Raw genomic sequence first — 141736 nt, 5'->3', positions numbered from 1 at the left:
CTTCATAGCTGACACACGTGTATCTCACTGAACTTTCCTCTTCTTCTTGAATATTGTAATCCATGCCTGAATTTTGTCTGCCATCAACTTGGTTTTGCCTTTGTGTTCTATCAATCCTTCCTTGTGACTGTAGGTGATGCAAATGCATTTCAACTCTCTTAATCTGTTTAGAGAGTTTGGTCTGCCCTTGTAGATAGCAGTCGTTCATTTCATATGTCTGTTGTGTATTTGAAATACCTTTCTTTTGCAGTGCATCAGTTTCCAAATGCTTTACACGGTCACGCTTGCTTTTAGTATGGCTATCTAGGTAACCTTGAATCATGGGTTCGAGCCGGAATTTTGACTTTGCAGTTAAATTCCTAGAATGGCTTACTAGTAGGTAAGCTTGAATCATGGATTCCAACGGGGATTTTGACGAGCACTCATAAACGCTGAAGACTTTTACCAAAAGGATTGCTATGAGATACAAGAGATTGAGGGGCAGAGGAAAACTTGGTGATGTTTTGATTTGTCTAATGATGCCGGTTACTGCAAGGTTCCATACGAGATCAGCATTTTCCTGGAAGAGAAACAGCTACAAGAACAACTGCAAAATTGAAAACATATTGTAATGACTTACTGTTCTTACTCTGTCAAATGCAGCATTAATCAAGGCAATGAGCATGTTGAGCAGAACAATAACTGACAGCAAAAGCCACAGTGCAAACAGGATTAACACAAATCCTCTTTCAGGCCAAAGTATATCATAGTCACTACGAAGATCATGATAGTCTATGTTGTTGAACAAAGACCAATACAAGGTCTGCAAAGATGGCCATACCCTGAGAAATTGCAAACATTTACAAGTTACTGCCTACTCTTTCTAAGAGTTTTCTTACCCACTGACAAGCTGGGGGAAAGCAATGCTTTCATTCTTGAACTCCTCTGTATGTACACCGGCATTGTACACACTAGATATGGCAACTCCAAAAGCAACCAATACAACTCCGAGAATGATAATGAATGACAGAACTTCTGCTGCTATTTCTATAAAGGCAATTTGAATTGGTCCAAGTTTATGACTCACTTGTGTATAGGTCAGAACTCGAAGGAAAGAAATTCCTGCTGCTACAGCAAACACATGCTCTGAAACTCGCAACATCAACAGATTGTTTGTAGTCGATCCGATTATTCTGATGGCAAAAAAGCAACCAAAAGAGATTATGATGACCCAGTCTAGGATGTTGGTGATGTTCAAATACATAGCTTTTTCTGTAAGTATTTGATAGATTTCTTCTGCTAGCATTGCTACAATGTATGATAGTATAATCCATTCGATCCATGTAAGACTTGTTTCAGTTGTATTGTGGACAATGCGCAGTATTACAAACCCAAGAAACGTTAGGTAACCTATCATGTTGCTGTAAAATGTCACAATAGGATATTTAGCTGGGTCAACAATCAGCTTTTGCAGCATGTTTTTTCTATGACAGTAGGACTCACCACTTTCATCACGGCAGCAAAGAAAGAATTTCAGCAGATATAGTGGAAGCAAAAGGGACTGGAACAAGAATAAGAGAAGAAGTACTGGAAAATGATACCAAGTACCCCAAGAAAGTTTTCCCGGTTGCCATTCTTTATTGCTATCTTGTGTTTGAGGGTACTTATTGTTGAACTCACATCCATCCGAGTTAACATGACCATAAAACATTGTCAAAACGAGTTTACTGACGCTCTTCCTTGCAAGAAACTACATGATAAAATACAAAGACAGTAAATAGTTTGCTAATGCTAACAGCTAGAGTACATTAGCTTCCTTACTTTGTTCCATTTAATTTTTCTTGCTGTCTCGATGTCTTCTATTGTCATGAACTCATTCAAGACTTTCTTATACTTTGCAAATTCGTCAATCATGATAACAGCTTCCTCCTCCAACTTAATGTGGAGACGTCTCCATTCTACAGCTTGCCTCCAAGTTGAATTTTGTTGTTCTACAGCAGATGTGGACTCTATGTTCTCATTTGCATGTGCTTCTATAACAGTTATTGTTGTAACTTTATTAATCTCACATTATTGTCAATGAAACGTTCCCGTACCTGTCTCGGACATGGCTTGACTTGCATTTGTTCTCTCACCATTGGGTTCTTCAACAGATTCTTGCTTCTGTCTTTCCTTTGTTTTTTTGCTTGCTGATGACTGACATTGTGTTTCTTCGTTAAAACGATGTTGACAGTAGGATCCAAGAACTAGAAGAAATCGAATGGGGTCTTTACTTTGCGAGATTACATCAGCCGATAGAAAGAGACGTTTGAAGTCATCGCCATCTGTTTGCTTACAGCCTAACTTGAGGTCATCTAGAGTTGGGTTGTAGCCACTCTTTAGCAATATCATAACTTTGTTTTGACGAAGCTCTTTCTCAGAGCGGTTGTGTTCTAGTACAAGAGCAAACGGAGTCTCCTTTGACCTGTTTGTGAAGAAAGTGTTTCTGTGGGCTTGTCCTATCTTTTCTGCTAGGGTTCGCACCAAAGTCTCACTGCATCGTTGCTTGCTCATAGCAGCAATGTGAAGAGCAGTGTTACCACACTCATCTAGATGGGTTAACCGTTTGTTGAAATTGTTACCATCATCACACGCAAGTAATACTTCATTTCTGAAACTTGTTGATCGAGCAACTGCGTGCAGCAGATCATCAGGTAGTGGTAGAACGTATGTGTTACGCAGACATTGGATTTTCATAACATCATCAATCTTGGTTGTAACTGCAAGCTTGAGTAAATCATTATAATCACATGCACGTTGGAATTGATCATGATCATCTGTGTGGTCAGTTTTGACGTAAACGTCAAGCAGTGCCTGAGAGGAATGCGGGCAGATACAAAGCAATACAGTTAACATGCTCATAGTGTATGGTATACCTTTGTCATTTCTCCAGTGCCCTCCTCGACAACTGTTTGAAGCATGTAGAAAAGGCATTGCTTTATAGTTTCATCTGTTACAAATAGTCTCCAGTATTTAAATAGATTGTGACCATTACTTCTTCTGCATAATTCTGCCAATGGTGAATTGTGATAGGTTTTCTCAATATCTTCTAAATTGATACCAAAGTCTGCTTCACTAATCAGCCACTTCAGGAGTAACTGTGGTGACAGTTCTGCTTTTGCACTTGTCTGTATCATAAAAAGCAGTTGTGGACAATATTGTGTTTATGTGTGGTTTATACAAATTACCAGAAGTGTAAACGGAGTGAGGCCTTTTTGGTTGGAAATATTTGGACTGACATTGCATCGTTGCAGTAGCAGTTCCATGACTTGCTCACTTGTATCCCAAGGAATCTCTCTATCTCTATAGTTCTTTACCACTTTATGCAGTGCGGTATCCCCTTTCTTGTCTTTTTTGCTGATGTCTACTTGCTTTTCCAGTGCAAACTTTATAAGATCCATCCTTGGAGGCTTGCTATCAGCACCAATATGCAACAAAGTGAATCCAGCCGAATTTGTTTGAGAAATTTCAATGTCCTTAAATGTGTTTACGAGCAGATTGATTTTTTTCATGCTGTCATGTTTTGCTGCGGCAGCATCATGAAGTAAAGGTTGATGTCTACTGCTCACTGTTGGTTTTGCTCCTTTATCTACCAGCAGCTGCAGACAATTGCAATAAATATGACATGATGAAATAAAGCAATTAACACCAACCATGCAAGATGTTACCTTAACGGTTTCGCAGGACCCTCTCTTGATTGCTTCTTCTAGTAATTGCGTGAGGTATGTCTGAGGCACCTCATCGATATCAGTCAGAAGGACCTTCAAGTATTTATGCCCATCCATTGGTCTGCGACAGAGATGAAGCAAGCACACTTGTCTGTTGTCTGCTCTACTTTCAGCTGCTATTTTTTTCAGTATCTCAAGATCAATAATTTCCCAATCAAGCTGTAAAAGCCACAGGGAGTGACTAATAGAGTCATAAAGCTCTAATTTCGTATTGGGTTAATTTATAATTAATTAGAGGATCAAAATAGCAAGACTGGTAAAACATGCATCCATTTCGTAGTCATCAGTGGCTGGAGAGATGGAGGGAGTCTGGTCAGATTTTGGTTATCTCTTTGCCCGGCGCATTCGGTAGCGACAATGATGCGTCTATATATAGTGTACGCGTATATACAATGGGTTGTGCACGCACACTTTTCCAGGATAGGTGGCACTGGGATAGCCTCGCAAGCCAGGCTCTTCCGCGCAGTCGCTGAGCTAACCGCACGTGAATCACACGAGGAGGAGGAGCTTTTACCGGAATTGCTCCAGCGCGAGAAGAGCCTGGTCGCTTTTGAGAACGTCATAGTGACCTGTAAGTACGCTAGTGCGTCTCTAGCTAGTCATTTTTGTTTTTCGGTATCCAAAGTCAGAGCGAACAGACGCCTAATTAATCTACATGTGCACGTGCATGTTTTCCCACATTGATGTTTTGTTTTGGCTCTGGGGTCACCTCATTACAACAACCAAAATTGCGGTTAGACGGATAGCTGTGTAAATACGCTACAGGGCACAGTAGGCGACGTCTAGTTAGAGAAGCGGCACAAACAACAAGACGCCTAGAGAAACTGCACAAAGAACGAGACCTAGATTGCATTCTTGTGAACTGGAAAATCGGTGGTGAGCTGCTCGTTTGGTCTACATTTGTAACCTAGGTTTCCCACCGATACAACAAACAGAACAATGATCACGCTCGTTACTTCATCACGTTGCCAGCCGGCCTAGCGTCGAGGCTCTCCAACTTGTAACATTTGGCTTGTTTCGTCACTCGGAAACAACTACATTTGTAACATGCATTTAGAAACAACGCTTAGCTAATCTAGCTGCATTTGTAACGTTCCCACATCTAATTTTGTTACCCACATCGTGCGTTTTTGCCATACGATTTTGTCATAGCGCGACTAATTACCTTCAAGGTGCCTACTGGCCGAGGGTTTGCACTTCTAGTGCTTCTTCATTTTATTAGGTGTGAGCTCTAGAATTTTGTACAACTTAATTAAAAGACACGCGACTGATTCACTGAACTCGAAGCGGCGCTCAAGCACTTTCGGTCCTAACTAATTCGTGGCTGTACTTGTATGTATAGATCAAGAGGGTTTTCAGTCTAATTGATGCTTGCAAATCACATGGTCTTGTTGGAAATGCACAACTAAACGACCACAGCGCGAAAACAATGCCTCACTAAACCTCTAGACTATAATATAGCGCTAGAGGATTACCGAGCTACATACATCCCGTATGGTTTGAATCTTCCATTTGTACCGACAATGACTTGCTAGCGCTGTCACAGAATTTGCGGTCACGTGAACGACAGTCGATCGCTTTGTATATGAATCATGTATACATTATATATGTATTTGGTTGTCACGTCTATACATGTACCTTAGCGTGTTCGAATGGCATCCGAATCTAAAGTGTTTCAGGTAGCGCGCTTGGTAGCAAATTTAGAATGACGTCCATTCGTATACTATGTAGACTTCGCGACAAGTACAGCGAACGTTTCTTCAGAATATGAAGGGGGATGTGGAAGCGAAGGTCATAACGCAGCTAATGTAGTCAGTTATATACGATGCTGTTACTTACCAGATAGTCAATAGCAGAGCGGTTTGCTGCATCTCGTTTGTAGAAATCGTTTTTCATGTAATCAAGGAGTTTGTGAACGACGTCTGTTGGCATCTGATGAAGGACAGCCAAATGGAAAACAGTTCGTTTTTCATTGTCTGTTTCGAGAAGGGCAGCCTCGATGAGATTACGGGCATGAGTAGAAAGCAAACGTTTCAACTCCGTTTCGAACATTTCTGCGTGGATTACATGTCTAGATATTAGCATCTATACTATATGTAATTCTGAAACAGCTATGCCAACCTTTTCTTGATCTAGCGTCTTTGTGTTCTTCAGGAAATCCAACTGTTGTTTTTAGACTCTTTGTATTGGCTATCCACTGGTAGACAAGCTTGAGCAATGTCCGACCGAGTCTTTGGCTTTCGCTTGTTTGAGTATCCCGTTGTTGTTCGAATGGATGGAGAACTATTTCGCGTTCTTCTGACATTGAAGGCCTACGAATAGACGAGGAGTCTCTTGGTAGAGCCGGCTGCCCACGGAGGACACGATTGGCAAGCTGCGTATTTTCCAGAGATTGTCTGAATTCTTCGTCCATCGTTCCACGACGCTGTGTTTAGCTAGACTGAGACAAGCTGCAGGTATCCTTCATGTTATGCTTGCTCTGGATAGATTGGTATTTGAACTTGAATACGATTGCACTTCAACGGAAGGTAACCCCATACGCCTACACACTGTTGGATTAGTACTGTCTGTTTCCCGTAAGCGTGAACCCGGAAGTGAGTATGGAAGTAGAGGTCACACCAAAGTGCGTGACCATTTCGTCCATTCCGTTTTCAATTTCCGGCAACAATTGAATATTGAATTAGAAATTGAAAATAGCCTAGCAGTTGCTTGCAATTTCAATATTCAATTCTATTGAAAATTGAAAATTGATTAATCGGCGGACTATAATTATTTGCGAATTAAAATGAATATTAAAAACAAACTTAATTTGTGACCAATTTCCTTTTTCAATGCAATGGAATATTGAAATTGCAAGCATGTTAGTTCAATTTTCAATGTTCAATTCAATATTCGATTTAATTTAAAAATTAAATATTAAATTTTGAATTTGCGTGGCCAATTCGTCCATTCCATTTTTAATTTTTAAAGCAAATTGAAAATTGAATGTCAAATTAAAAATTGACTGGCGTTGCTTGCTCTTACAATATTTCATTACATTGAAAATAGAAATTGATTGAAGAACAATTGTCATTTCAATATTTATTTACTTTGCAAATAGATTCAATCTTTCCATCCGTCCAATTTTTGTAAATTATGAATATTAAAATTAGCCTCCAATGCAATTTTCTTTCTCCGTACACTAAATGTAAATAGAAAGTTGCTAATGACACCGCGCAGACGGTCGCCGGTGACTTCAAAACATTCAATTCTATTGAAAGACGAGAGTTGTGTCTAGCTTAGCCACGCCCAGCCACGCCTCTGGCACGCATGCAATGTAATGCAACTAACAAGGACGAGAAAGCCACGCGACCGACCTCTAACAACAAATCGGTAAGCACTTGCACCTGGCTCTCATCAACCGTCACGCCCAAGCATGAGCTGTTCCTTGGGGCGACAAGGGAAGCCTGTTGCATGGAGGCACGCTTACGGCATCTATAGTCAACGAGATCAACGTCTAGCCTGCACTGGGAAGTTGACGCCTATTCGATTTGGAAAGACTCCAAGCAACTATCTACAGTCAACATACAGTAGAGTCGATCATTATAGACCACACCTCTTAAACACAGACGGGTTCACGATAATGGCAGGTCGTAACCTCAAACCAATTAAGTATTGTGTTTCAGACATCCGGTAGTTAACCTAACCCTAGTGTGAAAACGCTAAAATAAGACAGGCCAGTCAGTACATGCATGGGTGATAGGACACTAAATTTTAGCCCAGGCGATATCTAAGTTTCTAATATTTGTCATTCTTATTTTATTTTTGTTTTTAATGTTGATCGACAGACGAGCATATTCGCATCCTGCAACCATTCTAGTGTGCATGGCTTTGACGTCGTTAGTGTTCGCTAAGTACATTCAAGCATTGCTAATTAGAGTTTGATCTCAAAATCCTGAGCACACGTACATGTACACAAGCGAGGAAACGGACATGATTTCGAAAGCACGTGAGTAGGAAGGGCCATATGTTAATGTATTATGGCGAACTACTTCCTCCATTTGACATGCAAATCTCGCCCTCTACTAGAGGCATTGCATTTAGAGCCACAATTGGTCAAGCGTCATCACTGACATATGCACTCGCCTAACCTCAGTTTATTCTTCACTTGAGAAAGTTTGATGTTTGTGCCATGCCAAGCGATTGTCTAACACTAGCTGCCCTATCACAAAGTGTCAAAATTTATTGTTTGGATGTTTAGTGGAATCATCAGATGAGAAAGTATTTTGACTAGTGTAGAAACAGTCTGAACGTAACATCGGTGCATTTTTCATTTGAGAAAGTTTGATGTTTGTGTGGTACCAAACAATCATTTAGCACTATCACAAAGTGTCAAAGTTTATTGTTTTGAAATCATCTGATGAGAAAGCATTTCCACTGTTGTAGAAACTGTCTGAACGTAGCCTCAGTAAATTCTTTACTTGAGAAAGTTTGATGTTTGAGTCATAATCGTACTAAGCAACATGCAATCGTCAGATGAGAAAGAATCTAAAGTTTGCATCCTATCCAAAACATGACATAGCATTACTGGTATAAATAATTCAACTCTCTCACGTATTGCTCAGTTGAGCTCTTGGTTGGTACCAGAGGAAGTTACTTTCTGCTTTGAGATGTCTGAGTCGAGCAGAAAATCAGGAAGTGAATTCAGCAATGCTAGACGTATGCTACAGAATGCAATGATAGAATTAGATCGAGTGGCACAACAGATGAGCTGTAGGCAAACAGAAGATTCTCGATCTCCAGAAACACCTTCTCAACAACCTAGAGCATCGTCATCATCTAGAGAACGACTAGACAGCGACAACGTGGCTTTCACGAGGTCGACAGCTTTGGCAGCAGAACAAAGAAGATTGTTTGGTCGATCTTCTGGTCACAGTCGTCGACATAGTTCTAGACCTAGCGGTCGACACGGCAGTTCCAGTCGTTCATCACAAACAACGACAAGTCATGCCTACGGTCGCTCGACCAAAAGGCAAATGATTACAATCCATGCAATTTGTTTATCGGATCACCAGCAAAGCATTCCTCCATCTCGCGAAACTAAGCTGAAGCTATCATTGGCAGGGCTAGGAGAGCAAGACATTTCCGTTGGCCACGATGACGATGCTCTGGAAGTCCACAATGCAATTGTTCAGACGTTTTCACCCCTGGAAAGAGCAGGATACGAAATGATGCGTCTTACCAGTCGGAGAACTCTCGAAGTCCTGCGTACAGCAAATGGTATCCTAAACGCAAGAAATGTCAAGGCAGCCTTGAACCAGGCGAAATTGTATCTCAGACCAATAAAGCATTCTTTACCCCTAACGGATACATCACAAAGACCAACAGTACGTTAAGTTCTATTTAATTCTGACTGTTTTTAAATTAGTATATAACTTATTACAATATTTGCTTTTGCTAATTTGTTATAGAATCTAGGTGAAGAGCAGGAACCGACTATAACATGCGATACGTGCGGTGCTGACATTGTTCAGGTATCACTTCGAGAGCACTCGAGATGCTGTTCTAGTTCTTCTGAAACAGTAGAAAACGAACCACCTCGATCTCCACGAGTGAGAGTTATATCGTATGTTTGGTGACTACATTTGCAAAGGTATTGTTTTTCTGTTGCAGTTGACACCCACTGCCTCTCGTACGCGTGATGAGTCACCAAGCCCATCATCAGGTATATTAATTTACTACAAATATATTCAGACTTCAAAATGAGCAATACAATTACATATTTAGAAATTTTTGTGATGTCTCAAGCTAGAGAACTACGTCAAGTATTTCCAGATAGGACTGAATCGTTTCTGAAAAGAGCGATTCACGATTTTTCTACCGTTGAGAGCGCTGTAGAAGCTGTGCTGGATGGACTTATTCCACAGGTAAACTCAAACTAAATTTCTAAGATAGAACGTATTGATCTTTCTATGCATACAGAGCCCAACAGCACAAACAGTCTACACCGATGAAGTGGGTGATTTGTCTGATCTCTTGGAAAGCTATTGCCCCGATCTCGGTACTTTGCCAGCAACAAGAATAGCTGTCGCAAGAGACAGCATACTAACTGACACAGTCGCTTTTTTTAAAAGCAAGAAGTTTGACATACGAAGCACATTTAGAGTTCGTTTTGAGAACGAACCAGCTGTTGATGGAGGAGGCCCAAGGCGAGAGTTTTTTACGCTGCTTTTGCGTAGCTTAATTGCTCCGGATACTCCTTTTCGTCTCTTCGAGGGTAAGGCTGGTCATATACTGCCAATTCACAACATCGACGCTCTCATGGGAGGAATGTTCAAGTTTGCTGGCAATATGATTGCAGCGTCTATTGTTCAAGGAGGACCGGGCTTTCCGATGTTCTCGAGTGCGTTTTATGCATATTTACAAACTCAAGACCTAGATGATGTGCATGCTCTTGCAACGCCTGATGACATTCCAGACTCAGCTGTTGCTCACTCTGCTAAGCAGGTAATAATAATTTCTAAATTTAATAATTGTTTATTTTATTTATTAATTGTTTATTGTATTACAAGTTGATATCTAATGTATCGCTTATTAGATTGAAAGACAAGACATTTCAAATGAAGAATTTGAAACTCGTGTAACGGTGTTACAAGATTCTGTTATTGCAGCTGGCTATTCTTACCGACTTACTAAAGAAAATCATGGAGAAGCTGTTCGCAGCCTGCTTGTGCATGAGATAATTTTGAGCAGACGTTCAGAAATCGATCAAGTCATAGCAGGACTCGGACCTGAAATCTGCACGATGGTAAAGGAGCATGGGAAAGTAATGTCGAGCCTATTTACAAACGAAGGTCAAGTGCCACTCGTAGCTTCTGAATTTCTTAAGCTTGTGACGTATGAAAATACGTTACCTCAACATTTGAAGGATTACTTTCAGCGGTACGTCTTAGAAGCAGGTATGTAACATACTTTTTAATCATTGACGCAACTGCATGATTACTTGGCCTTTTTAGTCTAGCTAGCTAGGCTAGCTGTATAAATATGCATCTACTATTTTACCCGGTTTTTGTTGAAACAGATGAGAAACACCTTCGTTTGCTGCTGCAGTTTGTCAGTGGAGTGTCAGCAGTCCCTCCGATGGGATTCCAGATGCCGGATAGCATCACAGTTTCGAGTATCCGGTCACGTTATCCAAACTGCTCGACGTGTGCAATGATATTGGAGCTCCCTATTAACTGAACCTTATATGACGAGCTTTCTGACGCTCTCAGAACAGCCACTGAACTTCAATCAATGAATTTTGGAATTGTATAAATATGACACATAAATTTTGCACTACTTTCTTTGCTAGATTTGACTAGGCTTTTAGTAGATGCATGTTTGGTTCTATGATTATTGTGTTAGAATACAATAAGGAATTGTCTAACAAGACCCTTTTTGAATTTTGCACTAGTTTAAAGTTTCTGTTACCTTTGATGCTTGATAGTTAATCTATGGTTGTGCTAGACTACAGAAATATCTAGATAATAAAGGTTGATTTTAAGAGGTACGTGACTAGCTGACATTGAAATTGATGTACTATAAAATTATATGCTTTTCAACATCGCTCCCTGTGACGATTAGAATGTCATCACAAAGTTATTTGAGACTCGATGCATGTGAACTTACACGGTTTGGCGATGGGCAGCCGGGTCTAGTTAGCGTTCACATGTAAATTTCGCCTGTCATCTGTACGACACTCTAGATTTCGCGCACTTCCAGACCCAAAATTGGGAAAGAGTTAATTCGCAGGCGGATCACAATTTTTAGTTAGCCGCAGACTCAAATACGGTGAGTGAGAAACAGCAGACATCGCATGCTCAGACAACGAAGAGTGTGAACGCTGACTAGGGTGTGAAAATCCGTGAGATTATACGTCTAGGTTCATTCTGGGAATAGGACGACTGTGGTTATTAGCATGTAGGAAGCGTTCCTATATTAGCTAATGTATCCTGTGACACATGTAAGGGGATTTCCCGAGAGGCAATAATTTAGACATACGTATGCGCGATTCTAGGGAAATAGAATAAGCTGCAGCGAGTGTCAAGATACAGCATGTTTTAGCTACTTGTGCGTAGTCTAAAACCGTGGGCGTATAGGTACTCGCTTGGTTTCTAAAGCAAACACACAAGCGTAGAAATCTAATTATCATTATCTCTTATAATTATAATTATTGAAAAGAATAATTGTACTTATAATTAGACTTTTTAAAAATAAATTTTTGTAGAAAAATATATAAACGATGTAGCTGCATGACCTCTTCTAGTAATCTCATATTGCAGTCTCATTTCATCGCCTCGTATCATTTCATCGCCTAGTCTCATTGTCTCATTGCCTCTTCTCATTGCAATATTCAATTAATTTAATGCTAACAATAGTATTTTAAAATTAAAAAAATTAAATTTGAAATGTTACTACAATACTTACGTTTTATTTTTAAATAGCATTTTTATTTTCTATTTGCATTTTTTAAAAATTCATTTTCCTATCTTCATTTCAGAGTTTGCGCTCTCGAATTGTTTTGCTGTTGTTTTGCACTCGTAGCTTCTCAATGCAGATTCGATGTCATTGACTACACCCAAAATTACTAGTTGACCTGAGTGCATCATGAAAAATCCACCATCTATATGCACATAAGAAGTAGACGACGTAAGTATATATGTATACATGTGTGCACGCTGACTATCATTGTACGCAAATCCGTGAAGTTGTGTCAGAGATTATAGGTTTTAATAGGGAAGGAGTCGATCTACTAGGTGTTCTACACGTGTAAGGGGATTTCCTGAGAGGCAATTACACCGAGGTCTCCATCTAGATGTGTTTCGACAATCAATTGTAGTCTAGAAATAGAGTGACTTGCAGCGAGTGTCTAACTCGTACAAGATATATACGACATGTTGTAACTCTCCAACCGGATACCAAAGACGACATACTGCATGTGTTGTCTAGATATAGAAAAGTGGGAGAGTAGGCACTTTGATTGGTTTTGTGGAGCTCAAAAACGCAGCCTTGATGCAATCACACAAGAACACGGGTGAAAAAATCTTCAAAAACTAGATTCTCTGTAGTAGATAAAATATAATTATGTAATGCAGTCTCCCCAGTCCCATACAGCTGTGTAGTAGCGGCATGCGGTAATCTGCGGTGATCTCATATTGATGCCGTCTCATATTGCAGTCTCATAGTGCAGTCTCATATTGCAGTTTCATCGCATGGTCTCATCGCATGGTCTCATCGCCTCATCTCATGATCTCATCGCCTCATCTCATTGTCTCATCGCCTCATCTCATTGTCTCATCGCATCATCTCATTGTTTAATTTTGACACAAATGGCACGCCATACATTGGCTTGTTTGCAAACATGACATCGATTATTCTTGGTCGTGTAATTTAGAGCTTTAAACAGATCCTTCTCGCAGAGACTTTATGGCAATGTTATAATCATTGCTACGTGAAATATGAAATTTCTTTTCAAGTTTGGCATTGGGTGTAGGAGTGACTAAACAGGCATCAACATCTATCATTGGCAAACTACAGCAGAGACAACAACGCCAGCCACATGCACAGCAGTATGAAATGTGCATCTCTGATTTACTAGACAAACAACAAAAATTTTTAGTACGTATAGTACATGTCTTTTAGTTTTTATGTAGACATTATGAATAAGCCGCAGCAACTTTGGCAACTTGGTGTGCACATGTGTACTCAGATCCAATTGTAGTTACTTTATTTGCAATGTGTCTACTGAACTTTGTTATACAGTGAACTTGTTGCAACTGAGCAAGACGTGTAAACCACATCCATAGAGATAAAGCTAAAAGAATTTCACAGCTAACGTGCATTGTTATAGCATATACTACTGAATGCTGTAAAGTGATGATAATAAAAAAACAGTGCAGAAAGTGAATGACATAATAATATTGTTGATATCAGTTCTCGTATCTACTGACCCTGATCTAGGACACATGCATGTTACAATGATAGCTACAGTCATGTAAAACAACCAAAAGCAGTACCTTTTAGTATGTCAGTATCATACAGTAGTGGCAGTGATCTTTGACATTGAAATTGATTCTCTTCTCATTTTACGACTCACATCTGGTATTGACCGGGTTGAGCATTTGGTATATGTGAATGTGTCTCCTTCACAGCAGAGGCCAATTGTTGGAAACAGTCCTCCTTTAGGGCATTTTACTTTTGATTCATGGTGATGCCCATCGTGTGTAAAGTAAACAACCAAAGTACTACCTGTGCTGTGCTTATAGTCAACACCACAACCAAGTTTTGTGCCTTTTTCTCCAGGTTCATTAATAGTTTGGCCAATCCCTGCACCTCGAAACAAACAGCCATCGTCACTGTGGTATCCAACAGAACCAGGAAGCCATCCTGGCATACAATCGAGAGGATAATTGGAAGGTGCCAATCCTACCCCTATTGCACCATCAACCCCAAGATCGGAAATGGTTATCTCAAAATATGAAGCCTCCTCACTTATTTTGCTGCTAAATTGCACAGCACCAACATTGTTGTTTGCATCTGGTTTGTATTGGACTGTTGCAGTGTTATTATTTTGAGAGACCACAACGCGTTCTGATCGGGAAAAGAATGATTTGTCTTTGTTTCTCTGAGCAGTTAAAATCATCTTGACTGCTTCATTGTGACTGTGCATACATACAGTGGGATAGAGGTCGCTTGCTTTGCAACTGTACTGTTCTCTGTTGCCAATCTCTATCCCATTACGAGTAAAAAAGACAGTGGTGGCATCTTCAGCATTTTTGCTTTCATCTATTCCACATCCAATAACATCGTTTGTTGATGAAAAATCAGAGAATGGTTTGTGCTTACCATCCCAATGCAGTTTTCCATCATCACAGTGGTAAGCAATTGATCCCTCTGCCCAACCAGGTTGGCAGTCAAGGCGATAGTGATTTTTGGCTACCCCAATGCCTATTGTACCTCTATCTCCCTTACTCAAGATGTTGACTTCAAAATACTTTTGATCTTGCATGTTAGTTTTTAGCTGCAGGCCACCAACATCATTCCATTCATTATCCATATAAAAAACACAGTCCTCTCTAATCCTCACTCTTTCAAATTTCTCAATATATTTGGTAATGCTGCGATTGGTTACTCCATGTCCTCTGTTTTCTTGTGGTGATGTATCAATTTGGATCATCTCTCCCTCTGTTTGCATCCCTACTGTTGGGAATAATCCTCCTGTTGGCACTCGTATTGCTGCATCAGCGATATGTTCTCCATTGCGAGTGAAAACAATTACAAATTCTTCAGTTCTCTTTTCAGCTTCAGTTGTCTGGTTTGGTAATGCTGAACGTTTCTGACTTTTGATAAAGTCAACTCTACAGCCAATTACGTCTCCCTCTGTAGCTGGCGTGAAATACTTAGTTGTAGTTCCTTGCTCTTCATATAAGCCTCCATCATGACAGTGCCATGCTACAGAATCTTTTAACCATCCTGGCTGACAGTCAAGGCGATGCATATGTCCGGCAAGTCCAACTCCAATGGTACCTGCTACTCCATAATCTTTCACTGTTACTTCAAAGTAAGAAAATTCTCGACTCATTGGTCGACTGACATCCTGGTAGACTCCGATGCTGCCTGAGTGACCACAAAATTGTATTATGTCTTCATGAACATGAACACGATTTGAGCGATAATTTACTGTACTGTTACTGACACTTAAAATTTGAGGTGGCCACTTGGCATCAAAGTTGAGCTTAACTTCTTCACCATAGTTCAGCATGCCAATGGTTGGATACCACCCGCCTAATGGAACTTCCATTTCAAACTTGCCAAGTAGAATGTGGTTGTGTGTAAAGAAGACTATGCTGTATTGGCTGTTGTCTAAACCATCAAGTCCACATCCAATCAGATCGCCGCGAGAGGCAGGAGAGAATGTAGAAATTAGGTGAGATCTGCTTTGTTCACCTCTGAACACGTTTCCATCATCACAATGATAAGCAACCGAACCACTTTTGAGCCCAGGCATTGTATTCAATGGATACGTTGCATCTGCAAGTCCTATGCATACTTGACCTGCCATTCCCATATCAAGCAATTCCACTTCAAAATATCTGAAGTGTTGACTAAGTGGATGACCGAGGTCTTGAAAGACTCCGACACGGCTTGTGAATCTTTGTTGTTGAGATGTGTATGACAATATTTTGTGATGTTCATTGTAGCTGAGGCAATCTTGTGTTTTCCGTTGTTTTGTAGCTAGTTCTTTAGTAGCTGTTCCATTAGATCTGAAATCAGAGATATCCAGGTCATTATGTGGTTTCCATTGGGCTATCAGGTTAACTTGAACTTTTTCTCCCTTGCTGCAAAGTCCGATTGTGGGAAAGAAACCACTCTTGGGGATGCTCTCGACTCTCTGACTGCCGATTTCTTCTCCGTTATGGGTAAAAAATACAATGGGATTACTGTCAAAGTCCAGGGTGGTAGGGTTTACTCTAATGCCACATCCGATGATGTCTCCTTCTTGAACTGGACATGCCATATTTGTCTTTTGTCCTTTCTTATGCAACAAGTGGCCATCTTTACAACAATATGCTACAGAATCATCATTGGAACCAGGCATTGTATCTAAGGAATAGCCAAAGTGGGCAAGTCCAACATGTATGTTTCCCATTTGTCCATAACAAACAATGGTCACTTCAAAATACCTGAATTCTTTTGACATCGGTTTCTCAAGAAATTGACAACCTCCAATGGTATATTTATCTCCTATTTTGGATACAATTCCAGCTTCATAGCTGACACACGTGTATCTCACTGAACTTTCCTCTTCTTCTTGAATATTGTAATCCATGTCAGGCAGACAGTCTTGGCTACCTGAATTTTGACTGCCATCAACTTGGTTTTGCCTTTGTGTTCTATCAATCGTTTCTTGTGACTGTAGGTGATGCAAATGCATTTCAACTCTCTTAATCTGTTTAGAGAGTCTGGTCTGCCCTTGTAGATAGCAGTCGTTCATTTCATATGTCTGTTGTGTATTTGAAATACCTTTCTTTTGCAGTGCATCAGTTTCCAAATGCTTTACACGGTCACACTTTCTTTTACGCTGTCTACGTAGGTAAGCTTGAATCATGGATTCGAACCGGAAGTTTGACTTTGCAGTTAAATTCCTAGGATGGCCAGAGCTTTCATTTTTCTAAGCAAGTAACAATTATGCCTTCTCAATTACAAACAATAGTTTGCTTAGACAAAATGTTAACCTGTAGGCAGCACGAGCACTCACAAACGCTGAAGACTTTTACCAAAAGGATTGCTATGAGATACAAGAGATTGATGGGCAGAGGAAAACTTGGTGATTTTTTGATTTGTCTAATGATGCCGGTTACTGCAAGGTTCCATACGAGATCAGCATTTTCCTGGAAGAGAAACAGCTACAAGAACAACTGCAAAATTGAAAACATATTGTAATGACTTACTGTTCTTACTCTGTCAAATGCAGCATTAATCAAGGCAATGAGCATGTTGAGCAGAACAATAACTGACAGCAGAAGCCACAGTGCAAACAGGATTAACACAAATCCTCTTTCAGGCCAAAGTATATCATAGTCACTACGAAGGTCATGATAGTCTATGTTGTTGAACAAAGACCAATACAAGGTCTGCAAAGATGGCCATACCCTGAGAAATTGCAAACATTTACAAGTTACTGCCGACTCTTTCTAAGAGTTTTCTTACCCACTGACAAGCTGGGGGAAAGCAATGCTTTCATTCTTGAACTCCTCTGTATGTACACCGGCATTGTACACACTAGATATGGCAACTCCAAAAGCAACCAATACAACTCCGAGAATGATAATAAATGACAGGACTTCTGCTGTTATTTCTATAAAGGCAATTTGAATTGGTCCAAGTTTATAGCTGACTTGTGTATAGGTCAGAACTCGAAGGAAAGAAATTCCTGCTGCTACAGCAAACACATGCTCTGAAACTCGCAACATCAACAGATTGTTTGTAGTCGATCCGATTATTCTGATGGCAAAAAAGCAAGCAAAAGAGATTATGATGACCCAGTCTAGGATGTTGGTGATGTTCAAATACATAGCTTTTTCTGTAAGTATTTGATAGATTTCTTCTGCTATCATTGCTACAATGTATGATAGTATAATCCATTCGATCCATGTAAGACTTGTTTCAGTTGTATTGTGGACAATGCGCAGTATTACAAACCCAAGAAACGTTAGGTAACCTATCATGTTGCTGTAAAACGTCACAATAGGATATTTAGCTGGGTCAACAATCAGCTTTTGCAGCATGTTTTTTCTACGACAGTAGGGCTCACCACTTCCATCACAGCAGCAAAGAAAGAAATTCAGCAGACATAGTGGAAGCAAAAGGGACTGGAACAAGAATAAGAAAAGAAGTACTGGAAAATGATACCAAGTACCCCAAGAAAGTTTTCCCGGTTGCCACTCTTTATTGCTATCTTGTTTTTGAGGGTACTTATTGTTGAACTCACATCCATCCGAGTCACATCCATCTGAGTTAACACGACCATAAAACATTGTCAAAATGAGTTTACTGACGCTCTCACTTGCAAGAAACTACATGATAAATACAAACACAGTAAGTATATAGTTTGCTAATGCTAACAGCTAGAGTACATTAGCTTCCTTACTTTGTTCCATTTAAGGTTTCTTGCTGTCTCAATGTCTTCTGTTGTCATCAACTCATTCAAAACTTTCTTGTACTTTGCAAATTCGTCAATCATGATAACAGCTTCCTCCTCCAACTTAATGTGGAGATCTCTCCATTCTACAGCTAGCCTCCAAGTTGAATTTTGTTGTTGTACAGCAGATGTGGACTCTATGTTATCATTTGCATGTGCTTCTATAACAGTTATTGTTGTAACTTTATTAATCTCACATTATTGTCAATGAAACATTGCCGTACCTGTCTCAGACATGGCTTGACTTGCATTTGTTCTCTCACCATTGAGTTCTTCAACAGATTCTTGCTTCTGTATTCTTTGCTTTGTTTCTTTGCTTGCTGATGACTGACATTGTGTTTCTTCCTTAAAACGATGTTGACAGTAGGATCCAAGAGCTAGAAGAAATCGAATGGGGTCTTTACTTTGTGAGATTACATCAGCCGATAGAAAGAGACGTTTGAAGTCATCGCCATCTGTTTGCGTACAGCCTAACTTGAGGTCATTCAGAGTTGGTTTGTAGCCACTCTTTAGCAATATCATAACTTTGTTTTGACGAAGCTCTTTTTCAGAGTGGTTGTGTTTTAGTACAAGAGCAAACGGAGTCTCATGTGACTTGTTTGTGAGGAAATCGTTTCTGTGGGCTTGTATTGTCTTTTTTGGTAGGGTTTCTGTGGCTTGTAGTGTCTTTTCTGCTAGGGTTCGCACCAAAGTCTCACTGCATCGTTGCTTGCTCATAGCAGCAATGTGAAGAGCAGTGTTATCACACTCATCTAGATGGGTTAACAACTGCTTGTTGAAATTGTTACCATCATCACACGCAAGTAATACTTCATTTCTGAAACTTGTTGATCGAGCAACTGCGTGCAGCAGATCATCAGGCAGTGGTAGAGGGTTTGTTTTACGCAGACATTGGATTTTCATAACATCATCAATCTTGGTTGTAACTGCAAGCTTGAGCAAATGATCATACTCACGTGCATGATCATGATCATCTGTGTGGTCAGTTTCGACGTCAATGTCAAGCAGTGCCTGAGAGGAATGCGGGCAGATACAAAGCAATACAGTTAACATGCTCATAGTGTATGGTGTACCTTTGTCATTTCTCCAGTGCCCTCCTCGACAACTGTTCGAAGCATGTAGAAAAGACATTGCTTTATAGTTTGATCTGTTACAAATGGTCTCCAGTATTTAAATAGATTGTGACCATTGCTTCTTCTGCATAATTCTGCCAATGGTGAATTGTGATAGGTTTTCTCAATATCTTCTAAATTGATACCAAAGTCTGCTTCACAAATCAGCCACTTCAGGAGTAACTGTGGTGACAGTTCTACTTTTGCACTTGTCTGTATCATAAAAAGCAGTTGTGGACAATATTGTGTTTATGTGTGGTTTATACAAATTACCAGAAGTGTAAACGGAGTGAGGCCTTGTTTGTTGGAAATATTTGGACTGACATTGCATCGTTGCAGTAGCAGTTCCATGACTTGCTCACTTGTATCCCAAGGAATCTCTCTATCTCTATAGTTCTTTACCACTTTATGCAGTGCGGTATCCCCTTTCTTGTCTTTTTTGCTGATGTCTACTTGCTTTTCCAGTGCAAAGTCTATAAGATCCATCCTTGGAGGCTTGCTATCAGCACCAATATGCAACAAAGTGAATCCAGCCGAATTTGTTTGAGAAATTTCAATGTCATCAAATTTGTCTACGAGCAGATTGATTTTTTTCATGCTGTCATGTTTTGCTGTGGCAGCATCATGAAGTAAAGGTTGATGTCTACTGCTCACTGTCGGTTTTGCTCCTTTATCTACCAGCAGCTGCAGACAATTGCAATTAATATGACATGATGAAATAAAGTAATTAACACCAACCATGCAAGATGTTACCTCAACGGTTTCGCAGGACCCTCTCTTGATTGCTTCTTCTAGTAATTGCGTGAGGTATATCTGAGGCACCTCATCGATATCAGTCAGAAAGACCTCCAAGTAGGTATGCCCATCCATTGGTCTGCGACAGAGATGAAGCAAGCACACTTGTCTGTCGTCTGCTTTACTTTCAGCTGCTATTTTTTTCAGTATCTCACGATCAATAATTTCCCAATCAAGCTGTAAAAGCCACAGGGAGTGACTAATAGAGTGATAAAGCTCTAATTTCGTATTGGGTTAATTTATATTTAATTAGAGGATCAAAATAGCAAGACTGGTAAAACGTGCATCCATTTCGTAGTCATCAATGGCTGGAGAGATGGAGGGAGTCTGGTCGGATTTTGGTTATCTAGTTGCCCGGCGCATTCCGTAGGGTTACACGAATGATGCGTCTATATATAGTGTACGCGTATATACAATGGGTTGTGCACGCAGCATAGGCGGCACTGGGACGGACGGAAGCACAAAAGCGTGCAGGCGCACTTGTCGACCGTATTATTTTTAATAGGTAGGCTGTGAGGTCTAGAATTTTGTACTGCATAAAAGACACACGACTGATTCACTGAACTCAAAGCGACGCTCAAGCACTTTCGGTCTTAATTCGTGGCTGTACTTGTATGTATAGATCAAGAGGGTTTTCAGTCTAATTGATGCTTGCAAATCACATGGTCTAGTTGGAAATGCACAACTAAACGACCACAGCGCGAAAACAATGCCTCACTAAACCTCTAGACTATAATATAGCGCTAGAGGATTACCGAGCTACATACATCCCGTATGGTTTGAATCTTCCATTTGTACCGACAATGACTTGCTAGCGCTGTCACAGAATTTGCGGTCATGTGAACGACAGTCGATCGCTTTGTATATGAATCATGTATACATTATATATGTATTTGGTTGTCACGTCTATACATGTACCTTAGCGTGTTCGAATGGCATCTGAATCTAAAGTGTTTCAAGTAGCGCGCTTGGTAGCAAATTTAGAATGACGTCCATTCGTATACTATGTAGACTTCGCGACAAGTACAGCGAACGTTTCTTCAGAATATGAAGGGGGATGTGGAAGCGAAGGTCATAACGCAGCTACTGTATAGTTAGTTATATACGATGCTGTTACTTACCAGATAGTCAATAGCAGAGCGGTTTGCTGCATCTTGTTTGTAGAAATCGTTTCTCATGTAATCAAGGAGTTTGTGAATGACGTCTGTTGGCATCTGATGAAGTACAGCCAAATGGAAAACAGTTCGTTTTTCATTGTCTGTTTCGAGAAGGGCAGCCTCGATGAGATTATGGGCATGAGTAGAAAGCAAACGTTCCAACTCCGTTTCCAACTTTTCTGCGTAGATTACATGTATAGATAGATATTAGCATCTATATTATCTAATTCTATAGGTAACAGCTATGCCAACCTTTTCTTGATCTAGCGTCTTCGTGTTCTTCAGAATATTCGACTGTTGTTTTTAGACATTTTGTATTGGCTATCCACTGGTAGACAAGTGTGAGCAATGTCCAACCGAATCTTTGGCATTCGCTTGTTTGAGTACCCCATTGTTGTTTGAATAGATGGAGAACTATTTCGCGTTCTTCTGACATTGAAGGCCTATGAATACACGAGGAGTCTCTTGGTAGAGCCGGCTGCCCACGGAGGACACGATTGGCAAGCTGCGTATTTCCCAGAGCTTGTCTGAATTCGTTGTTCATCGTTCCACGACGCTGTGTCTAGCTAGACTGAGACAAGCTGCAGGTATCCTTGAGATTTATCACGGTACAATATGTATATGACTTTGATTACCTGTTAGCTTAAGTTAATTAGAGATCTCAGTCGAACCGTTGAAAGAAACAGCGTCTAGATTATAGCTCAGCTGCTGCTTTGTTTAGAATATTCGTTCCGTAGCTAGAAATTAATCCTGTGTACAGTAGATGCATTCACCGTGTCTGCACGCTAGCTACAGATTGTCCGTCTTGTGTAACTTGACCATAAATTTGCTCTAATAGTGCGTACTATCGAGATGTTATGTTATGCTTGCTCTGGATAGATCGAACTACGTTGCTATTTGAACTTGAATACGATTGCACTTCAACGGAATGTAAAACCCATACAGGCCTGGTACACTGTTGGATTATTAGATAGATAGTTCTAGATTAGATATTGCAGATGAAACGTCTCATCCTGTTACACTGTTCGGCCCCAAAAGTAACCATCGACCTAGGACAGGTACGTACTGTGGAGACGAGACGACTGGAGAGAATATGGACGTCTGGCAAATAATAAGACTACTAACTACTAAAAACATACCACCCCAGTACACATATACAATTCGATGGAATTTGACCTCCACTTTGTTGAGGGTGATACGGCATCTGACCCCCCAAATGTTTGTAGGAATTACCTAATTCGAAGGTGTTACAGCTAATTGTATCTTCTAGAAATATAGATATCGTAATTACTGATAGCTGTCTAATCCCCATGTACCTCGATGGAATTTGAATATGTACGGCTGCATACTGTAGAGGCTGCGACGTCTATCTTGATGCACCTCGGTGGAATTCAAACGCTCCCCGCAAGCCCCACCTCCTGCGCGTCAATGGAATTTGAACTCCGTTCGACTCGGGCATGTGACTGTATTTCCACTCCGATGCTCTGCACGTTTAGTCTCGCGAGTAGCCAGCCTCTTTGAGCTTTCCCTTTGAATAGCCTATAGGCTAAACGGTCCGTTAACAAGGCAGTGCATAGTACCTAGAGACCCGTGCTGCCTCCAGGGGCGGAGTACCTCTGTCATGTGACCATACACACCTACAAACCACTTCCGTAGGGCAGAAGCCACAGCGTCTATCAACTCGTGTGCGATGTCAACTACCTATTTTGCATCTCTGGACTTCGAATCCCGCAAGCGATACCAAACTAAGCTAAGAATAGATGGGGAATTCTATCTGACCCCTATAGCATACCAGAAGATGAGTGGATCGACGACGTTTCGCAGTGGCCTACACTGGAATTTGGTGACATCTACACTTATCTCGTCGACACACCAGGAACGTTTACAAGAGAAACGCTTAAAGCGTACAAATCACTTGAAGCTTACAACTACTACCGTAGTGGGTACGTACGCACAGTATTCTACTGTAAACGAGTCAGCAAACTTAATTGCTCTCATGAAAGCCAAAGTGAACCCAAGCCAAAAAGATCCAAACAAACATCAAGAGAATTGAATTATTGTTTCTAAGAAAACGGGTACAATCAAAGCTGCTCATTGTACATGCATGGCGGGGTAAGAAGAATTATTGATGATCTCCAAATACTAATATTCTACATGCAAGTTAATTAATTAATGCCTTTCTCAGGCTTGGTGAAGTCTGCATGTAGTCATGTTGCTGCCATCATGTCTAAAGTAGAAGCTGCCTGTAGGTTAGGATATAACCAAGTGTCCTGTACATCTCTGCCATGCCAATGGAATCAGACCTACAAGACAAAGGTATTTCTCAATAAGCAAACTCAGAACTACATACATTTCATAGTGCTCTCCAATTTTGTTGTTACCAGATTACTCCTTGCCAGATTGTTGATATCGAATTTGTCAAACCAGTTCGATCAAATCTGAAAGAAAATACAAGTTTTACAGAGCCTCTTCCAAAGAAGAGTTGGAGATTCCCAGAGGAAACAGGTCCTCAACATCAACCCCTATTGCCTCTGGAGAGTATGTTTACCTCTTTACAAACTGCATGGCTCCCAATTCCTGCCTCTTTACGGTATTTCAAACAAGTCAGCCAACTCTTTCTACACGACACAATGTGTCAACCTGCCCTGAATCAACTACAACCAGTAACCAGCAATACCTCTCTATATTAACTGGAACACATGTTGTTGTTGAATACAGTAGAAATCAAAGTAGCCCTTCTGCATGTAACAATCCAAACGACCTTCCCACTGTCAGCCAAGAAACAGCTATGTTCTTGACAACTTCCCCTACCAGTCTCCACACTATTAAACTACCCTGTAGTCCCCTTGCATTTCCTTCTTTGCCATCTACCAAATCTACCATACCTAGTCACGAAACACTTTCTTGTATACAATCACACGCAGAATCAGAAGACCATCTCTCTCCATCACTGACAAATCTCTTTGCAGAAGAATTTCAGCAGTTAGATAAAGATGCCTTGTTAGAAAAGGCTAAAGAGGTGTATATCAATCTTTATCCATCACAAAAGACGAGGTGGTACCTGTCGAGAGAGAAACAAGAATGCAAAGGTAATGTAAAGAATGGTACCATCAGAGAAAAGGACGACTAACCGCCTCGTCTTTCCATGACATTCTTGTGAGAAGATGTACCACCAACCCTGACTCGCTAGTCAGACGCCTCCTAACAAGAAAAGACATCAGTAGACTCTCTGCTGTCCAATGGGGAAACGAGAATGAGGATACTGCTTGATATGAGTACATACAGCAAGTGTCTACAACACATCACCATGCAGTTTGTGTGTAGAGAAGCTGGTCTGTCTATAACCCACTGCACCCTTTCCTAGGAGCTAGTCCTGATGGTGTTACAATGTGTCAGTGTCGTGGGCAAAGCCTCTTGGAAATAGAGTGTCCATACTCACAGAGAGACAAGCACCACAGGAATTAGTAGGAAAAAAGAGGATTTTATCTCAAACACGATGGCTTGAACAAATCCCACAGGTACTACACCCAAGTACAAGGTCAGATAGCAATATGCGACAAACAGTTTTGTGATTTTGTGGTCTGGACTAAAAGGGGCAGATCCATTCAGAGAATATACAAAGATACCCCATTTTTGTAAAAACTCCTTCAAAAGCTTACAGCTTTCTATGTGGAACACCTGCTACCAGAACTCATGACACATCATCTCATTAGTTCACAAGTGGAAAAACAAGACCAACCAAAGCTGTATTGTTGGTGTAACAAAGAAGAGTATGGCTCCATGATTCTATGCGACAGTCCCTCATGCAAATATGAATGGTTCATTTTGCATGTGTTGGCATCAAAGAAAGGCCAGATGGGCCATGGTTCTGTTCTGACTGTAATCAGTAATAAAAAGTGTAAGTGTATAAAGTTATGAGAAACTGATAATTATTGTTTGTCTAATTTCTGTAGTATCTGATACATCAGTCTGAAACTAATGGTGGATGAAGATTTGACAAAGCAGCACATATATTAACAATTTTGTCTGTAGTAGCATAATCTGTTTCCATAGACCTTTTAAGAAGGGATACGGACAACGTTGATTGCAAAATTCTATACACCTTCATCCTCCCAATTGCCCTTTCAACGTGAATTCTGACCCTCGACAAAGACCTTGATGTTTCTACTTCTCTTTGAGAAAGTTGGTATTTTCCCCTAGTGTATGGTGGAATAGCTAGAGAAGCACCACACATTGCCAGTTCATCAGATATATCAAAGCCTCGATCCGCAAGGACCAAATCACCATGTTGCAAGTGTTGAAGAAAACCACCATGTGTTGTCAAGTGTTTATCTGATACGCGGCCTCCCCAGCATTTTGACACAAATGTTACTGCTCCTGTAGGGCTGATGGCTACAAGAAACTTGAACGTATTATGGCCGGCTCTTGTAATGTGAACGTGTCTGAGAACGAGCTAGCATAGAAGTTGGTCTTTCATTGAAAACTGAACAATCAATAATACAGGTAGTGCGACGATATCCTGCTTTAGAACACTGGGGCAGAGTGCGATGAAGAACATCTCTGTTTGGCCACTGAATCAACTGACTGAGTTCTCTGGATGCTACATCCAGCCAAATATGGAAAACTTTGGAGACGTTGGATTTGTGAATGCCAAAGCGGTCTGCCAAATCTGGATGTGGCACTGCCAACCTCAACTTCATAAGAAATAGCAAGAACTGATCATTACTCGACAGGTCACAGCCTGTAGCAGATGTTGATATTAAGGGAGACAAAAGATTTAATAACGTTGTAAAACTGAGTAAGATGGAAGTCCAGTAAAAAATCTAGACTTTTCATCATTGTTCTCCTTGCAGGGCTGCATACCAACATCAATTGTCTTCTCAATAGTGTATTCTCCTTTTTCAAAATCTCAACTACTTCATGGTCACTGCTAGCATTACCCATGTCATCTCCGCCGTGTACTATTCCTTCAATTACTGCAGGTGTTAGGTCTGATAAAGTACATGTTTCTTTATCTACCATTTCAATTACCTCAGTATTGACACCTTGATCACATGCTGTGGTCATGGAGATACTATCAAACTGTGAGAGCTTTTCTTCCTGCAGAGCTGACTAGTCCAAGCTTTCTTCAATCTCGTCTGTCTCTCTTTTTTCTTCATATAGCGTTTGAACCTCGCAACTTTCTTTCTACCCTTTTCTTCGCTGTCACGAGAGAATGTAAATATGCTGGGAGCGCAGTCGGGATCACTTGACGGTTTTCCTGTTCCGTAAAGGCAAACAAAAGTCACTGAAACCTGTACAGGGACTGTGGACTACTTGGTCGCGTGGACTACTTGGTCGCGTGGACTACTTGGTCGCGTGGACTACTTGGTCGCGTGGACTACTTGGTCGCGTGGACTACTTGGTCGCGTGGACTACTTGGTCGCGTGGACTACTTGGTCGCGTGGACTACTTGGTCGCGTGGACTACTTGGTCGCGTGGACTACTTGGTCGCGTGGACTACTTGGTCGCGTGGACTACTTGGTCGCGTGGACTACTTGGTCGCGTGGACTACTGGACTACTTGGTCGCGGCCAATTATCTCGCTCCTATTTCGTTCTCGAAACCGTTTAACTAGGGCTTATTTGGTTTCGGCCACTTGCAGGGACTATTTGGTCGCGTGGACTATTTGATTTCGCATTTATTGCGCCTCGAATCGGCAATCTCCAACTCTTACAGCTGTACGAGACGGACTCGAACCATGATAATTTTCACGCGTCTCCCAGACGTCTCGATGAGCCGAAATCGAGTGCGGCCTGCTTCTTCTTCGTTTGTATTTGGCTTCATATGAATACCGAAGTCATCACGACATTGTCTATCACAATTTCGTGTGTCTGACGTTTCGTTTCGAGGCAAATCTCGGCTCGTCTGGTAGCGGGCGTGTCGAAAGTAGGCGGAGTAAGAATCTCTTGTGGGTTACAAGGTAAACAAACATGATTTGATCACGCAGCGCACGTGTAGAGATCTGCCTAGAAGAATGTTTTAGTGCGTAGAATGCTGCGGCTAGCTGCAGATATATGCATCGATCCCGCATGGCATCGATCGATACTTAGGTACACAGCGACGCATGCGTACTGTCTACGCAAGGAAGACGGAAGACGATCTACGTCTCTGAAATTGGTTGCGCACGACCAAAGATCGGTGATGACTTTCAGAACGGAAGAGAAAATAAGTGAATATGTGTAGTTCGAGAAAAAATTAATTAAATGTATCTGATGTAAAATCACTTATTTGCACTTGGTCTCTCAGATGAGTATTGATGGTTGCTTGTTTGTGTTGTTGTCCACTATCGAACAATACGTTTAGTAGGTTAGTGGAGCCTAGTGAAAATCTTGTTTTCTTGTATACATGCATCTTCTGTCTCTTTCTGCCATTTAGTTTGTCCGTCCGTCTATCTTTTCTTTGAATGGTGACACAGCAAAATGTGCTGCAGTAAAACCAGGATATGCAGGCAAGAAATGAAGACAATAACTATACTAATCAGCATGCAGCTATGTGCATGCATGCAGATATGAGTGTGTATACAGAGATGCAATGCAAGAGTGATCAGTGGAAAAGTGTCTAAGTTAAATTGACTCATCAACAGTGTAAAGTAGAGGACTTCCTAATATGACTGGAACATTAATTATGCTTATTACGTTAATTGATTTAGAAATTCTAGCTTTGTTACCGTCTTGCGACTAAATCATGTAATAGTTTGTATCGAAGAATAAAATACTCTGTCTGCCTATCTGTCTGTCTGTCTGTCTGTCTGTCAATACATATATTTTCAAAACATTGAACTATTATACACCATTTAAGCAAAGGAACTAAATACTACCCAAGCCAATAGGGCTTGGTTCTACCTACAACTATTTATGTTTATGTTGCTGTCTCTTGAAACAATCTTCTTTATTTTTCTGTCAATCACTCTAGCATTTGATCGTTGTAGACACACAGAAAACACAGATCTTCAGTATGTCTTGAAGGTTGATGCATTTGGCTTTCCGTCTTCGTCTCTTGATAGCTGTGACAGTTTCTTCAAATAGTCTTCAGCTTTCTCTCCCCAACAGCCAAAATGTTCGAAGACTATAGGCACAAATGTTGGTCGAAAACCTCCAGGCAGAGCTCCTGGTCATACTTTTTGATCTTCAGATTTTCTCTTCTGGTTGCCGCTGGCTCTCTGAGTTGTAGCTGATAAACCTTCTATTTCATTGCTCCAGGGATGCGCTAGAGCAATATCCAATTCAAGATCCATCCCCGTCGCCGAATCGAATACGACTATGTCTGATCTGTCTTCAGAATTGACATACCTTCCTCTGGGTTCTTTTACGTGATGTAATTGCAGTTGACTCAAACAGTCTGACCATGTTGTTATGGCTGATTACTGGGCCGCCCCCAGTCTTACATGTTATTAGGTGGTATCCATCTGAGTCTCATTCTTTACCACAGTCACACTGACCAGAAGCCAAAGGCATTTGGCAGCCCAGTCTCATCAAGGATGTCAAGCGGAAATCGCACGGAGATAATGCATGCCATGATGATGATGATGGTACTGTCAGGAGCCACGCTCCTGCACCTTTGCCTTGCAAGGACTTCATTCGAGATTGGTCTCTAGTCGAAGATGAATTCTGAATAAAACCATTTGACAGAGATTTCATGTATTCCTCAGTCAGCTTGTGTTGTAGTTGCTTCCTGTCGTTGATAACTTCTACCAGAGTTTTGTTTTGAGGCAAAACATTGCACAAATCTCTGCTGATGGAACTATTTGAATGATGTCAATTCTGAACTTCATCAAGCAATCTCTCAGCATCAGGAATTCATTTTGCTATTGTATGCAGGGCTGAGACCCAACTAGACAGAAATGCAAATTGTGCTGTAGATGTTAATTAATTAAAGCTGTGAGACCAAATCCTCCATGTCGTATTGGTAAAGTTGCTTGAAGCCACTGCCTGTTTGTTAGATTGCCTCTACCCAAGAGATTGGTGAACGTTGATCTTGTCAGTGTGTCATGGATGGCTGCAGCGGACTCCCAAAGTCTAGGTGGAACAGTTCGTGATAGGAAGTTCATCCCAGTAACATATGACAGTGTCTCATCAAGAGCATGCCACACTGGGGGTCTTGCAGCTGCAACAGCTTACCACACAAATTAGATCCGGATTGTACAACATCAGAGCAAGATTCGATGATGTACGATGAGCTTCCTATAGGTGTGCCAGAATTCTACATCCTTGACTTGTGGCTGGTATTCAACATCTGTCTGTCTGTCTGTCTGTCTATCTGTCTGTCTGTCTGTCTTTCGTTTGTTTGTTTTTTGTGTACCGTGCTATTGCTGACCAATATTATTTCTGAACCAATGCTTAATTTTGGCTGTTCCTTGGTCTCTTTGTCTATCTTTGTTGTTTGGTTGTTCTTTGTGTGCCTTGGTAGTTTAGTATTCAAGATTGTTTCTTATTTGTAATAATTAGGTTTTTGCTTTGAATTATATAGATCGGTGATAATATTCCATTGAAAGTTTTGTACCACTTCTCATGTTTCTCACTTTGTGGCGTTATCAGTATCCTGGGAGAAGCGTTCCTGAAAGTATACGCGTCCAACCAAACTTGGCGTTGCAGGGTAATGTAGTTTTTTTTAGAGTGCGAGGGAATAGTCTAACTAACTGAAGTTTCGAGGCTATACGAATATTCTACTTTAGCGAATTTAGTGTAATATACGAACGTTCTAGTCCGCTGTCAAGCGACTTTCCACTTTGCAAGTGTTGTGTTATATCTACAACTGTAGTCGTCCTAGCTAAAAAAATTAGTGCAACAACACACAGATATTTGTTTACCTTGTAACCCACAAGAGATTCTTACTCCGCCTACTTTCGACACGCCCGCTACCAGACGAGCCGAGATTTGCCTCGGAACGAAACGTCAGACACGCGAAATTGTGATCGACAATGTCGTGATGACTTCGGTATTCATATGAAGCCAAATACAAACGAAGAAGAAGCAGGTCGCACTCGATTTCGGCTTATCGAGACGTCTGGGAGACGCGTGAAAATTATCATGGCCATCGTCACGTCGTTCGAGTCCGTCTCATACAACTGTAAGAGTTGGAGAGTGCCGATTCGAGGCGCAATAAATGCGAAACCAAATAGTCCACGCGACCAAATAGTCCCTGCACGTGGCCGAAACCAAATAAGCCCTAGTGATGTAAAAATGCTGTGACAGGGCTCAGGAAGAAATTAGCTCTAATGGAGACTGAGGTGAGTTTGATGGTTCCATAGTTCATATAAAGATTTGCTCTTATGGGGCGTGGCTAATTAGACTAGGACCCCTCTTTCAAAAATTCTGTATCCGCGCCTGTATCTACTCATGCATCCCTGGTCGACTACAAATATAGTTTATGTGCTTGAGTACAGTCTACAGAGCAAAGAAATCGGTAAGTTACACACACACACACACACACACACACACACACACACACACACACACACACACACACACTGACACACACACACACACACACACACACACACACACACACACACACACACACACTCACACTGTCACACACACACACACACACACACACACACACACACACACACACACACACACACACACTGTCACACACACACACACACAGACAGACAGACAGACAGACAGACAGACAGACAGACAGACAGACAGACAGACAGACAGACAGACAGACAGACAGACAGACAGACAGACACACACACACACACACACACACACACACACACACATACACACACACACACACACACACACACACACACACACATACACACACACACACTGTCACACACACACACACACACACACACACACACACACACACACACACACACACACACACACACACTGTCACACACACACACATCTCTAATTAAGTCGATCTAACGACTGATTTGTCCCAAACTAAAGGAAATTAGAATTTGGAATTTAATTAAACATGTACAATGAACGTAATTCCTGTTACAAAGATGAAGAAAATGACAACACTAGTAGTCTACTGATCATGAACAATCAATTTCAACTCTAGAGTGGTATTTGTGTCTTTCTGTACCACAGATCCCAAATCTAGAAGTATTGAAACGGTCTCGAGCTCCACAAACGCTACATTCTTGTGGCGCTGAAACGCAAAGCCTCGCTTTGATGGTTGGGCCAAGTGCATGCGCAATCGCCCTATGCAGTGTCCGTGTTCATCGCCGCGGAGTTGCAAAAGCGATGGTTCGAGACAGGCTAGAGGCCCTGCGTCAAGAGGTAAGTCCGTATGGCCGGCCATCTAGTTCGTCTAGACTCCGACAGACTTGTAATTTCGTCTTTTTAGGGTAGGGTACCGTATGACGGCTTGTCGGAAGTTGCAGTTCCCATAGACGGCCAACCTTTCTTGTCTGATTTGTTTGACCAGGTGGGTGTTCTTTCTGTGTCTAGATCTGAACGTTAGGATGGTCTCCACCCTTTCTAATGGATGTTTTCTCGGATTGGTAATGAGCAGGTGGATTATATCCGGGATAGTATCAATGAAATACAGGTGACGGTAGATGAAATCAAACAAGCGCAGAGTGCTATCATTGGTTCTCCTCAGCCTAATGAAGGTAGTCTGATTTGTGTGTGCAGCGTGCTGTAGGATGGTGTGGGTGTTTGTGTGTTTGTCATTGTGTGTGTGTGTGTGTGTGTGTGTGTGTGTGTGTGTGTGTGCGTGTGCGCGTGCGTGGTGTTTGTTTGTTTGTGTGTGTTTGTCTGTGTTTGTTTGTGTTTGTCTGTGTTTGTTTGTGTTTGTTGTTCCTTCTTTCTGTGAGCCATTCACAAGGGTGTGAATAGTATTTTATTCTTTTGCTTTGAAACCTGCTACTGCATGGTCACAAAAGCTGCTCAAGTACAATCAGGCCTAGTATAGTGTTTGCAATTTGTTATATTTCTTTGTGTTCTGTCAAGAAACCAATTGACGAGTGTGATGATGAAGAGGAAGATGAACATTATGTATTTGGTAGAGCACTGACTTAGACGTGTACATAAACACTCTTCATCTTCATTATGTTCTTTTCCATTGAGTTGAAGTGTGACCTGATGATAGTCATAAGTGGAGATGCTGGTCTGATTTCTTTGAATGAATAGAATATCAGTTGCAGTAATGTCACTGACAACTTGAAATCACGTCTTTTTTCTTATGCAATGCACCAAATATTCTCTTGTTTATTTCAGATAATTTTAGTCATTTACCGGTAAATATTATTAGGCAGTTGCGACAAGTTTGGGAGTCTACATGGCATTAACATTGTCTTTACTAAGAATACGATGCAACTAAAAACATGCATTCTGCATTTGTAAGAAATTTGTAAGGTAATTGTGGTTATTACTAAGAAATCTATGTTTAGTTACATTAATTTAGTTGTACATTGCATAGTCATGCTATTGTGCTGATGCTAATCAGGTCAACTTACATAATGTATACATTGGGTGTAGCTGATAGAGAAAGATTGGAAGCAAAGATGTCTCAAGTGAAGCGAGATGCAAACATGGTTAGAGGAAAGCTGAAGAGTAAGTATATTTATCTGGATATTTCAATATTTATATTACTCTAAACAACTATTAAAGTAAGTGCTCATTTAGCAATTTTATTTATGTGACAAAACAATCAGACATCCAAATGGAATACCATATTCGCCTGTAATAATGCCCTGGTTGTATAGAAAAGAAATGCTTTTTTGGGCGTATACTAGGGCATTTACATTATTTTAGTCCCAGGCGTATACATGGTTGCAATATGCTGTCGTTTGGCCAGTCATCATCTAAACACTTGAAGACAGAAATACCACAAATGCTTGCAATTATTCATTTGCAAGATCAAAGGTAATGGTATCCGTATACCATCAGCATAGACACAGAAACTAAACACTACACACGCAAGTCGGAGTAGTCGGCTTGAAGCCTGTTAAAAGCATCAGGATCGCTAATTGCAACGAAGAAATAGTAAGCACTTTTACGCAACACGGACACCAGCTCATCAAATGCACACAGACGGAGACGAATGTTCTGCAGACCCCATTTTGTTTTGTCTGCACATTTGTATCCTGGGCGTATACCTGGGCATGGGCGTTTTTCGGGCTGAAAGTTCTGACCTGTCGCACATGGGCGTATATACCGGCATGGGCGTTATTTCAGTATGGCCGCTATTACGGGCGAATACGGTAGATTATGTGCAGATTATGGGGGTTCGTTCGATAATTATTAAACCTATCTGTTCTTCAATGGTCAATTTCTAAATTACTAAAGATAATACAGATCTTAACATTGGGACAACTTGGGAGGAGACAACATTCATGTCTTATATGTGTTATATCTTGCCATTAGACAATAGCAGACAATTTTAGTGGTGTTTTGGAATTTGTGGTCATGTGAAATGACAATTGCTTAGTAACAGCATTTCATATTGCTTCATGACAAGTTGATTGTTTCTTTAGAGGGCTCAAAAGCTGTGGAAGCGAGGGTGCAACACAGCTTCAGTTACTAGTTATTGGTTCATTAATGCCTTTTGATTAAATAATGATCTCAGTTTTTATCATAAACTAGCCAAAATGTTTGAGAGAATATATTCTCTCAATCTGGAGCTCGGAGCCTCCCATGCAGCTCCGCCAACAATATTTGACTAATCTGTTGGCAATCAAATGTGTCAGTCGTTTACCTGGTCAGATGTTTTCTTGTTGTTTATTTGATGCTTTCGAAGGGTCTGATGTATCCACAGTTGCAGCAGCCTCTGTGTCGTAATTACATAGGTCTGCTGTGCAGTTGTTACATGCTGACTACGTGCCTAATCACTGATTGCTCCACCTTGCTCTATGTTCACTCGTTGCAGTCTATCTGCTTCAGTAAGATGTTGAAGTCTTCACCACCACGCATCATATGTTGATAGGCATAGTATTTCATTGCAGCTTATTTGTAATGGTTACTTGACTCGTACCCAGTCCTCCTCCTCGTGCCCGCTCCATGTGTTTTAGCACGTGCTTTTTGTTCTACTAGCGAGGAGAATGACTGGTAACATATAATGTCACGTGAAGAACTAGTTTTTCATGTGGTAGGTTTTCAGTGTGTTGATTGGTCAAACTGTAACGCGAGACGAAAAATGTTGTTACAAAGGCACGTGTAGGATCCTATTAGAATGAATTGAGTAGCAATTACCTTGACAATTAGATGGCTATTAGCAATTATTGTCCTCACGCAGGGTGCAAGCTCTTAACTAATGTTGTCTGACAGCTCTGCTGTGGACATCCTGACAATGACGTCTTCTCCAGCCAGAATTGACAGGGATGTCTCTAGCTGCTCAATACAAATTGAATGGTAGCCAATAGACAACAGGAGCATGTACAAGGTGCATTTGCTACCGCTAGATAGTGAAGCTACAATGTTCATGAAGCGAGGTTTTTTCGCTTGTCGCAACGAAAATGATCTACTGTGTAACTCTAATTTCTGAACAGTTCTTAGAAAGAGCGTAAAGCTTTGTGTTTTTTTTTGTGTTAACAAACAATGAATATGTTGCAATTTTAAAGTGAGCATTGCACACCTAGTTATGAGAAAACAAAATTATCCTAGGAGATTGAGCTCACATAACGGAACTTCCTTCAAATTGAGTCTATCAGGGGCAGTCAGTCTCCTTCCTAAACGACGAACAGCAATGTGTCGTTCTACGTTGCACCTCTGAAAGGGTCTCCGACTAAAGCTGGAGGCCAATGCCACCCTGCCTATGTTCTTACCCATGCCGAGTTACACCTGTACCCCAAATGTTAGCCTCGTGCATGATCCGGTTTAGCCGGCTATCAAACTTATACATATCCACAAACACAGCCAATGTTAGTAGTATAGATTGGCAGGGTATTGTTGAATGTTAACTTTAAATTAAAGTTTGGTAAACTGGTGTTTGATTTGTGGCTTTATGTTGAGAAATTGTCAGTTTGGTCACGATCATGTGTGGTATAGTAGTAATGTTTTTCAAAGTGAAAGTGAACAAGGAAGTTTGGAAAAGAGGAAAAATCTTTGTTTCTATGTCAGTATCCTGGCACTTATGTTTTTGCCAACTACAATGTATAGGTATTTAACTGTAGTCAATGACACTGATTAGCACATGATGTGTTGATGTGGTTATCGCAAGTCGATTCTGCTGCTTATTGGTGTCTTCTGATATCTATGCTTGAAGTCAGTAGACAATGTTTGATGGATTAGTAAGAAAATACAGAACTGAGAAGACATGCAAGTGCTGAATCATTTGATAAGCTTATGGTTCAATAGCGGATTGGGGCACTATGTTAGGTTTCAATCAGTTATTCTTTTTTCATTTTCGTATACATCAGTTATTCTTTTCATTTATGATATTGCTATGAGTAGCTATGGAGAAGGCACTTGAAGAAGAGCAAAGAGGACCAGCTCGACATTCAGCAGACTTTAGGATACGAAAGGCTCAGGTTTGTTTTGGTCATCTATAATATGACTGTTCTAATATTGTTGGCTGCTTTGCTACATTGTTTCAGCATTCCACTTTGTCTCGAAAATTCTTAGAAATTATGGAAGAGTATAATCGTATTCAGGTTGAGTACAGAGAAAAGTGTATTGAACGTATTGAAAGACAGTTGATAATCAGTAAGTGTAACGTGCTTGAACTTTGGTGTTACTGTGATGATAAAAGAATGCACTCTCTACCTTCATACTACCTCTCTAGGCTAAAGGACTTTCAAATGCAAATGCTGAGAATCTAGTAAATGATAGATAGTTGTGAAAGTAGTGGTAGAAGTTGATGGTTTACTGACTCTAAGTATATTTGATTGCTGTGATGGAGAGAGAAAAAGGGAGAGAGCAGAGAGAGGTAGTATTGATAGTAGAGGTGATGCTGGTTACAGACAGTGTTTGATGCTGTTAATCATTCCTTTTTAGCCAACCAGAATAAGACTCACGATGAAGTTGAAGCAATGGTAGAAGAGAACAATTTAGGTGTCTTTACACAAGGGGTATGTATCCCATAGAGGTTCATGTATATTTGTTGTAGAAAGTATAAACTCACTGCTATTGCTGCAGGTGGTCTGTAGTAAACCTGAGGCGCACATGCGCCAGGGTTACAGTATTGCATCTGTAGTTTTGATCAGCTCTGATGTAGCATACTAACAGTCTGTTAGTGGACTTTACCAAAAATCATGATTTCTTGTTGTCTTGTAGTGTAGTTGATTTTGGCTTATAAAAGGAGTGTACAAGTGCAAACATAGACGGTAATGTGTTTATATAATATTTTCAGGCTCAGATGTTGTATCTTGGAGGAAGTGAGTCAGATGTTTGAGAAATATAGGTTTTGTGTGATGAATACAGTGATTCTGAAGTACTTGGATCTGCTTCTTTGTTTCACTTCTATGTTTTTAACTTGCAAAGAAGACCATGGAATATGGCATCATACTTGCTTTACTGTCACGTGTCAAGACAGATGTGATAACTATTTTGTAACATTTTATTCTATTTATTTTATTGTTAGATTCTTGTTGAAAATGCTCAAATGAAGCAGGCTTTGGGAGACATTACTGCACGACACAATGACATCATTCGACTGGAGAACAGTATCAGAGTAAGTTAGTGTCAACGTCATTTCCAAACACTGTTTGTTAAATGGTTTGGTTGTAGGAGTTACATGATATGTTTCTGGACATGGCTATGCTAGTGGAAGAACAGGTAAGTGCAACTGCAGACGATGTTTGTTTAGTTTCAATATACCAGTACAACTGAATTGTCACATGTTATGATGTATTCCTGGATACTGTGTTGTGTAATCTTTATTTGAATTGAAATTTGGAGGCTATCATTGAATTTACATGTATGCTGTACTATTGACTTTTTCTTAGTCTTTTGTTGTCTTTGCTATCTGATGATATGTAGAGTACAACTGGTATCATGCAATTGTTTGTATAGATGATGTTCAGGATGCTGCATGTTGAATGTTTGTGTGAATGGCATATACAGTTACTGTTGCAAGCAAAGTGTTTGTGGTCATATTTGAATGAAGCTATTATATCTAGTGTTTTAGTGGATATGAGTTGTCGTTTGTATCTTGTCTACAGAGTAGTATTTATAAGTGCTGTTATGAATTCTACTGATGTCAGTATCCAGTTGTATTGGATTAGAGTTTATAGTACTGTTTTTAGATAAAACTGTGGCTCTTTTTTGCATGTCATGTTTGGCACTGAAAGTCATCAAAATGTTAGATTTGGGGTGTGTGACTGACCAATACTAAGTCTTATCATTTGAAATTAGGCATGTTTTGTACAGTAGCTCCGAATTGTTTTTTGGGCTGCAACTAAGTTGGGAAGGACTGTTTGTATCATTGTGGGCATACATAGTAGTTACTGCTACAGCACAAGTCTGTAAATTCTGTCCCAGCAAGTCATTACACACTACACTGTACAGTGCAACCTCGATTATCCAAACTAATTTATTTCTGCTCGAAAAGCATGTGTCTTTCACGTGTTTCCCTTGACATTCTTCCAACATGGAAATCTGTTAATCTACTTCAAAATTGGAATCATTGAGGACTTTTTTTACATCTAATCATTAAATGTGTAAACATGTTGAGTTGTTGTTGATCTAATATTGCTGTATATTATTAATTAATTAAACATTTGTTTATTATATACTTGTCTGTCAATGTATGACTGAGCCTCAAGGAAGTCACGACACTATCATTTCATTTATTTGGACTTTTGATTATGTGGACAATTTGGCTTCCACCGAAAAAGTCTGCATATAAATCAGGGTTGTACTGTACCTGCAAACACCCCACATTTCAAATCTATTTATTTGCTCTCTATTGTAATTAGCAGTGTCACACATACAATGTATTTATTTGTGTTAGGGAGATATGGTTGATAGGATAGAGTACAATGTCGAGAAGGCAGCTGCATATGTTGAATCGGCGAAGAAGGAAACCAGAAAGGCGTTGACCTATCAGAGAAGTGCCAGACGTGTATGTCATCTTTTCTAATTTACTTGTTATCTTCTAAGTTGCTACTTGGTTTTCTTTTATAGAAAAAAGTTTTTTGTGCCATTTTGGTTGTTGTCATTTTGGTTGTAATTGGCGCTATTATAGCAGGAGCAGTGACCTCATGATGACTTGTAATTTTCTCAATATTGTGCTGTGGTACAAGTAGACACAGGAACGTTTTGATTTGTCTTGCACATCATTAGAACATTTAAAGTGTATAAGAAAGAGAAAGAGAGATAAAGGGGTACAGTACAGTATTTACGAGCGTGCCAGAGCGTCTAGAATTATAGACTTAAGTGCTGCAGCGCGTCGTGCTTACGCATGCGTACATGGGGTTATTCGGGCATTTCTCCCGCTGGAACTGCAGGTTGAACCGGTTTGAGTCTGTATAGCGGTTGGTCATTCATTTGAAATCCAGTTGCATCTTGACCATCCTGCAATATCGCGTTGTTGCATCGGTTTCTTCGTACTCTAGACACAAAGCTAGCTTATTTCGTTCGTTTGTTGTGCTGTTGTTCGCGTGTGAGTTTCACATTATGGCTGGACTTTCGCATGAGCCGCCGATGTTCAAAGTATTAGTGTTTCTAATTTGAAAAACGGCGTGTTCTGATGTCTCTGTCGTATGTTTGTTTCACTAGCTTGTTCTTGTCGGCGACGGAGGGACGGGGAAAACTACGTTCGTCAAACGTCACTTGACAGGAGAATTCGAAAAGAAATACATTGGTATGATACTACAGTTGAAGGCAGGAGACGGTTATCTTAGTTTGCAAAGAGTGATTGAACAAGAGAGGGCCCCTTGGGGGTTACGTTGGCTAATGAGCAGTAAAATTGTTGAGACACTAATCAGAGGTTGTTTGCTAAATTTAGTTGATAAATACGGAAAGATCGACGCTCTGATCGACGTGCACGTAATGATCATGCAAGTGTAGGTTATGGCGCGCGTTCTAGAGCAATATAATTTATTGGGAGTGAAATAAACGGTGAGAGGGCAAGAAATATGATATTGCTCTGGAACAAGGGGGATAACCCACGTAGTTACCGGCACGTGGTCCCTACCCAATGAGTGTTCCAGTAGACTGCCATTTAGCAGTGTGGAAATAATGGTAGGACGCAGGACAATGTTCCACCATATGTGTTGCTTGTCCGACCAAATACTGCACCAGTGTTGGGACATGTTTGGACAAAACATCCATCTTACGCATATATGATAGTGTAAACCTTGTCTCTTAGCATGTGATGGCCTTTCCAAAGGTGTAACAGTTAATTTCATAACTTAGGTACCTCCTAGCATGCTTTATCCAGAGAAAACCTCAGCTGCCTTTCATTCTCTCTTGGAAGCTGGTTATCAAAAATTACATGCAAAATGGCTGCAGTAGGGGAGGCACTTAATTAGACATGTAACACCATACAATACAAGAATGTGGTACCAGGGCTCAGTTTGTCAGAGCCAAAGTAATCCACACTGATGTAGTCAGTCAGCTTTCTTGGTTTAGTGACGTTTTCAACTATTTGGTCAGAGAGCTTGACTGACTGGGACTTGTTAGCTCCTTTGTGAAGTTTGTTGTTTGCATCAAAAGGAGTGCAAGATGGCCTTCAAGTTTGCATAGAGGTATCAATTAGGTCATGCAGTGTGTGAGTTAAGAAGGGCTTAGTGGCAATCGAAGTTGATTTCCTTGCCAGGACACTGGAATGTATGTTAAACGCAACAGCTAAAACGTAAATATTTACCTCAGTTGAGATCGGCTCAAGTGCGCATGTACAACTTGGACTATGCAACCGAGAGCAGACTGCATGAGTCATGGACCCACCCGCCACACTCCCAAAAATCTCTAGCGAGAACCCTGATTATGTTTCCTCTTTCCCTTGCAGCAGTTCTGAATAATTTGCATATCGGTTATGGCAAATTAATGGTTGCATGCATCTCTGTTGCTTTCTGTTGTAGCAACACTTGGCGTCGAGGTTCATCCACTTGCGTTCAACACCAATCGCGGTGAGATCAAGTTTAATGTATGGGACACTGCTGGACAGGAGAAGTTTGGTGGGCTTCGTGATGGCTACTACATAGAAGGCCAATGTGCTATCATCATGTTTGATGTTACATCAAGAGTTACGTACAAGAACGTACCCAATTGGCATCGAGATTTGATTCGTGTGTGCGAAAACATACCCATCGTGTTGTGTGGAAACAAAGTGGATATCAAGGATCGGAAAGTGAAGGCAAAACAGATCACTTTTCACAGAAAAAAGAACCTACAAGTAAGAATGGTTGTAATTGTTTGTTGGTTTGTATGAAAAAGCTCTAGGTATGATTGTATGTGTAGTGACAATTGCATGTAACTATGTATGTATAGAATGGTTACCTGGGAGTCATGGAAAGTTGACTGTTTGTTGACTGTGTAAGGTGGCTAGGGACGCGTCTTGCGTTGGTTTAAGACAACTTGAACCAAACTACGGAAGGTATCCACACTTGGTACTGACTTGTATGTACCATGTAGTAGTGACTTCTTTGATGTGGACGTTTGAGGACATGAGAATTATTTAATAGTTGTACGGTCAATGTTGTGTATGTGCTACTAACCAGGCATGGGTTAGACTTGGAGACTTTGCTTGAAACTAGAATAAGCGGGTGACTAAGGAATTCGGTATTTGATTGAAAGGCTAGATCAGTGTCCTAAAGTACCAATATGATATTAGATATCATCATCACCCACTGTTGTAGATAGGTTTAGTTGACTACGAGGACACGCTTATAATTCAATGCCAACTGAGATCTCCTCACTGCATGCATTTATGACTAAGTCACTTTAGACATTTCAAACAGTGCTGCGAATTAGTTTCAATGCCCTAATTATGCATGCAAGTTGTTAGCCTCGATGCCAGACCACTTCTGCACATATGGTGGCAGGGAGAAGAATCACTTGTTTCTCCCCACCACCACACGTGCAGAAAGCAGTCTGGCATCGAGGCTAGAAAGTTGTTGGTTCTCGCCGCCTTACACCCTGTCCCTCATCGTATTAGTTAGGTTACCACGAGTTTACTGATCATTAAAGGTACACTCCGTCGTTTAGCGTCATGCCCCTGTAGACTTGATTGCATACTATACGTAATCAAGTTGGAAGGTTGGGCTGAACTACAGGCAAAGCTGGATATCAAGAGTGTAGTCACGGTTACAAGTAAGGAAAATGCACGGGGGTGATTTACAATCTCGTTGAAGCAGAGTTCAGGTCGCATGCAAACCAACTCGTCATCTTTCCTCAGGTCGAAGGTACCAAATAGGTTACGTTTACACAACCAGGTTTGAACATGCGATGATCACGTGGTAAGCAATAAGTAGGTCACGTGATAAGTGCAAGCATATAAATGCAGTTCCGTTGGTCCCTTCAGCCTTGCATGCGCATCCACTCCCGTTTCACAACCCACGAGCACATTTTCTCAACGTCTCACGCGTGTCTTCTAGCATTTTGATGGTAGCGAGGCTCCTAGTCTAGCGAGCATTGATGGAATGTTTCTCATGTGATCATCGTATGCGCTCTGTTTTTATGCTATTGCTGCTAATATCTAGCGCTCTCGTATCCAGCGTTGCCTGTAGTTCAGACCAACCTTCCAACTTCATTGTGTATAGTATGCAATCAAGTTTACGCTGGCGTAGCGCTAAACGACGGAGTGTTCCTTTAATGAAACTATGGTCTTTCAAGACCAGCAGTTGATCGGGTCAGCTAGGTTTACAATATGACACGGGCGACGCTAGCGATGACGCTCAGGCAGGCATCATAGTGTAAACACTCGCACGTCGCGTGATGAGTGCCGTCAGCATCGCCGACGCTAGAGTTGATTCAAGTTCAACTCTAGCGTCCAAACCGGAAGTGCTCTAGCATCTACTGGAAGCACATGCCTTTTGTAAACAAATCAGAGATCAAATCCAGGAGTGCAATAACTGGAATTAAACTATGACGAGCAGCCTACCGAAAGTGTATACGTATATGTACGGCTGCTTTTAGCAGATCAAGTCATGGTAGCTTATAGATGGGAGGCACAAGAAAAACGCTTGGAAAAACGTATAGAAAAATTCGGATTAGTGAAATTGTTTGGACTATAAATATAAAACACGTAGCCTCAGAGGTCCACCCCTTGCCTCAGACCACTGGTGCATTTACATGTCTCCATACCATGTTTGTGCTAAAGGACACAACTGCAACGACAACATACTTCTAAATAATGTGACAGTCAGGATATAGAATAATCAGATACATTGTACGTGCATTTGCTGAAAACTAGATAACCCCTTCAATGTGGCAGCAACCCAATCAGACTGCCTATTAGGATCTGGGTACACAAGGCAGGGCACTAAAGGTAATTCGGATTAGCGAGGTTCTACTGTATTGCTTTTTGTCTTGAATTATGTGGTTACAGCGTACCTAATCTATTCATTCATTTCTCTTAGTATTATGACATCAGCGCCAAGAGCAATTACAACTTTGAGAAACCTTTTCTATGGCTAGCAAAGAAGCTGGTTGGAGACCCGAATCTCGAAATCGCTGCCATGCCGGCATTAGCTCCACCGGAAGTTATCATGGACCCAAATATAGCAGCCCAATATCAGCATGACCTGAAAGTGGCACAAGACGCGCCTCTACCAGCAGACGACGACGACGATCTATAATGACTGTGAATGCCAAATTGTGTTTGATCTAGCAAGCTACTTTACTGTTGACTGGTTTTTAGTGAATTTGGTATGGTATGTTAGGTTACGTGGTTTGAGGGGACAGTGTAATGCAGTGAATTCAATTAGTATTGAAGTAATAGTTAGCTCAAGCTCAGTATGAGAGGCTGCGAAAGTAGAAACATTGTTACGGGTGTCACATAACGTTATTTGTCAATACTATTTCTTGGGAAGGTACTTGTCTTCGGCTTGCACCAACTCTTCGTCGTTCTGAAGTCGGAATATTTCTTTGACTGTGGCAATCTGTAAAGGACATCTGGTTACTGACGTCATAAACCTTAATGTTTTCAATGTACACACACACACACGTACACACACACACACACACACACACACACACACACACACACACACACACACACACACCGAAAAAACCCAAGGTAATAGTTTTGGTTGATCGGTATACCAAGGGTGCAAATACAAGGGTACATGTATAATATGTTACGAGTGTGTGACACAATACAACCTACAAGGGCAGTACACAATTTTGGAGCAAATAAATTGTGTACAGTATTCGATGTAATTCAACTCTCCTCCAGGCTCCTTAACAGGCGCACTGCATTTGTGCAGGAAACACTTGTTGTGAGTCAGACTCTGATCCAGCCTAACAACAATCAGTATACTATAGTATAATACTATACAGCTTGATGCAATGGTTATCGGTTATCACAGACCTTGGAGTAATACCACACGGAAACAGTAAACTACAAATTCAAGTCACACCGTCTAGAAGCCAGTCTCATGGCTATCAGTGCAGTCACTATTGAATTGTAGATACCCAACTGCTCCTAGCGCTTTTCGAGCCAAATTCTTTTCGAGATGCCAAAAATTTAGAATTTTTTACGAATCCATTTTTTCAAGGTTTTGAAGTGCAATATTATCATTTTTATTTAATTATTTGTTTATTCTTTCAAACTGATTCAATTCTCTAAACATTTCTAGTTGGCATCTTGAGCTGCACACTTCCGTCTAGTGGCCTTTTTTGACGATATTTCATGTGCATGCACAAAAACCAAAACCCCAGACAAAATTTTTGAGACCAAAATATTTTTTCTGTTATCCTATAATTTTTTGAAGACAACATTTTTCAAAAACATTATTACTTGAAAACATTAGGAGCAGTAGGGCAATGGATCAACATAATCATATCGATTCGTTGTGATATAGTTGGTTATTTTTTTCTGTACCATAGCAGTTCATGTTAATAAAGTCAGAGACGCTCATTCTTGTCAAGCAGTCTCACACACTCTACGCTTGAGTGTCCAGCCAGTCCTTTGACCGGCTGGCTGAACACTCGACCCTACACGCACTCTTACAAAGCCAAACCTTAGAGGACCATCAGAGTGCACATCAATTTACATGGTCAACATACAGCAAATACTAATATCAGCAAAATTTTTCTGAGGCACAATATGTTGCCATAGTCTGAATAATGATCCAAATGATTATAATTTTTTTGATTTCCAACGGTCTCAAAAAGACGCTTTCATTAAAATTGGAAAAATCAGAGAGTTGGACAGTTGACAACACTCAAGAATGTACTTCAACTATTTGTTGAAACGTAATCGCAATGTACTTACCTTCTTCTCTACGTTGACAAGAGACTGATCCTGGTAAATTTGTTTCGTTGTATCCTGTATTGCCTGTAATGCTGCCCGAAGATTGTGATTCGCCCATATAACCAAAGAAATGCCTTTCTCTCGAAACAGATCAGTCGGTGTCGTATAGTATTTCGTTGGCACGATTACTACCGGTGCCCTATTATTCCAAGCATCCATAAACGCTATGATATCACTCGGATCAGACTTCTTGCTGTGCATTAGAATGGCATCGGCACCAGCATCAGCGTAAGCAGTTGCTCGCATCAGAGCTTCCTCCAGTCCCCATCCTGCAATGAAAGCTTCGACTCTGGCAACAATGCAAAAGTCGGGATCAAGCTGATAGTCCTTGCATGCTCTGATCTTCAGAGAGAACTCTTCGACATCGGCTAGTGGTTGAGCACGACCGTCATGAAGCGAGTTAGTCTTGGGAAACAGTTTGTCTTCGAGGCATGCTCCGGCCACTCCTCTCGACTCAAGCTTTCTCACCAACCGACGTGCATTGTTGAAGTTGCCATAGCCCGTGTCAGCATCCAATAGAATGGGAATCGTTGTGGCGTCGCTCATAAATTCAAGGACGTCTAATACCTGAGTCCACGACGCCTCGTTGTTGTCTCTAACTCCCAACTGTGCTGATACGGATAAGCCACTTCCCCAGATCCCACTAAAACCTACACCAAGCTTAGTTTTTCAATGCGCATGCGCGTTAATTAAAGTTGATATGTCTTACCTGATTCTTCAACTATTTTGGCGCTTAGACCATTGTGAGCTTCCATGATAAATTCAAGATCACGAGAGTTGAGCATACGTTTCAACTGAGTCGTTTTCTATTAGTCAGAATTAGTGACGTCATTATCGTCATTAATTAAAAAATTTGGGCGTTCTTTTCATCTGCAGTAGTTACCTTGACGCTGCTCATAGCCGACATAGATCGCATGACGTTAAGACGTGTCCATTTACCTGCCAATTGCAAACAGGACACAAACACTAAAGTATTCATTACCTAATATACCTACAATTCAATCGCGATCATAGCTTAGTTACTCAAGATCACGTCTTATTCACCTGTCGCTCCTAGAGTAGACACGATCGTTCGTATTGTTTGCATTATGCCCTCTCTCTCTAGCCACAACGTAATCACGTGACCGTACGAACCAATGAGCGCATGCCGGGTGTAGGTAGACGGCGCGCGCATGACTCAAGCTGCATGGTGTGAAACTCGAGTTCTTTCAAGCAAACAGAGATCAGAAAGGCGAACGTCTCGGTGAAAGATGGAGCTGGCGTGGACGAAGTTGTGCGACGCTGTCGTCAAAGAGCTCGACGTGTCGACGAGCGACGGCCTAACGGACGAGGAAGTGGAGAAGAGACGAGCACGACACGGATGGAACGGTCAGCAGCGCTAGCGACTTAGTTTAGACCGAGAACGACTAAAATAGCGTTTGTACTTCTTCTCTAGAGTTACCAGCAGACGAAGGTCGGCGCGTCTTGTCTAGTTGATCGCTCGCACTGCGCTAAACGATCCGTTCCTGTGTAGGCAAGCTGCTCTGGCAGCTCATTCTCGACCAATTCGACGATCTGCTGGTCCGGATATTACTCCTAGCGGCGATGATCTCGTTTGTGAGTGCCGTCGGATATCTTCTCGTTTCGTTTTTTGCTTTGGCGTTGCGTTTTGCGGATTTGTTTCGCGATTTTCTCCGTATTTCTACATCTGCTTGCTGTCGTGTGTGCCGACATTTGCACGTGTGTGCGTGTGATGTATGGAGCGGACAGTAGCGTGTTCTCATTATATGCAGGCTCTGGCGTGGTTCGAAGAGGGCGAAGGCCAGACGACGGCGTTTGTCGAGCCATTCGTTATTCTCTTGATTCTCATCGCGAACGCGATCGTAGGAGTTTGGCAGGTGAGAGAGACGACGCAGCCACGTGGACACACGGAACTAACTCGTTGCGACGGTTTGCATGCCTACAGGAGCGAAATGCCGAGAATGCGATCGAGGCGCTGAAAGAGTACGAGCCGGAGATGGCGAAGGCGGTGAGACAGGGAAAGAAAGGCGTGCAGCAGATCAAGGCGAAGGAATTAGTGCCCGGAGACATCGTCGAGGTGGCAGGTGAGAGAAATTGGATGTGCAAGTTGAGTGTCTTCTCTGCTGTCGTTCAGATCCTGTGTGACGATCAGATCCTGCGTGGCGCAGCAAAATCGTCAAAAAATTGAAAAATAAAAATATAGAAAATATAAATAATATAATGTGTCCTGGATTGTCACAGTTTATCAGTAGTGTCTCTACACGTGACGGTACTCTGAAAGGTCAGTTTTGAGAAACTAGAAAAAAGTTTTTTGGAGAGGTCCAGTTCTGGCTGTCCTCCCACTAGTGCCACACACACACACACACACACACACACACACACACACACACACACACACACACACACACACACACACACACACACACACCACCACCACACCACACCACACCACACCACACACAGAAATTAGGAAAGTTATTGGATATGGAGCAGTGGTGATGGTTTGGATGTATCTCTCATTGGCTGTTCTTGGACAGTTCTCACCACACACAGCAGCATGTCCCAAATCAGTAGTCATGTAGAGCTGGCAATTAGCATGGGGCGTATGTTGTCTGATTAGAGCTACAGATTTATTGATTTTGTGGTGGTGGGTTTGCTCTGCTTATAGCCAAGAGGCCTATGATACAGTTTTGTAGATTTTATGTAAGTTTTTATGGGGTTACTGATAATGTTTAGCTAGCACAATGTTGTGAGGCAATATGAGAGGAGGCTCATGGAGTTGTTTCACCATACAAATCCTGTAGTCTTTGTGTTTCGTTGGTGTCTGCAAAGTGTCAGGTTTATTCTGTTGTGGTTGTCACAGTCTGGTGCTCTGGAAAAAACAACAGCTAGAGTTACTCTTATTTCTTCTAGGTATTGTTTGACTAGTAATGTAGTTTAGGGTGCTGTAGCTGTCAGCCAACGTACACATTTAGTCTCCATGCACATTTTGTCACTATGCACATTTTATGATTTAGTCACCATACACATTTAATTTCTATACACAGTTAGTCTTGATTCACATGTAGTCATTATACACATTTTATGATTTAGGCTGTGTCTCCACTTGTTGCTCTTTAAACATGTTTAAAGTTAAACACGTTTAGACTCTAAACATGTTTAGTTGACAGTGTCTCCACTTGTCGATTTATTCTGGGCTATTAAATGAATTATCCGGGACTTTGTTGTACCATGCAAATTGGTTTTTTTGTGCACCAGACAGTCGGAAATCGTCTTCTGGTTGTCTGAAGGACAATCAGAAACACACAAGTCTCTGTCTTCACCGAAATCTCTCTCTCCTGACAGTCAGCATCAGTCTACGCACTCTCTGACATTGCGTAATTCTGTCTTCTTCCAATAGTCTCCAAAGAAAGAGAAAGAACAGTGCGAAGAACTAACAACCATTGTCGTGGAACACATCTTACTATCACATGACCCTTAAACCTAAACCACTTTCGTTAAACTACCTCTGAAACATGTTTAGCAAAAGCTGTTTAGGTTTACAGTTAAACCTGAACGCTAGTGGAGACGTGATTATTCTTAAACATGTTTAGACTTAAACAGGTTGTAAACATGTTTAAGCCCTAGTGGAGACGCACCCTTAGTCACCATACACATTTAGTCTCCATACACAGTTAGTCTTGATTCACATTTGGTTATTATACACATTTTATGATTTAGTCACCATACACATTTAGTCACTATACGCATTTAGTCTTGATTCACATTTAGTCACTACACATTTAGTCTTGATTCACATTTAGTCACTACACATTTAGTCTTGATTCACATTTAGTCACTATACACATTTTATGATTTAGTCACCATACACATTTAGTCGCCATACACATTTAGTCACCATACACATTTAGTCACCATACACATTTAGTCACCATACACATTTAATTACTGTACACATTTTATGATTTAGTCACCATACATTTTTAGTCACTATACACATTTTATGATTTAGTCACCATACACTTTTAATCACTGTACACTTTTAATTACTATACACATTTTATGATTATTCACCATACACATTTAGTCTCCATACACATTTAATCGCTATACACATTTTATGATTTAATCACCACACAGTACAGGTTTAGTCACCATATGCATTTAGTCACCTTACACATTTAGTCACAGTCATCTTTGCTGTATTGCACAGATAATTACAGTTTGTTCCTACTACAGTAGTATGGCTTGTGTTAACATGCATCTGTTTGTAATACTGATGGTTAATTTGCTTAGTCAATACGAGACAACAGTGAAATTTGTGACTTTGATATTGAACAGATAACAAAAATGCACACGACTTTGTAACCAAACCGAGAGTGCTTTTGTGTTATATGTACTGTAGCTGTAGTTGTTTGTCACTTGTCTCTTTTAACTGTTGCTGGGATGTGATGATCTGAAATCCGTGTTTCAGCTGATGTTTGCTGATTAGACTGTACTTTGCTGATCCTAGAGATTAAGCAGTATTGGTTTACTCTCCCGGTTGAAAGTTTTATGGTAATTATTGTGGTGGTTGTGTTGTAGTTGGTGACAAAGTGCCCGCTGACATTCGACTATTGGAGATCAAGTCGACGACGTTAAGAGTTGACCAGTCTATTCTAACAGGTGATTTGGTGTGTCACTTGTGTATTTGTCGTTTTATGAGATGAACTCGTGTAACCGTTGGTCTGCTTGTTGTCTGTTCGTCAACCTCGTGATTAGAATGCATATAGTGTAGTAGACCTGTAAATGTAGATTACAGTTGGCACTACGTAGATTAGTGAAAACATTGATTACTCACTTTCAAAACAGCCTGCATTACAAGGAGAGAGCACATCGTACATTACTGTCTGTCTGTGTCTGTCTGTATGTATGTCTGTCTGTTTGTCTGTCTGTCTGTTTGTATGTCTGTCTGTCTGTTTGTATGTCTGTCTGTCTGTCTGTCCGTCAATCTCATTTATTGAAACACAAATTCTACATTACATTCTAACACTAAATTCAAACAAGCTACCGAGTTCAGCTTTAGCTACTTTGATAGTCTCTATCGTATATGTTCTCATCTACTTCTCCAGGGAAGACACGAGTCAGCTTGTGGGATGACTTTAGCGTTACATCGTTGTAAGATTATTGAGAATTTTTTGTCCAAAAACCTCTAAAGTCAGCTTTATTTTTATTGCCTTCAATGTCTCTTGATCTTCTGGCTAGTTTGTTAGATTGTTGGTAGCTTCTGATTCCCAAGTTCCAAAATGGTCAAATACCAGAGAAGTGAAATTGAGGCTTGATGTATTGCCAGCATGTTTAATGTTTTCCGTATTTGATCATCTTCCTTTCCTGTCCTGCCTTCTTGCTGCAGCAAAACCTTCCTCTAAAGCTGCCTGCTTTAATTAAAGTGTTTTGGCTGAAAGGATGAGCTGTCTGTCTGTTTCTGTCTATTTGTCTGGTTGTTTGTCTGTCTGTTTCTGTCTATTTGTCTGTCTGTCTGTCTGTCTGTCTGTCTGTCTGTCTGTTTATGTCTATTTGTCTGTGTGTCTGTTTATGTCTATTTGTGTCTCTGTTTGTCTGTCTGTCTGTCTGTTTGTCTGTCTGACTTTCTGTCTGTGTGCTTGCCTGTCTCTTTAGCCTTCTATCTATCTAAGTGGCTTGGTTTTGTTATTGCATCGAAAATCAAACCGTGTTATAGTGTGAGAAAAGTTACTGTACATTAACATAACATAGATGAGTGACATGCTCGATTGCCTATGGTGCGATTATTCTGTTGTAGGAGAAAGTGTCAGCGTAATTAAACACACTGATGCAGTTCCCGATGCTCAAGCTGTCAACCAAGACAAGCAGAATATGTTGTTTTCAGTAAGTCGTTTGTCATCAACGGAAAGCGAATCTATACATCATGCACAATTGCAGAGCATAAATAACAACTTTGAATGTGAAGGTATGTGTTTGTGGCATTATGTGTGTCTTATTTTTAGGGCACAAATATAGCATCTGGGAAGGCAGTAGGAGTTGTCACAGGAACAGGCGTTCGGACGGAAATTGGTCAGTCATTATGTGTAGTATCTAACTTGCAATAATTGGAGTCTTATCTATTCGTGATTTTGGGTGGCAGACACTCTGTAGTATAGCGGTATTGTCTCTTGTTTTGTGTTGTGGGTGGTAATGAATACAAACGTTGTTTCAAGGTTCTCATGTTAGCGGTGTGAGTTTCTAAGGGCAGTGAAGTAATGCCTAGCATATGATGGTACAAATAGATTTCATGACTAAGAGTAAGCCTCGTAGTCTGTATCATACATGTAACTGGTGTCGTAGTTGAAGGACGGTCGACTGGGAGTATGTGGATAAATATTTAGGTTTACTGTTGTATGAGGGCACTGCCAAATATTTTGCTACTGTCACTTTTAACAATGCCCCTTCATTTTCTGATGTTGAAACTGGGTACAGCATGTAGTTGGTGAAGCAGTGTTAACAGTGGGAACTACAAGATACAGTATATGGTAAAGAGAAAGACAAAAATGTATTTAGTGGGGCTGTGCCTAATAGTTGCTAGGGACTTATCACAATTTTGATTTCATGGAGTACTTGATCCTAGGTAAGATGTTTTGGAGCTGATTGCTGGCAGACATCAGTGGCTTTGGCTCATGTTACTGACTAGCTCACTGGAGTGTTAGTAACTAAACTTAAGTTACAAGTAGCTAGAAGGAATCCTCGTGCTGTGAGGAACACATTGACTATAATGCTTTAGTATCGTGTTTGTGTACAACTAACACATCTGTGTGTCCAGATTTGATGAAAGGTTAATTTATGCATGCACCAGAGTTCAAGGGTGAAGAGTTATAATCATATTGCTTCAGGTGTTGTTAGGACAAGGAAATGTGTGAAGACAATTTATGATATACACTCATGCCTAAAGCATCATTGGCTGAAAAACTGATATTTTAATATAGAATTGTGTAGTAACACAAGCGTGTTGTCTGTTGTATCCAATGGAGATGATGAACATATTTGCGTGTCATCTGACACTCGTGATTATATAGCATCTACCCTAGTTCTCCTCTGATCCATTTCGTGTGTGGAAGTTCATGCATGTTTATACTGTGATGATCAGTAAGGTGTGTGTTGCTTTTGTAGGGAAGATTAGAGATCAAATGGTCAACACAGACAATGAAAAAACGCCTCTTCAACAAAAACTAGATGAGTTTGGAGAGCAGCTGTCAAAGGTACCGCTTCCATTGTTGTATTAGTATTTGTACTGCTGTTAACGTATCTTCCTCTCTGTTATCTGTTGGTTTGCTTGGCTGCTTGTTTTAGATAGTTCAATGATGTATGTTTAGTTGAGTGTGTATGTATGTGCGTGTGTGTACCCTGACGCAATTGTTTGGGGTCACACAACCTGTCAGGCAGAAAAATTAATATCAATTCAGTTGGTACTTTGCATCAAACCACGGTTATAAATTACACTTGACTGTGTAATGAGCTGAATCTGTTGACAAGAATCAAGCTGATGGAACTTTAAAGAAACAAGATGTATCTTTTAGTGTATTTTGTCACAACTTCTTCGTCTCTATGAGGGCTCATTGCTTATAGACCTACATACTGTAGATCAAGTTGTCACATCTAGATCCAGTAACCTTATGGTAATGAAAGCCTTCTATTTGAAGCCTGGACAAATATACTAACTAGACTGTGGATTCGGTACCTTACAGTACGTTACGGTACCTGTCCCAGTGACGTACACAATGAGTATTACGTATTACCTTTCTGTTCTAATAACTTTGAATACTATCTTATCACAATGACTTTCCATGTCCCAAATCTTTGTACGTGTAGCGGTCCATTCCCCTTCTGCCCTCGATTGTACACACCCCTGTGTGTGTGTGTGTGTGTGTGTGTGTGTGTGTGTGTGTGTGTTTGTTGCTGTTTGTTTGTTAGTTTAGTGTACCTGTTGTGTTTCTTGTAGTGGTGTCTTTCCACGTTTAGTTAGTAAGAGAAACATATTGTGATGACACTTAAATGCACAGTGGCTTTGATGACATCATTCACCGGCGAGCTGATGCTTGTTGTAATGTAGAAACAGTGAATTCCTCGTTTCTGAGCTGTGTCTATGTGAAAATGGCATGTTTGCTATATTGACAATGATGTTGTTAACGTTTTCTGCATTGTGCTGTAGGTTATCATGGTAATATGCATTCTTGTATGGCTAATCAACATCAACCACTTTGCAGATCCCTCTCACGGTGGTTCATGGATAAAAGTAAGTGAATCTGAACAGTGATATACTGTAGTTACGTCTGTGTGTTATACAGTATGCTTGCAGTAGCTTAAGGTTTGGGGTTTGGTAGATGTTACGTAGCAGTGCTTGAATTTCCAGTTGGGATGTTGGACATTTCTACCAAGAATCATGGAATTTTATTTGTAGGGTTCCACTGTAGCTACGGTTGCAGTCCAACCGTCACAGGGCACAATGTCTTTGGCCATGTCCCTTTTACGTTTGTGAAGATTTTGCTTGACTCTCCAATGCTTTCTGAATTACTTTAATTTCAGAAGTCTCATGTAAAGCCTACAGCATTCGTACTTGTCACTGAGCATACAAAACACAACGGTTGCACGGTGTTCAACCATCAAGACACTTTCCCAGCCTTTCCTGTCGTCAAATTGACCGTAAAACGGTTCTAGCTGGAACCCTGATTTGTGGTTACAAGATTAGAATCACTATTGTGTATTAGTGCATTAGAACAACACATGGTAGTGGTGTGAATATTAATGGAGCACTTCACCGATTGACGCACGCGCATTAACTCTTGCCTCTGCCCTCTGTTGCTAATTATTTCTGGCCTTTGTTCAAGTTGGGAAGTTTGGCGCTATCTCAGAGCAAACTTGATAGCTGAGCATTATGATAACGCAACAAACGAAATCGTACGAGATGTTTTCTTCAAATAATGTCCACTAAGTGTAGGTTTCGTTCTACCCCTTCGGGTAGACTTTGATGTTTGCTTAGCACATCACCGACTCACCTTCAATCGACAGCGAAAAGCACACATACGGCGATGGTTCGGCTATAGAATGAAGGCATTTTTTTGTCACGTGATTATGTGTGGTGATGCACGTTCCGTGTGTTTGTCGCATCACGCAAGCCCTTTGTACTGTAGAATGGCCTCCATTATGTAGAAACACGGAGGAAAGTGCAAAAGATCGAGCAATCGCAAGTCTTTCAAGACGATCATGTGGAGTGTACAACGCATGAATGACTGAGTCGCTTATGAACTGTAACTTGTTCTCTTTCACTTTCAGAGTTGCTTGAAGCATCTAGACTCGTCTCTTGTGTGCTCTAGTAGTTGGCCTCGGAAAGCAAGACCAAATCAATGTGCTGCGCAACACAGCAAGCGTTCGGTCCGCAGCCCAAGGCCTTAGTCTACGTTAATTAACGTCTACTGCACGTGCGTCAATCGGTGAAGTGCTCCTTTAACTAGATGTTGCAGCCACACTATCAACTACAGTTTTTCACCTGCTCTGAATCTTTGTTGAAATGGCAATTTATAATTTAATTAAGTTAATAGTCCAATTAAATTATAAATTGTCAGATAAATTGTCAATCCAATAGTCCAGAGAAATTAAGGTATCAATTATGTCAGTTAATATATTTATTGAAACATCTGGCACATTGACTGTGCAGTCAGACCTCGTTATTCCGACTACGTTTGTTCCACGTGTTTCTGTTGGATTATCAGTAACAAATACACAGTGACCCATGTAAATTGGTTTCACTTTTACCTTCGTCAGAAAGTGAGGGTGTCAGAGGGTGTTGGGATATCCTGGTCTGACTCTACTTTCAGTTGCCATACGATGTACATGTACATATAGTGTATGTAGGTGTACACATTTGTGCTCTTGGTGAATGGTGAATAGATACAGATTAATAGTAGTAATAGTAGGATGTTTTAGTGAGCTTCAGTTGTCGATTTGCCATTTTGTAGGGTGCTGTATATTACTTCAAGATTGCTGTAGCTCTTGCTGTTGCTGCTATTCCGGAAGGTTTGCCTGCCGTTATTACTACCTGCCTTGCTCTTGGTATGCACAGTGTGTGTGTGTGTGTGTGTGTGTGTGTGTGTGTGTGTGTGTGTGTGTGTGTGTGTGTGTGTGTGTGTGTGTGTGTGTGTGTGTGTGTGTGTGTGTGTGTGTGTGTGTGTGTGTGTGTGTGTGTGTGTGTGTGTGTGTGTGTGTGTGTGTGTGTGTGTGTGTGTGTGTGTGTGTGTGTGTGTGTGTGTGTGTGTGTGTGTGTGTGTGTGTGTGTGTGTGTGTGTGTGTGTGTGTGTGTGTGTGTGTGTGTGTGTGTGTGTGTGTGTGTGTGTGTGTGTGTGTGTGTGTGTGTGTGTGTGTGTGTGTGTGTGTGTGTGTGTGTGTGTGTGTGTGTGTGTGTGTGTGTGTGTGTGTGTGTGTGTGTGTGTGTGTGTGTGTGTGTGTGTGTGTGTGTGTGTGTGTGTGTGTGTGTGTGTGTGTGTGTGTGTGTGTGTGTGTGTGTGTGTGTGTGTGTGTGTGTGTGTGTGTGTGTGTGTGTGTGTGTGTGTGTGTGTGTGTGTGTGTGTGTGTGTGTGTGTGTGTGTGTGTGTGTGTGTGTGTTTGGTGTGTGTGTTTGGTGTGTGTGTGTGTGTGTGTGTGTGTGTGTGTGTGTTTGGTGTGTGTGTGTGTGTTTGGTGTGTGTGTGTGTGTGTGTGTGTGTGTGTGTGTGTGTGTTTGCGTTTGTGTTATTTTGTTATGAATTTCTGTGTAGGTACACGGCGTATGGCCAAGAAGAATGCCATTGTGAGGAGTTTGCCGTCTGTGGAGACTCTCGGTTGTACAACTGTCATCTGCTCTGACAAAACAGGAACACTGACTACAAACAAAATGTCTGTCAGCAAGGTAGGTGAAACTCTGCATTTTGTAGATTTGTGGCTTGATAGAAATGTGTCCTTGGGTAAAACAAGTCACCAGTTTTAGTTTGCAGCTGCTTTGTTTCGTGGTTGTAAGCAGTTGTGCCTCTTTTTAGTTTTTTAGTGTAAGTGAGGTTGTTGATAACAAGCCCACATTTTTGGAGTTGTGTGCTACTGGATCTACATATGAACCACTGGGTGACATGTCAGTATCAAGTCGATGCATCTTTGTATTGTATGTGGAAGTGACATTGCTTTGTTGTGGTGTGGTAGAATGAAGGATGGCAAAGTCGTCGACTTGTGTCAGTATCGTGACAAACTAACAGAGCTTGCAATGATATGTGCTATGTGTAATGACTCCAGCTTAGATTACAATCAGGTGAGTTAGTTTGTCTTTGCTTGCATGAATTTATTGATATTTGATTATACAACTTATTGAGTATGATACTGACCAGTAGATTATCTATATCATCAAAGATTCTACAGATAACTAATGAGTTTGAATGGAGGAATGTGTGGATGAGCATGGGTAAAGTATAGGGACAAAGGCACTAGCGTAATGTGTGGATGGACGTAAAGTTTCGTGTTGGTGGAAGGCTAGCTACAGGAGACAGGCATCAAGAATTAGATGGCAAAGAGATATTTTTTCACCAACATGATTGTACACTTGCCATAACTGTATGGAACCAGAGAGAAGAATGCCATAGTAAAGAATTGTTTTTCCAGAGGTGTAGGAGGTTTTGTGCGTGTTGCTGACAGCTTCTCATTTCGAGCGTTTTTGGGTAAATGAGTAAGTGCAAGCAGTGTTCTCACCAAGATTTTGTCCCAACATGCAATGCTAATTGAGTTATGACATCATGTAGTAGAGTTGACATCACTTTGGTTGGCATATTTTGTTGGGATTGATGCCCAAATAATGACCCTGTCATACGTCATCTTACTACTATTTACTAAACGAAAATTTTACGCTTATGTTCAGCAGCTCTATTGATGACCTAACTATATAGACTCATGTTTGTAGAAGCTAGGGAGGGATGTGTCAATCAAAGCATGGGTGTCTTCTGTAACAGCATTTCAACTGTGATACAGCGCAGGTGTACACACAGAATAGTGTTGTGTTGGGGTGCTAAGCCCAAGACAGTATCTACTAAGTACTAGTTCTTTTGATAAGGTGCTTTTGTGCTACTGTACAGTAGGCAGCTTAAAATCTCACTCCAGCTCATGCTCGTACTACCAACTTTCTTAGTGTGGGTGTAACCGGCAAAGTACTGGAATTTTTCTTTCCATTGATAATGAACTCTCTCAACCGGCAGAATGCCGGCTTTGACGAGAACTTTGAGTGCAAGTAGTGTAGAAGTGATGTTCATTTATAGATTTTCAGCATGTTATTAGGATGTGTGATTTCGTGTATACTTGGAAGGGGTTTCTTACATTATTACTGCAATGATATTACTTAGACTAGTATACACCCCAATAGCTATAGAACAGTACTGTCACATGTTACATCATTTTCTTACTGTATTGTGTGAGAAGGAAGCTTTTTCATTGTAATGTGTTGTCTGTTTTTTGTCAAGGCTCGTGGATCGTTTGAGAAAGTTGGGGAAGCAACCGAAGCCGCTCTTATTACACTTGTGGAAAAGCTAAATCTCACCGGTGTAGACAAATCAGCATTATCCAAAATGCAGCTATGTAATGCATGTAGTGAGGATGTGGCGAAGGGTGTGACAAAGGTTGTTAGATTATCTGTTACTGTTTGTTACTAGTTTAGCTGCCAGCTTGTCATCCGTATTCTATCACTTCATAGTCTTTGTGGCTGTCAGTAACATATTACTTGTGTACTTCTATATGCTGTTGTTTGTGCTTTATTGTGTTATGTTAGTGGTATGTAAGCTTTAGTGTGTTTGTTTGCTGTGTTTATTTGGTTGCTGTGTTTATTTGGTTGTATTTGATGTGACTTTGTATCTGTGTATAATATATGATTCTTGTTCAGTCTTTTACACTGGAGTTTTCTCGTGATCGAAAGTCAATGAGTGTGTATGTGGAATCAACAGATAGCTCAAGAGCTGGACCTAAGATGTTTGTCAAGGTATGTTTGTTGTTTAAGAACACGATGTACACTATACCATGCTTATTGGTAGTGTAATTATGCATGTGTCACAGAAGTTGTAATGCAATTTGTGTTACTAGAATGAACAGGCATGAATGTAGTCAGTCTGCTTCAGAACACTTTTTTTCTTAATGAATGTATTGTACATGTACATTGAGCGATTAGTTTGCTGCATCGTATCTTACCTTCTCGATGTTATCTTACCTTCTTCGTAACGTTAGCTTTAGCATTTCTGTTTTATTCTGCGTGAAATACTTTTTGAATTGTAACTTTGTCTGTGTGTTAGGGAGCACCGGAAAGCATTCTTGACAGATGTTCGTTTGTTCGAGTCAGTGGCACTCGGAAGGTGCCTATCACGGACCAGTTGAAAGAAAAGATCATGGAGCTTGTAAAACGCTACGGCACTGGTGAGTACAGCATAGCTCTTGAGTTATCCTTGTATCGAAGGGTAAACAGCCATGATACTGTTGTACTTGTGTGTGTGTGTGTGTGTGTGTGTGTGTGTGTGTGTGTGTGTGTGTGTGTGTGTGTGTGTGCGCGCGTGCGTGCGTGCGTGCGTGCATGTGTGCGTGCATGCGTGTGTGTGTGTGTGTGTGTGTGTGCGCGTGCATGCTCACGTGCATTTGTTAAACAGTTTCTAACGGGCAGACACAGTTTGGCTGTACTAATTGTGTGTTAGAATTTGTAAATCGTAATGAGACTTGAGTGCATGAAGAAGAAATATCGTTTTTGACTGGATAACAGGAGATGACATCTGTATGTGTCTGTAGTTAGACATTTGCAGGGTTCTCGCTACAGCGTAGCACTGTGCCACGCCCCAGTAAGAGTACGCCATGCTCCAGTAGGAGTGCGTCACGCGTAAAAACGGTAGCTAGGAGTTGAGAGTCTTACAGCTAAGGAATATTTGAGAATTCCATACTACTGAAAACACAGTCCTAAAAGTGAAAAACCACAATCCAGGCTCTTGCAAATAGACATGGGATGATGGCCTTGCTCCAGATGTACGCACAAGTGTTGATTGCAGTCCCAGATGCGCTGCCTCTGATTCTAGTCCCGGATGCCCGTCCAGTGACCCAGAAAGCGCACTCTTGTCCGGGAAGTGTACACCTAGAAATAGCCTCGAACTTCCAGACCAGAGAGCACACGAAGCACAGGCACTTGAACGTACGTTACGCACAATAGCTACGTCGCAAAGTCTACCTCACTTGAGATCGGCTCCAGTGCGTATGTCCCTGCGTCGTGGACCCGCCCATCCCGCCACTCTCCCGAAATTGCGAGAACCCTGCATTTGAAATACTCATAAGGTGTAAACTGTAAACACATGTTAGATATGCAGATCTATAAGTTCTTGGTTGTCTATGGATGTGCAGTGGTTGTGTAGAAGTTTAGGAGATGTGCTGACGCTTGTAGCATTTATTTGTGTGTAGGTTCTGAAACTCTTCGTTGCTTGGCTCTGGCTACTGTGGACGAACCTGTCAGTAAGTCTGACATGGACCTCACAAAATCAGATAAATTTATGGAGTATGAGGTACAGATTTTAGTGTCCCGTTGTGCCTTGTTGATTAATTGATATACAATTGGATACAGTGTGGGATGACATTTGTCGGCCTTGTTGGCATGCTGGATCCACCACGTGAAGAGGTAAAGGATGCGATAGTGAGATGCAAGAGAGCAGGAATTAGAGTAATCGTTATCACTGGAGATAACAAGGTGAGAGATATCCGTGTAGTTGCTAACGTGACTATACAGAAAGGAGTTGGATTGAGCTCTGCATATTATAAGTCAATTTAGTTGAGTGTGTAAGCTACATTGGTGACTACAAAGTCATATGAAGTACAACATTTGGGAGTTAATTTTGTTAACAGGATACTTAGTAGCATTGTAATCTGCTATTTCCGTAGGTTTAAGCAACTGTACTTGAGCTTTCTGGAAGGTTACAATGTAGATGTTAATGCTTGTTATGTAATTGTTTATTTATTGCTTACGTGTACTCAGATAGACATTGTAAACAGGCAGTCTTTTTTTTGAGTGGTGATCTCGAGATAATACAAACAGAATCAGTTAAAATGTGCATACTGTTTTGATGATGTCGGTGTAACGATTTGCTGTCTGTCAACGTCGCGTGTTTATGTGCACGTATTGCATATACTGTATTGAGACTAACCGTGGAATGTCTTTAATTCTGTTGTTTTATTTTTGTTTTGTTGTTGAAGGCTACAGCTGAAGCAATCTGTCGGAGGATTGGCATATTTCAAGAGAGTGAAGATGTCACTGGACTGTCGTATTCTGGCAAAGAATTTGATGCTTTGAGTAAAGACGAACAACGAGAGGCGTGTAAAAGTGCAAGGTACAGTACTGTACAGTACCTGAACACAACATATTTGCTGAGTTTTTGTACCTTGCATATTTGAAATATGGGGTCGAATGTGCATGTTGTAAACTGTCAATGTGAGTCGTTTTACAAGTATTATTTACATTTTGCCTGTTGGATTGATGCAGACTGTCACTCTTAGAATTTTTATTAATGGGTGTGGATGGCAGATCTGTTGTTTCATCTCTGATTGCATAGCAGTGCAAGATATTTTCGATTTCCAACTGCTGAAACTACTAGAATTCGCGTTCGATTTAGTTCTGGAACTATTTGAACCGATTCTAACTGCTAGAACTGACGGCGCACTCTTTGGTCTGGAAGTTTGAGGCTAGGACTGACACGCCTCATTTCTGCAAAAGTTCCGGAAGAGTGATGGCGCAGTGCACTATTTGCAGACAACAATAGTGGTAGTTTCGTGTGCTGTATCGCTCCGTTTCAGTAAGATTGGTATCGATTGCAAGGTTAACAAGAGGAGCTGTTACCTGAAGTCACTCTAGCAGTCGTTGGATCTGTAGCTGATGAAACTGTAGTAGGCGTTGACATTTTCGGCTAGCAGTTCCGGTTTGCAAAGCAGATTTTTCGTTCTGTCAGTTTCGACAGGCCCTCATTTTCAGTTCTAGAACTGCAAATCGAACGCTCCCGATGTCTTGATTCCTTTGGTCATTGTAAATGTGGGCTTGTTAACAAGTTTGCAAATTGTGGTGATTAGTTTAATTAAAGTATATGACAATACATCAGTGGAACAGTTGAATAGGAGTAGCAGATTTGACAGTTCCCAATATAATGTGTATAGGGGAGCATGACTTGTGGTTGTTGTCATCTCAGTGGTTATCAAATTGAAGGATATTAATTACTAGATGCTTAGTGTTTGAACTGAGAAAGTATTTTGTGTACAAAGGTACAGTAGGTTTTGCCAGCCTTGATGATGAGTTTAATTGGAAATTAAGGAGGCAATTAGAATGAACAGATAGCATGTATGTGGTGTGTTGTCATGTAAGGTCATCTACATTGTGTTTTTGTGGCAGGCTATTTTCTCGAGTGGACCCAGCACACAAGAGTAGAATTGTGGAGTACTTACAAGAGCAAGGGCACATCTCGGCTATGGTTAGTGCATGTTGTGGTAGTGGGAGTCAGTGGTGTTCACTAAGCTGCAGACATTTATATGTATATTCAAAGTCATTTAACATTACCGTACTGCTCCTAATGTTTTTCGAGACTAATGTAAAGAGGAATATTTCGTGAGGCAAAATTTTGCGTTTTTGCGGTTGAAAACAAGTCACGTGATTCTATCACGTGTTGGTCACACGTTATGTTCCTGAAGTGGTTGAGACGAGCGGGGATGAGGAGAAACGATCGTGTTTACCTCAACCCAATGGCTTTCCAAGATTACGGCAGTGAAGGCTGGAAATGACTGTGTGCATCAAGGTCCCCTCCGCAGGGAACGGCATGCTCTAGCCGAGAAATGTCGAAAAATATCATGTATACAGCCCCTCCCAGCGTCATGAATTGGCACGGTACGCAGCAGAGAATGGAGCTGCTAGGCATTTCAGCAGTGTAGTGGGTCGTCCCGTCAATGAGTACAGTCAGGTCAATGAATGGAGAAACAGTACATCCAGAAGATTTAGCAATGTACAAGTGAAGAGCCGCTTCCATTTTTGCCGCAGAAGAAGTGTGGACGTCTACTGATGACGCGTACATACCGAGGGATTACACCCATTTTTTATTGACAGAAATTTTTGTGTGGGCTTAATTTTTACAGAAATTTGCTCAATTGCAAAAATAGCAAGAATTTTACCCACACAAAAATTTTCTCTTATACAGTAATTCTTTTCGATACTCTAAAAATAATTTAGAATTTTTTGCGAATCCTAATTGTTTAGGTCTTGTTGTGCAATATTTTTTTGATTGATGTGCAACCAATTATTAGATTAGATTATTTGATTTATTTATTCTTTCAAACTGATTCAATTCTCTAAGCATCTCCAGTTGGCATCTTGAGCTGCACACTTATGTCTAGCAGCCATTTTTGACAATGTTTGCACACACTCAAAAACCCCAAAAAGCCCAGAGAAAATTTTTGAGACCAAAATATTATTTTTCTGTTATCCTACTATTTTTCGAAGGCAAAATAAACATTAAGAACAGTGTTGTAATTTTTTCTATTTGACATAACACTTATGAAAATGTTTCAGGTTTTGGAATGTTTCAAGTGTTTCAAGAGATTGAAGATTTTTTGCTCATTAAACCTCTTGAGTGCCTGTTTTTGTAACTTAGCAGATCTCTGCTGAATGTGGCATGCACGTTTCCTGCATGACTGGCACAGACAAGTCTGTCATCAGTTGTTTCGTACTGGGAGAATTGAGAAACTATTATCGTATCTGGAATGTCCAATTCTTAATTGGGACGTCCAATATTACCATGGCAGAGAGATGCACTTCTGAGTGCTTGTGATAATGGTCATGGGTCACATGAGCCATTGAACCTGTAGTGTTTAGTTCGTAGTTTGACCTTGACAATCTGTCAGTTAGTTTGTCACTTTGTTTGTGCTATATATACTAGATTTTCTAGTACATCTGATGTTTGATCATTTGTTTGCTTACGTGTCCTTTCAGACTGGTGACGGAGTGAACGATGCTCCTGCTTTAAAGAAAGCTGAGATTGGTGTAGCAATGGGATCAGGAACTGCTGTAGCCAAGACTGCATCCAGTAAACTTCGTTCTCCCTTTTTTATTATTGTTAATCATTTGTAGCATTTTCGTGACATGATGTGTATACTGATATCCATTCTCAGAGCATGCCTGCTGCAGTGACAGTGCACTGCTGATGAAGCGAAGTTTGTGTGAGGTTCTCTCATACTTCTCGTTCATCTGCAGTCAGTCATTGGGGCTGGTGTGCTAACTGATGTTAATATCATTCTGATCACGTTGTTGAGTGTTTAGTCACTTGTGTGTCTCTTTGAGGTTAACAGTCGTTTGTTTTGTGTAGAGATGGTGTTGGCTGATGACAACTTTTCAACTATCGTTGCTGCTGTAGAAGAGGGCAGAGCTATTTATAATAATACTAAACAGTTTATTCGATATTTAATATCTTCAAACATTGGAGAAGTGGCTTGGTGAGAATGGTCACACACACACACACACACACACACACACACACAAACACACACACACACACACACACACAACACACACACACGACACACACACACACACACACACACACACACGACACACACACACACACACACACACACACACACACACAACACACACACACACACACACGACACACACACACCACACACACACACACACACACGACACACACACACGACACACACACGACACACACACACACACACACACACACACACACACACACACACACACAGAACATTTTTAATAGTAGGTGACTTGTTTTTCTCTCCTAGTATTTTTCTAACAGCTGCTCTTGGCATGCCAGAGTGTCTCATTCCTGTACAGTTACTGTGGGTAAATTTGGTCACAGATGGTCTTCCCGCTACTGCACTTGGTTTCAACCCTCCTGACCTTGACGTCATGGACAAACCTCCACGTAGTGCCAAGACCTCTCTTATCAGTGGATGGCTGCTGTTTAGATATCTTGCCATAGGAAGTGAGATTTGTTTTTTGTGCAGTTTGCGGTCCCGTCTTTGTGTGAATGTTTGTAACTTGCTAATGTGTTGTTCTACTTGCTTATTACTTGTTTGCCTGTCTGTGTTTCTAAGTACGGTTCATCTGTGTTTATCTGTGAGGCTGTAAATATATTCATGACCTTACATATTGGTAAAGGGCCTGTTCACAATTTGTCCTTTTTACAATCATACAAAGTGTACTCTTTTTGCAAAGTTTTTGCTTGCCTCTGGCAAACATATGGAGGAAAATGTTAGTATGTTAGGTGGGTACTTACACGAAGTTGGGACCACTGAAGAGTATTTGCTGTCAGGCATTACAAAGTCACTTGTAGCTCCGAACTACAACCAAATTTGTATAATGTCTTCCAGCATTAGGATTTTTGTGGAAGCTTGAGCAGTTGCACTTACATTTGTGTCCAGAAGTTGTCTGGTGTTTTAAAACTGGTAGCTAGTTTCATAGGTTTAGTCACACAGGCTGCATACGTCGACGTGTGGGACATCTTTGGCATCATTGGCTTGCTGATTTCTCTTTGTGAACAAGAAGATTATTCTATTATTTGATCATCTTTTTTTGCTACTGAGCTAGTCACACAGCTTAAGTTTATCGCTGTTGTTGTTGTTAAACACAAAGACGTTGACAAAGTGGTGTTACAAACAGTGAGGTGATTTGTGTACTTCAGTTGATGCTGACAGAACTGACATTGAGTTTTGTACTCATCAAAGGACATCCCCATATTGATAAAACTCCTTGGATGGATATTGGACCACAAGGCACATTACTGCGAGAGACCCATTGCGTCACTAAAACGTGTACAGCAGCTCAAATTCTCTCCATGCTGGTGTACACTTTACAGAATTACCCATTGCTAATGTAGCTTAACTATTGATAGACACGTTGGCAGTTGGCATGGGGCGGAGCTAAGGTTTGATTTGCTGCAGCACTGTTACTAATTAAATTGCTCTCTGTTGCATATTTGCTGCTTTGGCTTGTCGGCTGCTCTCCACTGCTTCTTAGTTAGTTGCCCTCCTGCCCTCTGCTGTTCTGCGTTACGTGTGGTACCAGGTAGGTGTTGTATTTGATTTATCTTCAATAGAATAGGCGGGATGGGTGCAACTACGGGAACGACGCTGTGCCAAATGGCCAGTTGCCACTCTAGACAGTGCTTGCTGCTCGGGTTGCCTGTTGTTAATTAACCTCGCCAACTGGTCATGCCCATCTCTGCCTAAGTGACCCCAAGTGAGCTTACGGTCTCTTTTGCGGCATGTGCATGTTTGAGTCTAATGTTGTAGTAGTATGGTAAATACGTGTACGCTTGCTATGGTAGGACTGACAGAGTTGAGTAGGCTTGTGAAGAACGGACAAGAATTGTGAACAGCCCTTAATGTCACTTGATACATCTTTTGACTTTTTAGTATACGTTGGTATTGCTACTGTTGGTGCTGCGGCATGGTGGTTTCTGTTTTATGCCGACGGACCTCAAGTCTCATTCTATCAGTTGGTCAGTTATTTTCGTGTTCTGTTGGCATGAAAGTGTTTTGGAAACACTAGCTAGTCTCTTCAGTTAATGAGTCTTGTTGTTTTGTGTCCTTTTCGTTGTCTCCCAGACACATCACTTGCACTGTCATTTGGAGCCAGAGCAATTTCGTGGTGTAGACTGTGGCGCATTCAATGATCCACGACCCATGTGCATGGCACTCAGTGTTCTCGTCACTATCGAAGCACTGAATGCTCTCAACAGGTGCCAGTCTGATCACTTGTATTGTGCCCATGCCCACTATCTAACGTGTGATGCTAAATGCTAATGCTCAAAAACTAAACTCTGATCGCTAAACGTGTGAAATGTATCTCTAATTTCTAGATCTATTAGGAGCACATAAATGTATTGCACAAATGTATTAGGAGCACGTGAGTGCACTTGAAACGTGCGATTGTAGTCTTGAACAAACATGAGTCGTGGACAGCGTTGTGTGTGGAATGATTGTTTGATGTTGACTTAGTTCGTCCGAATCACTGTTTTTTAGATACACCACATGCAGTGTAAAACAGACGCAGCCGCTTTTGGCAACATTGAGTGTAGCATTTTCGACAATGCTTACCCAATGACCATGGCTTTGTCAGTTTTGGTCACGATCGAAATGCTCAACGCTCTAAACAGGTACCCTCGCTTTGCAGTTGGCATCACACTCCAACAGCTGGGCATTGTATGTTGTGGGATTTTGACGTGTTGTCTCTCTTGTTTAGTTTAAGTGAGAATCAGAGTTTGCTGGTGATGCCACCGTGGCGTAACATGTGGTTGTTGTACGCCATTGTTCTCTCGTTCTTTCTGCACTGTGTCATTCTCTACACTCCATTCATGGCTGTAAGTTACGTACAGACTTGGGCAAGTCTGTTGTTTAATGTCCACTTAATTTATTTTATATGTTTGCGTTTACTTGTCTGTGCATGCAGAGTATTGATTTTGATATTATCGATTCTCACCATTGGCTGAATGAATCTTTAATTGATTAGTGACAGTGGCAGATCCAGAGTTTCTGAAAGGGGTAGCCACACACTCTAGGGTGCCGGCAATGTAACATCACAAGACAAAATCTTCACAAAGACTTATTAACTTAATTAGTCATTACTGATAACAGAATTAAAGGAACACAGTCCAGATTATGTACATAGTCGAAGCATACCAAGCCCTTTAGTGCACAAGATAGACGGGAACGGGAGGCTGTGAGTCAAGAAATAGTGTGCCGTGTGTTCTGCTAGGCGGTTTAGTTTACAGAGTTTGAATGTGTGGATATGTGGATTGTACCAGAACACGAGCTGGTGCTAGGTGTAGTCATCATGTAGTTTACGTCTACAATTGTTCCCTAGGCACGGCGGATGCGAAGATTGAACCACAGTCAATGTGGGAGCTTTCTTTGCAGCTGTACATTTTTTGCATAGAAACATTGTAACCGCCCTTGCAGTTCTGCTTCCACTCGTGCACCATTGCGGAGACGATATTTCCACCGTTTCTGTTCTAGCTGAATGCACTCTGAAGTGCACGAACAAACACTGTTGTGAACACTTACTTTCTGAACAGCATTTTCACACGTTTCCACGTGCAGTATCACTGCTTAGGTTTCGGCCCAAACTTGCGATATCTTACGAGTCCTAAAATTCTGTGTGGTAAGGATGTAGAGTTTGTGGTAGGGTATCACATCCTTCCAGCGTAGTCATGCTAAGTTTCTCTGATTTTGAGATTTAGATTTCATGTATACATTTTTTTCAATCTGGTATCCGAGGCACCAGCGGGCAAAACATCTGAACAGTGTTCCTTCAACAAAGCTTTCAAACATAATTGCATTACCAATCGCCGCTAGATGTACATTGTTAGTTTTATACAATGTTTTTTATACCATGACTGCGTTTGCGCATGCTTGAATACCTCGGACGTCTTCTCCGTGCACTATACTTGTTGCGTGTTGTGCCACCCTCTAGATCCGCTACTGAGTGTGGTTATTTGTGCATGCTCATTAGGAGCTCTATCTCATAAACAAGGGAGAGGGGGATAAGGAAGGGAGGAGGGGATAAGGAAGGGAGGAGGGGATAAGGAAGGGAGGAGGGGGATAAGGAAGGGAGGAGGGGGATAAGGAAGGGAGGAGGGGGATAAGGAAGGGAGGAGGGGATAAGGAAGGGAGGAGGGGATAAGGAAGGGAGGAGGGGATAAGGAAGGGAGGAGGGGATAAGGAAGGGAGGAGGGGATAAGAAAGGGAGGAGGGGATAAGAAAGGGAGGAGGGGATAAGAAAGGGAGGAGGGGATAAGAAAGGGAGGAGGGGATAAGAAAGGGAGGAGGGGATAAGAAAGGGAGGAGGGGATAAGAAAGGGAGGAGGGGATAAGAAAGGGAGGAGGGGATAAGAAAGGGAGGAGGGGATAAGAAAGGGAGGAGGGGATAAGAAAGGGAGGAGGGGATAAGAAAGGGAGGAGGGGATAAGAAAGGGAGGAGGGAAGTCCGAGCTTATAAAGGATTTATGAAGTCTGCAAAAAATTGAGGATTGTGTAGTCATTTGTAGTGAGAATTATGCTTAGTTTCGACTCACTGTGTGTGCATCATTCGGTTAATTATTATTTGCTGGAGGGAATTACAGCAAGTAACTAAGCTAGAAGGTTGTAATCATATGTTATAGTAGCTGTTGTTGATATGTTATGAATTGGCTATGCTATAGCCTCGACACTAGGCCTACCTTTGCTTACGGTGGTCCTTCCACACAATGATACAGCAACAGGGCTGTATCACGTGACCTTGTTTCTGGAAGGCCTAGGGTGCATTCGATTTGCCCATTCCAACCATTTTGGAATGAGGCATGTGTGACTCTTGCGCAGTAGTTTCTGTACGTCTGTTGTCATGGCTGACGAGCTATTGTACATGTATGGTGTACAGTTTGGTTGAAACGAACAGGTACAGTATTCCTCATATTCTCACACCTCTAGTAAACCTATAAACCGAGTAAACCAGTCGACAAAGCGGTTTACTCGGAATAGTAAACCAATCATTCCAGAATGGTTGGAACGGGCAAGTCAAATTCACCTCTAGTGTCGAGGCTAGCTATACTGACGTCTCCTGATCAATCATTGTCATGTATTTTGCAGAGTGTATTTCAAGTAGCACCGTTGAACTTGGAGCAGTGGATGGCCGTTTTCAAGTTCTCTATTCCAGTCATACTCCTGGATGAGTTTCTAAAGTTTTGCTCTCGGCAATCATCAAGTCAAGGTATGCACCAGTTGATACACTGTAAATATCGTACAAGCTTGTCTCACGTTGTGTTGTCGTCTGTTGAAGTTAAATCGAAAGAAGATTGATGACATCCATCCTAGTAGGAGTTTAAAACACACGCCATCATCTTCAATGACTATTGATGTATTCGATAGATGTAGGCAGTGATGATAGTCTCAGGTTATGGGTGTGGGAGGTAGCTCATTGAATACTGTGGTCACTAAGTGTGAGAAGGCACGGATATTATTTGTATGTTAGAGTATACGTACATTGAGGACATGCAGCATTGGCCACTGTGCTTTGTACATGTACATTATTGTATGCTCGGTGCATGTCTCTTATTAGTAGTACAGTACGTAATGTCTTGACACACTCGGCCACATCAGATCAACATAAAATTGTGTGCATTTGTAGTAGTCATGACGAGTTCAGTGCAAGGATTAGTCGTGATGTTTGATGAGAACGTTGCAACTGGGTAATAAACAAACAGACCAGTTGATGGTTTGGAGCATCTTGCCTTTTGATCACGTAGTTTCTTGTCTTCTTCCTTCTTTTGCAAGTGAACCAATAGAATGTGCTGTGCAGTGCTTGTTGTCGATGCGACTATCCTAGAAATAGCTAAAATTATATTACAGCTTATTGTCACCATTTGTTGTGCTCGTGTCTTGTTTCCATCACAATTTATCTAAAAAATACAAACTGCTCCTGGACATGGATTCACCAAAATTACCCTACACCATAGGCGTGAAAACGCATACGGGTCACGTGATATACGGCTATGTGATGACTCGCTCCGCGCATGCGCTCATTCAATAAGTGATGTGTACCTTTGATGCAGCAACTAGACCTGGTGTCCCCTCCATACTTAGTGGTAGACCCAGATAGGCAAATGGTTATGCAGGCCATTGCTAGAACAATTTTTGTATGATGACGTATCTCAATAGATATATCTACTAGTACTGTACAGCCAACTATCAATACTACAACCATCTGCCAGCAGTATTGAAAATAAAGGATTGTTTTCCTAAATTTGAAGGTCGATATTTTCCTATTCAAACATCATAGTTAGGAAGGTCTAGACAAAAGGGCATATTCAGCTTTACTTCATGCACATACCTGGGCCAGGAATGACATCTTTCTTCATTTCAGCATTCCACCGACTTGTCGTTGAACGAAATACTGCACCACCAATAAACTGTTTAGGAGGACCTTCGTAGTCAACCACATCATAATGGCCTGGTCCAGGAGCAGGAGGAGGGATAGGAAGAGGCATTGCAGGAGCAGACAGACACAAGTAATGTTTCCGTCTAAACAAAAAATGGCTGAGAGACAACAATCATCTGCTAAAACAATAAATTCTTACGGTAGTGGCTTCCTGCATGTGTGATGGGTTACTGCGAAGGGATTGTATGCTCCTGGCCCTGGTTTCTACAAGAGACGGTTATCAGTTAATACAAACAACCATGAGTTATACTCATCAAATCTGCAAAAAATTCCATACACATTTATATAGTAGTCTACAACATTGACAGTTAGTGGAGTGAATTCTTTATTGTTTTTAATGCAATCAACAAGCACATTCATTGATATCTGATCTTACCTCTGGAACTGGTGAAAATACCTCCCGCGTTGTCGTTGATTTAAAGCTAGTCGTTTGGTTGCAGGGTGACCGATGCATTAGTTCGTCGTTAATAATATAATGACCTGACATGAAGAAAACAAGCTACACGACATACAATGTAATCTATACTGTCAGACTCACAAGGTGATGGATAGGCAACTTGAGGAATGTCTACTGAATTCCTGGTTGTCCTGGTACATACACACGTCACACACAATACTATAATCACGTGACATCACTGTTAGAGAGTCATACCTGGACTTAAATGCAGCACACGCTCCTACAGTGTGACCCATTGTATGAGGCTTGTCTACCTATGACAGATACATACCTACATTACATGCGTGCTACTGTAATACAAGAGCATGAAATATCAGTTGGCCATCTGCTATTGGGCAGCCAAATACGAAGACAGAACACAATCTTGTTTACAACATGCAGCACGACATTCCCAATGCATGCATCCTATCACTGCTTTGCGTTATACCCAAACTGCCTCTTACACCACCTGATTGTGACTGCACAGAATTGATTCTGTACGATCACTTCAATGAGTACAGTCTGAAATACAGTAAACCAAGAAATTCTCGGTGGCAATTTACTTTATGGCCTACAATGTAAGTAAATCTCAATCTAAATTTTGTGAAAGTTGTCAAACCTCTAGGAGTCAACAGCAATGTCTGTGAACATGGTAAATTATTGCAATTATTATCTAACTACACCTACAGTAGTGGGCAAAAGTATTTGCCGGGTAGTTTTTAGTTGATTTTTCATCATATTCCGGCCTACAGAATGGCAGTAAGTGCTGATATGAGCATAAATTGAGGAAGTTAGTTTGTTTTCAAAGGTTGGACTATTGTTTGCATTGAATATGCTTTGATAAGTTGTAATGTAAACTTAATCTTTTAACCAGGTTGTAACGATAATCTTAAATTACAACAACCAACTGATTTAGACTCAATTCTGTACCAATCAGCATTACTGTGGGTCAAAATGTCCAATTTCAGTCACTATAGTAATCATAGATCACATTCTCTGAACTGGTTTCAAAAACTGTATTGAGTCCTATCACCGGCAGAGGGATATTTTAAAGTATCAGTTTATTCTCAGTTGTTGGTTCTAATTATTCGTCAGGTCACTACTGACCAACACACCTACAGTAGGTTAAAACACAAACATCCTGAAAACCCCCTGAAATTTCTTGCCCAGCAAATACTTTAGTCCACTACTGTATACTATTGCGTTGCACACGCATACTATTGTGTTGTACATGTGGTCTGTGCAGGACCGCCAGAACTGCTATGGCCATAGTCGTAGCAGTTTTTGCAAAATGTTTAAAAAATTGCAACAATTTTCTTCAGTTGAAGAGTTCGTATGCTCCCACGGTTGCGAATGTAGGCGAGTATGTTCAATGTTTTAACTGTATTGCCTAACTGAGATCTAGCTATCATGTCTGTCGTTGACGATCTACTTTGTTTTCTGTGTTTGGTAAATTCTATTGGTACACCACGCTTACTTTGACCATGCCTACTAATGCGCGTTAAGGTGTAGCACTTTAAATTTGCTTCTGGCGACCATGTAGTGTACTGTGCATCCAGCCAGAAGTCTCAATCTTCCGAGGTGTTTCACCGAAATAGATTATTATGAAAACGGAAATTTCAGTGGTACGTGTACCAAACTTTTTACACCACCGAGAATTTCTTGGTTATAATACCGTAACCTACTCTGCATCAACTAGCTTATACGATACCATGTTGCTAAACTAATTAAACTCTTAATTAGGTAGACTATTAAATCATGTACAGTAGGATGTCAGTTATCCGAACGCGCCAGTCAACCGAATGCAGAGTGCCTTGGACACCCTCTAGAAGTACGAGCTATAAACTGTTACGTGCATGCGCAACAAGGTGCAATGTAGTAACATTAGATAGTAACACGCCCATAGGAAGTATTTCAAAAGTGGTCAGGCCTAACACGCACTAAGAGAGTGTGGTCTAAGAATAGCACGCCAAGAGAGCTAGCCTCGTACCAGACCCTCATGCGCCGTCATGCTAGGTTCCCGTATAACATGACGACGCTCTCCGGCATTGTTGTGTTATACGGGAACCGGGCACAACAGTGCGAGAGGGTCTGGTACAAGGCTAAAGAGAGCACTCTTTAATTTACTTTTGTTTCAATTATATATTAGTTATTTAATCACATATATTTTCAAACAGTAAGTTTCGTGCAATCGTGAACTATCGGAAGTAAAGTTCTCGAAAGATGGTTTGGACAAACTGGACCTGTTTCTATGGCCCTAACATAGACCTGTGGTAAAGGCCACTCTAGAAAAACGTTGTCCGGCTATGGCTGGACCACCAGTCTGGCTCCTACGGCCCTGGATAATAAACTACTTTCTCATTAGAGAGCAGTCAAGTTTGGGTGTTCGTGCAATTTTTGTTCAGTATACATATATTGGCTTAGATGAGACCCAAGGACACCTGTTTGCACGCCAGTACAGCTAAGGTCAGTTATCCAAAATATTCAGAGTTATGAACAGGTCGGGTCCCAAAGTGTTCGGATAACTGACATCCGACTGTACCAGATAATTGGAAGTTTGGCTGATAATTGCTCCAACCATGGTGGCACTGTTTTAGTTTTAGTCGCCCAATGAGCATGCTCAGCCCTACCATTGTTTGTTATGTTGATGTAGCTTGCACACATGACGCAATTGTGAAGTAGCTCTTGTAAGAATGTTACCCTGTTACTGTTAGTATTTGGCAATTACATCAAATGACTCATATCTCGTATCTTTGATTGTAATGACTCTTTAAGTACACTTTTCAGCTTATGATAATTAACATTAATATATTAATTATTATCTAAATTGCTTACATTGTATGTATTAGGCGCTGGCCCAAAGTCGGGTTTTTCGTGTGCCACAGCTACAGGCTGGTGAAAGTTTCTATAACAGCAGATTCACAAAGATTAAATATTCTATTAACCCTTGCTTTGAAATCGTGCAAGATTACCTGGTAACGCCCGCCTTGTTGTAGTCTGGATGAACAAGCGAGCAAACATTATACGTCCCTGAAACAATTCAACAACAGAAGAATTGAAAATATTGTTATGTAGCTTTAGAGGTTGGAAATGTAACCTGGAGCTAAACCGTGTTGTGTCTTCAACCTTGGAAAACGTCTTCCCTACAATATACTAAATGATTAATATAAATCACAAGTATGAGCACGTTGTGCTTAACTTAATTAGATCTTTTGTTTTAGTAGGTAAAGATGGACAATAAATTTCTACACATGATTCTGACTCAACTAACAATATCGTTCTGCTATAGTAATAGATATAATTAATTATTATGTGAAAGGTAACAGTCAATATAGATAGCAGGTTGGGGTTCATGTTTCTAAAACAAATGATGTCATTAATTACGTCACTATACACATGATGTAACAATTACGTCATCTCATTTTGAACAAATTGTGAGACTACGAGATCACGAAATTACAAGGCAAATCTTGCAGGGGACTTCTGCATATGCGCTTCAGAAATGACATGGACCGAACTGTTTCCGTGTCCTGAGACATACATGTACTGTCTCGTATGTGTCTAGTTATGGATCTGTGTAGTTTAGTAATTACAGAATCATTACTGTAGTGCCATAGCACCAGGTGGGCACCCTTGCACACTAGTGCTACATCTACAGAATTGATGTAGCAGTGTAAGTGCACGTGCATGCATACATAGACACACACACACACACACACACACACACACACACACACACACACACACACACACACACTGTGACACACACACACTGTGACACACACACACACACACACACACACACACACACACACACACACACACACACACACACACACACAAACTACAACAACAACACGTACCATTGCACCCCAGAGGTGGTACTGCATGCTTTCACACATGCACAGTAACTGAGAACACGCCTTACAACAGTGGGTGCGGTCAATACTTTGACTGATCTGTTAGCCAAGAGTATGACCCTATTCAAAGTGTCTGCGATGCGAGGTGTTGTTTTACGTGTTACTCTAGCCACAGGATTCAAATAGTTGCCCAAGTCTTGACGTGTCTTGAGTTGCGTCATCATGATGGTTGATCATGCCTTTGCATTTGTATACGTGGGGCCTATGGGCCATTAAGCGCTTTTTTGAATAGGGCAATAGTTATGGAAAGATGTTGTATCGAAAAATCTCAAAGACCCCAAGATTTGACTTCGCAACTGTGACGATAAAATCCATTTCCGGTTTACGGAAGTCGTCGATGTCCATGTTCACTAGTCTGTTGCGAAGTGTTTCTCTTATCCAATGTGTCTGTTTATGCTACTCTGATCTAACAGAGCAAGTCATGAAGTTCTAGATAACGTCTGGTCTCTAGGTGCACACACATTTAGTATACATCTAGATCTACGGTGATATAGCTATATAGGGCAATAGAATGTGTACAAATTACGTGCTAGTGTATTATTCTGGACTCTCTTCTTGTGCAGTTGGCAGTGGAAGTTGCAAGCAGTGGTCGAGAACCCAATCCTCCCCTCAAGTCGATCATCATGGGATGCGGTCTGCTCTAAGTGAGCGTGGTGTTCCAAAACACTTAGATTTTTTCACTTGGTAGCAAATTACTAGCAATGCAGCTACCGTAGAAACAGACCTGTGGAAACGATCGCTACGCTCTCCGACCTCAGAATGGGTAGAAGTTCCCATCCCAACTCCTGGATAGGGTAGTGCATGCAGTACCTCCTCTGATCGCGCCCAGTAATGTCCCTCGCCTATTACCCAAGAACGTCTCAAAGGCAACTCACACAATACTTGAGCCATCATCTAATAAATATAAAACTTTTAATTTAAACATCATTAATTAATTAATTAATTAATTGATTAATAGCAATCTTACGTATTGTTTTTGATGCAGACCAGGAGTTCACGTGTAATCTGTGAACAATATGGCATGTTCACATCTGTAGCCTCGTCCCCAGACCTGGAGGTTGCAGGGTTCTAGCCAGGATTTTGCACCAACCGTCACTAATTTTAATAATAACCACACTCACAGTAACTTTAGTGGCCACGCTCATACTTGCTTTTAAAGGCATGCTTGCAAACATTATACTGTATTCAAAATCTAACAATTACAACACACTACTTACATTACCATATCAAAGCAAACCAGTAAGTCTATGCTCTAGGCCATAGCAATATGGTCCATAGGAAACCTTCTTTTCGTTCCTGAATGCATAACTAAAGTCGAAATCAGTACTAGAGGAACCATCTAGCTAGAGAAATTCTATTAGATGAACCAAAGCTTCATTCTTAAGTTAAACATCCAGGAACATGTCTTTATTAGTTGTTATTTGCTAAAATCACACTCACTATCAGCTGTCATCAAAAGGATGGCTAAAGCCCAATTAATCCGCAGTACATTGGTCAAGTTTTCAGTTCAACTGTTGTGAAGAGTACAGATTGGATATTCACTGGTGACCTATTTTAAGTGTACATATGATTACAATACCAACACTCGTCTTCAGGTGCTTTTACATATAGTTTAGTGTAACTGTATTTGTACAATGCATAAACAAGATGTTTCCTTTCACATTGCCACCTACAGTTTCCATAGTGCGACTAGGCAGCAAAAACACTCCACAGACCTGCTCTTCATTTGACGGTTAGAACCTCCTCAACCATATAGCAACGCTCCCAACTGTCAAAATGAGGGTAAAGACGGTCCTGGCTACAACCCTGGGTTGAAAGTCGGGAACCGGACACTGCCAAGCTCACGTGAGTCTGGGGACGAGGCTACACATCTGGTCAAATACAGAATTAATATTAAATCCTAACAAGAATAAAGGCGTGTTAGTGGCCTAAACCGGTGTAACAAGTGGTTTAAACTAAACTGGTTTATATATTATAAGAATTGACCTGTTTTCACCTGCACTAAACCAGTTATATTTTAAACCTAAACTGCTTTCTTAAACCTACTGCAAAGTAAGTTTAGCAAAGTGGTTTAGGTTTAACTGTCACGTGACAGTAGCGTGCTTGTTTAGATGGCTTCTGACAACCCAGTTTGATGATATTGACTATTTTGCTGGTATAGGATTGCCTTAATTAAAAGATGTAAGAGTCGTTAACTAAGGGAAAGAAATCAGCAGCTACGGAGAGAGAGAAAACGGTGTCCTTGGTCATCATCATGCAAATTCCTACTCAGCGGCATAGCCAGAGCAATTTTTTTGGAGGATTCATTATTAATATTAATTTGTTTAAAATTAATATTAATTTGTTCAAAATTAACTGTATATGTATGTATGTATAGATTTACAAACTAACAATGTATCATTTCGGTACTGTATAATTATGTACATAAAATCACTCTATTAGACTATAAAAATAGATAAGCAACTACGCCCGTAACTTTGGGGTACTGAACCCCAAGAACCCCCCTCCCCGTATCTACACCACTGTCCTACTAGTAGATGCTGAACCAGTGACAACCAACAGTTGCACTGACTCGGCGACAGATCAGCCCAATACTTCAAAATAAGGCGTTCGTAGACGGTTTGTTTTGCACATCCCGGATGTGCAAGCTTCTAGCGGAAACAATCACTTTCTTGAACTGGTTTAGTTTTAAATGCGTTTAATTAAGCTAAACTAGTAATTAAGGTTCATCTATAGTGCAAACACAGCCTTAGTGAAGACAACAGACTGAACTGCTAGACGTATAAAAATCAATACACTAATGCCATGTGAGATACAGACAAAATAAACTAGAAAATCTTTACAATCTCTTTTGAGCATAAATTTCAACCTAAAAATTCGAATTTCAATTAACTGTAAGCGTCCAGACCCTCATACGACCAGACCCTCTTTTTATCTGACTACACTTACTTACTTACCTTCGACGCAAAGCTGCCTGTTCCTCTCCTAGACAACGATGACTCATCCTTCTGCTTCATCGCTTCTTTCGGCACTCTGTACGAGCCAGGACCCGGATTTTCATTCTATCGTCAAAAACATTCGCAGTTGGACCGCCACGCCACTCTATCCTCGTCGATAGTACAGCTAGAGACTTGTTCACACATAATTTACTTACCACATTGAGGTAATCGTCAAATCGTGGGGCTTTCGTCGTGAATCCTTTCTTTTCGGTGTTCTCGTAGACAATCGTCTGGTATCTGCTCGGAATAGTACAGTTGTTCGCAGATGGCTTACTCCTCTGTCCTGAAAACGCACACATCTGTTGCAAGTTCGCATGACAATCAGACTCTTACACAATTTCTCATGAAATGTGGCCTGTAATTAGCCTCTTAGAATAGCTAACAAATTAGTTACCTTTGAATACTTTTCCTGGCTTGATAGGGCCACCGACAGACCTCGTTAGCGCCTCTAATTCGCTTCTGAGGCGAACGCTGTCGCTGGTAGCCATGCCCCCTGTTGCTATGACAGTATGAGGCCTCGGACTCCTACAAGACGTAGGTAGGTGCGCGATGTTTTGATTAATTTGTACTTGCTGACATCATCATTACGTATTTGTAGCGTACTGTATATAAATTATGTTTAGTAAAATATTTCAGTTTCTAGAATCATTTCGGTCTACAAAATATTTTTCAATTTTAATATAAAATATTTTCAATCCATACTTTTGCAGATTGCATAAAAGTATTTTCGATCTATAAAAATGCTTTTTTCCAGTTTAATTATTAAAATATTTTTGGCTATTATTTCCAGTCTCTACAGGTGCATTCCAGTCGACACGGTAGAAGTGTGTTTCCAGTGTTCAGCGCATGCAAACATTTACATAAAATTGTAACCATGCCATATACGACACAGCGATGGCAAAAAACCATACACAGTCACAGCAAGTTTAAAATTGATTTTAGTACAGTACTTTCTTGGACTTACAGCTGCTGCACAAATTCTAGGACTGCTGACGTCACATTAAACAGCAAACTGTTTTGCAAAATAGAAATCGGACAAATGCAATTGTAAGAAATAAACAGCAAAAGAGACACGAGTCATCAAGACAAAGAAAGAAAGTTCCAACTGCTTCAAGGATACCAATTCTCATCGATACCAGCTCCTGGCAAACACAGTCATTGCATATGTTTCAGCAAACATGTTCACTACGTTCCATACACTTCACTCACCACAAAGGGAAGTCGAATCTTTGTATTGTTTAATAGCAGGGTGGGACCATCCACCAAACGATTCAAAGTCACTAAACGAAGGATTGTTGTCAAAGTGCGGATACCTAAGGAAATCGGTCATACGACTATTTGATAGTAATCCGTATGTTACCATATCTGTATGTAACTATACCAAAGTTGAGATGAACTTCCTTTCGTATAGTCGTCTCCCATAATTTCGCTCCACTGTGACTCGGACGTATACACGCCTGTTACTTTCCTCAACTACATGCAGTGAAGTCTATGTATTAGGTTTGCATCGTATGACTTACATCTGGTACTGTACACATAATAAATAACAGAAACTATTCTAGGAGCGTTAGCTTACTTTGGCTGCTAACAGCATGTCACTAAAAAACTTTTGATTAGCACTTTTGTCACCGGACCAGCTCTACCAGAACAAAAGCAGTAGACAACTATTAATTATTACATAACTTTAGAAACCAACTGTGACATACAGATCGTTCTATGTCCAGCCACAACATGCCGTACTCGGTTCCATGGTCTCTCAGATAGTCCACTGTTCACAAACATACAAACATGGTAATAAATTGTTACTAAAGTTAATCTACATTAAGACAAGAAATGATATACAATAACTCTGCCAACAGCAAATGTTAAACAATGCCAACATCTGACTGCTATTTTGAAGACGGTGTGAGCATTAATAATTGTGTAGATATCAGAAGCTTAATTTCAGGGGGGTATGTGTGTGTGTGTGTGTGTGTGTGTGTGTGTGTGTGTGTGTGTGTGTGTGTGTGTGTGTGTGTGTGTGTGTGTGTGTGTGTGTGTGTGTGTGTGTGTGTACACACTGTGTATAATGCAATGGAAGCTCTGGATCAAACTCTCAGAGAGACATCACAGAAAAACAGGAACATTTTGGACGTGTTAACGTTCTTGCAAAACATTTTAACTAACAAAACAGTTCTTGTAATTCGAAAAGAAAAGGAATGTCATGTGGATGTTGCATATTTCAAAAGAATTGGCTAAATGTCCAAACATTTTTTACTGATTTTCTTTCTAAATATTTACCAACAAAAAACAAACTGAAACAATGTCTTCAAGAAAAGCTAATTGTTTAGTTGAGTTGATTACTTTTTAATTAAAAGTTAAGTATCCTAGTCCCCAGGCTCCCTTCTTTGCTCGCCTTAACGTAAACTGTGGGTGTGTCCCTACACGTGATTAGATCACGTGTTATTTAGTAAAGGGGCGAGCAGAGCCAATTAAACCACTCTGCTCTCCCCAAGGTACGCCAAGGTCTGGCCACGCGAGACTACAAAAAGGATTTTACCAAAACGTTTAGTATGTTTACCCCAACAGCTTATGTTGTATGAGATCGAGGAAGAGGGCCTCTACAGCGTTAATTAATTAAAACAAGTACACAAAATAATGACATACCTGTTTTCCTTACTTGACCTTCAGGATCTCCACAGCTGTAGCACGGAAACAAGTAGACGTCGACATGTGACATTCCAGCAGACCAAGCATTTGCAACCGTCTCTACAGCGTTTTTGTCAACGCCCCCTGGGCATGCGCAGGTGCACCGTTTGTTTATTCGTCTTTTCACAGATCACGATACACTCACCATTGCTGTGATGAGCTCTCACTATAGCGTAGCTGTAGCCATTGTTCTTCAGGCAACTGAATGCAGACTGGCTGGTCGGTTGAGAAACATCGACCCCATACACACCACCTAGAGGTTTTCCAATGGTCTCATTGAAATTTCGCTCCTCTATTGGCATTGCCCACGATGAAAAGATTAGAGCAGATACGATGAGAATACATGTACACGCAACAGTCGTAGACATGATCGATCAGAAGCTGGGTACATACGGGTACTGCATCCTTTTACCTTTGACACCAACCTCGGTTGTCTGACTACTCAAAGTAAATCAATTAGCCGATGAAATGAAATGTCAGAAGTGTAGTACACATTTCATGCTCATTTGTTATTCCTTTGCCTATCGGTGCTTGTTGATAGAAATGTGTTAGCTGCAGCTGCCTAGAGCTAAAATCTAATCTAGGCGTGCGTGCGCGCACACACACACACACACACACAAAACTCACTCACACATACACACACACACACACACACACACACACACACACACACACACACACACACAATTACAACAACAACATGTACCATTGCACCCCAGAGGTGGTACTGCATGCTTTCACACATGCCCAGTAACTGAGGACACACCTTACAACAGTGGGCGTGGTCAATACTTTGACTAATCTGTTAGCCAAGAGTATGACCCTATTCAAAGTGTTTGCGATGCGAGGTGTTGAGATGCTGAATCAGTGACAACCAACAGTTGCACTGACTTGGTGACCGATCAGCCCAATACTTTAAAATAAGGCGTTCATAGACCGTTGTTTTGCACATCCCGGATGTGCAAGTTCCGAGTGGAAACAGTCACTTTCTTGAACTGGTTTAGTTGTAAACGCGTTTAAGCTAAATTAGTAATTAAGGTTCATCTATAGTGCAAACACGGCCTTAGTGAAGACAACAGACTGAACTGTAAGGCGTATAAAAAATCAATACACTAATGCCATGTGAGATACAGACAAAACAAACTAGAAAATCTTTACAATCTCTTTTGAGCATAAATTTCAACCTAAAAATTCGAATTTCAATTAACTGTAAGCGTCCAGACCCTCATACGACCAAACCCTCTTTCTATCTGACTACACTTACTTACTTACCTTCGACGCACAGCTGCCTGTTCCTCTCCTAGACAACGATGACTCATCCTTCTGCTTCATCGCTTCTTTCGGCACTCTGTACGAGCCAGGACCCGGATTTTCATTCTATCGTCAAAAACATTCGCATTTGGACCGCCACGTCACTCTATCCTCGTCGATAGTACAGCTAGAGACTTGTTCACACATAATTTACTTACCACATTGAGGTAATCGTCAAATCGTGGGGCTTTCGTCGTGAATCCTTTCTTTTCGGTGTTCTCGTAGACAATCGTCTGGTATCTGCTCGGAATAGTACAGTTGTTCGCAGATGGCTTACTCCTCTGTCCTGAAAACGCACACATCTGTTGCAAGTTCGCATGACAATCAGACTCTTACACAATTTCTCATGAAATGTGGCCTGTAATTAGCCTCTTAGAATAGCCAACAAATTAGTTACCTTTGAATACTTTTCCTGGCTTGATAGGGCCACCGACAGACCTCGTTAGCGCCTCTAATTCGCTTCTGAGGCGAACGCTGTCGCTGGTAGCCATGCCCCCTGTTGCTATGACAGCAATAGGCCTCGGATTCCAACAAGACGTAGGTAGGTGCGCGCGATCTTTTGATTAATTTGTACTTGCTGACATCATCATTACGTATTTGTAGCGTACTGTATATAAATTATGTTTAGTAAAAATTTGTTAGTTTCTAGAATCATTTCAATCTGCAAAATATTTTCAATTTTAATATTAAAATATTTTCAATCCATACACTTTTGCAGATTGCATAAAAGTATTTTCGATCTATAAAAATGCTTTTTTCCAGTTTAATTATTAAAATATTTTTGGCTATTATTTCCAGTCTCTACAGGTGCATTCCAGTCGATACAGTATAAGTGTGTTTCCAGTGTTCAGCGCATGCAAACATTTACATAAAATTGTAAACATGCCATATACAACACAGCGATGGCAAAAAACCATACACAGTCACAGCAAGTTTAAAATAGATTTTAGTACAGTACTTTCTTGGACTTACAGCTGCTGCACAAATTCTAGGACTGCTGACGTCACATTAAACAGCAAACTGTTTTGCAAAAATAGAAATCGGACAAATGCAATTGTAAGAAATAAACAGCAAAAGAGACACGAGTCATCAAGACAAAGAAAGGAAGTTCCAACTGCTTCAAGGATACCAATTCTCATCAATACCAGCTCCTGGCAAACACAGTCATTGCATGTTTCAGCAAACATGTTCACTACGTTCAATACACTTCACTCACCACAAAGGGAAGACGAACCTTTGTATTGCTTTATAGCAGGGTGGGACCATCCACCAAACGATTCAAAGTCACTAAACGAAGGATTGCTGTCATAGTGCGGATACCTAAGGAAATCGGTCATACGACTATTTGATAGTAATCCGTATGTTACCATATCTGTATGTAACTATACCAAAGTTGAGATGAACTTCCTTTCGTATAGTCGTCTCCCATAATTTCGCTCCACTGTGACTCGGACGTATACACGCCTGTTACTTTCCTCAACTACATGCAATGAAGTCTATGTATTAGGTTTGCATCGTATGACTTACATCTGGTACTGTACACATAATAAATAACAGAAACTATTCTAGGAGCGTTAGCTTACTTTGGCTGCTAACAGCATGTCACTAAAAAACTTTTGATTAGCACTTTTGTCACCGGACCAGCTCTACCAAAATAAAAGCAGTAGACAACTATTAATTATTACATAACTTTAGAAACCAACTGTGACATACAGATCGTTCTATGTCCAGCCACAACATGCCGTACTTGGTTCCATGGTCTCTCAGATAGTCCACTGTTCACAAACATACAAACTAGTTACTAAAATTAATGTACATTAAGACAAGAAATGACATACAATAACTCTGCCAACAGCAAATGTTAAACAATGCCAACATCTGACTGCTAATTTGAAGACGGTGTGAGCATTAATAATTGTGTAGATATCAGAAGCTTAATTTCAGGTGTGCGTGTGTGTGTGTGTGTGTGTGTGTGTGTGTGTGTGTGTGTGTGTGTGTGTGTGTGTGTGTTATTGTGTGTATATACTGTGTATAATGCACTAGAAGCTCTGAATCAAACTCTCAGAGACATCACAGAAAAACGGGAACATTTTGGACGTGCTAACATTCTTGCGAAACGTTTTAACTAACAAACAGTTCTTGTAATTCGAAAAGAAAAGGAATGTCATGTGGATGTTGCATATTTCAAAAAAATTGGCTAAATGTCCAAATATTTTTACTGATTTTCTTTCTAAATATTCACCAACAAAAAAACAAACTCTAACAAAGTCTTCAAAAGCTAATTGTTTACTTGAGTTGATTACTTTTTAAGTTAAGTATCCTAGTCACCAGGCTCTTTTCTTTGCCCGACTTAACGTAAACTGTGGGGTGTGTCCTTACACGTGATTAGGTCACGTGTTATTTAGTAAAGGGGCACTCTGCTCTCGCCCCAGGTACGCTAAAGGTCTGGCCACGCGAGACTACAAAAAGGATTTTACCAAAACTTTTAGTACGTTTACCCCAACAGCTTACGTTGTATGAGATCGAGAAAGAGGGTCTCTACAGCGTTAATTAATTAAAATATGTACACAAAATAATGATATACCTGTTTCCCTTACTTGACCTCCAGGATCTCCACAGCTGTAGCACGGAAACAAGTAGACGTCGACATGCGACATTCCAGCAGACCAAGCATTTGCAACCGTCTCTACAGCGTTTTTGTCAACGCCCCCTGGGCAGGCGCAGATGCACCGTTTGTTTATTCGTCTTTTCACAGATCCCGATACACTCACCATCGCTGTAATGAGCTCTCACTATAGCGTAGCTGTAGCCGTTGTTCTTCAGGCAACTGAATGCAGACTGGCTGGTCGGTTGAGAAACATCGACCCCATACACACCACCTAGAGGTTTTCCAATGGTCTCATTGAAATTCCGCTCCTCTATCGGCATTGCCGACGATGAAAAGATTAGAGCAGATACGATGAGAATACATGTACACGCAACAGTCATAGACATGATCGATCAGAAGCTGGGTACATACGGGTACTGCAACCTTTAACCTTAGACACAAACCTCGGTTGTCCGACTACTCAAAATGGATCTTGTCTAGCTTGCAATGTCAGAAGTGTAGTACACATTTCATGGTCATTTGTTATTGTTTTGCCTATCGGTGCTTGTTGATAGAAATGTGTTAGCTGCAGCTGCCTAGAGAGCTAACTCTGTACAAATCTAATCTAGACTCGCGTGCGCGCACACATAACACACACACACACACACACACACACACACACACACACACACACACACACACACACACACACACACACACACACACACACACACACGCGCGCGCGCAGTGTACAGTCACTGTAGACTCCACTCCATGCATACCGATGTTGCTACACACACTATTACTGGTACATGCCCCGTACTGTGTAAATACATGATTACAAATTTATTCTAGCATGCACAAGCAGTTGCGTTAATTAAATAACACGTGACTATATTACGAACTACTTGCATGCATGGCTAAGCCTTCTTTCCCATCTTCAATACGAGATCGCGTAGTTCTCTATACTACTCCAGCTGTGACATTCGTGTTGCTGGCCGCTGCATTTTATCAGCTTATTCTTCACCGGGCGCAACTACTCGAGCTGCAACGTCTCATCAAGCCAACCACAGCTCCGGACTCGGACACGAGCATACATTCACCTGACGTAAAATTACTCTCGCGCTATTCGAGAGGAGCAATTTCGGACGATCTGGCAGCTTTGAACCATTATTTTGGTGCAGTTGCTGAGCGGCAGGTGAGTATATAGATCGATACAGACTGTTGTTTGCAATTGGTCTATAGAATGTCATTTTCCTGTATAGTTAAGGGAATATTTGCAAGCACGCTGTGTAAACAATCGGCATCTTTGCATACAAGGTAAGACTAAGGTTGCACCTCTAACACCTTCTGCTCACGCCTTTATTACACTTTGAACAATAGCTACAGACCGAATTGAGCAGCTTCGTGAAAGTGTAGTAAGAACGAAGAACGTAGAGGGTACCTATAGTATACAGCTGAAGTTGTCCTTGTATTGACTTAGATTAACCACGCACGAGCTAACTTAGTGTTTCCTTCACACCACAGAGGTGCAATACATTTGCTTCCTAACGTTGCATGATGAGGGCCGTGCGTGATCATAGACGTAGGAAGCAGGGGGCACAGGAGCCCGTGTCCCCACTTTTCCCATGTTCCGAGTTTGAAAACTCTGTTCTCCACGTTGCCATTGACTTCTGTACCCATCGTGTCAGTGTAAGAACAATATGTTTTGAACGAAATTTCAATTCATAGGGCTGTCGGAAGAATACTTAGGCTGATCTAGAGATTTAGACCTGACGGTACCTGTTACGTAACATCATCTACAGCTGAACGAACATTCTCTTGTCTGAGACGGTTGAAAAACCTTACCTAGGTCTTCAATTAATGACCCAGCCAAGACTGAACGGCTTACACGTCCACTAAGACAGAGCAGATTACCTGAACTTGCAAAGAAATTTGTTGCTGTGGATGAATCAACGTAGAAGAAAGTATTTAGTTGCATTGTACTTGCATGCCGTTAGGGCATATATGAATACGTTGTGTACTGTCATGTCTTATTGTAGGTGACCGGTACACTAACATTGGTGTTACACTGTACCATGTACATGTATTAGCTGTTAGTTAACTCAGTTTGCATTGCGTTCATGTGTTATATAAGGTGATACTGCATGTATGCACGGATGCACGCAAATCACCTCATGCATGTATGTAAACCTTACAGCTGGATGATCGAGTTCGCATGTACGTGTACAGCTCTATAGGCTGCAGAAGCGAAGGCGAGCCTAGGCAGGCGTGGATGTCTATATGTGGGGTATATGATTTTTAACTTAAATTTTGAGCAGATTTGCAGCGAGCATGCATCCCTCTAGAAGAGATGGGGTATTAGAAGAGCGAGATTCAGATTGTGACCCCGTCATCTTCTTACTCTTCTGTACATGTACATTGTACAGTCAAACCTCGATATTCCGACACCTGATAATTCGACATCCTCGCTTTCTGACGACGGTACACGTAAAACCAATTTACACGAGTCACAGTCACTGTGTATTAAATTTTGTTACCGATAATCTGACAGTCGCGTTAGTCCGACAGAAACCACTGGAACAAAGTGGTCAGAATAACGAAGTATGACTCTAAACCATTGAAGGCGGTTGATGGAGGAGTCATAATGGAGTCCAGCATGTCAAATGAGTTAGAGGGAACTGTGAAGTCTACTAAGAAAGCCTTAATTGCCTGTGACATTGGCACAGCTGGGCTTGACTGTGATGGGATGTTACGAGAGATGACGTCAAATGTCTGAGCAGATTGAAAGTTATGCTGAAAAACTAAAGTTTGGAGCGAAACAAGATCTAGCAGGAAAAGACCAGGAAAACAAATCAACGAAGAATAGTACGATGCATGAAACGAGAAGTGAAGTTTCCTTAGCTGACAGCAGGCAAAGTTAGCACGGCAAAGAGAGAAGTGGTTGAGAACAAATGGACTTTGGTTAATTAAACAGATGCAATTGAAGACACTCTTTGAAACAATTGTGTGTGGTGTGTGTGTGCTTGTGTGTGTGTGTGTGTGTGTGTGTGTGTGTGTGTGTGTGTGTGTGTGTGTGTGTGTGTGTGTGTGTGTGTGTGTGTGTGTGTGTGTGTGTGTGTGTGTGTGGTGCGTGTGCGTGTGTGCGTGTGCGTGCGCACGTGCGTGTGATAAGGCAAGTTCAGATTCCATGTGTCATAGCAACCTCTTATAAGCGAAGCAGTTAGTACCATAATTGGTTTAATACAATGTATAAGAGTCAAGTTGCTTTTTAGATTGAGCTGATTTAGAAATGCTGTTGTACAGACAGAACTATTAAAGAATATAGAATAGATTTGGTCATCTAGAGAGTTACTGGCAGGCTTTTGTAGCTCTTGTATGGTTCAGTCAAACATTGACTTGCAGACTTGCATTGCAATTTAATAGGCAAGAAAGGCGACAAAGGAAGTGATGGGCAAATTGGTGTCCAAGGTGTCAAAGGTACTTTTGAAAACTTATACGTTTGCAAGAAGTAGTATTTCACACTCTAATTGTTTGTAGGAAATTTGGGACCAAGAGGATCTACTGGTTATTCAGGTTGTTAGCACTGTATCCATTTTATGTAAAGTTGAAAAGTTAATTGAACGACTACAGGTACGAAAGGTAACAAAGTGGTTGAGAACAAATGGACTTTGGTTAATTAAACAGATGCAATTGAAGACACTCTTTGAAACAATTGTGTGTGCGTGTGTGCGTGTGTGTGTGCTTGTGTGTGTGTGTGTGTGTGTGTGTGCTTGTGTGTGTGTGTGTGTGTGTGTGTGTGTGTGTGTGTGTGTGTGTTTGTGTGTGTGTGTGTGTGTGTGTGTGTGTGTGTGTGTGTGTGTGTGTGTGTGTGTGGTGTGCGTGTGCGCGCGTGCGTGTGATAAGGCAAGTTCAGATTCCATGTGTCATAGCAACCTCTTATAAGCGAAACAGTTAGTACCATAATTGGTTTAATACAATGTATAAGAGTCAAGTTGCTTTTTAGATTGAGCTGATTTAGAAATGCTGTTGTACACACAGAACTATTAAAGGATATAGAATAGACTTGGTCATCTAGAGAGTTACTGGCAGGCTTTTGTAGCTCTTGTATGGTTCAGTCAGACATTGACTTGCATACTTGCATTGCAATTTAATAGGCAAGAAAGGCGACAAAGGAAGTGATGGGCAAATTGGTGTCCAAGGTGTCAAAGGTACTTTTGAAAACTTATACGTTTGCAAGAAGTAGTATTTCACACTCTAATTGTTTGTAGGAAATTTGGGACCAAGAGGATCTACTGGTTATTCAGGTTGTTAGCACTGTATCTATTTTATGTAAAGTTGAAAAGTTAATTGAACGACTACAGGTACGAAAGGTAACAAAGGAGATCGTGGGATTCGAGGATTTCAAGGCGTGAAAGGTGATTTTAGTTAATTCTTAAAATAATTGCAAAACCTTGACTTTTCAATATTAATATATGGTTTACAGGCTATATCGGACCATCAGGATATACTGGAAGGCCAGGTTAGTCAAGTTGTTGGCAATTCATACCACAAGGTAGCAAAGTCAGTTCCAGCTAACTTTAACCCCGGAGGCCACTTGTGGGAGGGCATTTTGTAACTAGATTATGTCATAGTAAACTGAGAGCGTTATCGAACAAACAATTTAACATGCCAATAGCATGACTGCATTTTTAGAGACTACATGGATGTAGAAACCACCACCAGCATCGACTACATGACACACTGATGGTCTAAAGTCAAAGAATTGGGGATGTTTTACTGTTTAGAGGAAGGTTTCCCAAAGCTATTGATCCGTTTAGACTATTATCAGTAACATTACCAGCTACGTTTACAGTAGTTACCCCTCAGATAGCTAAAAGTTTCAAGGTGCTAATCACGTACTGGCTGTTCATTGGTCAGCTCCTTGATGCAATATGATAACACGCTAATGCATTTCTCGGACTCCCCCTCTAGATAAAACACAACGGTTGTTTAACGATCGATTTCCCCATAAAACTCAACTTAACCTAATCATTCTTTTAAAGATCTAGTCGCTGGGGTGCCTTCCTGATACGAGAGGACCGCCGCAACGATGTCTTGTTTACTGGATTCAAATTATCGCCCAGTCCGACTTTATCTCTCTCCCAGGTCCTCGTTTGTCCTGAATCTCTGTTGTAGAAAAGGTTCGTTCTGCTCAGTCGCTCTTTCTTCTTCGGGCCTTTCGGGAAGAGTATTGCTTTGGTCAAGACCGACATCGCTCCTCTGTTGTTCCTCGTCAACCCCGGCCCTTCCGTGAATTTCTCGTCCTCTCTCTTTCCCTTCTAGATCTGTGCTGTCTTTCTTTGGTGTGTTCGTGTGATCCTTTCTGATAACTCGATCCGATGTGTGCTGGCGCAGTCCGAGATGATCTATATGCCTTCGTATGATACGACCATCTTCCAGTTCGCACTGGTATGATACTTGCCCCGTCTTTTCCGTCACCTGGGCTGGAATCTAGCGAGGTCCCGTTCCAAAGTTTCGGACAAAAAAGGCTTGCTCCCTTCTGTTGCATTTCCGGCTTTGGAATCTAGTATCGTGATTTTCTTTTGAACTTCCTGTTTCCTGCGAACGTGTCTACTATAATTCGGTCTAATGAGGTCGAGTCTGATGCGCGGTCTCCTTACCAAGAGTAGCTCTGCTGGCGTTGAGCCTGTGGTGGCGTGCGGCGTATTGCGGCATGCCAACAAAAACGTTTGCAGTTTTTCATTCAAGCTTTCTGTTTTCAGCTTCCTTAGTCCATCCTTGAGGGTTTTTACCGCCCGTTCGGCTAGTCTGTTAGACGACGGGTGATAAGGTGCTAATTTTGTATGGATTATGTCTTGACTCTCGCAAACGTACGAAATTTGCTACTCGTAAAGTACGTGCCATTGACAGATACCAAACTTTCGGGAATCCCATAATTGCAAACGACGTCTTCAGTTTCTCGAGCGTAACTTCTGTGGTAGCTGGCTGGGTTGCATATAGTCCAACAATGACAAGAAACATTCTCCCCATGAACGGTCTTGCATAATCTACGTGAATGCGCGACCATGGTCGTTCCGGCCATAACCATGGGTGTAGCGGAGCCCGAAGTGGTGCCTTTACGTGTTGTTGACATCTTTCACACGCTCACACAGTTTCTTCCAGATCGTTGTCCATTCCCGGCCACCACAGGTAACTTCTCGCAACAGCCTTCATTTTGGTCATGCTAGAGTGCCCCGTATGCAGTTCGGCAATGATTGCTGGACGCTCAGCTATAGGAATGATCACTCGATCGCCTCACAACACACAACCCTCTCTCACGGAAAGTTTATCCGTCTTCTCCATGCAGTATGGTAGTAATTCATTATCCATTGTTCTCGGCCACCCTTCCATGGTATAATGTAGCACTCTGCTCATCCACGGGTCTCTTCTTCTTGTCTTGAGCTTTATGTCTTTGGCTGTCACCGGGGTCGTAGCCATGTACTATATTGCTAGAATTCTCTCTTTTTCCATCTGATCGTTGTCTGCTGTGGCTTCCATTGGAAGTCTACTCGAAGCACCCGCACAGAAGTTATCTTTCCCGGGTGTATATTTGATTGTATATTGATAAGCCGCCAATGCCAAGGCCCATCGTTGAATCCTGCTAGATGCCAAAGCAGGTACCGATCTGTTTTTATCAAACACGCCTATTAATGGTTTATAATCGGTCACTCCTGTGAAAGATCGACCAAAAACATAGTTATGAAACTTTTTTACCGCAAAGATCGACGCCAAACCTTCCTTATCTATCTGTGCGTAGTCCTTCTCCGCTTCGGTTAGTGTACGAGAGACGAACGCAATCGGTCTTTCCTCTCCACTTGGCATTCTGTAGACTAATACTGCACCCACACGATACGGCGATGCGTCACAGATGACTACACTCGGCTTCCTTGGGTCAAAGTGTACTAAGACCCTTAATGTTGAAAGCGCCTTTTGCTCGATTGAATGCTCCGCCCTGTCGTTCCGTTCACCTCCAAGGTTAGTGATTTTTAACATCTCATAAAGAGGTGCTAGCATGCTGGCTAGCCGTGGAACAAACTTGCCATAGTAATTGAGAAGGTCCAAGAAATTCTTTAGCGCTGTCACATTGGTTGGTGTAGGCGCTCGTCTCAACGCTTGTAGTGTTTCACCCGTTGGGTGTAGTCTTTGGACATCGATTCTGTGACCTAAGTAGACAACCGATGGTGCCGCTACCATGCACTTTTCTCTCTTTAGTCGTAGGCTTGCTTCTTACAGCCTCTTCAAAACTTCCTGAAGATTATCGTAGCTGTTCCTTGAAGTTGTAATAAGCTTTCCATCATCCATTAAAATATCGCGGGCGCTATTTTCTAGTTTGTTTCTAAATTGTTTCCAACCCAGGTAGGAAAGGAGAGAGAGGATTCAAAGGCTTCATGGGTGTGGTCGGTCAAAAAGGGGCTAGTGGCGAAAAAGGAGATAAAGGGGAAAAAGGAGATGATGGAAATAGCATTGGTAAGATTAGTGCTAATTGTGTAATATTAACAATTATTTGTCATAATGTTAATTTTTAGATGTTCCAGTAATTACCAGTCATCCACAAGATGTCGTCGCGATGCAGTCTAGAGATGCCATATTTAATTGCAGAGCTGAAGCTATACCAAAACCCAAAATCCGCTGGCTAAAGCTGTACTCTGCTATGTCTCAATCTCGAGCAACCACATATGCAAACGGAAACGGCACGCTAGTCATTCGTAATGTCGGTCGCCAAAACGCCGGAACATACGTATGTGTAGCAGAAAATATTTTGGGTACGGCAAAAAGTTATGCAGTTTTAGTCGTTCGAGGTAAGTCCCGTATAAGGTTTAAACTGTAATCGAGCTGCAAATTTGTTTATGTACGCGTTTGGCCGGCCATGCACATTGCGACAATTCCAGATCCAAGCTGCGTGCATTCTATTACTAATATAATTACATAGAAGTGCATGTTATTGATTTTGAGGTGCATGAATTGAGCGTTGCAATGCGGTGTGGTGTTGACAACGCATACAGAAATGCTATAAATGTTGTGAGTGCATGCACAAACGTTCTAGTGTTTGCACTTATACGGCGCTTTCTTGTATTAGATGAAACAAGTATTAATTATGAGTACGAAACATTTCCTCCTGACAATTGCAACTATCTACCAAGTATGACTTGCCGAATGTTTGGAAGACACTTATTTCGGCAGGTCAGCGCCGTAGAAAAGAAGTCCGTTGTTGTATACAATGCATATGTGGATGTGTTGAGACTGTCTCGTATCAGAGCGAAAGCAAAACGCATTTTGATAATGGAGTCGCTTGTTAATACTTCGATTGTCTCCAATGTTCATGATATATTGAGACTCTCCATCGTCAATTCCACGGTTGGACAAATAGAATTTGAAAACGTCACTGCAAACTATACTGCAATGAACAATTCCGTAATTTTGTCTGGACGATTTTCTACAACAATATTCGAAGGTAATTTCTAATAACAAAGTTTGCACGCAATAATTTTACAAATTACTGATATGAAGAAATTGGTTAAGGCTTATTATTTCCTAGCTTTTTATTGCGAAGTCCTTTGTTAACTAAATAGATTACCATTGCACAGTTACTGATAGCACCGTTTTAGTTTTTGCATGCACACGCAAGCATACGCGCACGCCACACACACACACACACACACACACACACACACACACACACACACACACACACACACACACACACACAGACAGACACAGACACAGACACAGACACAGACACAGACACAGACACAGACACAGACACAGAGGCTAATAAGATCACTAACGCAAACGAGCTTACGCAAATCCCCGTATATGCATGTTTGTAACGGCAGAACTAAAACTAAAAATAGCATGGCTACAACATTTGCTATAGAGTAGTTACATAATATAGTTTGCTTTGTCAATGTTTGTGTAAATTTGCAATGGCAGGATACAGATCGACTAATATCGTTATCTACAATACAAGTATGAGAAATGTGTCTATTTCAAGCCATTATCACCGGAAACTGAGACTACCGTGGAGAAGTTCTTGGACTAGTTCCTCGTGGCCCGCAGACAAATACGGATTCGCGAACGTGACCAATCACACGATCATTAATGGCAGCTTTGTTAATGTTATTTTCAAAAACTTGCTGTTTTACCACTACGCTGCGATCAACTCTACGTTCGTCAATTGCTTCTTTATCAACGTTTCTTTCATCAACATAACTTTACTTAACGTTTCAATAATAAACTCGACATACACGAACGTATCGTCAGTCATGATGACTCAGATCAATACCACGTGGATCAATACGATTACCACCAATACAAGCTTAGCATTTTTTGTATGGAAAAACGTTAGCTATTTTGGCTCGAAATCGTACAACGTTACCATGGTAAATGGTACTATGCTGGAAATCAAATATGTCAACTCAAGTTTTGAATTCGTAGTTTGGTTGAGTCTATACATCGATGAAATCAAACAGGAAAATGTATCTATGACAAATTTCACTGGCGCCAAGATAGCAGCATTTAACATTGTTGGACGAAACTTGACTTACGTCAATTCCACTTTCTTCATGTGTACAGATTGGAATGCTACTCTATTCAATACTACATATAGCAATGTTACATCGATCGGATCAAACGCTGTCAATATAACAGACAGGCATGGAATCGTTGTAAACAGCACGTACATTGATTATTTTACTTATAATGTGACAACAATAGCAGCTTACATACACCGGGCGTCGTACTTTGTGTCACGAGACGTCATTCGTGGTTTCAGATACTATTGGAATTCTTGGACGTCGTCGTATTACAACGCTTGGATGTACGAAAGTGACACTTTGCAAAGACTGCATGTTTACAACTACCACAGGAACGAGTTTGACCCTTTTATGCTTAGCTCTTGGCGACCAGTGTTGTGGCCACGCTACAGCGACTACTGGATTTGGAGGGACTGGTGGAGTGGAAATGAATGGGAGAGATTCCAAAGGCAAGAAAGATGGAGAAACAAAGAATCTATTGATTCCTGGTGGTTCAGACCGACACAATGGCAGTGGAGACTTCGTCAAAGTGATTATTTCTACGAGGTGAACGAGCGTCGTTGTCCACGATGTTTCATTAACTGGTCTATCGTAAACAGCAATTTAGTATACGTCAATCCTTGCAACAGTTTTCTTTTCCAAAACGCAACAATTACGAGAGGCACAGCTATTTGGCCAAGATGGTGCTTCTATAATTGACTTCAGAATTATAGACGAAGCTGACCGGCGAATCAGCTAAATTCGAGCGATTCTTTGTAGCTATAGTTTACTCTCGGACTTGTCCATCTTCCTTTAGATGTTTCAATTGTTTGTCCATGTATGTACAAGTACAAACGTGTTTGTATATGTTTGTACAAGGTATGTTTGTATATGAGGAAGCTAGAAGCTAAACTTGACATGGTCAACGTTCAAAAATTGATTTGTTGACATCAACTTGATCTAAAATGCATCGAAACGAAAACGCTGTTGTTGTACGTGCATGCTTGGATATGGCCGTTTACAAAATAATTAAGTGGTTTAGAATATCTCGGTCTTATAGCGTAGTAAACCGTTTCCTGTATGTAGCAAGAGTGCATGAGTGGTTGGAGAACATCTAGACAGCACTGTTCTGTTTCACTCGCTTTCCATCAAATAATATCTAGCTAAACAATTACTATTTTGACATCATTGCAAGTTTGTTGGAAACAACAATTTAGCAAGCAAGCAAAATAGCGTTGCAGAGTCTAGCTAGTGAACACACAACAATGTCTCTTGTGACAAACTACTAGGCTACAGGCACACACACACACACACACACACACACACACACACACACACACCTTTCTTATCCAATCATCTACATCTAAGATGTTACAACAAAAAGCACCGCTCTTACTAAAACGGCTCAATTGCACCAGTCAACAAGTCACACTGACACATCATCTAGACCACAAGGCTGCCTTGTTACTGCACATAGATGAATGCAGTTTGTCTAAAGTATCCGAAGCGACCGGCATCTTTGTAGTGCAGACTCTTTGTTCTTGTTCCCGTGCGGTAACATCCGTGGCCATCCTTACAGCTGCTCACTCCAATTCCCAGAGCATAGTCATCAAGCCTACACATCGAGTGACCAGAGTTGTCCCCAATGCATCCAATACGACTAATAGTGTGACGATATCCCACGTTCGGATTAGTGCCGTGATTACATCCGTTTCCCAAATTTAGTCCACACCACTGTTTGTTGGCTTTATAGGTGAGATTAGGGGGAATGTGAAAGGCGGATCTGAGCTTCTGAAAATTGTAATTCTCACTAACGGTAACGCCAAACTTGCTGGCAAATAGTCGAGAGAGCGATAATCCAAGATTATGACTGAACACAGCACAGCTGGTTTGAGGTCCCTTAAAGCACACCTTCACTTTCCGTCCTGGGATACTAATCCAGCCCCTGTTTTTCATCGAACGCAGGTCTCTAATGTTTTCAGCGGTATTCGGATTGATGAGGGCGTTGCTATACCAGAATGTGCTCTTCGGGGCGAACTCGGTAGTGCTGCCGCAAGCTCGACCAACTAGTGTCCAACCACCTGAGGTCATATCACAGTACGTCTGCATGAAGAGAAGCTAAGATTACTACACGACACAAACATTTATTTCTATTTGCAAACAAGCAGTGGCGTAGGCAGGCTCTGAAGACTGGAAGGCATGCAAAGTACGCCGCTATGGTGAATGAAATTTGCAGCAGAATCCGTTCCTTATAGAAGGGCAGCCCTCCACTTCTACCAGCATCGAACCTAGCTGCCACCAATGTAAGCTCGAGTATCCAGCCGGTCGCTCCCCCCGCGGGAGACACGACCGGCTGGACGCTCGAGCCCACCTAGTCTCGTGCAGCTAGACCCTTTCCGCTGCCCGGAAGTATGACGCGATGGGAAAAGGTCTGGCTACGCGAGACTAGAGCCTCCCATGCACCCAATATCTAGTACATGACATTGAACGCTCAACTACAAATGCATCTGACTGCATCTAAGCTTCAACTCTCCATAGCATAGATCTGCAAAAGTGTCAACTGCACGATCTGGATCTATTGCTTGTGACAAGTCTCTTTTTTTCAATGGTCCTAATAGCCATGTCGTTTAGCCTCTCTTGCCCCATGCAAGGACGTCACGAGGGACTCAAGAGTCATGAGGGGACTCATCAATAAGTTGAACATGCGACGTTATAGAGAACGCGTAACATTTCAAAACTAAAACGTTTTAGGACTGCTTAATTCTCAAACAACCCGAGACTAAATACAATATTCTTAACAAACCACGCCCTAAAAAATGGGGGAGGGTAGCTCCTACCCTATAGCCCATTATGGCATAGTACTTGACGCCCTTGCCCCATGACTGAAATTTGAGGAAAACGTGCCCGTACCAGCCCCGTGCCCGCACCAGGCCCCGTGCCCGTACCAGGCCCCGTGCCCGTATCAGGTCTCGTGCCTGTACCAGGCCTCATGCATAGCTACGCCACTGTCAGTCTGAAACAAGCAAACGCGGCTGTTTCAACGTATACATGCAGCAGGCATGCAGATATGTCTAGATATGCAGCAAACTCCACAGATTTACAACAGACTCTGCTGAGATGGCTCGTGCAGTGAGCTAAGTCGATGCATCTAACCTTGTAATTTGACCAACCGGTGCCTCTCAGTAGGTAAGCCTTCGAGTGCTGACTACCTCGAAAACCTCTGTCGTAGTACTCTTTACAGCTACTAGCGATTGTTGGTGCCACGATACTTGTGAGTCTGAAATGTAACCGGTTACAATTGGCTGTATACAAACGGTATGTGGTCTGTGATTAGTAATTCTGGTTACTTGACGTATTTCCAGTTTGAACCGTCGCACACGACAAGATGGCTGTTGCGTGGGTTCATGTATATTTCGCCTTTGTTTCTAGCGGTACAAGTTCCGCCCACGTACTTTACAGCTATCTTGGAAATTTGGGATCCCTTCAATCAACAAGGAAATCTTAGAGTATAACATTCACATACGCACGCACACACACACACACACACACACACGCACACACAAACACAGTGACACACACAACACACACACACACACACACACACACACACACACACACACACACACACACACACACACACACACACACAGCTGCAAAACACGCACATGATCAGCACATGCATGCACGAACATGCATGTATACGCGTACGCTATAGCTCATACAGTTTGCATGTTTACCTGATTTCCTGGTTCTCCTCTTTCTCCTATTAAAAATAGATTGATAAGCATTGCTACCGGTATCTACATATAAAGAATACAGTCTTATAACCACTTGCCTTTTGCCCCTTTTGTCCCCATACTTCCAGCAGAACCGCGTTCGCCTTTGGCGCCTCTGTCGCCTCTTTCGCCTCTTTCGCCTCTGTCGCCTTTTTGGCCCTCTTCACCTATGAAAATACTAACAATCTTCATAAATCCAACTCTTCAACGTTTGTGGTACCACGTACCTGGTGGACCAACACTCACAGCTCCCGGAGGTCCAGGAGGTCCGGGTGCGCCTAGATGAGAAGATAACATACTTATGCATGACATTTATTTAATTACGTAAGAATCAAGAAATTTACCGTCACTCCCATTGAAGCCAGGTTGTCCTGTGCAGAAAAAATTGTGTCTAAGTTTCACCTAAATTTTATGGTAACGAGTAGATGCATTCTTACCATTTTGTCCTAGCAAATAAAAACAGAAAGATAACGTGATACATCTAGAGTATAAATACTATTGTAGAGCATACTTACCGTCGCGTCCTGGTGCCCCAATACAAACTACATCAAACAGAACAAAACGTTTTTATGCAAAAAAATCCGACCTGCACAGACTGTCTATTGACTGACCGTCATGGCACAAGCACTTGTCAGGAATTTCGTTTCCTACATCTTCCTCGGGAGCTGAAAGTTTGAACATGCAATCTCACTGCTGTGATCTCCTCGTGCATGTGCCATTCTAATTGCAGTTTTTACCAATTACGACGTCTTCTTGTGCATTCAGCTGCCAAATCGAAGCAGAGATACAACAGAAGACGAAGACGACACCTGAAAAGAATTTTACAAAATTTAAGGTAATTGATCAGTTAACAACAAACACATTAACGTGTAAATATGTTGGGTCTCAAACATTGCAACGCTCCTAGCACAAGCTACATCTGTTTGTGCATGTACGCTAGGTCTGCTGCAGCAAAAAGGCAATTTGGTAGACTCTAAACTCAAGAGTCTATGCATGCATTGCTTCTAGACAGATTCAAGAGTCTCTAGGCATTGTTTGGTGTAAAAGACACGATCTCTTTGTATTGTGCTTGCTCTTCTACTAGCTAGTCGCTCTCTAGGTACGCAAACTGATGGGCTATCGGTGGAGATACCGCGCAACGTTTATCGCGAACGCAAGTCACTGAAACGACCGTCTTGATGCTCAAACACCCTGTAGCGATCATGCATGCACGTATAGCCATGCAGATATCTTGTCTTACCGATGGCAGTACGAGTTGATTTCATGCTCTCCATCAGCAGTAGTCTAGATCGATACACGAGGCAGTCCACCGATCTGAATGACGAGCGCACGGCGAGACGCAGCAGACAGAATGCAAGCCGTTGCTATAAACTCTTCTATACGTACACATACGCCCTTTCACGCCCGAGTCGGATCGGTCGTAACGTAATACTCAGCAAACATCCTGTGCCCTTTGGTCGAGTGACTCTGTTTTTGAACAATGACAAACGCAAACAGACACGGAGCATGCACTCGACTCGCAGCAGGCAGCAAGTTTAGGTTGTGCTTGCACTATTGTTTGTGTGGTTCTCGCACGACGGACACGTCTGTCGTCATTTCGCACCAGATAAGTTAAGTAATACGGACATATTGTCGTAGCCTCGACCTCCCAGACCCGTGTAGCGCCAATTCAAAATTTTCCAGTGCAGATCGAAGTGTGGACTGGCAACTCAATTTGGGCTTGCGTTATTAATTGTGTAAACACGTCAACCTAATGCTGTTGCTACATACGTTCATTCCAATGAAAGTACGCCCTGAACACATACCAACTGTTCCGTCTGCATGCTTGACCTAAACTTGGACGCTGATGCACTTACTTCACAGTTGGAGGTACATGCATGCATGTCTACTATGTGTACACATGCGTCTGGCACAGTGAAAGGTGTTTCCATGACATCAGTATGTATGAGACGACAAACTGTGTCTAGATAATGAATGGCTAAATCCAGTATCAAGCAAAGTGTAGTAACGCGGATATTTTGACCGTACAAACAATTGCTAGTACAGTACTAGTTGTTTGCTTTCTGTATTTACATTAGTTGACGCCTCGCTACAATCTTAAAAATCTCCCTCTTCTTGCATGCTAATTAATTAAGTAGGTAAACACAAACATTTTACAAGCTAGACTCTAGGAGCTGCATGCATGTATCTGTCTAATTCCAAAGATAGAAACGAAGTTAAAAAGTAAAACGGTTTTAGCAAAATTTGCGATCGATTTGCGAGTGATAAAGTGTCCACGTGCACGTGCAGTAGGTACCGTAGAATCTGTTTTCTTTGTATACGGTATCGGAGAATTATTGCATTTGCGGTGTTTCTTGCGAAATATGAAGTTTTATGTAATGATGTGCTTGTACAGTGGTCTACGTCTTTATACAGTGTCTTGTATAGCCGTATATAATATTACAACAACGTTTGAGAGCGCACACATGCAGGGGTGCTCGTTCTTGTGTCACTGCATATGATGCTGGAGGAAGTTTTGTAGACCGGAGTGTCATCAGTGGCGGATTTATACATTAATTTACCACAATGACGCTGTAGCTACCTCTCCAGATAACCTACATACGGACTGCTGTGCTGAAAGCAAAATGGGCCAACCGTGAGAGAGACATTTCTATGGGACTAAAGGGCGCTACCAAACAATGTGACAAAAACTATTCTTAACATTAATTCCTAGACTCTATTAAGGATCGTTTGTATACACTTCCTGCAACAAGTTGATTACCTGAGCGCAGTATCAGTGGCCTGAATTGTCCTAAAAACCTACCGAAGGCCTACAGTCGGTCAAGAAAGGTAGCATACACGCGGGAAGGGTCTGGCTACGCGAGACCATAGTACTCTAGGGTATCCACAAACTTTAGTAGTGAAACCTAAGCATTCTAGTTTGCATCAGGTTTTCTCCCAGTCTGAATCCACCACTGATCTGTTACCAGTTTATTTGAAATTTGCACACAAGCTCCTAATGTCAAACAACACAGTTGAGTTTCTTACAGACTGTTAATTGTATCTGTTGTTGTTAGCAGTTTGTTTTCTTCGACATGTGCATGCATGTACAAATCATAAAAATTTATGAACGGTGTTTCACTGTTATGCTTGCACTGTAAGCATTTCGACAACATTGCAAATTTATTGAAAGCAACATTCTATTGCAAGCAAGTATGCATTGACAGAAGTGAATGTCTACTGAACACAACAACTTCTCTTGTGACAAACTACAACACTAACTCCATACATGCTGCAGATGCTAAACTGCACGTTCAACGTTATCCAAGCTAAGACGTCTGAACAAATGTCCGAACAAAAGCGATGCGCTTACTACTAACAGCTGAACACAACTAGAAGAACAACAAACTGACAAGTCACTGCACGTAGATGAAGGCAGTTTGTTTGAAGAATCCGTGTTGACGGGCATCTCGATAATGCAGATTCTTTGTACTCGTTCCAGTACCAGAACACCCGTGACTATCATAGCAGCTGCTCACTCCGATTCCGAGAGCAAAGTCATCAAGTCTACACTGGGACTTGCCAGAGTAGTCCCCAATGCATCCAATACGACAGATAGTGTGGCGAGCTCCCACGTTGGGATTAGTCGCGTGGTTACATCCATCTGCTACATTCAGTCCGCACCACTGATGGTTAGCTCTATATGTGAGATTAGGGGGAATGCGAAACGCGGATCTGAGCTTCTGAAAATTGTAGTTCTCAGTAACAGTAACGCCAAACTTGCTGGCAAACAGTCGAGAGAGCGGAATTCCAAGATTATGAGTGAACACAGCACAGCTGGTGTGAGGTCCTTTAAAGCACACCTTCACTTTCCGTCCTGGGATACTAAGCCAGCCCCTGTTTTTCATCGAACGTAGTTCTCTAATGTTTTCAGCTGTGTCCGGATTAATGAGGGCGCTGTTATACCAGTTTGTACTTTTAGGAGACCACTCAGTAGTCTCTCCACAAGCTCGACCAACAAGGGTCCAACCTCCACCACCTGAGCTCATATCACAGTACGTCTGCACAAAAGAACAAGCCACTTATATAATTATGGCGTGACTCGCACATCGTCTTCCATTTTTAGATATTCAAGCAACCACAACTAGATAAGCATGAGGTCCAGGCAAGCATGCACATCAATACAATTTTAGGTAATGAAGAGGACGATGCACTCCCCAAACTGTTCAGGGGCGTAGCATAGCATGGGCTAGACCAGGCTATAGCCGTTCATCATTTGTAGGTGTGGTCATAAAAATTGAGGACTGTAAATACGTGTGAGGACCAAAACTGTACATATACACACCCTTTCTTCCAGTCTGGATCTGCCACTGATTCTATTGAATCAGTTAATCAGAAGCCACTAAAAGTGGGCGTAATAAAAGTGGGCGTGTCTCGTAGCATCATGAAGTTTAGCATCATGAAGTTTAGCCCTTCTCATTTCCAGAGGTCACGCTACGCCTCTGAATGTTTTGTATACTAAGCGCAAATGAGTTGATCACCTTATAATTTGTTCCGCCGTCTTCCAGTGTGTATGGTTTAGAGAACTGGCTTCCTCGAAGACCACTGTCATACAGCTCTTTACAGCTAACAGCAGTCTTTTTGGTTACAGTGTCTGCAAGTCTAAATACAATTGAAATAGACAGTTTTTTGTTTGAGTAGGAAGTCTGGTTACTTGATAAATTTCCAGTTTGAACCATCGCACACGACGAGATGACTGTTGCCTGTGTTTAGGTATATCTGTCCAATGTTCTTAGCAGTGCAGCTTCCGTTTCCAGAATTTGTTGTTACCTTGGAAACTGTAGTTTCCTTTCAATTAGAAATGTTAATCAAATTAGTACAGCTACCCATGCACAGAATGTTTGATAATCTCATGTACAAGAGCTCACAAACACACACAGACACAGACACAGACACAGACACAGACACACACACACACACAGTGTCACACAAGGTGCGCGCGCGCACACACACACACACACACACACACACACACACACACACACACACACACACACACACACACACACAGACAGAAAACAGACAGACAGAGATGGTGCTAGACATCGCTCTCTGTAAAGCAAAGATGCAGGCTCTTGGTTGTCTGCTATTCCAACTTCAGGGAAGCTCACACTCAAACCCTCCGAATTTCAGTTGGCGGCTTACCTGAGACTTGGACTTCCCTTGCCTTTGTGTGATAATATTCAGACGTGTGACTGTGGACGAGCAACTGGTGACTCAAGCGGATATCATCAGATTACATGCAAAACAGGGGGTGGTCCTGTGTGGTCACATGACTCAATCATTTCTGTGTGGTTAGAGTGTCTAAACGATCTCAAAATTCAACACAAAAAGAGCCGAAAGATAGATATGCTACATCTGACAGCCGCCCAGATATTGTTGTTTTTGATACTGGTATTGGTTCCAACGTAGAGCTAGATATAGCACTTGCTCATCCGTGGAGTTCGGACATATTTCCAATGTCAGCCACCATGGAGAGAGCAGCCACTGCTAGAAGGACAGGAAGTTGGCTGGCTATGAGAAAGAAAAACATCCTGGTGGGTTGTCTGTGAGAGTGGTTCCAATAGTCTTGGAACATTTTGTAAGACGGGGCAAGAAGACAGAGACCTATTTAGATGACTTGTCAAAACGATCAAAAGGATGACTTTGGAAAATCAAACAAGGCAGAGTTTAAAGACTATTGGTGTCAAAGAATTGCCATTCAATTGCAACGTTGCAATGCCAACGTACTTCTGAAGAAAATCAGTAATGCCTCGTGAACAGGCCAAGTGCCCAGACTCGTAGATGTTCTATAGAAAAGGATCACATGATCCCTTTTAACCAATTAGTAGTTAAATATATATTGTATTTAGTTGTTAGTTGTTTTCTCTTGCTTTTATTGTCATAGGACAAACGTAGTTAGCCATTTGCTATTGTATCCTAATTCAAATATGAAAAATAAATGTATTGACAGACAGATAGAGAGACAGACACACAGACAGACATATACAGACAGACAGACTGTCTACTGACAGACATATACAGACATACACAGACAGACAGACAGACATACAGACAGACACAGTGACACACGCGCGCACACACACACACACACACACACACACACACACACACACACACACACACACAGAGCAAATGCAATAGAAGTAAAATGCCTTGAGAATATATGAACACTCCTGTGCAAAATGACTGATAGTCTACCTGATCTGCTGCTTCTCCCCTCTCTCCTAAAATTGACACTAAAAGTTACAACCGTATCTAATACAAAAACCGTTCCATAACTACTCGCCTTTCTGGCCCTGTATCCCCATCTTTCCAGTTTCTCCCTTTTCACCTTTCGGTCCTATTAATTAATGACGCACAACCAAAATTCTCTGAACCTAATCCTCTAATGGTTCTAGCAACACGTACCTGCTACACTGGAGTTTCCACTTCCTGGAGGTCCAGATGGTCCGGGTGCACCTACATGAACAGATAATGTACCTGTTACACACATCCTCAATTATCTAGATCAAAACATGTGTATATATACCGTCACGCCCATTAAGACCAGGTTGCCCTGTGTACAACATTATGTCAAAAGTCACCCACTGCCAGAGAAATGAGTTATGATTTTTCTTACCATCTCGTCCTAGCACATAATATCAGAAAGATTTAAGATTATGTGACATATTCTAGGTGATTGTAGTCAGCACACTTACCGTCGCGTCCTGGTAGCCCAATACAAACTACAATGGATAGAATGGTAACAATAAATACAAAATTTAACAAAAACACTAAACTGACCTCCACTACAGGAACACTTCTCATTGTTTGCTTCCTCTATTTCAGGAGCTAGAATTTTAAACAAGTTGTTTTATTGTTTAGTGGCTTAGATAAGCATGTTTCCGCACATTTCCATCATAGTACATTAGGATGCAACTTATCCGTACACTTCCGTTCTCATAGTCCCACGCGGGCCGGATACTTGACACACACAAATAAATGGTCTGGAAATCCGAGGCTCATTGACCCCTAAAGTCGGTACAGTACACGTGTACGTCTACTTTAGACCTATCATTAGAGCACTTCTTACTACACCAACAGGAAAAAACAACAAGCGACTCGCTTTAGCTTCTTCTTCCGCAGGTTTCGACATTTCACGGATGACCCCTGCACTCTGATGCTCATGCGCATTACCGTTTTGTGCGCGCAAAGTTAGAGTGAGTCCGAGGCAAGGTAGCAGACCGGTAAATTGGGTTACTCGACAGTGGTGTTTGGATAAGTTACAAGATAGTAGGTGCGCGTGTTTGATATTATCTAAGCTGCACTAATGTACTGCGTCCCTACATAGATCGAACCGTGCACGCGTATGTGTGTTGCTCCGGGACGCGTACTGTACTGCAGTCTGCGATGCGACAATTCTGGAAAGAGGGAGACAAATAACGTAGTGTACGCACGCATGAATTTCTGGATCTAAAATAAGAGACCTACCCATGGTATCTACACATGCATGCACCTGTACGTGATGTCAGTCGGCTGCTCTCTAGTAATTAAATCTAATCTATCTAGACGTAAAGTGTTTACCAATTTCAACAGCATTCAGCTGCAGAGTTGAAGCTGAGATAAACCAGCAGATAAAGAGAGTACCTATAAGTACACGAGACAAACAAATCATCAATCCGCGCCAAAGTCATCTGCATGCATGGCTACAAATGAGACAGACATCAGGCGCCGTTTAGACTGTAGACAACGACGTCTGCTAGTGGACTCCATGCATGCATGACTTATACACTGGCCAAATTTAGATTTGTTGTAGTTTGTTGTCCAGTAAGCGAATGATGAATAAAATAGCATGCAATAGAGATAGTGCGTTTGACGTTACAATCACGTGATATCCAGGAAGTCGCCATCTTAGGGGGCAAGCGTATTAGCATGGCTAGAGTTGCTGTGTTTTCGGCTGCCACGATCGTAGAATTCAGGGCAGCAACATACGTTTTTAGTCTATACCAGCTATACTAACCAGTCAGGGACCAGAAACGCGTCATTTGAGCAACAGACGATGGGCAGCGTGGATCTCCAGCATCGACAGAAAGACGTTTCAACATTCACGTGTTTGCTCTGAGCACTTTCTGTCTGGTAGAGCTGTCATTTCTAGTATGTTCTATAATAAAAGAGCAATCTATGCTACTCTGAACAATTCTAGGAAAGCCATCCTTTGTGTATGACTCAACTAACCCTGTCTGGGTACCATCTGCAAGGATGGGTGATGTTGCTACGAGCACTTCCAGTAGAGATTTGTTCGTCTCAAGTGAAGATCTAGTACACCTAACAGCATACGATCATATACAACATCGTGTCACTCCAATTCATGTCGGGAATGACTTCTGGCTCCTCCGTCCTCAGTTGAGCCTCCGCTCTACCTGTATTCAGGCCCGCAGGTACAACTTTCTCCTCGTATCGCTTCTGCGATTCAACGGAGAGACTTTTAGACTTCTGTTCCATAATCTCTAGTCTAAGAATTAGCTTTATCGCACTCGACCATCAGACTAAGAAATCACGTCAAACTCGCGAATTCACCGATAAAATTTGGTTTAAATCTTTCGCAATTAGTATACTATCGCCGTACTATGTAACACACAGTCGAACGTCCTTGAAATGTTGTACAAGCCGCCGTTGCAAAGAGAGATACCTGCCGAGGACAGAAGCTTGCCCCTATAATGGCAGAAAATACGGGTACTACAGGGAACGCCTACTACCCGCCCCCGCACACACTAAATACGGGTACTACAGGGAACGCCTGCTCCCCGCCCCCGCACACACTATCTCTATTAAAATTTAAGTTGCGCCTACTGCACGTGCCAGCCTTGCAGCTGTAAGCATCATCAACATTTCCAATCACTTCCCTGTTTCCCACGCACCTCAACACCAACGTAGCAGGAAGTTGCTGCTGTAAACTAATTCCAAACTGTGGAAAGCTATAAAATTAGCGTACATATAAACTGGACGCATGCACTTATGCATGCGAGTCTCGCTTCTTGTGTCGCCACTTCGTAGATCACGCTCATGTTTTCCACTCTGCATGTGATCGCGGTAAGTTGTGGGAACAGACGTCGACGGTTGTCTGAGAAACAAGCACTGTCTACTATCTATAGACTTCCACACGTGCAGCTCTAGACGAGAGATTGCGGCGATCTCGTAACGTTACTGATGCAATAATGAAGTATGCAATTGCATGCACAATTACAGACTAAACCTCCATCGTCGTACCAACAATAGACCGAGTTGATCTCACAGAAGTAGAGTCTATCAGCAGCATATCTAGAGACCTTCCACACGAGATGTGACGTTGCAAAGATGCAGCTCACCCACAAGCCCACGCTCAAGAGGACCAACAGACGGAATGGAAAAGCTTGCTGAAATCCCGTGTGATAAACTCGTGTGTCTGCAAGGTGTTGTTTACATTAGCCGTCCTCAACGGGAAACCGATACCGCATCTAATCTAGGAAGGCAATTTACGCATGTTGTAAGTGTCTGCTGTGCATGACCCTTCTCTGCTGTGCTTGCCTATATACATATAAAAATTTTAAAAACTTTTTCTCTGAAAGTACCATGTACATAGGGATTGCCCTAGCCTCGAACTTCCAGACCAGAGAGCGCGCGAAGCGCGCGAACTCTAGTCTGGACCAAGTCGAAACTAAAATGGTTTCGGAAATAGCCCTTCTAAGCCAATCAGCTTCTACAACCCGAATCTCGGTTGTAAATTCTGATTGGCTTAGCAATAATTGGTTATGCTAAGTGCACTAGCACTGATTGCGCGAGTGTGAAATCCTCGTGGGCGGCTACGTGCACGCCAGAACAATGACTAAACTCTGCTTGCCAGAACAATGATTAGACTCTGCACGCACACATCTTAGTTTTAGTGTCAGCTTCATTTCTTCGATATTTACAAGCTTGCGGTGACAGGACATGCACAGCAGCGTCGCCAGACCATCACCTTTGACAACTGGTCGAGCGGTAGTCTCGCTAGTCGAGCGGTTAGACTAGCTAGCGGTCTGCCGAAGAATCAAAGAGTCCTCGTTTCATGCCATCTACCAAGATATCGCCTCAAACACGGCAGACGTCTCTTCTTTGTTCGTGAGATCTCATGGCATTTACAAATGATATGTTGATCTAGGTAAAACGATCTTACGCTGTTAGACACCATTTAGCATCGCTACTGATAAATACTTTCGAAATCATTTTAGTATCGACTTGGTCCAGACTAGAGTTCGCGCGCTTCGCGCGCTCTCTGGTCTGGAAATTCGAGGCTAAGATTGCCCGGGTTACGAAGCGTTGTGGGGGCGTGGTTGTCTTTTTGCACGTCTAGAAAACATAGTAAATGAAGAAAAACATAGTAAAGAAAGACTAAACTTTTCAAACTTAACGGAATGAAATGTTTGTACGTCGTGTACTATATCCTATTTTTGTTTTGGTCATTAATCATCTAACAACCTAGAAAACAGTTGCTAGCCTCGGAAGCCCATGCGCCAAGTTTGTTCTTCCTTCTTCTTCTTCTCCACGGATATCTCTTTTTGTACGCTACGTACGGCTGTGAAACTTGAGAAAACGCTTTAGAATTATCCAAACTCTATTCTTTTGGTGACTAGAGAAACCGAAATCAATGTTAATTAAAAATTGTGTTTCTTTTAAGCAGATTTGATCCAACGACCGTCATCAACGCTATTGCACAGTTTGGGCCAATCACGGAGCAGTATTTGCGATTGCTTGTCCATGGCAACTAGAGACAATGTTCAGAAATGTTAAAATGTTCAGAAAGGAATCAAACCTGTTAGGTGTGGAACGGCGGTACGGGTGGGAGAAGTAGTAAAGGGTAACGATATTCTATCTGTATGGAGAGATTATTTTAGCTCTATTGTTAATAGCGAGTCTTCTCAGAAGAGGAAAGAAGAGCAGTTGATGTTTGAGATGGTTCTTAGAGAACGGATGTCTGGACCACAACTCTCCTGGTGGTGCATTGAGATTAATGTGTCAGAAGTTTTGAAGGCATTTGGTCTTCTTAAGTTGAACAAAGCAGCGGGATGTGATGGAATTCAGCCAGAGCACATTAAATACGGTGGATTTACATTGTTAATGTATTTGAGTTTAGCATTTACTATGTTTCTCAGGCATTCATTTGTTCCTCGACAGTTTCTTACATCATATATTGTGCCCATAGTCAAAGACAGACGCGGAGATACAGCAGACACAAATAATTATAGGGGAATTTCTATTTCATCTGTGGTGTCCAAGGTCCTGGAATCATAGCCTCGCAAGCCAGGCTCTTCCGCGCAGTCGCTGAGCTAAATGCACGTGAATCACGCGAGGAGGAGGAGCTTTTGCCGGAATTGCTCCAGCGCGAGAAAACAGAAGTGCAGTGGACCTACGATGTAGAGGAAGTGTAGAGTTGACTCGTAGTCGTATGTGTTGTGTACTACATACGACTTGTTTCAATGCATGGACTCTGAGGGCTACTTAGATACGCTAACCGCGTACAATACATGAGTTCATTTCTCAAACTACGCCGCTGCAAATTGGTAGTCATCTAGATTCGGCGGTGTACTGTTGGCGAAACTGACTGCTGAAAAGGAGTCGTGACACTGCAGAATATTACATGGCTGAGCTGTATATACGTACTAGAAGCGAACGATGATGTCAACTACGTACTTCGCGCAAAACAAGCCAGCGCGTGAAACGATGCCGCGTCGCTACTCAACTTTCATACCTACAGGCTTAGCTAATCGAATTAGCCTTATCCCAGCTATGAAAAAGGATCCGTGGTCTTACGTCACTATGACGTTCTTGAAAGCGACCAGGCCTGAAGCAATTTCGGCAAAAGCTCCTCCTTCTCGCGTGATTCACGTGCGTTAACGCGTTTAGCTCAGCCACTGCGCGGAAGAGCCTGACTTGCGAGGCTACTGGAATCGGTTCTTGTGGAACGTTTGAGCAGCGTTGTTAGGACAACTGATCAGCAATTTGGGTTTAAACGTAACCACAGTTGCGCTGACTGCTCTTTTGTATTAATTAAAGAGCACAATAGACTATACTATTTGGAGAGAGGATACTCGAGAATGTATGTCTGCGCTTTGGATTTGTCAAAAGCTTATAACAGAATTCCTTATTACAGGTTATTCTGCAGGCTGTTAGAAGTGGGAGCACCGGTTTATTTGATAAGATTGCTTTCAGTGTGGTATGCCAATCAAAAGATGCGAGTGAAAATGGAAAGAAATGTTTTCGGAATTTTTCTCAGTTGGTAATGGAGTGAGGCAGGGGAGTGTGCTTTCCCTTTCTCTCTTTAACGTCTATTTAGATGAGTTGTTAATTGGTCTGAAAAGTTATGGATATGGGGCAAGGGTAGGTCACATGTACTTGGTAGTGTTGCCTATTCAGACAATGTGACCAGGGCCGGATCCAGGAATTTTTGAAAGAGGGGGTTTACCTGGTAGCAGTTATTTATAGCATTACTAATTTTCTCTTTTCTAATGAAATTATATGAAATTATTGAACCACGCCTATTGGAAAAGAGGGGGTTGAAACCCCCTGAACCCCTCATCAGGATCCGGGCCTGGTGACTCTAGTGTCACCTACACTGCATGGAATGCAGAAGATCCTGGATGTGTGTTCCCCGTTTGCAGAAGAAAACGGTTTAATTTTTAACAGCAAACAGAGTGTATCTATTGTGTTTGTCTGGAACAGTCGTTCGCCAGTGGTAAACCCAAAACTGACTGTAAGTGGAGGTTTTCTTCTCTTGAAAAATACAGTATCACACTTAGGTGTGATAATGTACTTCGCTCGACAATACAAAATCTTTGTGGAAGCAAGACTTAGAAAATTTTTCGGTGGTGTAAACAATGTGCTGGGAAAAATTGGAGGTATATGTGAATCACAAAAGGTGTGGATGGAGATAATTGATCGACAGTTGTTTCCCATCATGTCATATGGGTGTCATTTGTGGAATTTGGAGAGAACAGATGTGAAGAGGATGATCAATATGGCTCTGAGAAAAAGGTGTGAGAAGAGGATTGGGTATGAAGAGGAATGAATCAATTTGTGACTGCTTTGGAGGTACATTTCAAGAATCAGTGAAAAGAATGAAGAATTTGAAATTGAAGTTCTTACAAAGGGCGTTTCATTCAATAAATGACTTAGTGAAAGGTCTTCTTTTTCTGGTAGTTGACAAAGAGTTACAGTTAGGAATGTCGTAGTAAGGGTTGAAGGGAAGTAGTTTGTCTTGTGTTGTTACTGTATTAGCTGTGTGTTTTACGTGTGTTAGTATGCTCTCAGTGGGAACTGCATTACTGTGTGTGATGCGATAGAAATAAATATTATATTATTATTGTTTGCAACGCATATCCCGTATGTGATAATTTTTGGCTTTGATTACTAAGCCAAGTTCTATTTCAACTGCCGTTGCGTATTCAATTATACACGCACAGAAGAAAAAAGCAATGCAAAGGCACTAAAAATTAAGATCCATATTTGTGTAACGTGCGCTAGGATACCATGGTACTAACGCTAACTAATGAAAACGCACTAAATCTTAGACTTGCTTCTATAAGGCTTACAGGCCCTAATGAAGACATGTACGTACACCCTAGCTAGATGTTGCGCTTTTGCGCTCCTAAAAACTTACCAAACTAGAATTCTAAAAACTTTTTCTCTGAAAAAAGAAATAGATGTGGGGATTGTATAAAAAGTAACAGAAACAAGATCTATAGATAATGTGAACCAAAGCCAGACATCATTAGTAAATCCTTCGAACCCCCAAAATGTAAAATGTAGGGAATGTGGGGTTGGAAGGATTCACTAATGCTGTCTGGCTTTGGTTCATATTATATCTATAGATCTTGTTTCTGTTACTTTTTATACAATCCCTACATCTATTTCTTTTTTAGAGAAAAAGTTTTAAGAATTCTGGTTTGGTAAGTTTTTAGGAGCGCAAAAGCGCAACATATACGTAGGGTGTGCATGTCTTCACTAGGGCCTGTAAGCCTTTTCTAAGCATGTCTAATTAGCGCGTTTTCAATAGCGTTAATTAAACCTGTTTATATGTAACAGTTTTCGTTAGACACGATTCAGAGGTAGTTTACTGAAGTGGTTTCTAGGTCTGCGGGGTATTCGGTACCATGGTATCCTAGCGCACGTTGTACGAATGTGGATCTTAAATTTTTAGTGCCTTTGCATTGCTCTTTATTCTGTGAGTGTATAATTGAATGTGCAGCGGCAGTTGGAATAGAACTTGGCTTAGTAGTCAAAGCCAAAGAATATCACATACGGGATATGCGTTGCAAATGTTGGGTTCCCGTATAATTTGCTATGTGTGTAGGTAATTTATTATTTGTCAATTTTGCTTCTGTGTGCGACGCAGATCGCAAACAATTATAGACTAGACCGGACAATGGCAAACATGATCGAATGACACAGTTTAACTTGGCGATAAACTTTTTCATAAACGCGTTTGGCCTATCTGATTGGCTGTTCGTCCGTTGTCTCTGGTTGCCATGGACAAGCAATCGCAAATACTGCTCCGTGATTGGCCCGAACTGTACAATAGTGTTGATGACGGTCCCTAGATCAAATCTGCTTGAAAGAAACAATTTTTATCTAGCATTGATTTCGGTTTTATTAGTCACCAAAAGAATAGAGTTCAGGTAATTCTAAAGCGTTTTGTCAAGTTTCACAGCCGTACATTTAACGTCTAGAAAGAGATATCCGTGGAGAAGAAGAACAAAATTGGCGCATGAGCCTCCGAGGCTAGCAACTGTTTGCTAAGATGATAGATAACTAGTGACAGTGACCAAAACAAAAATAGGATATAGTACACGACGTACAAACATTTCATTTCGTTGATTTTTAGAAATTTTAGTCTTTATTTATTATGTTTTCTAAACCTGCAAAAAGATGACCACGCCCCACAACATTCCATAACTTGGGTAATCCCTAAGTAAAGGGTACTACCCAGGCTCGTACCCAGGATTTCTCTTGGGGGTTTTCCATGTTAATATCAATAATATTGATCTGTTTATATTAATATCAATATTATTGATCTTAATAACTGTTTTTATATCAATATCTAGATTAATATTGATATTAATGGTTTAATTGATATTTGATATTTACTCTCATCCTTGTAATATCACGATGTCTTATGTATCTATACAAGTTGACAAAATGTCTTTCAAAATCATTCTTCGCGGATGTTTCCTGGAAAAACTGTTAATAACTGCATCAAAATCGATAGTCATCGACTGATTGATGTGTAGTAGAGCTTAGTCTTTCTTGGCCCATTGAGGACCTTAGGTATGTCTTTAGTCGCCTTAAGACAGACACGGATCTTTCACACTCTGCTGTCGTGACTGGCAGTGTGCAAAATATGCGGAGCACACAGTTGATGTTTGGGTACATAGTTTCGTCAGCATATGACAAGCAATCTGCAGACGTGTGAGGAAACGCTCCTTTGAATCTGCGCCATTTGTTGACCCAGTTGTGCATCTCCTGAGGCAACCCATCAGAGGGGTCCATCTTCAGCAGCTGTAGGCCCTGTTACAAACTGCGACAATGTCAACTGACGCTTCATTCCTGACTGGCACGTGTAGCAGTGAGAAGACAGCGCGTTAGACACGTGCTACAACATAGCCTCGAATTCTCAGACATCTGTACCGTTAGCGGTAACGCCCACCTCTAGGGGGGTTTCCGGGCAACCTGGAAACATGCCTGCGTACGCCACTGCTACCGTACCCTGTACGTGATACACTATTAGAATGAAGGTTGTCTGCGGTGCTCTATGCTAGGCAGTCTGATGGTTCAGTTAATTGAACTATTGTGGAATGGACTAATTGAACTATTGGCAAATGAAAGTGGGACGGAGAAACGCTTACAAAGCAAACAGGTTTCTCTATCAACTGCAGTCTTCTTCTTTCTTACTGGCTTCAAAAATTTTGCTGGAATTTTCTTCTGCGCTTCGAGGCTTGAGCACAAGACTACGAATGCAGGTTTTCTGTGCGTATTCACAAGTTTGTGATGTTATAGCCGATATAAAAGCTTTACGGGATAATTCAGATCAAAAGTTTAAATTATTTAGAAGAGGCCACAGAATTGGCAAAACAACTATAGTGACAAAACTTTGAATTGTCAAAGCCAAGGGTCAATCCTCGACAAGTGTATAGAAACAACGTTGAAACGACTGGTTCTGAAGAGTACTACAGGATTTCTTTATACTAGGAATTAATGTCCCACGCATTGTCTCGATTGAAAGAAAGGTTCTTAGATAGCCCGTTACACGGTATTGGACTTCTACATCTGTTGCCAAATCAATGACAAAGCATAGATGATAAAGCCAAAATTCCAGAAGATCTTTTGAAGGCCGTTGACTTCGATTTACTCCTTATCCTGCACTTTTCCCAAGCGAGCCAGTACCGCACTATTGTGCGAAAATGGAAGCGACAACCTACAATTCTTTTTCGGATAGCATTGACAATTCCCATAGCGTCATGTAAAAGTGAGAGAAGTTTCAGTCAACTGAAACTTAATAAAACGTGCCGTCGATTCAATAATCTATTTGATCGGCTCAGTGGTCACTCTCTTGTGAAGATTAATCGTGACAGGTGTGAGGAACTCCAACAGAGTTGAGCGAAGCTATAGGAACTAGTACAAGCGTTTTACCAACAACATCCTAGACGGATATTGAAAGCTTCCATATATACTTGCTGACTAACTATGATATTATAATACTGGCATCATTATAATTTTAAATTTCGGATATATATATATATATATATATATATATATATATATATATATATATATATATATATATATAACGTTATAATGTATACGTAAATAAAGTATAGAATTTTAAAATACCTAAACCTGTTTTGTGACACGCCTACTTTTATTAAATATAGGAAACCCCCTTTTCAAAATCCTGTATCCGCTACTGCTACTTCATGCACGCAAACGACATACTGACACGTTACTGCACATATATGAAAGCAGTTTGTTTGAAGAATCCGTGTCGGATGTGATCTCGATAGTGTAGACTTTTTGTTCCTGTTCCCGTGCTATAACATCCGTGATTATCATAGCAACTACTAACTCCGATTCCTAGAGCATAGTCATCAAGCCTACACATTGACTTGCCAGAGTTGTCTCCAATGCATCCAATACGACAAATAGTGTGACGAGCATCCACATTGGGATTAGTAGCGTGGTTACATCCGTCTGCTACATTTAGTCCGCACCACTGATGGTTAGCTCTAAAGGTGAGAGAGGAAGAAACGTGAAACGCAGATCTAAGCTTTTGAAAATTGTAGTTCTCAGTAACGGTAACGCCAAACTTGCTGGCAAATAGTCGAGAGAGCGAAATTCCAAGATTATGAGTAAACACAGCACAGCTGGTGTGAGGTCCTTTAAAGCAAACCTTCAATTTCCGTCCTGGGATGCTAATCCAGCCCTTGTTTTTCATCGAACGTAGTTCTCTAATGTTTTCAGCGGTGTCCGGATTAATGAGGGCGTTGCTATACCAGTTTGTACTTTTAGGAGACCACTCGGTAGTCTCTCCACAAGCTCGACCAACAAGTGTCCAACCTCCACCACCTGAGCTCATATCACAGTACGTCTGCGTGAAAAATACCAAGAATCATTGCACAACTTGCACATAGTTTCTTATTATTGATGACAGTTAGACAAACCTAACAATACTAGAAGGTATACAGGTATACAGGTATACAGCTATACAGGTATACAGGCATACAGGTATACAGGCATACAGGTATACGGGTATACAGGTATACAGGTATACAGGTATACAGGTATACAGGTATACAGGTATACAGGTATACAGGTATACGGGTATACAGGTATACGGGTATACAGACAACAGGCAGATGCAACTAAAAATGAGTCAATCACCTCGTACTGTGTTCCATTGCTACCTTCTAATGTGTAAGATGTAGAGAACTGACTTCCTTGAAGACCGCCGTCATACAGCTCTTTACAGCTACCAGGTGTCTTTTTTGCTACTGTGTCTGCAAGCCTTTTAATACAGTTAAAATAGATAAAGTGTTGTTTGAAAAGTCAATCTGATTTAATTACTTGATAAATTTCCAGTCTAGTCCATTGCAGACAACAAGATGGTTGTTGCTTGTGTTTAGGTATATTTGTCCGCTGTTGTTAGCAGTACAGCTTCTGTCTCCGGAATTTGTCGCTACCTTCGAGATTGTGTATTCCTTTAATTCACAGAAATGCTTTTAAAGCAAAAGTATTACAAGAAATCCACACACACACACACACACACACACACACACACACACACACACACACACACACACACACACACACACACACACACACGTCACACGCAAACAAATGCCGTGCCAATATATGCATTCTCTTGGAGTTAATCAATTGCTGATATTTTACCTGATTTGCTGCTTCTCCTTTTTTCCCTAAATTCATTACTATACATACAAAAATCCTGCAGAAAAATAGTGGCACGGCTGCTTGCCTTTCTGGCCCTGTATCCCCATTCTTCCAGTATCTCCCTTTTCACCCTTCTTGCCTATAATTTACAAAGCACAACAAAATCCTTTGAAATTAATTCCAAGTAGCGGGGAGGCGGAGGCCGTGAAGGCATGTGCCCTCACAAATGCTCGTTGCTACTAGTAGTGATACATGCAGATATGTTGGCCTATAGTAACTGTTGTTTCAGTGTTAATTAAAGCAGCTCTCCGGAATAGTTTAAGTGTTTGAATAGTCACGTGTCCCTTTCTCAGCTTTCTGTGCCAATGAACTTTGTAACGGTACTAGTAGCAATACATACCTGCTACACCGGGGTTTCTACTTCCTGGAGGTCCAGGGGTTCCAACTGCACCTACATCAACAGATATTATACTTACACACATCGCCAATTGCTTAGATACAAAAGATAGAAGATGTACCGTCACGCCCATTAAGACCCGGTTGTCCTGTGCGCAAAATGTCAAATCTCACTTACTCTATACCACGGCAACAAAAGTACGATTTGTCACTTTCTTACCATCTCGTCCTAGCAGATAACATACCAGAAAGGTTTATGATCATGTGACATATTATAGTTTATTGTAGTTCACACACTTACCGTCCCGTCCTGGCCGCCCAAAACAGACTTCAATAGAAAAGTGGTAACAATCAACATAGAAAGAAATGCACTAAACTCTAAACTTTACCTCCATTACAGGAACACTTCTTGGTAACAGCGTTACTTCCTTCCTCTAGCTCAGGAACTATGTATATACATGAGTTTAATCACGGTATTTCAATTATTGTTTTACTCTGTCAGTTTGCTGTTCTATTTTACTTAGAGTCACAGTGTTTACCAAGTACAACATTTGATTCTGCAGACAGCTGCCAAATTGACGCAGAGACTAAACAGTAGATGAGAAGAAAGCCTAAATAAACAAACAGATCGCCAGTCGGTAAATCTCATCGCAATAAAAATAATTTAAACATTTGGTCTGTCTACACGTTGGCTGCCTGCCAGACTTACAGACTGTCAAAATTTAGAACTAATAAAATGAGTGACGTTATAAACATAATACTATGCCAACATGCTTACTAAACATTCATGCGAAGAACAGAGACCGTTCAGAGCTGCATGATACGACCATGCTCGCATTCGTCAACAGCTTTACTACTTCCTTGCAGAATTGACAGGCCAATTGTAGAAACCCCTAACGTAAAGCACATTAATTGAGCGCATTCTACGGTCTTACCAACGGTGGTTCGAGTTGATTTCACAGAAGTAGTGAATTCCATCAGCAGCATTTTTTATCTAGACGACGTTACAAAGTTGCTTGTTCAGCTCAGCTAGACGGTGTAGTCAAACGATAAGTCCGCACAGAAGAGACCTACCGACGAAATGAAATAACTTCGAGCTGAGGTGCCGTTTAAATAGTACAGTACACGCGTGTGTCTGGAAACTGAAGTTGACTGTCGTGATATAACGTTACACAACATACGTCCTGCTCAAGGGTAGCTACAAAGGAAAAATAAAAATTTTTATGGTGCCAGCTGATGGTTTTAGATGCATAGTCTAGAGTTTGCGTCTTCGCTGTAAATATTTAGCAACTTCCGGTAAAGGGCGTGGCAATCAGTACACCTCATACAAGGAATACCTACTTTTACGCATGCATGCAACATGCAGTATCTTGCCAGAAGAACAGTCCGGGCGATATTATAGAAGGAAGATTATGTGGGAAAAGAATGGTACGTATTCTTGCAACAGATGCTTTCGACCCTAGCTGGGCGCTTCAATGGCTTCCGTTGTTGCAGAGATTTTCAAAAAGTTATTCATGCAGGTGATGACAAGATCGCCGTCACTACGGTCGCTCTGCCTTGGATGTCGAAATCTGGCCATTCGTACGGTCCACGTTTATTGATTACTGTAGACGTACGGTATGTACATGAACATGCTAATATTTCGACATCTAGCATGAACTCGGTGTCACGCCCCTTACAGGAAGTTAGAGTTGACTCGCTGTTTTGCAGCAAAGACGCAACTGAAAAATCTGAAACAATTTCTTGATACTAAATTTGTAGCGGCAATGACTAGGAGCAAATATCTTCTGACACAACTAGGTAGCGGGCAAAAGTTTGTTTGCAACTAATTTATTTTTGGGAGCTCCGCACAATGACGACGTCTAATTAGTCTCTAGTGTACAACAGAGACTGCAATATAGAAATGTAAATCGGCACTCGACATATACGTAATTAGCTATTGCAACATTTTTTCTGACATTGGTCGTATTTTAGTCAGCTAGAACGATCTGATTACTAAAGTTTGCGCTCTATTATTAGCGTTTACTTACAAACAAGATATCAGAAAGCCGGAGTGTCTTATAGAACGGTATTTTAAAAAACGGTAATCACAATACATTAATTATTAAAGTGATGTCTTGTAAAAGGACAGTACCGTAGTCTAAATAAGAAGCGACCTTTAAAAATCAAACCAGTTGTATACTTTGCTAGATTTGAGAGTTTAGCTTTACATTGCAATATAGTGCAGATTGCCAAAAATTTGTACGACCAGTTGATAAGGTATATATATACATATATATATATATATATATATATATATATATATATATATATATATATATATACATACATACATACATACATACACACACACACACACACACACACACACACACACACACACACACACACACACACACACACACACACACACACACACACATTGCAAATCTTTTGTGCCGGGTAACATTTGTTAGCGTATTGATCTACTCCACTATACATGTAGACTAAAATAGTCAATGAACGTGCATGGTCCTGAAATCACGTTTGCATGCAAAGGTTAGTATATATATATATATATATATATATATATATATATATATATATATATATATATATATATATATATAGCTGCACTTTTGAACCCAATCGCCATTAAATCAAACTGACCGAGAAGCTCGTCTTTAAATGGAAAGACTATTCTATTTTAGTCTTTAATTACGTAGCCACTAATTATAATAATAAAATACCGGATGTTTAGCACATGCTTCCGGACGTATACGTATGCACTGTCTGCATGCACGACGTTCTGTCTAGAATGAGGAAGTGTTTGTCGAAATCTCTTGCCCATCTAGAAACAGCGTGCAATTAAGTTCAATTATGATTATTTGCTTTCTTTCAGGCAGATCGACGTATGTGATACGAGCTCAAGTGGTGAAGGTTGGACACTCGTTGGTCGAGCGTAGGAATCCACTAGACAGATATAACAACGCCCTTACTAATCCGAACACAAACACGTTACACAGCTGCAAACACTAGATAAAAAACAAAAACTGGATTGCTGTGCGCTGTGAGGCTCTCTCGACTACTAAATTTGCCAGCAAGTTTGGTGATAGTACTCTACTACGAAATCTAGACAATATTTTTAAAAGCTCGAATCAGCGCTTCACATTCCTCCATCTCTCACCTCCATCTATGCAATTGCGTCAGTGGTGCGGACTGAGTGTAGCAGACGGATGTAACCACGCGTACGCCAGTGGCCCACTAATTCCTGCACGTGGATGCTCGTCACACACACTATTTGCATTGGAGATTGGAGACTACTCTGGCAAGTAAGCTTGATGGCTCTAGGCTTTAGGAATCGGAGACGATCAGCAGCTGCTACGACCTTGTATCTCATGACTTAGATAAATAAATACCGTCAATTATCCTTGCTAGTAGCCTCGAACTTCCAGACCAGAGAGGGCCGAGGGTCTAGCACTTTAGTGCTTCTTCATTTATACTTCTGAGTCGAGAGAGGCAAATGTGTTTTGCCTGCACGTGACTTGAACTTCAAACCCTGGCAGGTCTCGGATGTACTCTCTAAACTAACGGAGCTCTCTAGCACCGTGCACGCACATGCACACACATACGGATGGGCGGACGGACTCATGAACGCGGTTATGCATTCGCAAGCAAAGCACACAAGCACGGAAGCACGCATGCACGCATGTGACTCATCCATGATTGTGTGCAGTTGTACACGTGGCCTACGCCTACGTGTTTTGTGGCAGGACCTGAGGTGCTAAGGGTTCTATTAACTTAAAGTTACGTCTCTAAATGATTTCTTACAATTTATTTTGTCTAACACTGTCAATCATCGTTGTTTTTCGGCGATTTCAAAATGTGAAACTAATGACGTCATGGTGTGAGATGACGAGTTACGCCCACTTTCTTCCCCAATCACAAACTAGCTGAAGCCGAAGCAGAAATCACATAATTTCACATTCTATTAGCTTGCACTTTGGAAACTTGCAGACTGACGTGTGCATGGTCATGAATCTCAGCGTTTTTATTTTTTGTGCATCAGCGTACTGCCTTTACGGTACAGTAACGGCTCGCACACTAGACCAAGCCAGAGCAGCACCTGGAGGCGAAGGAGAAAAGAACCAGTACAAATTGCCTCTATTTGTGCGTTTCCAAACGGGAATCTTCGGTGTCGACGTCTCTACCAAAACCAACACAGAAGCATTCAGCTGTTTAATTAATTAAGAAGAGATGGTAAAGAATTTGCGATCGTTCGTGCTTTCCGGAGTAACGGTGAGTCAAGACTACCGCATTGCAGCAGCAGACATGTTAGCAGTTAATTGGTCGTCGGTAGTAGAACTGACGTCAACGCACCTTCGACGATTGCAAGTGCTTGGGCTGGTGGCTTCGGTCGCGTTGACGTCTACATATTTCCGTGCTTCAATTGCGGTAATCCTAGTTCCCAAGTGACGAGAACAGGTCAGCTGTCATTGTGAACGATGCGCATGCTCTGCATGTGTACTACTGCACACACACAAATGGAGCTCAACAAAACCTACAGTTAGAGTAACGTTTAAAAATTTAAGTTGATAGGTTACGTAACAGCCGATATGGAATGATCTGGATTGACGTGGAGCAACAGGTACCAGTATTATATTATTATTAAATTATTAATAGATTATTTAAGTAAAGCCAAATCTATAGTAAGTAAAACAACAACATCACGTTTCAAAATTATTTTTTAAATTATTGTAGAAGTACTAGTCTAATGACCAAGCAGCCAATCGGAGGTTCTTTACAGAAATGTTACAAACAGCACGGGTGATCACATAATTACACAATAAATGTATTGACTTTAGAGAGATGTCTTTGGAAATGTTTATCGTTTCATCAAAATAGAGATACAAGCCAACAGGAGTGTACACTTCAATGAATTACTGGACTAAAATCATGGGCTATGATTTCACTGGCGCAGCACACGTGCCTCTCTGGTAATAAAGAATACTAGTAACAGAGACTATACCGTAGATTGCAGCATGTGGTATTTATAAGTCACACTCCCGTGTATAGCGCTTGCTGCACAAACGTGTGTAGGTTGGATTTGGTGTAAATTCAATCAGAAGACTTCAAGTTGGAGAGAAACGAAAGCGCTAGAAGAGTAGGTTCAATCGGCAAGAAATATTCGATTGCTCGAAAGTTTCGCGAAAGACGACGACACGTATACAGTTTGCACAGGACTGTTGTGGGAGTCTGTTCAAATGAACTGGAATGTGCAGCATTTGCGTCATCGAGAAATTTTATGCGTGGGTCGACCCCTTGAGAGGGGACCGTGTACATAATTTTTTTGATTTTTTTACGCAAGCCTTTTCCTTCGTGTGGCGAGTGTACGTGCCGCGAACGGACAAAAGACGTGGCCGCGTATCGCGAACACACACAGACACACACACACACACACACACACACACACACACACACACACACACACAATTTGAGCTCTAGGGCGCGTTTCGATTGGGTTCTTCCAGCCTCTTCCAAAAAAGTCTGGAAGACACGCCCCTTTTGCAACGTCTACCAGCGCAGGAGCTGGTAGAGGTTGGAAGAGGGGCGTGCTCTTCCAACGAGCAGCAGAGTTGGTAGAGTTGGGTCTTTCGACTTTAGCGGTAGAACTATAGAAGTTGGAAGAGGGGCGTGCACACGGAGCTTCTTCTGGAAGAGCATAGAAGAGCCCAATCGAACGCCCCCTAGATGAGCCAGCTATAGCAATAAATATGTTGCTACGCATTTATACACAGCGCGTTGATCGCGGGTGTATGAACTTTGTATATGCGTCTAGACTCGAGGGAAACATTCGATTTACTAGTGTACAGTCAGAACAAATTTGTTTGTACAGGTACCCGCATTTCGAGACCGCCCTGTCGTTTAGTGATTTTACATCGTTTGGAGGATGGGCAAGACGAAATATCAAACAATTCGACGCCGATAAGAATGTGTGTGGTACGTGGTTTACGTAACAGTTTAATTAATTACAATGACTAATTATTACGATTACGTAAAGGAGCTGTCGTCGATCTGAATTGGCAGCCTTGAGACAACGTACAAAGTGAAAGAAGTGCTGTTCACTGATCGAGACCGTGAAATGCTTTCTGTTGGTGCAATATAGAGCTGCATGGTGGATGAAGTAGAAGCTTGTTTGTACGACAATCAGGAGGATATTGTGTCCTAGTAGAGCTAACATTGCACAATTCTAAAAATTTTAATGTCTCTGGCTTATCTTTACTTTTACTTTCGCTATTTATTCATGCCTGGTTACTGGTTTTCGTTGCATGTTGCAATTTCATCTGCATGGAGATCGACAACGGCTGTATTATTGTGTCTTAAATGATCAACTGAATTACACTATTCAATTCTCAAATTGACAGAATTATTCTTTTCTAGATTATCCTTAATTAATTCGTATCAAAGATTATCTTTGAACGCAGCTTGTATAGAACACACACACACACACACACGAGCGCACGTCTGCCAGACTGGTCATGCATGGTACACCATAGCAACAACGAAATAATTTATTCAAATGTCGACAAGTTACTTGACATTGCATGGGCGTTTACACCTGAAGGGTTTACTAAATGAATGAACTCTGTTGTATGACACTGTTCTATAAATATATATATATATATATATATATATATATATATATATATAGAGTATAACGATTTCTGAATATCAACCTAACAATTATGAATCACTAATGTGAGCAAGGATATTGGTGCTAGATTTCACACGCTATACAGCTGGGTTGACAGACAACGTATAATTCAGTTATCCATCTACGAGTGTGATGGCTGGCAAGAACAAAGACTTCTCTCGTTCTTCCTTGAAAGAACGTGTAGTTCTCTACACTACTCCTACCGTTACATCTGTCTTGATGGCAATTGTATTCTGGCGTCTCTCTCTCTACCAGGCTCAAGTGCGTGAGCTGCAACAGCACGTCAAACTTTCAGACGCGACGGCCGATCTGAAGCGCCCCGAAAACAGCAAGTACATTGATTCGCCTGTCGAAAAATTGCTTTTGCGATACGCAAGGGCAACTGGAAATGACAAGGGTACGGATAGCGTGCAAGCGCTCAACGACTACTTTCTTAGAATTGCAGAGCAGCAGGTAATCGCGTTCTATAGGCACTTTTTATCCGATTGTTTACTAATGTATGCATTTTTCATTGCCTATGCAGTTGAAAGAATCGCTGAAGTCACGTTGTGTTGACAATGAACGATTGTGTGTGCAAGGTGAGTGCGACTCTGCACGTCATTCAAAGTCGCAGGTTGTCTCGCGGTCCGGTAGCACAGAAAACGGTTGTTGAAACTTTCTTTAACGATATACCCTTTTGTAGGACCTAAAGGAAGCTTGGGTTCGAGGGGACTAGTTGGATTACCGGGTTCTCCAGGTATCTAGACTACTTCATTGCGCTGTTCTAGTTACATTTGACAGTTTATGTTACATGCAGGCAGTAAAGGAGACAAAGGAGACCAGGGAGTCGTTGGCGCTCGAGGTTTAAGAGGTACAAAGGGCTCTAAAGGCGAACCTGGCGCAAGAGGAGCTAGCGTTGGTAAGTTTAATGGAACGATGTGATTGTTGACGCGTCACGTATAAGGTGTTGTTACATGCAGACCCTCCCGTTATCACCAAACTACCAAGCGCCGTTGTATCTCTGGAGTCTAAAAATGCCGAATTTCATTGCGCAGCTGATGGTTTTCCAAAGCCTAAAATACGATGGCTAAAGCTTGACTCTACCCTGCCGCGATCTCGAGCCACAATATCTCTAAATGACACACTAAGGATTACAAATATGCAGCGTCATGACGCGGGAACATACGTCTGTTTAGCTGAGAATGTGTTTGGTGTTGCGAGAAGCTACGCAACTCTATTCATTCGAGGTTAGTAGCGTTCTTAGACTTTGAAGATTGATCAGCTGTAAATAGTGCTATTTTCTGTATAATAGTTCCTGTCAAGTTTGTTGTCGTACCGTCATCAGTAGTGACCGTACAACAGGGACAAAGAGTTAAACTGCAGTGTCTAGCTACAGGTTATCCTTCTCCAACTATCACTTGGTCGCGAGTTGATGGAGTTTTGAAGTCTGGCAAAGTGGGCGCCAACGGCAGTCTTCTTTTTGAAAATGTAAAGGAAGGCGACAGCGGCCAATATATGTGTACTGCAAGGAATGCTTTAGGAAAAAAGAGTTATTCATTTTCATTAGATGTGCAATTAGAAGAAAAAGGTAATATTATTCTAAGAAACACGTTAATTAATGATTGAATTCTAAAGTAGACACAAACACCGTGCAATTGTTTATAAGACAGTGAATTCTACAAGTATATACAACGATGTATACGTAGAGTAAGACGTTAAAATTACATATTTCAAAGTATCTATACTTCTAGAAAACGTATCTGTGATGTCTGCCTGTAAGTAGTTCCACCTAACTATATATTCATTGCATTTATTGTTAGATACAATTTGTCGCCTTGTCTGTTCGAATAAAATTACCATGCAGTCTAGGTCAAAATTAAAGTTGTTATACCTAGAAGATAGTCCGCAGATTTACGTTACTAGATTATTCTGTGCTAAAAATTGCTTTGCTTGCCGCTCGATGCAACTACTGAAAATCTGTACCTGAATCTGTCCATTAGCACAGCACTTTTACGCACTGCACACAATTACACTTAATTAATCCTTGTATTAATTAAGATTTTGTTTTCCATTAAAGTTAAGAACGTGTTTGACAAAGAAACATGCAAATATGTTATGCAATTTTACAAAATCAAGTCGTTACTTATTCAATCATTTTGTGCTCTCGTCTAGATTTGCCGGCAGAACCGTCCGCAAGAGTTGAAGTTGAGAATGGTGATGATGTAAGTCTTAAGTGTGCCCTTTGTGTTATCCCAGGATTCTCTATTACATGGAAAAAACTGCGGGAAGAGATTTCAACAGATAGAGTGGAGGTAGCGAAGTGTTCTCTTACAATTAGAAACGTCACTCTAGATGACGCGGGAAATTACTCTTGCATTGCAAAATCAGACAGCAGATTATTCTCGACTCCTGTTCTGAAACAAGATGTGCCACTTGTTGTAAAAAGTAAGCAGTTTGCTGTAATTTACAGACAACAACTATATACTGTACAATAGCAATATACCACACGATCACTAACAAAGTTTACAACTTAGAGTTGTTTGAATCCGCCTTGTAGCTGACTATTTGAAAGGCCAAAGACCTTAGTTACTAATGTATTACACAATGAACCGTTAGCAGTTTAATTCGTTAGTAGAGCTTTGCTAGTGTACAAAAGATTATGCTTTACTTTGATATTAAATTAGTTAAATTGCGTATACATAATTTCAGCTATGCGCTTTAGGAAACGGGACTTATAACGTAACCTCTAGATAGGTGGATGGCTGATTGACATGTCTGTTACGTTTTGTAATCTGCCACGCTCTTGGTGCGGTCCAATCACTGAGAGCTAGTTGCGTTTGGTCGCGCACAACCACCAAAGACAATGAACAATATTGAAATAGATCTGCCAAAAGTTATAAAAGTTTGTACCATGAAGAACTCACGTCGAAACAGACAACAGAACTTACGGCAATACCTGTTTGCAACGGCTAACGCCGCTAGTAACGGAAAAATAAAATCAATCGGGCTACGACAATTATACGGGACCTAACAATGAGCAAAATTTATGTTCCGTATGTAATCACTTTCTTTACTTGACGACTACAAACTTTTAAGCGGTGCTATCTATGGACTTTGTAGTTACCGTCACATGTCGTGTATAATAATATTATAAGGCGTGCTTATTTCTGTATAGGCCGAATTGAAATTCAGTTTTAAGACAGTCAGTCTTAGATTCAAGACAGCTAGGCTCATAGCTATACCAGTTGAGTATACGTTAAGATATAGACATGACAACCATTTATGTACTTGAAGATTCGTTAGGATACCAGGTTACTGAGGTGTATACCGTACTGTACACCTATCAACCGTATACCATTTGGAAAAGCAGATTGCCTAAGACCCTTGATGAGATTAAACCCTTGGATAGACTCTTGGCCATACCATAGGTCAAACTATCTTTTCGTGTAGTGTGAATTTGCCTCCTATTTTTACCACATTTTGTAGACGATACCACAGCGTATCCGTCTGGGCTATAGCCTACATTTTCAGCTCGAATATGTATCCGTCCACCCGTACAAGTGGTTCCAAAATCTATCTCAACCGATCGTTCAGATATGCGTTCGAAGACCGTCCCCACCAACAGGCAATGCCCACAGAGGATCTCGACTCGACACCACTCTTATCTCCAAGCAATTGTCGAAAGGAACAATAGGGGTTCCAATCCAATAGAGCAGCTATTTCTGACCCTCCAACCGTATGCCGTCGTAATCGATGTCATTCTCCAGTACTTTGTCTAAGAGAGCCGTGGTGTTTGACGAATTCACGAATCCTACTATCCTCCATACAAAAATAGCATATATTATACAGTCGTATTTCTATAGTGGGGCGCCCTATTTAGGCAAATAGCATCTATAATATATGGCTAATTCGTTAAAAGTTCTTGCCGCTGCCTAAGCGTTGCGTTATCATGGTGCAACTCTCGCTGAATATCCTGTGTGTAGTCAACAAACTCTGGGCGTTTATTCGTTGGGTCGTCGAATACATCCCAATGGGAGAGACGTCATTGTAGATGGGTATAGCCTTTCTCCTAATCAAGTTATAACCATGGCTGCAACTTGCGGCCATACCGTTATGGTATACCCAGCTCTACAACTAGGCGCAAATCATATCCAAGATGCTATGAATACGGCTTTCTATGGGGTGACACCCACATTGTGCAAATGTGCCACGACTGTAACAACGTCGATCTAGACGAAGCCATGGAGTGGGCTGCATAAGGTGGCGACGAGGAAGTCGTCCGTTTATATATAGAATTGGGGGCCTCCAAGTTCGACTCAGCCATATTATGGGCTACAAGTAGTGGTCAAGAAAACATCATGCGACTGTTTCGCGATTGGGGTATCACCGATTTCAAAATACCGATAGTCTGGGCAGCAAACTATGGTTGTGAAAATGCAATGTGACTGTTACGAGTGGGGATCCACTGACGTCGACGCGGCTATGGCATGGGCCGCGAATGGTGGTCACCAATTCACAGTTCGCCTGTGCTACGATTGGGGCGCCCAAAAATTGACCTGGCTATGACGTTTGCCGCAAAAGAAAGTCGTAAATCTGTTGTGCGGCTATGTCGCGATTTGGAGCCACCGACATCGAACAGACTATGCTGTGTGCTGCAAGCAATGGTCACGAATATATAGTGCGTTTGTGCTAAAATTGGGGTCCTGAAGACCTCGATACTGTCATGGCTCACGCCGCCAGACATGGACACCTTGGGATTGTGATTCTATGCCACAGATGGGGTGCTATCAAAACGAATGGGTCGCGATATGTGCCAAAGAAGGAGGGCACGAAGAAAGCGTGCGAATGTGTTACATCTGGACCCATATTGACTCAGATTGACCATGCAAATGCACAAATTTGGGGTGAAAATGTGCCAATTTTGGGTCAATTTTGGGCCAGCGAATGCTATCAGTTCTACCACCACCCCTACATACCAGATAATATTTTGTGTTGATTTTGGAGATGGGTGCAATGGCTTACACCAAGGCTTATCATATGATTCCACGTTCTCCTCTGCATCCATGTCCTCAGAGGAAGGTATCAGAACACACAATGCCGAGTCGAGCGGCTTGTGATCGATGTACCCTAGGTCGTGTAGTTGTAAAAGGCGGCTGAGCTCTTTGATTGGTGGGTGCAAGACATTCAAGACCTTGTCGAGAGCCACCGCACTGAGGTGTCTCTTCTCGTACAAACGCTACAGATATTTGAGATCCTGCATATACAAAATGGTTACATTAAAATGTTGCTCCCTATTAGAGAAACAAATTCTATATAATATCAAGATGTCGTGCACTTGCAAAGCAGACGATTGGTACGGCATCGGCGCCTGCCGCAAACCCCGGAAGGTTATTCAGTGTTCCAACTGTGCGACTACCATCCACCACCGCCGAGCAGTGTTAGTACTGCGCTCTCCACTCTCTGTAATGGACACATATAGCTGGGTAGGTTGCGTTGTGTTGGGTTGGGCGAGGCGGGCGAGGCGGGCGCATGCGCTGAACTGGACCTCGTGTAAGTAGAGTAGATTCTAGTGCTATAGCGTATCTATCTATATCAGAGACATCCGAGCATTACATGGTGTTAACGAGTGGGATCTGAAGAGAAGACACATGGAGAAACTGAAAGCACCGTCATCCATGCAGTTTGGAGCCGCCAACGTGGCCGAGAGGTGGCGTCGCTGGGAACAGCACTTCCAAATATACTATGCTGCGGCGGAACTGGATAAGAAGGCGCCCAAAACGCAAGTAGCAATACTGCTAAATGTGGCAGGACCTGAGACCTTCGACGTATACAATACGTTTGTGTTTGACATTCCTGAAGACAGAGAGCCTCGCGAGCCCAGCGTCGAGGAGGTATTGATGGCATTTAGAGCTTACTGTCAACCCCGGAAGAATACCGTGTTCGAACGTTATCACTTCTGGTCCAGGCGGCAACAGAAAGCGGAGACAATTGACCAATGGGTGATGGACCTGCGCACTCTGGCCAATAACTGTGAGTTCGGCGATCAACGCAAACTAATCATACGGGACATGCTGGTATTTGGAATAAGAGACGACCGCACGAAGGAGAGATTATTGAGAGAGGCCAAACTGACACTCCAGGCAGCTTTGGATATATGCAGAGCGGCGGAACCCAGTCAGCTTCAAGTCCAGGCAATGGCTAAGGATCCGCCCCAGATTGAAGTGCATGTCATAAAAGCAAGAGAGCAGAAAGGAAGAGCAACTTCACACGGGGAAGTCAGACGTCAAACAGAGAAGCACACATCCAAATGTCGTTACTGTGGGTTGGCTCACGCGCCCAGGCAATGACCAGCGTATGGGAAGAGTTGTGCCAAGTGTCACAAGCCCATCCACTTTGCTAGAGTTTGTTAGTGGAAAGGGGGCACCTCACAGCCCGTCCACTCAATGGAGCACCAATTGGAGGACAAACACTCTGAGGAAGACCCGCTGCTCATTTTCCAAATTTTTATTGGAAGCATGGAGGATGGTACAGAATGGACAGAGGTCCTGGATTTCGGCCCCACACGTGTGAAGTTCAAGCTCCACACGGGAGCTTCAGCCAGTGTCCTGTCATACAGTACCCTCCAGGCTATCACGCATGAACAAAACAAAACAAGCAGGCCACACCTTGAGCCAACAAGAAACATCCTGACTGGAATAGGGCGGGGTCAGATCCGGCCAAGGGGAGTGATCAGGTTTCCCTGCACCATCCCAAAGAAAAGGCCAACAGCACGAGCGCAGAGTCTATCATTTTACGTGACCGATGAGAGCCTCACCATTCTAGGTCGCGGTGCATGCCAACAACTGGATCTGTTGCGGAGAGTTGATATGGTGAGCACACGGCCAAGCCTGCAGTCCAAAGGTCAACTTCTTGAAGCCTACAGCGAGGCATTTCGAGGCATTGAACAGTATGAGCGTGAGTATCACATCAGGCTCACAGACGACGCGATTCCGCTCGTACAACCAGCCAGAACTGTGCCCTATGCTAAACGAGCAATGTTGAAGAAGAAGCTGGACAAACTTGAGAAGAGAGGTATCATTGCTGACGTCATGAGGCCCACTGACTGGGTACACAACCTAGTCGTGACAGAAAAGAAAAATGGAAGTATGAGATTATGCCTCGGCCCTCGGCCTCTCAATAAGGCCATTCGACGAGAACATCACAGAATTCCCACACCAACGGATGTGCAAACACGGCTAGCCGGCAAACAGGTTTTCTCAGTCATGGATATGCGTGATGCGTTTTGGCACGTCAGATTGACGGAAGAGTCTTCCTACCTGTGTGCTTTCAATACGCCATAGGGCAGAAAGCTCTTCATGAGAATGCCGTTCGGCTGTCATCCGCCGGCGAGGTTCTTCAAAAAAGAAATGACGAAGCATTTGGCGATATTCCCAACGTCCACGTGGTTGCAGATGACCTAATCATCGCAGGCAAAGATGAGACAGAGCATGATGAAACTTTTTATCGAGTTCTGGAGAGGGCGAAGGAAGAGAATATCAAATTCATCCCTAACAAGCTACAATTCAAAATTCCAGAGGTGAAATACCTGGGACACATGGTGTCACACAAAGGTATACGTCCAACACCAGACAAAGTGGAAGCTATAGCAAAGATGCCCAAACTAGAAGACCGACATGGAGTGCAGAGACTTTTAGGTATGATCAAATACCTGGCAGCATTCATCCAACACGAGTCAGACATAACCGCGCCTCTGCGAGAGCTGTTGAAGAAAGAGGCTCAGTGGGCGTGGAACCACGAACATGATCGAGCTCTACAGAAGATCAAAGAAGTCCTGACGGCGGACCCGGTCATCACGTTCTATGATGTACACAAGCAGACGCTTCATCAACGGGATTGGGGGCGTGTCTCTTACAAGGAGGCAGGCCAGTCGCCTATGCCTCCCGCACACTTACTCAAACCGAAAGAATGTATGCGCAAACTGAGAAGGAGAAGCTGAGTATTGTTTTCGCTTGCAACAAATTCCACCCATTCATATATGGAAAAGCAGTTGTGGTGCAAACCGACCACAAGCCACTGGAAATAATCGTGAGAAAACCACTATGCAAAGCACCACCAAAACTGCAACGGATGCGTTTGCAAGTACAGCGGTATGAGTTGGACGTCCAACACATTCCGGGTAGGGATATGTTGCTGGCTGATGCGCTATCTCGAGCACACCTTGACGACACAGATGCCAGCTTACAAGACGATGTAGAAGTTATAGTACACTCGTTTACAGATGCTCTATCGGTCAGCCCTAGCAAAATACAACAAGTGGCTGAAGCCACCGCCGAGGATCAAGACCTCCAGCAGCTCAGGAGTACTATTAGCAGAGGGTGGCCCGACAGCATTGCGGACGTTCCTCAAGTCGTTCAGCCATATTGGACATTCAGGAAGGAGCTGCATGAAGCAAAGGGAATTCTCTTCAAAGGACACAGAATTATCATTCCTCGGTCCATGAGAAACGAGATGCTAGCTATTATTCATGAGACTCACATGGGAACAGAGAAGAGCAAAGAGCGGGCTAGAGCAGTAATGTATTGGCTTCAAATGACGTGGCAAATGGAAGACATAAGCAGCAAGTGCCCCATATGTGCGGGATTTTGAAACAACAACAAGAAGGAGCCTATGATGCCACACCCGCTACCACAGGAACCCTGGTGCAAACTTTCCGCGGATATAATTACATACAAGGCACGAGATTATCTCCTCATTGTCGATTATTTCTCCAAGTTTGTGGAAATATTCTTGCTCCCAGATAAGACGGCAACATCCATAGTCACAGCTATGAAATCGGTGTTCGCACAGCATGGAATACCCCAGGAGCTCGTAACCGACAACATGCCTTTTGCTAGTCAGGAATTTCGCAGATTTGCAACAGAATGGGGTTTTCAGGCAACTACCTCGTCTCCCAAATACCCGCAATCAATAGTCTAGCGGAGCGGTACATTCAGACTATCAAGCGATCCCTCAAGAATGCAGATGCCGAAGGGAAAGATCCGTATCTGGCCCTACTCAACCTACGAAGTTCTCCTATTATAGGATTGAAAATATTTACCAGCTGAACTACTGTTTGGCTGTGGTAGTAAATTTATAAGTATGTGCGAGAGTGAACACGTATGCAAGAGCTGCGGTCTCCTGCACCAAGTAGAACCGCAAGCCGGGCCGCACGCTCACTATATCCCAAAATCCAAATACAACATGAAATACCACATCAGGAAACAACTGCAACGATTCGATCTCACCGGGGATCAGAAGAGGCTGGTCGTGATGAGAACTCGACAGGTAGAGAGAATTTGGTATAATCTCCATCAAAGAAAACTCATCAAATTGGATTTCATCCTATGCAAGATATTTACACGTATGGGGCTTCCAGAGCAAACCCAACGATGTGCGTCCATCAAACAGAAAATTGTAATCGAATACGAGCAATTATGAGAGATCATCGTATCTCATCCAAGGGAGGTGATGTTGTCCACCCAACTGTTGAATGTGTTGGGATATCCTTTTCGTTTAACAAACGCCCGTTGACCCTTTCTCCGTATCACCTGCTCGATGCGAAACACGTCTTGAATCTTCATCTGTAGCTCTGGCTCGTAGAAGGATCCGTCGACGGGCTCACCATTCAAATCTTTGACCTTATAGGTCACTGGGTTGGTGTTCTGTACGTCCACGACCTCGAAAACTTCTTCGGTCCAGTTGGGTGTGTATCCCTTTTCAAAGGTGGTCGTTTTCTTGGATATTCGAACACGATCACAGACTTTGATCGTTGTTAAAACAACGGGTTTGTGGAGTTCGACTGTGTCACCATACAGATGACTCCAAACGATCGGTTCGTTTCGTTTGTCGCTGGCTTTGGTGTGGCTCATTCGTATAGACTTGTCATACGAGGTACTGTATTTCTTCAAAAATTTTACCCAAAACGTATATGTACCTATAGTTGTTGTTGGCCGACATGTATTTCCACATTCTCGATTTTAGGGTTCGATTAAATCTTTTCACCACAACCGCTTTACCCTCGTTGTATGTGGAATATCTCTTGATGACGTTGTCTTCTAGCCAGCGGTACATGGTCCTATTGTAAACGTCACCATCTCGATCCACTCACAACCTACTAGGTTTTCTTTTTGGTATCGTGTCGAAAGTACGGACTATATTTTTACCCGTCTTGTCTACCAACGGAATCGACCACGCGTACTTGCTGAACACATCAATGATGTTAAGAAGATACTTGGTTCCGTTGTTATATTTTGTGAAAGACTGCATGTCGATGAGATCTGCGGACCACGTGTCGTCCACACCTCCCACCCTGATGCGTCTCGTCGGAAACCGTCATTTCGCGGGTTTATGGAGTTCTTCGGCTAGTTGCTCCGTCCACGATGGCTTTTTACCCCCACCCACCGTGCTGGGTAGATGCAACCCCTTTCCGGCTCCACTACCAAAATCCCCTAAGTAGCGGCCCGATAAGTGGTATACTAGTTATAATTCCACCCAATCCAGCACCGTCGATATCTTTCCTTGACATAAATCTGGTTTTTGTAGTTCCAGACACTTGGAACGTCGATCTCATCACTATCCTATTGTTCTTTGTCTGCATAGGAGTCGGATTCACTTCCGGAGTCTTTCTTTTGCACCTCACATAGTACGACACCGTGGTTCTATATCTACGACTACACTAAAAGTGTTTACATAAAACCACCCACACGGCGTTCATTTCCAAATGACGGCACTTGGGTAAAATCGACAAGAATATCTTGCATGGAGCGCCCTTGCCAACGATGAACGATAAAGTATAGGCAATAGTAACCACACAGGACGCTATTTATATCTTGTAGCATACTCAAATTGTACACGATGCCTTTTCCCGTCTTTTGAATATACTGGTAGACATCCTCCGGAAGTCGCATCCCAAAACTATTAAAGTATTCCAAATCTCGTGTCTTGGGATCGTTTCAGATGTCCACCCAATTGGTTCCATCACCATCAAAGTAATCTTCTAGGTTGATGACTAGAGACTCATTGGCTTTGGGTTTGTTGAGTAGGGTGTCTTTACTTTAGGTACCTCTATAGTTATCTACCTCACGATTCTCGAGTGCCTCGTCGATCTGTAAATTGTTTAGATGCCTGCACGTCTTCATCTCCTTTTTCCATAGCCAACGGAGCCGGGTAACATCAATCATTTGCCCACCCTGCCGGCTCCACCACCGATACCCAAACTATTTAATATGAGTGGTGCTGCTAAGGCGGCCAAAAACCCTCCCAGAAATCCACCCTTCTTGATACCGGCTTTTCTCGCACCACGGCGAACCGCACCACCACTGGTAGCTTTCTTGGTGGCTCTAGAGATAGCACCTGATGCTGCGGCAAGACCTAGAGTGCCGAGCACAGCGGGGGCAAGTTTGAGGATTTTAAGTGCAATAGTTTAGCTATTATTGAGCCGATCGAGCCACCACTTTTAGCGATTTGCGACTTGGAGAGTTTCAAATCAATGTTTCGCCCCTGGGTCTTTGCCTTTGTGATGTTGTTGTATTGGGTCCGGGTTATATTCAAGACAATACCTCCCAATAACTGAGAGTGAGATAATAGTAGGGTGTAGCCCGTGTGTCTCTGAAGAGCACTTCGTAACGCTTCCTTCTGATTATTCATTAGAGGGAACCCGAACTTGACGTAAGTCATAACTATATGTATACATGACATTAAACGATTACGTGTATCTTACTGCTCACCCCCTCCAACGTCATGTATCAATCACTCAATACCACACAGTAGACGTGATACGCCGAATCGTCGTCGTTTGCCAGGTTTCTAAAGTTGCTTGCCAACTGCCATCGTATCTCGAGGTCGGCCGTGCCCATCTTCAGTCTTTCTCTGTGCTTGGACACGTCGACATGTATGATCGAGTAGAGTGACGCAAAGTCTTCGACAGACACTTGGCTTCCCGAGTCCGTGTCTGAATATTTATTGACCACTTCCTGAAATAACATGTACGCCCTCGAGTAATTTTTAGAGGGTTTGATAAAGTTTGTCTCGATCTCCCTGTCTGGGTACTGTCTACTATTGACGCGCACACTCAACCGTGTCAGCTTGGCGTTGTCGAAGACTTGGTGGTTCCGTTCCTGACTCTGACTCCCATCCCGTTTGATGGACGCAAACGCAACAAAGACGTGTCGATGTAATTGCTTGCTTGCAACGCTGGTGACTCTTCAAGTGAGGCTTAATTCGGCGGCTCCAAACTGATTTCTGTACACTCCGACTTGCTCAAAATAAGACTACGCTGGGCGCCTGCCACCAACAAAGCCTCCAATTACGTCTGCACGGAGAGTGACGGTCGAACCTTGGGCATCCACAAGGACAAATGCTGAATATTAAATTTACCCACAGCCGCAGCGGAAGCTCTATGGATATAGCTGTTGGGCGAAGCTCTTTCTATGATGTAAGTGTACTTTAATCCCAACATAACCGTGTCCATATCGCGATGGGAGTCCAACACAGCACTCAGGGGTAGGAACAGTGTGACCGTTTTGTCGCCCGTCGTAATCAACTGTTGTTCGCGGAATCCCATGTTGTAATCGGGATTTTTGAGATGCTTGTTAAAATCTATAGTTTTAAACTTTGCTCCAGTTACATTGGCATCGCCGATCACGAACTCGAGGGCACCCTCAATGCGAGCGGCGGCTGGTAACAGGATTGCTGCAGTTGCAAACTCGTTGGGATCGGCAGCTCCCGTGCCCGTATCGCGATACCAAAACATGTTGGTCGCTGTACTTCTACCATATCGTCCGAGAATTGGACCAAATTCATGATCGTGCTGGCTTAAGGTAGGTACTGACTGACATCCTCGACTAGGTGGCCGTCGATGTGGTATTCAATAGATCGAAAGAGCGACCATCCGTTGTTGACGAGTGTAATGACATCGGTAGCGGCGTAATTGGAATCGTTGGTCGCTTTGACCAGTTTGCCTCTAACCTCCAACGTCGCTTTATGAGGAAGCAGGTATTCGTCCAGATCTCGAGTCTCTATTTTATGCTCTCCGAGTTTGTTCATTGTACTGGAGTCGTTAGAAAGATATTCGATGTATTCGAACTCAGCGATCGAGTCGTCCTCTATGGGATATTCGAACACTTGAAAGTAAAGTGATACGATCTTTGACGTTTTCATCGCAATATATTAGGGGTTACATAAAAATTCATCGCAATTGTTTGACACCACTACCCGCGATTATAATACTCAAGATAGCACAAGATTGACTATCGATGAGTTTGTTGCTACGCTTTTGCAGGATTTTCTGGACCTGTGCATTGGATGTCAGTGTTGATCTTGTCTAAGGTGACCGTCGGGTCTATCCTACTGGCGATCCGTCCGACCTTGGAGGTCACGAAGTTCTGACCTTTGAACAAAGCTTTCTGTGTAGCTGTCACTTCTTTGGCGAGCGCTATTTGTGTTAGATCCTGAGCTCTTTTTTGACAACCAGGTCTATACCCTTAGTCATCATATCTTTCGCCTTGGATATAACCAAGCCTTACCTTTAGTCACTAGAGTTTTTCCTTCGGTCACAGCCTTTTGGTCCTTAATTGAGTAAATCCTTGCCTTTGTTCAGAAGCATCTTGGATCCCGATTTCAAAACACCTTTGGCAACATTCCACAGATTTCCTAGAAGAGATCCTCGATGATTTTCTTACGATACAACAGATTGCGTCTGTACAACATGGTTGTCACTATACCTATAGGTTACATAGTTTTGATGTGTAGTAAGAACGTTGTTCTCTCCCCTTTGAAATCGATGGGTCTACCATCCTGGTCGGTAACACGTATGGTGATAGTGGAGATTGCTTCTAATTTACCCATTCGACTGTCAAATTATTCGGTTTGATGGAGAGGAAGGATCCCAGTGGTTTGTCGGGAGAGAAGCTGTATATGACATCGCTTGGACTAGACCATTGATGTAGCTAGAGGATATGAGAGCATTGTATCAACCAGGAATGGATATCGGTGATGTTGATTTGTCTGTCGCTGTCGTGTGTTCCTGCTTCGACGGTGGCACTGTCGAATTCCAATAGCGCGTGCAATCCACGCTCGAGTGTGAAACCGATTTTGTACCCCTCGCCAATGATAACTCGCGATTTCAGGTGACACCCTTATCGAGGAGAAGAGATGGGTGTAGTTCTACGGCAAAATCAGAACTAGAACCTCTTGCTTGTGCACTATCTAATGCTAGAACCGTATCACCCATGACACTATATATAGAATTGGTTAGCCATCGTGAATCTTTTTGTATTCATTTTTGGAGATAATACCATCCACCAATAACCTATCTATGATCTCGACGATCTCGTTGTCCAGCGCGACACTCTCGTTACCGGCTTCTTTGCTGACGATGAAGACTTCCAAGCGACGGCAGAGTTCTTTTGGGGACTTGCAATATTCTTTCGGGGGCTTGCGGCCGGTACTTCTTGGATCGTTTGTTGACGGGAAGGTCAGACAGTTCGACCAGTTTGTTCCAGGCCATGAGGGCTCCATCGCTGTGCGTCTTGTTCGTTTTGAATCGTTTGGTCAACAGCTCCAACAGGCCCGTATCCATCTTTCCCGACATGACCTTCTTACCATCTTTGTAGACTTCGAGTATCATGTTTGCCAGTTGCATAGGATCGATGTACAGGTCACCAAAGGTGGAGTCGGATGTGAGTTTTTAGGGTTGTTTTGGTGTGTGACCTTTACCCTTCTTGACTGTCTCGGTGCTGGGTTCAGTGGATAATACCGAATTATACACCCATTCCTCACTGTAAGTAGTGGGTGGGGTGGGACTTTGTTTTAAAAATATGTTTTTCTATTTGTATAGTATTATTATACCCTTTTAACGCATTCATCTCTATCTCTCTTGTAATAAATTCTTTTTCTTTTTTGTGATTTATCTTGCCCACTACCACCTGGGAGGGAATGTATCATTGAAGCAACATTTTGTTGTATTTCACCAATGTCTAGGTTACCTTGAATGATCTCGGACGGTAAAGGAAGGGAATACTTATTTAAAATATTTAGGTCTAGACCTTGATCTATGCCGAAATGTGTAGTGGTTGGCCCCTTCTTGATATAGTGGTTGCCTCCAGTGGAGGTATATCGGTTGCCCCCAATTTAGGTATAGCGGGTGCCTCCAGTTTAGTATAGCGGTTGCCTTCAGTTTAGGTAGCGCAGGCGTTGTTAGGGCTCTCGAAATGGCTGCAATGTGGAGTGGTAGATTTGCGATAGCATTGACGATGCCTTCTGTGTTGTTACCGATGCATCTTGCTCCTTTTGTAATTTTTCTATCATCTCTTGCTGTCTGTCCAACTCTTCTTTGATGGGTTGTTGCAAGGGTTGAGTCACATCTTCCTGGAAACGCTGTTTTCCGATTTTCTCGTCGATGATGCGCTTCTTGAGAATCTCCCTATTCTTGAGAAATTTATCGATCAACGCTTTACGATCTTGCATGGTCTTCACTTGTGAAAATGCCATACTATACAATAAGGTTACATAAAAATGTTGTGACAGTAACTAGTTATGGTAACAAAGTTACCTTGACAGTGCAAGTTATCGTGGTAGATAGAATTTATCAAATCCACAACGATACATCTCGGGTACCTGATTGCTCGTCTTGTCGAGGAGAATGAATGAGTACGGTTGGCATGATGCTTTCCTATAGATATCGGCAAACTCTTCATTGCTTATGGCGTTGTTGTGACCGTCTGCTATGTGCCGAATATCTTTGTGGTCTAGACCATGAAAGAGACAGAAGGATTTGGCATTTCGAAGAATGCATTTAGGAACGTCGTAGTAACTCTGATTGAGGTAGATATATAGCAGTTGCGATTTCTTGACAGTGAAAAGTACTCCTTGATGGGTTCCATATGCCTGCTGTCTATTTTGATATCATCAAAGACGATCAACTTGCTAGTATCACCGTCTATTTCCTCGGTGGGTATCACCTCTTCCGGTTCGAGTATTTAGAATGACAAATCGACTCCCTCGGTCTCCAAGAAATCGTAAAAATCTTGCAACAATCGTAATTTTCTTTTTTGGGATTGATAGTGTAGATGATCGACTCGTCGGGCTTCATCCACCTCATCACACATGTTACACAACAGTATTGGCTTTCCACATCCCGTCGGTCCAACCATGATTTTATGGCAATCGGGGAGTAGGAAATGCCAATTGTCTCTCGACGCGCCTCGATGTCCGTCATCGAAATTGATGAGATCCATTTTATGTAATATCTCTCTCTCTCATATTTGAAATAGATCTTCACGTAGATACAGAATATGATCTAGAACCATCAAGTCAGTCACTAAGCAAACTACCATACGCTATGTAAACACAAATACAACCTCTACTCTACATCAACACTAACACGGAAGAAACCAATTTACGTAAAATCGATACTGCAATGTCTTGCTTCGATAATGTTTATCGAATTAGGATCTACTGCATGGAGTCTGTTCTATAATTGCTGCAACCTTGTTATGAATCATATCTGCATTTCCTTTCTGAAGGCAGACTGCCAATCGACGCCGCCAATAGTTTGCAAAGTCACCGTAAGACATGTCCAGTGCTGCTGGCACGAGACTGGCAGCCTCCTTCAAAGTGTTAACACTCTCAGCACGCCAACAGCCAAACACTTCAATGCAAAAGGTTGGAACAAGTGTCCTAGGTCTATTGCTGCAGACAAATACTTGCTATTCTTTGATCGCTCTTTTGAAGATGCAGCATACACTGATATCGTTTTGCTCGATCCGATGTTATGCAGTGCCCAGGGATGAGTAACTGTCATGTCCAACGGTAACTTTTTGCCTTGATTATAACCATAGACAGCGACATCTGGACGCTTGTTTCCTAGGAATTGATTTTGTAGCTCCTTCTTACACCGAAAGCCTAAGGACCTGAACATGTCGTATAAACTGTTCGATAAATGGTCATGGCGGTGTATAGGGCCTCCTCCCCATTTACAAGTCAAGAGATGGTAGCCATAGAGATCAACTGAATTGACGCAATTGAGCGTGCATATTTGGATGTTGCTCAAGGCTGGCAGGGGTGCACCAAGCCGCATAAGTACTGCCGTGCGAAACTGTGCACTGCTCAGTGTGAAGTGCTGCGTGCTTGGAATCGCCTCCAACTAACTACCTGCATTGGGACCTGATGAACTGATCAACCTTGCTTTTTCTTTATCTGTAGAACACAGGGCCGTAGGAGCCGGTGCGGCTGGTGCGGCCATGGCCGCACCACTTTTTGTAGCCTCGCCTAGCCAGACCCTTCTCTGCGCGAGCGAAAGAGAGAGAAGAGGAAAAACAAACACATATAAGGAGGCATTCAATTTGAAACCAGACTGACAGACATTAATTGGAGCATTGGTCTCTTGCTTTAACGCGCACTAAATTAAAAGCCACGCCCTTTAGCGTGCGTTAGGCCGTACCACTTTTTATTTGCTTCCTACGGGCCTGGAACACACTTCAAGATAGTGTTGAAATGAGCTCTTATTTTTGACTAACTGCAGTCGACGTTGTAAGTTTTTCGGATGATCTGGAAGACTTGAGATAGAAGGGATTATTTCCTTTAGTGACTGACTGTCGTTGTGTAGATCGTGCAGGGATGAATTTAAATGATTAGAAATCGAATAGTTTGAAGACTGCAAATCATCAGTCACGTAGGAACACATGGGCCTCACATAATCGTCATGAACAGGGAGATGGCTCAAACTGTTTGCCCAAGCTCCCAAAAATGCAGAAGCAGCTGTATCTCTTGCTGATGTGAGACCAAAACCTCCGTTCTTTATTGACAATCGCACCTGCTGCTTTTGTGTATCTGTGCATTTGACGCCAATAATTTCTTTAAACGTAGTAACAATGTTGTCATCGTGTTGTACACAAGCGACATCTACTAGGCTAGGAGGGACCGTGCGAAGAAGATTCATGATCTTAGCCACACCACAGAACCTTAGCAGGAGAACTCCTATCTGGTCATCCTGCAGTAGAGACAGTTTAGACAAAAGAGGGGTTAATTTTTCAACCTTGCCAAGACAGGCATCCTTCACAAAGGTATCGGATTCAACTGGAGTACCCAATATCTCGAATACATCCTTCATTTCGCGTATTGGTAGCTGACATCTGCTGATACCAAGTGGTGAATAGATTTCACACTTCTCTTCTCTTAATTCTAGGCCAGTATTAGACATATGTCCTTTCAGTTTCCAGTACGTGTCGGTTACAACACTGATTGGTCCTAGGATAGTAATGTCGTCAAGATAAAAAGGTGTCAAAACTGATTGGAACTCACGTCTTGCTTGACCAACATTGGATGAATAGCAAGACTGAATAGAAGGTGGCCAAGGGGGTCTCTTTGTTGAAAGCCTTCTTTTGAAGCAATGGTGTACGGTTTCCCATCAAGCGTTGTTGTCAATGGCACTGAGTACCGGTAACATTGAGTGACAAATGGGACCAACTGTGGGAAATTTTGACTTAATTCTTTAAGGAAGACTGCACGGCTCACTGTGTTGAAAGCGTCTTGGGCGTCCAACTTGACAGCCACATGTTGTGGTTTTGTTGAAGACACATCTGAACTAGATGGGACATCAGTTCTGCACCACCAGGTACAGATAATCCATTCTGATGTGGAGCCAAGCAAGCAGCAATTTCTACCTTTATAGATTGTATGGCTAATTTTGCAATCAGGCGACGCAAACAATTTCCTGCAGCAATGGGACGAACGCCTTTCTCGCCTTTCTTCAAAGCAATCAATATGGCACCTGCAATTATTTTGACTATTGATTCAGGAAGACCACCAGAGAGACATAAGTTACACAGCTAATGAAGGACATCAGCGGAGAAGGATGATTGCAAAAGCAGCTTGAAATGTTCGAACCGCCAGCCATCAAATCCTGCACTGGAACCGTTTGGGCAACCATTTAA

General features: G+C 41.8%; 10 protein-coding genes and 5 long non-coding RNA genes across 16 annotated transcripts; 6 read left to right on the top strand and 9 right to left on the bottom strand.

Moving 5' to 3' along the window:
- Positions 1 to 27645: 27645 nt before the first annotated feature.
- On the top strand, positions 27646 to 28279 carry LOC134195433 (uncharacterized). Its single transcript, XR_009972373.1, has 3 exons — positions 27646 to 27742; positions 27820 to 27879; positions 27949 to 28279. It is a non-coding gene; the product is annotated as an uncharacterized LOC134195433 (long non-coding RNA).
- Positions 28280 to 31732: 3453 nt separating this feature from the next.
- LOC134185513 (syntaxin-1A-like) lies at positions 31733 to 38825 on the top strand. The gene is made up of 11 exons (XM_062653318.1): positions 31733 to 31823; positions 31891 to 31971; positions 32059 to 32158; positions 33027 to 33101; positions 35940 to 36016; positions 36083 to 36191; positions 36483 to 36556; positions 37069 to 37158; positions 37215 to 37262; positions 38440 to 38550; positions 38613 to 38825. Exons 1-11 carry the CDS (start codon positions 31788 to 31790, stop codon positions 38691 to 38693), a joined length of 882 nt encoding a protein of 293 aa, XP_062509302.1. The 5' UTR covers positions 31733 to 31787; the 3' UTR covers positions 38694 to 38825.
- Positions 38826 to 38922: 97 nt separating this feature from the next.
- LOC134185523 (GTP-binding nuclear protein Ran) lies at positions 38923 to 43465 on the top strand. Its single transcript, XM_062653331.1, has 4 exons — positions 38923 to 39140; positions 39207 to 39291; positions 40511 to 40824; positions 43010 to 43465. The coding sequence occupies exons 1-4, from the start codon at positions 39105 to 39107 to the stop codon at positions 43226 to 43228; spliced, it is 654 nt and encodes a 217-aa protein (XP_062509315.1). The 5' UTR covers positions 38923 to 39104; the 3' UTR covers positions 43229 to 43465.
- LOC134185503 (phosphoenolpyruvate phosphomutase-like) lies at positions 43198 to 46023 on the bottom strand. Its single transcript, XM_062653308.1, has 5 exons — positions 45952 to 46023; positions 45791 to 45846; positions 45617 to 45713; positions 44869 to 45557; positions 43198 to 43531 (listed from the first exon to the last, which is right to left on the bottom strand). Exons 1-5 carry the CDS (start codon positions 45992 to 45994, stop codon positions 43448 to 43450), a joined length of 969 nt encoding a protein of 322 aa, XP_062509292.1. The 5' UTR covers positions 45995 to 46023; the 3' UTR covers positions 43198 to 43447.
- A 56-nt stretch (positions 46024 to 46079) lies between these two features.
- On the top strand, positions 46080 to 69092 carry LOC134185626 (sarcoplasmic/endoplasmic reticulum calcium ATPase 1-like). 2 transcript variants are annotated; one of them, XM_062653465.1, is made up of 29 exons: positions 46080 to 46275; positions 46343 to 46360; positions 46421 to 46503; positions 46680 to 46784; positions 46853 to 46991; positions 49492 to 49572; positions 50708 to 50793; positions 50913 to 50979; positions 52069 to 52157; positions 53108 to 53191; positions 54912 to 55005; positions 55706 to 55836; positions 55964 to 56052; positions 56121 to 56226; positions 57422 to 57577; positions 57838 to 57933; positions 58241 to 58361; positions 59382 to 59482; positions 59542 to 59664; positions 60168 to 60301; positions 61351 to 61429; positions 62938 to 63031; positions 63311 to 63437; positions 63756 to 63958; positions 65391 to 65476; positions 66000 to 66133; positions 66220 to 66337; positions 68601 to 68721; positions 68791 to 69092. In XM_062653465.1, the coding sequence occupies exons 1-29, from the start codon at positions 46158 to 46160 to the stop codon at positions 68808 to 68810; spliced, it is 3003 nt and encodes a 1000-aa protein (XP_062509449.1). In that variant the 5' UTR covers positions 46080 to 46157; the 3' UTR covers positions 68811 to 69092. The 2 variants fall into 2 exon arrangements, with proteins under 2 accessions (XP_062509449.1, XP_062509456.1); XM_062653472.1 differs by lacking the exon at positions 66000 to 66133 and adding an exon at positions 65583 to 65716.
- Positions 69093 to 69613: 521 nt separating this feature from the next.
- On the bottom strand, positions 69614 to 77799 carry LOC134188062 (O(6)-methylguanine-induced apoptosis 2-like). The gene is made up of 12 exons (XM_062656247.1): positions 77698 to 77799; positions 77459 to 77586; positions 77262 to 77366; positions 73482 to 73527; positions 73357 to 73414; positions 73220 to 73289; positions 70601 to 70659; positions 70487 to 70536; positions 70325 to 70428; positions 70088 to 70152; positions 69841 to 70031; positions 69614 to 69772 (listed from the first exon to the last, which is right to left on the bottom strand). Exons 1-12 carry the CDS (start codon positions 77789 to 77791, stop codon positions 69705 to 69707), a joined length of 1038 nt encoding a protein of 345 aa, XP_062512231.1. The 5' UTR covers positions 77792 to 77799; the 3' UTR covers positions 69614 to 69704.
- A 342-nt stretch (positions 77800 to 78141) lies between these two features.
- Positions 78142 to 84323, bottom strand: LOC134176211 (uncharacterized). The gene is made up of 17 exons (XM_062642897.1): positions 84074 to 84323; positions 83887 to 84012; positions 83016 to 83077; positions 82886 to 82948; positions 82691 to 82782; positions 82519 to 82622; positions 81700 to 81804; positions 81461 to 81588; positions 81264 to 81368; positions 80405 to 80429; positions 80137 to 80334; positions 79950 to 80075; positions 79010 to 79071; positions 78880 to 78942; positions 78685 to 78776; positions 78513 to 78616; positions 78142 to 78445 (listed from the first exon to the last, which is right to left on the bottom strand). The coding sequence occupies exons 1-17, from the start codon at positions 84294 to 84296 to the stop codon at positions 78414 to 78416; spliced, it is 1710 nt and encodes a 569-aa protein (XP_062498881.1). The 5' UTR covers positions 84297 to 84323; the 3' UTR covers positions 78142 to 78413.
- Positions 84324 to 84805: 482 nt separating this feature from the next.
- On the top strand, positions 84806 to 94397 carry LOC134192843 (uncharacterized). Its single transcript, XM_062661605.1, has 12 exons — positions 84806 to 85087; positions 85155 to 85209; positions 87316 to 87369; positions 87430 to 87465; positions 88047 to 88100; positions 88161 to 88196; positions 88254 to 88307; positions 88376 to 88411; positions 91288 to 91398; positions 91458 to 91730; positions 92009 to 92383; positions 92863 to 94397. The coding sequence occupies exons 1-12, from the start codon at positions 84806 to 84808 to the stop codon at positions 94161 to 94163; spliced, it is 2667 nt and encodes an 888-aa protein (XP_062517589.1). The 3' UTR covers positions 94164 to 94397.
- A 173-nt stretch (positions 94398 to 94570) lies between these two features.
- LOC134182240 (uncharacterized) lies at positions 94571 to 97629 on the bottom strand. The gene is made up of 7 exons (XM_062649626.1): positions 97564 to 97629; positions 97447 to 97497; positions 97279 to 97386; positions 97181 to 97206; positions 96791 to 96924; positions 96597 to 96720; positions 94571 to 95546 (listed from the first exon to the last, which is right to left on the bottom strand). The coding sequence occupies exons 3-7, from the start codon at positions 97298 to 97300 to the stop codon at positions 94908 to 94910; spliced, it is 945 nt and encodes a 314-aa protein (XP_062505610.1). The 5' UTR covers positions 97301 to 97386; positions 97447 to 97497; positions 97564 to 97629; the 3' UTR covers positions 94571 to 94907.
- A 26-nt stretch (positions 97630 to 97655) lies between these two features.
- On the bottom strand, positions 97656 to 98556 carry LOC134197174 (uncharacterized). The gene is made up of 5 exons (XR_009972606.1): positions 98460 to 98556; positions 97957 to 98028; positions 97831 to 97884; positions 97735 to 97761; positions 97656 to 97665 (listed from the first exon to the last, which is right to left on the bottom strand). It is a non-coding gene; the product is annotated as an uncharacterized LOC134197174 (long non-coding RNA).
- A 1800-nt stretch (positions 98557 to 100356) lies between these two features.
- LOC134190192 (uncharacterized) lies at positions 100357 to 103481 on the bottom strand. Its single transcript, XM_062658632.1, has 4 exons — positions 103460 to 103481; positions 101913 to 102046; positions 101740 to 101860; positions 100357 to 101259 (listed from the first exon to the last, which is right to left on the bottom strand). Exon 4 carries the CDS (start codon positions 101245 to 101247, stop codon positions 100615 to 100617), a length of 633 nt encoding a protein of 210 aa, XP_062514616.1. The 5' UTR covers positions 101248 to 101259; positions 101740 to 101860; positions 101913 to 102046; positions 103460 to 103481; the 3' UTR covers positions 100357 to 100614.
- A 58-nt stretch (positions 103482 to 103539) lies between these two features.
- LOC134195965 (uncharacterized) lies at positions 103540 to 106668 on the bottom strand. Its single transcript, XR_009972473.1, has 7 exons — positions 106508 to 106668; positions 104825 to 104887; positions 104045 to 104092; positions 103881 to 103986; positions 103791 to 103817; positions 103670 to 103720; positions 103540 to 103601 (listed from the first exon to the last, which is right to left on the bottom strand). It is a non-coding gene; the product is annotated as an uncharacterized LOC134195965 (long non-coding RNA).
- A 9118-nt stretch (positions 106669 to 115786) lies between these two features.
- On the bottom strand, positions 115787 to 116242 carry LOC134183379 (uncharacterized). The gene is made up of 3 exons (XR_009970490.1): positions 116215 to 116242; positions 116097 to 116147; positions 115787 to 115835 (listed from the first exon to the last, which is right to left on the bottom strand). It is a non-coding gene; the product is annotated as an uncharacterized LOC134183379 (long non-coding RNA).
- Positions 116243 to 116392: 150 nt separating this feature from the next.
- On the bottom strand, positions 116393 to 116692 carry LOC134183372 (uncharacterized). Its single transcript, XR_009970489.1, has 3 exons — positions 116632 to 116692; positions 116482 to 116538; positions 116393 to 116420 (listed from the first exon to the last, which is right to left on the bottom strand). It is a non-coding gene; the product is annotated as an uncharacterized LOC134183372 (long non-coding RNA).
- Positions 116693 to 130892: 14200 nt separating this feature from the next.
- Positions 130893 to 131411, top strand: LOC134176193 (uncharacterized protein K02A2.6-like). The gene has a single exon (XM_062642880.1). The coding sequence runs from the start codon at positions 130893 to 130895 to the stop codon at positions 131409 to 131411; it is 519 nt and encodes a 172-aa protein (XP_062498864.1).
- Positions 131412 to 141736: the final 10325 nt, after the last annotated feature.

Source organism: Corticium candelabrum, chromosome 1, assembly GCF_963422355.1.
Source record: "Corticium candelabrum chromosome 1, ooCorCand1.1, whole genome shotgun sequence".
NCBI lineage: Eukaryota > Metazoa > Porifera > Homoscleromorpha > Homosclerophorida > Plakinidae > Corticium > Corticium candelabrum.
Note: the sequence above shows the minus strand (reverse complement) of the source record. Positions and strands in the feature narration are given on the sequence as shown.

What these genes read in the sequence shown, in the direction of transcription:
- LOC134185626 (XM_062653465.1), top strand. Translation starts at nt 46,158, where the DNA reads ATGGAGCTGGCGTGGACGAAGTTGTGCGACGCTGTCGTCAAAGAGCTC. An exon ending in TAGCGGCGATGATCTCGTTT is followed by an intron (nt 46,504 to 46,679) that starts GTGAGTGCCGTC and finishes CATTATATGCAG; the next exon opens with GCTCTGGCGTGGTTCGAAGA. An exon ending in TGTAAAACGCTACGGCACTG is followed by an intron (nt 58,362 to 59,381) that starts GTGAGTACAGCA and finishes ATTTGTGTGTAG; the next exon opens with GTTCTGAAACTCTTCGTTGC.
- LOC134192843 (XM_062661605.1), top strand. Translation starts at nt 84,806, where the DNA reads ATGGCTAAGCCTTCTTTCCCATCTTCAATACGAGATCGCGTAGTTCTC. An exon ending in TGGTGTCCAAGGTGTCAAAG is followed by an intron (nt 87,370 to 87,429) that starts GTACTTTTGAAA and finishes AATTGTTTGTAG; the next exon opens with GAAATTTGGGACCAAGAGGA. An exon ending in AGGATCTACTGGTTATTCAG is followed by an intron (nt 87,466 to 88,046) that starts GTTGTTAGCACT and finishes GCAATTTAATAG; the next exon opens with GCAAGAAAGGCGACAAAGGA.
- LOC134185503 (XM_062653308.1), bottom strand. Translation starts at nt 45,994, where the DNA reads ATGCAAACAATACGAACGATCGTGTCTACTCTAGGAGCGACAG. An exon ending in CGGCTATGAGCAGCGTCAAG is followed by an intron (nt 45,714 to 45,790) that starts GTAACTACTGCA and finishes TCTGACTAATAG; the next exon opens with AAAACGACTCAGTTGAAACG. An exon ending in CAAAATAGTTGAAGAATCAG is followed by an intron (nt 45,558 to 45,616) that starts GTAAGACATATC and finishes AGCTTGGTGTAG; the next exon opens with GTTTTAGTGGGATCTGGGGA.
- LOC134185523 (XM_062653331.1), top strand. Translation starts at nt 39,105, where the DNA reads ATGGCTGGACTTTCGCATGAGCCGCCGATGTTCAAA. An exon ending in ATGAGCCGCCGATGTTCAAA is followed by an intron (nt 39,141 to 39,206) that starts GTATTAGTGTTT and finishes TTGTTTCACTAG; the next exon opens with CTTGTTCTTGTCGGCGACGG. An exon ending in ATTCGAAAAGAAATACATTG is followed by an intron (nt 39,292 to 40,510) that starts GTATGATACTAC and finishes TTTCTGTTGTAG; the next exon opens with CAACACTTGGCGTCGAGGTT.
- LOC134182240 (XM_062649626.1), bottom strand. Translation starts at nt 97,300, where the DNA reads ATGGGGACAAAAGGGGCAAAAG. An exon ending in GGGGACAAAAGGGGCAAAAG is followed by an intron (nt 97,207 to 97,278) that starts GCAAGTGGTTAT and finishes TATTTTTAATAG; the next exon opens with GAGAAAGAGGAGAACCAGGA. An exon ending in CCGGTTGGTCAAATTACAAG is followed by an intron (nt 95,547 to 96,596) that starts GTTAGATGCATC and finishes CTCTTCATGCAG; the next exon opens with ACGTACTGTGATATGACCTC.
- LOC134185513 (XM_062653318.1), top strand. Translation starts at nt 31,788, where the DNA reads ATGGTTCGAGACAGGCTAGAGGCCCTGCGTCAAGAG. An exon ending in TAGAGGCCCTGCGTCAAGAG is followed by an intron (nt 31,824 to 31,890) that starts GTAAGTCCGTAT and finishes TCGTCTTTTTAG; the next exon opens with GGTAGGGTACCGTATGACGG. An exon ending in TTCTCCTCAGCCTAATGAAG is followed by an intron (nt 32,159 to 33,026) that starts GTAGTCTGATTT and finishes CATTGGGTGTAG; the next exon opens with CTGATAGAGAAAGATTGGAA.
- LOC134190192 (XM_062658632.1), bottom strand. Translation starts at nt 101,247, where the DNA reads ATGAGCTCAGGTGGTGGAGGTTGGACCCTTGTTGGTCGAGCTTGTGGA.
- LOC134176211 (XM_062642897.1), bottom strand. Translation starts at nt 84,296, where the DNA reads ATGTCTATGACTGTTGCGTGTACATGTATTCTCATCGTATCTGCTCTA. An exon ending in AGGTTCGTCTTCCCTTTGTG is followed by an intron (nt 81,805 to 82,518) that starts GTGAGTGAAGTG and finishes TTGCTGTCATAG; the next exon opens with CAACAGGGGGCATGGCTACC. An exon ending in GCCAGGAAAAGTATTCAAAG is followed by an intron (nt 81,589 to 81,699) that starts GTAACTAATTTG and finishes GTGCGTTTTCAG; the next exon opens with GACAGAGGAGTAAGCCATCT.
- LOC134176193 (XM_062642880.1), top strand. Translation starts at nt 130,893, where the DNA reads ATGCGTTTGCAAGTACAGCGGTATGAGTTGGACGTCCAACACATTCCG.
- LOC134188062 (XM_062656247.1), bottom strand. Translation starts at nt 77,791, where the DNA reads ATGGCTACCAGCGACAGCGTTCGCCTCAGAAGCGAATTAGAGGCGCTA. An exon ending in CAGCGCCTAATACATACAAT is followed by an intron (nt 70,660 to 73,219) that starts GTAAGCAATTTA and finishes TATCTGTCATAG; the next exon opens with GTAGACAAGCCTCATACAAT. An exon ending in TATTTTCACCAGTTCCAGAG is followed by an intron (nt 70,153 to 70,324) that starts GTAAGATCAGAT and finishes CGTCTCTTGTAG; the next exon opens with AAACCAGGGCCAGGAGCATA.